Consider the following 144179-nt stretch of genomic DNA (forward strand, 5'->3'; position numbering starts at 1 on the left):
AGCAATCACCTTCCACGAAGGCAAAGGAGCGGCAGAGAAGGAATTGTGACTTCCTGAGTCCCAGCAGCTCCTAGGGCTGCTCCTGTTAATATTCAATTATGTGCTGCCCTGGACTTGGAGCAGCTTAGAGCTGAACTACGTTTCACTCCAGTCCCGAGGCTCAGCTGCAGCAAACACAGCTGCAGGAGGCTGAGCTACAGAGAGAAACAGCCCCAAAACAGGGTTATCACACCTCCAGCCGCCTGTGCAGAACCAGTGCGTAGGAGGAACTGCTCTGTCCACCCCTGCCTGCTCCACCTCCCCTCTCCAGGCTGTGAGACTTTGGGGAGCTGGTTATTCTGTGAGCTGTGGCCAAGATTATCAGGCTCTTTCCCCTGTTTTTTAGCCTGGACGCACCAATTGACCACAGAATGCTTTGCATGTGCTTCCTCCACATCTCACAGCACACAGGTTCTGCTGTGGCTTTTCCTTCATCTCATCCCCCCACCCTGAAGTGTGTCCCATCCTCATTGACCCACCCACCCTCTGATAAGCCCCTTCCACTTCCAGATCATGGTATTAACTTGACATTTGCAAAAGGTCACCGTGTTTGCTCTGCCTGAGTGTTATATTGCTCACTCTTTTGTTGTTCTGCTTTGTAAGCTCTTCAAGGCAGAGGTTATCTCCTTGGGCGTGACTACCGGTGGCTAGGAGAACAAGGCCCCTGGTCTCAGTTGGTGTCTAACAGCTAAACCAGAAACAATAACTTGCTCACTGATGGAGAGGCCAGCTCCAATTTTATAGATTATTCATTAGAGGATAATGAATCTTAATTTATATGCAAAAACCTTCCTTCCAGAAGAGGTCCATAAGAAGGATCATAACTAATGTCTTAATTTCAAAGACTACCAGCATCAGATCCCTGCTGTATTTCCAGGAGTCCGTTCGAACCGTGTGGTATTGCTGGAGCACATGCCATTCGCTGCAGGAACAAATGTGGGACATAAGGGAGGTGACACACAATACATACTTTGTGCATCCAATTTATGCAGATGAAGTCCTGGCTTTTTTTAGCCTGGAGTTTGTCACGCTGGAGCTGTTGCATCAAACTAATTGCAATGGAGATGAGTGCGTATGGGACGTGCAGCATCAGCGTGTCTCCCCTCCAGTGGCTGCTCCCAGCGAGGTACAGCTGGTGGAGAAAGGACACATAAATGAACCCTTTGCTCTCAGGTGAGAATGGATCTGATCCTGCCTGCATTCCTGACCTGACCAGCATTCCCCGAGGTGGAGATGCAGGGCTCAAGTTCTCCCATCTCCATTAGGCAGCTGGGAGGGCTCCAGCCAAAGTAGAGACCCAGCACTATCCAAGAGGAGACATCCCAGGCTTGGCTCTTCTCAAACATAAACCAATTCTGAGCCTCAGCTACAGCCAGGCTATGCTAGAAAGGAGGATGGGAGAGTGGGGTTGTCAGACGCAGTAGCCTGAAGTCTGTGGTTGAGGCTGCTCTTCAACTGATGTTGGCATTGCAGAGGAAAAGTATCCACGTCTGGAAGAGGTGTGGGTGGAGGATCTTGGCCTTTAGCTTTAGTGCCCAGGGCAACAAGGCACCAGACTGACAGCTGTGCTGGCTCTAGGAACAGCCTGACCTGCTCCTCTGCCATGGTTTGTTTTGGGACTGACACAAAAGCTAAATCATTCTCCCAAACAATGTACAGCCATTCCCAGGTATTAACTTTTCTCAGCTCATTCCCTGAGTTAGCCCAGTTCCTTTGGTTCTCCATATCCCTTGCCAGCCAGAGAAAACTATACTAGGCAGGACAGAGCAGCGCTGTGGCTCAGTCACTACACAGAGATTAACTGCCTGCCACCAGTGGGTTGGTGGCTTGAAGGTGGATGCTAACCCAGAGGCGTTAGGGCTGAGTTCTGCTTCAATTCCTGATCTGAGTCTCTCCCTCCTGCCCGTGTGCACCTTGCATGAATATAACTGAGCTTGAAGTATCTGCTTCCTCCCAAATTCATCTGGAATTCATTAATGGGTTCAGAAGCTTTTGGGAGAGGGGGATGGACACGTACCTGCACAGAAAAGCAGTGCAGCAGAACCTTTATTTCCTTAGGGAGGCAGCCTAAAGAAATATTAGCATTTATTCTCATCTGTTGCTGAGCTTACGACCCACACAAATAACAGGGAATAGCGACTGAGCAGCCGGCTGCAGAATGGGAACAGGGAAAATGACTCAGCAAGCTTGGCACCAATCTGGAGAAAATGCAGGTAACATTATAACCTTGCTCGAGCATCAATCTCATCTGTGACGTGACGTAGAAACAGCAGCCAGTGTAGATATTTGGATTTGACGGAAACATTCCTTCTGACAAATGATTTAGCTCTGCTCTTGCAAGTAGCTATATCCAGCAGCAGCAGAGCAGGTGAGAAGCTGCCTTCATATATGCCAGCAAAGGAGAGAAAAAGTTTAATGAAAACCTCTCACTGCTTTGTAAATACACTTTTTTTTCTTCTGCTATCAGTTGACAAATAGCTGCTGCATTATAGTTTCATGCTTTGTTAGTATCATTTTTCCCCAAGAACAGTATTTCCTGCTACATCACCTTAGAAACTCGATCAACAAACACTCTGCTCTACACATAAACAAAGCTTTATTTTACCATATTTTTGACAGCAGCCAGCATTTTAGAAAACAGAACATTTTGGGTTCTCTGGGCTATTTGCCTCAATTTCACAATTTGATTTTGGTTTTGAGGGTCTGTCAGCATTGTTTATACCAGGATCTGTTGGAGTAGTGATGTTTTTGTGTGAGTGGCAAGGAAAATACATTGCTGCAAATTGCTCTCTGGAATCAGACTTTCTTCTCTCAAGAATCTAAATGAAACTGCACTTTCTAACACGTGGGAACTAAAGAGTGAAATTAATTAGAAAGAGAAGTGAAACAAGAAAATTCAGTGTCAACAACAGAAATTAATCAGAAAGAAGCAAAGACAACTCTGACTGTTAAGCAGGACCATCTTCAAAACTCAAGCCCTAATAAAATTCAGGAGTGTTATCTCCAATAGAGCACCTGAAGAACTCATCAGGGCTCTTTTGCCATTTCCTTGTGTAATAAAATCAGATCTTGTCCTGACCCCATGACAAGGTCTTTCGTTTTAACTGTGGAAAATCAAGATCAGAGCCTTATAAAGTTTTCTTACGTGGTTTCATTAAATGAGCATTTCCCTGGTAGCTGCTGTGAAAAAAAATAATCCAACAGCAAACAGTGGATTTTATCTGGCAGTTTTTTAAAACCTGCACAGGAGCCCCAGCTACTGAGCCTCCTGTGATCTGCCACCACACCAAGATAGAGTCCATCAGTTAGGGATTAATTTAAAGGCAGATATTAAAGCCTATCACATGATGAAGGATTTCCCTGTATGTGGACTTCAATGGGGTGCTTTAAATCCTGTGTGTGCGCATGGATATGCACGTGTATGTGCATGCCAGTGTTTATTCATGGGCAGACATAGCCTCAGGCTTCTTCAGGCCTTTCCAAGGAACATAAATTTGGGAGGGGGGACAGAGAGACGAGAAGAGTCATCTTTTAACCTCACATTTTTGAAAGTAAGTTTTTGAAAGAGACAGGCTGAGGGGGAGAAAGCAAAGAATTTATAACTAACAATATTTTTAAGAGACAGAATCTCTGCTCATTTTCAGTGCAAGATCTTGCAATAATTTAAAGCAAATTTGGGAAATAGCCCCCTTTTGACAGAAATGCTTCATTTTCCTTTTCTGCTGGGCTGTAACCTAAAGCAACTTGGCTCGAGAAAATGAAATAAAGCTGAGCGACGATGCACTGTCACTGCTTCCGCCGCCACTCTGCCTCCTGCAAATCTCCCAAAATTGTGCACAGCTCTCCAGGTCAGAGGCTAGTAAAGAAGGCAGAGGTGCCTTCTCCTTCCAGACTCAATCCTGTGCCAGACAAACTTACCTGGGGCTTTGTAAAACGGCTGGGGTTTGCAGCAAGCAGTTCTGCCCGAGGTGCCGCTTCCAAGGGTTGGTGTGGAGAGGAAACTCTTCCCATGACACAGCAGAACAGCAACAGCAGCAGCAGCAGAGAAAAACAGATCGGTTCTGGCAGTACTCCTAGAAGACTACTTCAAATCCCAGCTCCAGCCTCTTCCTCCTTTAAGGATGATCTGAAGAAAGGAATATGGAATAAAAAGAGGCTTAGTGAGACAGGTAAACAAGGCCCGGAGATATGGGAAGCAAGGTAAATTGCAGTTAAGCTCCACAGCAGTGAGCCTGCCTGAATAATTGGCAGAAAAGAGCCCAGAGAGGAAATTCACAGAAAATTAGATGGGAAGGAAGGATAAACAGTGTGTAGGATGGAAGGAGGGAAGACTGAGAAGAGGTAAGGAAAGGAGGATAAACTGCTCCTCACTTTGTTAACTCTTTTCAGCTAACATCATTAGTAATTTTTACAAAACTCAAAAAAAATTAAAAAAAATAGTAGAGATATCTGAAATACTCATCTGTTAGATATACAGCTCATTGCACAGGCAACTGGAAATGAGTGGGGCAGAGAACAGGTATTTCAAGTCCAAAGTACAAATGGGAGAGTTGAGGGAGTTGATCCACCATCACTGCAGGATTTGGCCTGTGCCAGGTGGCTGGCGGCTCTGGTCCCCTCCCATGGCTAACAGCACCAACCAGCAGTTAGAAAAAGTAGTTTATATGACTCTCTTCAAGAAAACGTGGTGGGACACTGAAGAAATTAAATCCCCAACTTAATATTTACTGCATCTGTGGGTCATGTTATTTTTTTTAATCTGCTGAGGGGCTGCTGGAAGCTGAAAAGAAGGAGTGAATGCTGGATTGCGTTTCCTCCTTCAGTTTTTAACAACAAATCTATCTCCCCTTCTCAGACTAGCCCCTAAATCCTTGCACTTGATTACCAACACTGACGCGATGCCACCAGTTTGAGAGCAAATTTGGGGGCCTCCTGTAGGAACTTTCCAGCGGGAAAACCCAAAGAGCGCCCTGCGTGTTGTCAGCCCGGCGGTGGGACCGTGGAGCGGGTGGGCTTCAGCTCCCTCATCCCAAATCCTGGGGGCTGGTGGAGAGCAGGGAATAAAACCCACTTCAGCACCGCAGGCGGAACAGCAGCCGGAGGAGCGCGGCGCTGCCGCCGGCCGGCCCCGCAACCCGGCGGCTGCGGCCGGGCAGCGGAATACGCGGGGAACCAGGGGCTGCCCGAACTACGGGGAATTCTCGGCATCTTCCCTTTGCCTTTCCGAGAGGGCTGGCTGCCTGCTGGTAGCGTTGCAGTGGCCAGCGCACATCCCTAGGAGCTGCTCCTTCCAGCAGCTCGGCACAGAGCCGGCTGTCGGGAGCCGGCGGTGCGATGGGTCGGGACGGTGAAATCGCTTCGCTACCGGCTGGCGGAGTTAAACGCGGCGGTAGCGACCACCGCATCGACCCCGCACGGGCACAACCGCTTACATCTGCTCCTCCTCAGTCCGAGACAAACAAGCCTTTTTTTTTTTCCAGCCCTATTTTTTTTTTCCATTTGGTTCTTTTGGATTTTTTTTTTCCTGCCGCTTCCAGTACCCGAAACCCGCCGCGGCCGCAAACGAGCACCGGATCCCGCAGCCTGCAGGAGTGGGGTCCATCCTTCCGCACGTTGTCTGCCCGGCCGGTTATTCCTCGGTTATTCCTTTCTGTGAAAAGAGAAGGGGAAAAAGAAAAAAACAACCTAAAACCCAAACGCCAAACCAATCTCTAATAAATAATAATAGAAGCAAGCGCAGCAACTTGCTTTAAGTAGAAGACGGTCGGACTAGGGAGCGCAGCCCCCCGAGGAGGGAGGGGAGGTAGCGGATGGAGGGCAGGCGGGCACCGGCGGGGCTCGTAGCCCCCGGGGGGTACCGGCGGGTCCGGCGGCGGCGGACGTGAAAGTCCCCTTTAAGTTTCCATAGAGAGGCCTCCGGGTGTCACATGATGGACATGATATAACGAAACAACATCGTGGGGAGGGACGGAGGGAAGCAGTGGGGGAGCCTGGGGAGGCGGCGGCGCCCCCCGACCCGCCCGCCCCGGCTGCACCTGTCTCGGCGCGCCGGGAGCGCGGTGTCCGCCCCGCTGATGGGGCTGCGGGCGGCACCTTTCCCCGGGGAGGAGGAGAAGGAGGAGGAGAAGCCGGCGAGCCGGTGGCGGAGGTAAGTTACCGGCGGGACCGGGGCGGGGGGCGCGGGGTGCGGGCGCTCTGTGTGTGCGGAGGGGATGCGGGGTGTGTGTGCGGGGTGTCCGCGGTGTACCCGCGGACCGCCGGTCGTGTGCGCGCCCTCCCGCCCTCCATGTCCGCATTCCAGCTCATGTTGCGCAGATAAAATTCAAACTTGAGGTAAACACAAGCGGCGGGGGGGGCCGGGGGGGGAGGGGGGGGCGGACGGGGAACCGGAGTGGAGGGAGGCTCGCTCCATCCCCGTTCCATCCCGGCTCCTGCCGCCCCCTCCCCGCCGCTCCCCCCGCTCCGCACCCGCGGAGCCTCCGCGCACCTGGGGGAGTGCCGGCATCGCAATGCTTCCCCCGAGGAGGGAGAACTGAGCGTCCCTTTCCCGCACCCCCGGTAGGACACGGCGGGCCAGGGGCGGGGTGGGGGGGCTGATGCGGCGCGGCAGGTGCCCGGGGCGCTGTCGCGACATGGCGGGGGGGGGGTGTGTGTGCTTCCCGACATGGGGGAAGCAACCAAGTGACAGCGCGGAGTGGTCGGGGTGGGGGGGGGAGAAAGAAAGGGGCTGCGCCCCGTTGTTTTCCACGGTGTTGCGTGGCTATCCCGAATAAAGCGGGAATAATAGCGGTACCCCCCCCCCCCCCTCGCTTTTCTCTAAACGCATTTCCAAGTGCGTATGGAGAAAACAAGATGCGGGGCGGGCCGGGGGAGGCGGGGAGGGCCGCACTGCCGGCCAGTGACACAGGCGGTGCCGCCGCGGGGATATTTAAGCGATTCCCCGCGAGGCAACGATGGAGGTGGCCGAGGACGCCCCACAGGTGGGTGCGAGAGAGAAGAGGGGCCGAAGCGTGTGGGGAGCGCCAGAGCGGTCCCGCGGACTCGCGGCGGGAGGCGCTGCCGGGGCTGAGAGTAAAGCGGGGTGCGGGGACAAGATCTGGCAGTCGCGGGTTGCTGAGTGGCGCAGCTCTGGGTGGCGCGAGCGGTGCGGGGGTGACGACGGTGCCGCCATGGCGGGTGTGAGGGAGCGGCGCCCTCAGGGGGGTCCCGGCGGCTCCGCCGAGGGCGGGAAAAGCGCGCGCGGCCCCCGCCTGGCGCCTCCTCAACACTGCACCAAGGCGGCGGGGCGGGAGGAGGGGGCGCGAGGGGGGGGGGGGGGAGGTGGCGGCCACGCCCACCGCGCCCCCCCGCCGGCCAATCGCTGGGGCGGTGCGGCCGGGACACGCCCCCCGCGGCGCGCGCCGCCCCCTCCGGGCCAATCGCAGCGCAGCTCGACCCGCCCCCCCCTTCGCCCCCCTCTCCCACCCGCCTGTTTGTTACGGTTGGGGCCACGTGCCGGCGCTTCGGGCAGGTCACGTGGCACCCGGGCGTCCGATGGGGACCGTGGGGGTCTGGAGCTTTCTTGTCCTTGAGGGTCTGGAGCTTTCTTGTCCTTGGGGGTCCGATGGGATCTGGAGCTCTCCTGTCTGAGGGGCGGTCTGATGGGGACCTGGAGACATCCCGCCTGTGGGATCTGACAGGGTGACACTGGGGGGCTTGGAGCCCTCCTGTCCAGGTGGGACTCTGACTGGGAACAGGGGGATCTGCAGCTGTCCTGTCTATGGGGTCTGACAGGGAACAGAACTGGCTGCCAGCTTGGGAGGAGCCTGAAGCCCCCCTGCCCAGAGGAGTCTGACAGGGCCTGGCTCTGGTCTGAATCCCCCCTGGTCAGGGAACGTGGCCAGGACCCTCTTGCCACTGCTCCCAGGCCCTTGCTCACCATGAGCGTCCATTTGGCCCTGGCCCCATTAAACCTTCTCTGAAGGGCCTGTCCCTGGCTATTGTTCCTATCATGGCCGAGCTGTGACAGTGTGTCCGTGGCTAGCTCTGGCCTCTGGAGAGGGAGGTGTTTCTCTCCCGAGGAGAGCTGTTTGTGCCCAATGATATTTTTTTTCTATTTTTTTTTTCTATTTCTTTCTCCTCCCTCTGTGCTCTCCTGCGTAAGCCACAGCAGCAGCTCGGTGTCTGCCCAGCCCAGCAGTGTTACGGCACGGCTCTTATGTAGGTGAAGCTGGGGAATGCTGTGAGGATCATGTGGAGCTCTCAGTCTCCTGAGCCTGGAGCTTTGAGCCTATTTATAGGGTTGGGCAGTGTTCCGTGTGAAGGACTTGTTCCACATTCGAATCCGTGGCAAAACGAGGCATCTTAAATGATGGTGCTTCGTTTTGGGTGTTTGTTCCTGGGAATAGGGTTTTACAAAACCCTCTGGAACACGAGTTGTTATTAGGTTATGGGGAGAAAGGCGAGTCAGTTTGGAGTTAAGGAACGTGATGCCATTCTAATGCAACTTCTCAGGTGGCAGAGCAAACAGTAAGAGGATACTTGGTTCTAGATCAGCAGCTTTTGGCTTTGCAGGCAGTGGACAACTCAGACAGGGTCAGTGGGAAGCCACGGAGGAAAGGACATCGTGTTTTCTTTAGGCTTGTGCTCATTATACTGTTTAGTGCACTGCTAGAGATTTTGTGGCCAACGAGCTGAAAACAAAATATGGAAATCCACTATTCTACATCCCTGAGATGTTCTGGTTTAGAAAAAGTGGAGGAATGTGTGTTTTGTTGTGTATGTTTCTGTTGTACAGCTTAAAAATGTAAAATACAGTGTAGTTTTAAGAGTTACATAACCTTTAGTAAAGTGGTGAGTGTCAAATAGTCTTCAAGAGTTAAGTAACAGCAGATCAACAGGACTGGGTCGGGAAGAGAGGGTTTTATAATGGTGAGGACTGTACACAGATATATAAAACTGCTTTAGTGTTGCACTAGAAACGAGTCTTTGCTTAGGAGGAGGAGGAGGATTTTAGTACCCTATAAATACGGGACATGAGAAGGAGGATGAAAAGATGAGGTTTGCAATTTTATGCTGGTCTAGTCCGGTAAACCGATCAGGAATAGTTCATGATACTTCACATTCTTCAGCTTCTCTTCCATCTTTAATTTTTCAGTAGAATTTTTTGCAATCTGAAATGTTGAGAACTTTCAGATATTGGCCGCTGTGGGTAAGGAAGGAAACCTGACCTTAAAATAACGAGAAATTACAGAAAAGAGTGAGGGGAACTGGGGTGGTGACACATGTCCTGACAGAGAGCTGGTGTTTTGTGTTGGTTACTGGAGTAATTCGACACGGGGTTACCTACAGAAAGATGTTTATTCAGCCCTGCTGGCATAGCTGTGTTATCTTTGTATTTTTGGGGAGGGAAGGTGGGGGTGAAAGAGCCCTGCCTTAATAGAGGAAATTGCTGGGGAGCAGGTGATGTGCTGGAGATGTGAGGATACCAGGAGGTACACAGCATGCCAGCACCTCTAAATTCAGAGTGTACGTGGAAATGCTGGCGTGGAATTGATGCACCAGGAAATTGCTTTCTCTATTTTTGTTGGTGAGATGCAGTTAACGTAAAATGAGCCCTTTGGATCCTCTATCCCATTTCTCTTTAATATAACTAAGATAATTTATCTTCTCAGACAGAGAGAAGGGGGGAAAAAAAAGCCCCGTACTTTTGTTTTGTAACTTGTTTCACCTTCTCTTCATTTGCTGTCAGCTCATGACAAGGCACAATGTGTGCTGCACACTGTGCTCCACTGAACTGTTTTGGTGACAACATACATGAGAAAAAAGGGCTATGAAAAATAGGTATTATGCCAGTGCTCTCTACTTTTTGTATAAACAATCCCCATTTTTCTCTAAAGTACTCAAAAAGTGTCATTTTAGGGTCTTAAGCCTTGTCAATTTTGGTGGCAGAAAGGTCACTATTTCAGTTTTCCTAAGTATTCAAAATGCAGCTGAAAAGGAAATATTTAAATTAATGTTTGTATTGGTTTTGCAGTAGGAAGTAGTAAAACCTTTCTTCAGTTTTAATAAAAAGGGAAATGGTGAACTTCCTTTAAGAATGTTTTTACACTGTATTAGATGGCTATATTGTTAAAATTAAGAGGATTTCTTTAACCCAAGCTAGATTTTAATTGCTGTAATCATGTGTTTACTGTATTTCTTTTGTATTTATAAATTAAAACACAGAATTGTGTTTTTTGTCCTCGTGTATAGCATGGCTGGCTGTATTTCATACCATATTTGCACTGTGTTTTTCCATAAACATCTTGCTTCTGGAATTATTGGTAGCACCGGAATATGAGCTTGAAAATACTGTCACATAAAGGGATAAAGTACTTGCGTACAGGAATGCTGAAATTCAGAGTTTTTTTTAAAAAAGCAACCTCTCCCTAGCAGTTCTTTCGAGTCAGTTTGATAATTTTGGGTCCCGGCTTGTGGTTTTCTAAATGGCTGGAGATGGAATTAATGGGGCTTCAACTCTTTGTCGTGAATTTCAGCATTAACAATATTTTTCTTTCGGCTTTGGATTTCATGAAAATGCAGTGAAAAATCCCCCGTGATTTTCCAGTCCCTCAGGATGCTGCGCCTCAGCCAGCAGACGTAGCATTGTCGTCTAACAGCGAGGCTGGAAATAGGAGTTGTTTGTGCTGAGATTTAGCCTTACCAAGGTCAGAGATTTCATCCCTCCGTAGATTTCTGATCTGGGAATTTAACACTGTCAGTGGGTCCTGATTTAGGAATTTCCATGAACTTCTTCGAGCTCCTGAAGGAATTTAAATGTCCCCGTGTTGTGCTTCTTCCCAAACGTAAGTTTGGAAATGCCTGAAATAGTGATGTCTCTGTGGCAGAAATATTTATGATGGTAATAAAGTAGTCAAGCTGAAAATGCAAGTTTCTTACATAAAACTGATGTAATTGGCAGTACAAAAAAGGGCGATAATTGTAATAATATTCCTGTTTTAAATCATTTTGGCCAATATGGGCATTGAAGTTTCCTTTTGACAGTAGTTTATGACTTGTGGGAAGTAATTTGGATGAGGAGAGATGGTCCTACTCTGTCTCACAGTGAGCTGAATTTCAGTGTACTGTTACCTGAGAATTAGTTTTTCATAATTATGAAGTATTAGTGAGCCCATGGTAAATGTTTTTGTTTGTTTTTTTTTTCAATTCTTTTTTCAATTCAATTTTATGATAGAAGTTTCTTACTAAAATATAAGCAAAGGAAATTGAGAAACAAATGATTTAGAGGGCATTTAAAACAGCACTTGCAAGCCCTGGTTTTACAAACAGTTCTCTGAATGTGTCCTGTGTAAGGAGCAGGTCCTATTGGGGAACGTAAATTGTGCAATTCCGTAGAAAATCAGCAGAGTTGGTAAATTCTGAAGCAGTTATCCTGTTTTTCCTGTCCTGTATTTCAAATCCATGTTCTCTTGCAGCCAAGCCCGTGGTGTGCTTATATGTTGCAGAGTGCTGAACAGTAGTCTCATCTAAACAAAAACCTGCACAGTCAGCCTGCCAGAAATAGTGACATGTTATTATTTATTTTCATTTGTATTTATGTTTCATTTGTGTCACCTTGCCGATTATCAGAAGCAGCAATAAGTTGTCGGGGAGGGGGAGGAAGGTGAGGTGAGTAAGATGTGGAGAGGGAAACCTGGTAAGCATAATTTTCTGCTTTTACAAAATTTAGCTATTTCTGCTCCAGTTTACCTGTGAGCTAAACTACTGTACCAATTTCAGTGCAGAGCCTGAAGTAATCCTTGTTTTTTTGGAATGATTATTAGCTTGGGCTGAAGTCATCCACAGAACTTCTCCTGGTACAGGTGGAGCAAGTTTGGAAAATGTACCTTGGATCTGGGCTAATTCTTTTTTCATCTGTATTGTCATGGGTTATATTTTTTGGTAGCTTTCAGATTTTAAGAAAAGCAAGATGATTTTTGTGTTCATTTAATAGCACTGTGTGTGGAATGCCCCTAAAATGCGCTGCTTCAAACAACACCTGCATTTACGCTCAGCTCGCTGAATTTTCGCACAGCTGTAGTAGCTTCTCCAGGAGCTTCTGCAAAAATAGAGTTGTAAAATGACGGTGGGTACTGGCCTTGAATAAATTCCAGCGTGCTGAGGAAACAAGGGAGAATCAAACTGAGGTTCAGAAAGAAAACAAGCATTTGCCTGGGTTTTATCCTGATGATTATTTACATCGGGGAGGTGTTTACCGGTGATCCGGTGCTGGCGAGACGTGTCTGAAGCAGGAGGGATCCTTGTGTTTGGATTATTGGAACTTGGGAGATTTCTTGCTACGCAGCAGCTCATGTGAGCAGCTGTCAGGTCTCCTGGGAGGGAGACCAAGCCTCCAGCCACCGTGTTTGCTTCCAGCAGGAGGAGGAAAAGGACATTCCTGGCTATTATCTGGATGTGTTTTGTAAACCGAAAAGCGCTGCTAATGCTCCCGAGAAGGGTGTAGTTGCTGTATCATTCTGCAGTGCCGTTCTCCACCCCTTTTGTGTGTGGGGTTTTTTTTGTTTTTGTTTCTTTTTTGTTTTTTTTTTGTTTTTTTTTTTTTTTTTGTTTTTTTTTTTTTTTTATTTTAGCATAACTTCAGTGTTCCTCTGGGTATCGATGGATCATCTGTAGCTCTTCGGAGATCTTTACATCTTAATTTCTCTGGCTTCGTGGCAATGCTCCAGGACCCCGGAGCAATGGGAATTACGTTTATCCCATTGACAGAGGGCAGGATTCCAAATGTGGGAAGCAGCAGGTATATATTTTCTGGCTCTGTAAAACGAAAGGACACGAAGCACGGCTGGGAGGAGAAGCCTCGGCAGAGCGGCGGCGTTCGAGCCCCGCAGCGTGCGGGGCTGCGAGGCAGATGGTCGGCGGCGTCTCGCTTCCATGGAATAATCCTCTCCTTCCCAGGCGATTTTTCCAGCGTTGCCCTCTGCCGGAGGAGACCCGCAGCGCCAGGGATTGCTGTGTGGGCTTCCCTGGATGCAGTCCCTGGCACTTGTTCGGCAGCTCCAGTTCCAAGAGCCCACCTTCCTCCTGGAGCTGCAGCAGCGGCTCCCGTTCCAGCCAGAGCATCTGGTTCCTGCTCATCCCTGTCCATGGGCACCTGTTCAGGGAAACCGGTGGTTGTTTGGGTAGTCTGAACGCCAGGCAGCGTTATGGGATCAGCTGCTTCTCCAAAGGTTAATGTTCAGAGCCACAACTAATTCTGGCAAGGGGTTGTGCACCTTTCCCATAAAACAACTTCAGTCTTTGGATTGTTTGCCCTGTCTGGTTTTGGTAATCCAGATGCTTTTAAAACAATATTGATCTAAAAATCAGTATTTTGCATGTAAATACACCTAAATTTGGTTTAAATTTGTTTGGTGTTGTCACAATATGAAACAGTAAGGTTGGAGCAATTAAATGTACAAAATTTCACAAACACTGACTGTATCTGCTGTTCTGATCAGTCTGTGCTGTAGCACTACTATGTTGTGGGTTTTCTTTTTTTTGTTTAGTTTTTGTTATTTGTCTTTTTTGTGGTTTTGTATTTTTTTCTGTTCTTGGATTTTTTGTTTTATTTGGATTATTATTTTATTAATAATAATAAGATTATTATTGGGTCTTTTGGGGTGGTGAAATTTTATTTTCCTTTTTATTTTTGTGACTTAGGAAAATACTTTTTTTTGGTTTTCAAAAAACTGCAGGTTTCATGTATTGCTGGTTCTGATGTTAAAAGGAGTTAAGCAGGGCAGAGCTCAGCTGTTCTGTTTCGGTGCGAGTTGAGTGGGGACCTCTGTTCTCCCAGGCCTTGTTAATGGAAGTGTTGACATTCATGGGGAAGTCCTTGCTGAATCTTGGAGAGAAAAAAGGTCAGAGATGGTGACTGTGGAGAAGTAACCAGGAACTGTGAGCTGAAATGCTATTTATTGAATAAAACGAATTCCTCAAAAGCAGTGTTACTTCAGTAGTGAATGAGTCACATCTATAAGCAGCAATAATTTGTACTGGAGACCAAAATTGTGTAACACAGTGGGGGGAAAATGCTGGTAGGGACGTTTGATAGGTTAACCCAGGCCTCCAGCATTGTGATGGGAGAGCAGCATCTGTCAGAGCACTCTTTCAGTTATGGAAGCATGGAAAATAGGTCCTCATTGTGCAGCCTGGATGGCAGGATCCAGCCCTCCACTACTGCAAGCAGATGTGCAGTATGATTCCTGCAGCAGATTTCAGCCTCTGAATTGGAACTCTCATTGCTCTGTTTTTCAGCTTTTTTGTGCCCTTCCCCCTTTCCAGGATATATTGGATCCAATAACCTTGGTCCTTTAAAGGCCACTGGTTTCAAAAACAAGCCCTTGTAGCCTTTTACTGTGAAGCGAATTTTGTGTTCCTGTGGGTAAAGTTGCTTTGAGAAGGTTTACAGAAGATTATTCTCCTGGTTGCCTGGATCAGGTAAATACTATAAACATAATTTGTCATGTCTAATGGTCTCCTGGTCAAGTTGTAGGATATATCTGGTTGTATTTATCTGTTTTGTTGATGTTCTCTTCTGCAGTTACAGAGTACTCCTATATCATGAATAGGTTTAATTCTGTTCCAGATGCTGTTGGCTGATAAAGTGCTAATGGGTCTTCTGGCAGTTTCTTTTGAGTTCAGTTCCCATGAAAAAATTGTATTTACCCGAAGTAAAGGCTGCCTTGGAGCACAGGTTTGTGATGTGTGTGCAATTCCTGGCAGACAAGGATTGCAGCTTATTTTTTCAAATTCTGCTACTTTAGAAAAATCTCCCTGACTAGATGAAAACTGTAAGTCAGCTCTGAGACTTTCAAATGCAGTCTTCTTGGTAGCTGTGTCAACATTAATTATTGTATAGCTCTAATGTTAGGTATGAAGTGACACCTCTTCTGGCCTGCAACATTTCTCCTGGGCAAACTATGCTTGGCTTATTTAGTTTTCATATTTGACATATAAATCTTTGCAAAGATTTTAAACAGTGTTGTTCAGCTGTTCATTGTTCTTTCTGGTAACACGGACAGATATGCATCATGTTTTTGAAAGAGGTTGCAGTGACTCTCCCAGTTCACGACTTTTCCCTTGAAATGTTCCTTTATGGCTGTGCTGCAGTCAGTGCCCATCCTAGGTGTTGTTTTCAGGCTGCTGCTGCCTTACAGGAAACAAAAATGAGGTGACTAAGCCTGTCCTTCCCCTGTGAGTGGCATTCATGATTTGTCTGTTTTCTTCAGTTGTTTTTTTATTTTTCCTGCAGCAAAAGGAGACTTTGCCTCATTCCTGACTGCCGGGTTATCTCTGTGGTTTGTTGATTCTGGATATGCAAAGAAAGAATCTGCAAGAGCAGAAGTTCCAGCAGGGAAGGACAGCAGGAGGGAGGTTCTCTGTTCATCCAGTTGCAGTCAGACTCCTAAGGGCCAGCTTTCCATCCTGATGTGTGTTTTGTTCCCTTCTACCCGTCACTGCCACCAGGTATCCAAAGCACAGGGATGGGCAAGCCCATCCTAAGCTTTCAGCACTGCTTAAGGCAGTGTTCCCATGGATTGCAGCAGTGTGGTTCATAGCTTAGAGGTTTCTGGAGTTAGGAATGGGATTGTGGAGTCACAGAATGCTTTTGGTCAGAAGGGACCTTAAAGATCACCCAGTTCCATGCCCTGCCGTGGGCAGGGACACCTTCCACTATCCCAGGCTGCTCCAAGCCCCGTCCAGCCTGGCCTTGGACACTTCCAGGGATCCAGAGGCAGCCACAGCTTCTCTGGGCAACCTGTGCCAGGGCCTCTCCACTCTCATAGGGAAGAATTTCTTCCTATAAAATAATCACTCCAGTTTTTTTTCTCTAAACCAGGGCCTGTAAGTAAGGGACTTCCCATCCTGTGGTTGTAAGGTATATTTTCCTGGCATTTACAGTGTTTGTGCCAGATGGATGAAGGTTTTCAGGATACTTGATTTTAAGAATGATTTTGTAGCAGCCTATCTTGCAGAACTGACTTCAGAATAAATTTCCCTGCTAGCATTTAGTTCAAAATGGATGAAGATCATAAATACATGTTTTTCCTGCTAATCTTAGTCAACTGATCCCTCTACTTCTACATTCTTTGTCTCTCAAGGGTTCTGTTAAATAATATTTATATTAATAGTATCATCTACTGATGAATCCCTCCTGTGGTTTCTAAGAGCATATTTAAGTATTACATTATGTTAACCAGCTTCACTTGTAGCTTTGAATTCAAGCTGTTTGTATTTGTAGTTCTGCTGCTATTTCCCATCTCCTGTGAGTGCTGTAAGTAGGATTTGGACCTGTAGAGAAGGAGGCCTGAGCAGCAGGGGCTGGGATTCCCCAGCCCTGCAGGGAAAGGGGATGTCCAGAGGTGCATCCACAGACAGCTTTGCTCCTGGGGAATTTGGTGTATGTGGTTTTGTGTCACCAGCACTGAGGGCACAGCAGAGGAGGGAGGGAAGGAAGGAATTTTGTGTGAGAACCTATGATGTCTGTGAGCATCAGTTTTGAAAGTGTAGAAGCACAGAAGCCCCAGATGGGTAAGATTCAAAAATCGGAGACTGTGAAGAAGAGACAAGTGGCTAACAGGGAGACCAGAGTAAAATCATAAAATCCTTCAGATTGGAAAAGACCTTTATGACTGAGTCCAGCCATTAACCCAGCGCTGCCAAGTCCACAGCTTAATATACAAAGTCAAACAGAACTGTTTCCTCTCTACACAAAAATCAGATCGGAGGAGTTCATTGAACTTCTCTTTATTACATATGCTTATTACTAATTCATGTTCCTAGTACATATTACTAGGCATTTTTTTGCTAACTTTTGAGGTCTATCAGTTGCCTTTTATAAACTCTGTATTACATTATTATATAATTGTAATATTATATTACCTATCTGTTGGTGGGGAGATAACTGTATATCCATCTGGGAAGGTGTCATCCTGTGCTCAGCTCCAAGACAAGGCAGCAGTTCTGAGGCTCCCACCTTTGTTGTCTCCTCTTCCTACATGTTGGAGTTCTACTGGGTTCTTCCATTATCCTTCCAACTGGCTGTGCTTCCTGTTGATGTGCTTGATATAATGCATGGATCTTAAATTTAGATTTAATGCAAAGATATGTCTTTGTGTTATCATTAGATTAATGTGTTGGCCCAGGATAATGGTGGCTTTTGAAGAGCTTATCTTCAAATGTTTAAAAATCTGTTCTTGTGTTTTACCATAAACTGATGTGGTCCAGCAGTCATCTGGCTCACATACTGGAAATATTTTGTTTCTCTTTTAACATGACTCATTACCATGCATTTGTAACTATGGTTATTTTCTCTTAAAGGATTTGTTCTGCCCTTTAATTATCATGTTTTGGGGCATTCAGGTTTGACTTACTACCAACATAGAAATTCCTCCAGAGACTGCTAGTTTCCAAATAAATGTTTTAGGCTGCTTGCCCATAAAATTAGCAGTCCTCTCATTACTTCTCTGTTAAATTAGAGCTTCAGTGAGGTTATGTTGCCCTAGTGCATGTGTGAATCTTACAACTTATTTAAAGTGTCAAAAGTGTTGCTTTTGGTGTGTTTGGGGGAGCTCAGCTGCTGGAGGTGCTCTCACTTGCTCAGTAGCAGTGGTGTGTGTTTGTACTGAAGAAATAAAAAGTGAACTATTGTGACAGATGTTATTACTGATCATTTGGACTTGAAAAAACACGAAGAAACATTGTCCATGTATTCCTGTTCTCACTAAGGTATTCCATTAATAGCAAGTGACCATTTTGCTTTCTCCTTGCTTTATTACCTATGTTCTGGTTTCTCTAAGACCCTTTCATTTTTATAGTCAGAGAATTAGATTATCTGTTTTTGTTCGCTTTCTGAAGGATGATCTTGCAGTTCCTGTTCATTTTTTTATTGCTGAAGGGATTATTTTAGATAGCAGAACTTTTGATTGGGTCAGTTTTGTTCATTATTTCTTCAGTATTGGGTAATTTTCTTTCCTTACCTTGGTTTCCTGTGTAAGATAGTTCATGCTGATGGTGTTTGTGATATTCCTGTGGAATTAATGGTAACTGCTAGTAAGAATATTGAACTGAAAATGGTTTCCTAGGATTCTAAGTCTTGTCACTTGATATAGGGAGCCTGTTGTTGTATAAATGCTGTATAATTTGTACTTTAAAATAATCAAACTCCATCTTAAGGACAGTTTTGTTTTTTTTTTTACTTCCACTATTTGAATTAGAAGAAATACTCCAATTTTCAGATCATCCAGCATATTGAAAGTCTTCAAATTGCCAGCCTAACATTTTGAAGAACCATTTGGTGTTCAATTTTTAATGATAATTGCAGAGTTTGCCTTGCGCCTCTTTGCTGGTATTTTTTATTCTAATGCTTTTATCACCAGGAGTTCTATCAGTTAGTACCTCTTCAGTCAGGTAAGCAAACAAAGCTTCTAGTCTATGTTCAGTATTGAATTTTCCATTCTCCCAACTGCCCCAAACTGTGCCTGCTCTGCGTTCTTGGCTCAGCTCAGAGCTGGCGTTGCACCTTGGTTCGCCTGCAGCCAGCACAGTTAAACCAGCATGGGACACAGTGTCCCTGAGGATCTCGGTATTCCTCCAAGAACGTCTGTGGTGAGTTCAGCTTGCTGTGCTGGGCTCTGACGTGCAGTTGGAATCGTTCATCAAAGCACAAACATGATTTAAGGAGCTATTCTTAATCGTGTTGCTGTTGTTTGCTGCAGCTGAGGCTGCACGGAATGAGCGCTCGGCTCGCCCTCCATTTCCTGCCTCTCAAACCTCCTGGTCCTGCCTTTCATTTTGGAGCTGGGGCTCCTGTGTTGTTTCCCATTGTGGAGGCTGCAGGTGCTGCTTCTCCTCTCTGCCCTCAGTTGATTTCTGCAATGAATGCTTGAACACAAACCACAGATGGAGCAGAGGATGGCAGAGCAGGAGCTTGTCCAGGCAGGGATTCGTTGGTTCTGGGAGGCGGCAAGAACCAGCAACCACTGTCCTGTGGCTGCTGACACTGATCTTGGCTGAGAAATCAAAGTTCCAGGTCTAAGGCTATGGCTGGTGGTCAGACAAGGGCCTTTTTATTATTATTATTATTTTTAAATTTATTTATTTTTTTTTTTAACTTGAAGTGAAATGGGCCAGGTCAATCTACCAAGCACAGAACTCAGAGTCGCAAGGCAGGGCTTAACCATCTGCTGCCATTCCTGCTACCTAAAACCACCTTTCTTTCCATGCTCCAGTGTGAATCCAGTTCCCTTAAGCAGGGCATGCACAGTAATTAGGTGAATTTTTCCAGGCAGCCATAAATTGGGGTCATGGTTGCTTTATTTAGCAGGTGTGTCACTCTGATGACCCACAGTCATGTAGTAATGGGCTAGGATTTTTCCCCCTTCATAGTTTCTAAATTCAGGAGCTGTTCACCTGGTGACAATATGTATTTTACCCAGGTGTATGACTGCACGTCTGCTACTGTTGAAATTCATCCCATTTACATTATTTTTCTATTTTTAAAGTTCTTCGTGTATGTTTTCCTTTCCTAACTCAGTTTTATCAAAAGCCATAAATAAAATCCAGGATTACTAGTGTGGGGGAAAAAAAAACCCAAAACTTATCCAACCTGGCATATTTATAATTCTCAGCATCTACATGAATCCAGCAACTGAGACCACAACTAGTTGCATGTGAAGAACTTAGTGCAGCCCATGTGTTGAAAAAGCTTGGATTTTTGTATGTCCTCTTTTAGCAAGATTTAAAGCATGTCCCAGGATATATGGGTGGATTTAAAAAGCAGATGGTGAGGTCCAGTTCCTCTTGGAGGTGTTGTAGCTCTCTTGGAAATACTCTGCTTAGTGAGGTAAGCCAGACAAGAGATCCTGCAGATTTGAGAATGGGGAAATGTGGGATGTTTTTCCAATCAGTGATATAAGAGCTCATAAGAGAATGTTAAGAGAATGTATTTTGGTGTTATTTGGGTAGCAATAATGAAGGCTTCAAATTCAAATACTTGGCTAAGTTCATTAAAGAAGAAACAACATAAGAATTGGAGAAAGGGTTAAAGCTGTTTTAAAAGATGAGAAAATAAAATAGTACCTGAAAGCCACTCTAACACATGTCAGACAATGATAAATAAGTATCAAAGTCTTCAGTCAGTTCAAGTCGGAAATAGAATGGGGAAGCACAGTTCTTATTGCAGGTGCTGGCATTTAACAGTTGGCTCTATGCTTTGTGAGGATGAGGAAAGGCAGGGTAATTAATGGACATAATGGTTTAGAAGGTGGGTAAGAGGTAGGGACGGGCATTTCGGAAGGGAAGGAAAAGGGTGGGTTGGTAGAAAATAAAAGGATTTTTGGTGGTTGGTGTGGCTGTGAGGGGTCACATCATCTGCCTGTTGGGACTTGGCACAATGGAGTCAATCTTAAAAATGTAAGAAAATCATTGAAAGGTTGTGATACTACAGAGATTTCATGGTGTTTCCCTGCTTGGATATGGCACAAGTGTTGCATTGATCTGTGTTTTTAGACCTGTAAAAAGCCAGTTCCTTTGATCTGCAGTTTTCATAATTGGGAAGCGTTGAGTGAATAGTGAACATGCTGAAAGGAAGTGGCAGTGAGAAAATACTGCTCTTTTTCATGTTGTAATTGTGTGGTGTTTACATGAAGCTGTGAGGTCACCGGCTTCCGGTACGAGCCGCTTCTTGAAAACCTTCTACATGGTACATCTAAAAATGTACTTCTTAGAAAAATTCAGCTGATTTTTGTTTTTCCTTCTCGTGCTGCTTCCTGACCACCTGACTTTCGTTTCTACTCCAGAGCTTGTATAGCAGTGCAGGATAGTGATCCCTTGGAATGGAGGGTGATGCTGCTGATGTACTGGAGGAGGTACCACAGAGAAATTGGGTTCACAAAACCCAAGGCACGCAGTGGGAGCATGGAAACAGCTTAAACACATAGTCTGACATGTAGAAAGTATTGATAGTCTCTAGCTTTAGCAAACTGAGTCATGCATTGACAAGTGATGCAGTCAGGTTTGAAAGAACGAGGTAAAACCAGCATCAGCAGAATTGCTTCATGTTCCTCTTTTCCTTTTGAGTTTCAAGTGTGTAAAAAGCAATTAGTTTCTTGCAAAATGTGTTGAAGTTAATTTTTTTTTTCTTTTAATGCAAAGTTCTCATGCTGTTGGTGGCTTCTAAACTTGAATGTTTGGGAACCCTGAAATCATTAGGCTTGGAAAAGACCTCAAAGATCATGAAACCCAGCCATTCCCTCAGCACTGGCAAAAAACACCTTCCCACATGCCACATCTTCATGTCCTTTAAATCCCTGCATGGATGGCCACTCTAATACTATTCTAGGCAGCCTGTTCTAATCCTTAACAACCATTTCGGTGAAGAATTTTTCTGTAATATCCAACCTAAACCTCCCCTGGTGCAACTTGCAGCAGTTTCTTCTTGTCCTGCTTCTTGTTGCTCTGGAGATGGAAGTAGCCATCAAATTTCTGTAAGACGTGAAGGATTTGGCAATAATAAAAAGATCCCAAGCATATATATGTGTGTGTGATAGAGGAAACAGGCAGCCAAGCTTTATTACTCATCACACAAAACACAGTTTTGGATTGTATGACATTTATAATATGAAAGATGATTCTAACCGAAATGCGTTCTCTGAAGTGGAATATGGTCCTCATAGAACAATATAGATTAAATAAAATGTAGCAGTTCACCATGTGTGGGAACCAGGAAAGATGAAAAGCATGTCTGACGGGAAAATTAGAATGCTAAAGTAGTTTTAATGGAGCTATATCTGTTTTTAAAAGTTTTTTAACCTAATAAATGAACTGAAATAAGTCAAAAGTGTATGTATTTTTTAAAAATAACAGTATAGTCCTAAAATGCCTAAATGACATATCTGAGTTGAATATTTTTTCTTCATATTAATTAGCTAAAATACTACTTGAGGCTAATACCTAACCTACCAGAGTAAAGACTAGCTAGAACACCTTTAAAGGAGTTTTTTGATTTATGAATGATATAAGTGTTGCAGTATATGAAAATACAGGCATTCTGCTGTGAAAATGAGTGTTTGAAAATCGTGTCAGTTTGAAGGTTGAAGATAAATGTGAATTTTTCACTCATTCATTTCTAATCAGGTTATTTTGTTTGATGACTCTGCACAATACACTGAAACTTGCCATACTTGACAGAAGTAATGGGAAATTCTTAAATACAAATAGTTCTTAAATTTAGAAACACTTTTAACAATACTGTGGTTTTAGCTACTCATCATGCTGTTTTATAACAGCTATAAACTCTGTTACCAGAAAGACATGCTGCTTCTCAACCTAAAGTTGGCAACATTCCTGTGAATTTCCATGGTAATTTTATTGGTAATTAGCTTTTGTCAATAGCTTGTCTGTCATAACCCTTACATATCTCAAACCTCTTCTGCCTGTATAGCAGTGAGGTTCCTAAAATTCAACTCCGTGGCTTTTGTCACCCTTGTAGGAAGAACCAGGGGTTTAAACTCCCTCATTGTGCCCATGTTCACTGTTCTGTTGATTGTACATTTTTTTCCTCTCATTGTCTGGGTTTTAGAATTGTAGCTGTGGCACCAACATCCTTATCTTCTGGTGTGTATTTTCTTTTATCCTGGGTCTTGGGGATGATGCTGTGTGGTTGTAAGAATTGCAGGTTATCCCAAAAACTTGTACTGGCTTGAGGTCCAGGTGAATTCAGACTTCCAGTTCAGACTGGTAGAACCCTTGATGATTTTTTTGTATTTCTCTGTAGGTTGGTATTATTCATCTGAAGTAATCTGGGAATATCTCTTTAATTTTTTTGTCAGTTCTCAGGTGAGTGCATGGTCACCTGACAGGTGGAAAAAACCTCAGATAAAGTTGTTTTTTGTTTAAAGTTGTTTTTTGGAAGAAACACAATAACCTGCAATAGAAAAGGGTTCAGATAAAGTCACTTAAAGCCTTTCTCCTGCAGAGCTGTAGTCCAACTGTGTTGTAGAAATGAAATTTAAGTTCATGAATCTTCAGTAATGATCACATTGGAAGAGCACTCGTATTTATTCACATTTTAAAATAAGTTTTGTCTTTGGGTGAAACTGGCACATACCCTTAGCTGAAAAATGTGTTGGAGTCAGTTAGTTTTCTATGTTACTTATAAACCTAAACCTCAGACTACTTTGCACTTCGAGTGTTCTTCTGAAACATTAAATTGTTTCATTGGTTTCACATCTGCTGTGCAATAGCTAACTAGTTATCTTTGCATCTTGGTGTTATCCCCAGTGAACACCTAGGGCAGACTTCGTGGGGGCTTTATTTGGGTAAGTAACAGTGAGCAGTATGTGGCTTGACAGCTGGAATTCCCCAAAATCAAAGGGAAATGAAGGAAATGGAAGAGTTAAAGTGAGGGCAGCAGCGTTTCAGTGCAGTTTCAGATAGTTATCACTAGGAGGACACACAGACCGTGATATTAAGGAGCTAATTGTTTACCCTTTCCTATTAAATGGTTTGGTACTGGAAAATTTTGTCTTGAATGGGTGCCATATAGTAATGTGTTAATTAAGATAGTTTATTTTACTAGAAATGAAAAGAGAGGGTTGTGTTGTGTACAATACCAGAGTGTAATGAGGTGAGGAAATCTCCTGGGGATTGCTTTATCAGTGAAGCAGAGCACGGATTCTTGAGGGCATTCGTCCACCAGGACTAGGTGATATTTAGGTAGAAGTGATCCCCTTTTTTACCATTTACTTTACAGCTCTGTGTTGCAGGTATTCCTTTCACCTTTCTGTTGGTGGTGGTTCCTGCTGGTCAGGACACCGTGTGAGGTGGATCAGTGGCTGGGATTTGATGCAGCATTGGCTGTAATCTTCATTTAATCTGTTTGTGGTCTTTCAGAGTGTTTGCAAATAGCTTTTCTTTTCCTTGAATATATGTGTTTACTTAGATTCTGATGTACAGTGTGTGTGTCAGGTTGAGTAATATGGAAATTAATCTAATTGATTTAAATAGTTTGTAGACTGCCCACGTTGCTGAGGCAAGCTGTTACCTAATAAAGACTTCGGAATTTGACTCTCTGTATAGAATCGTTATTGATATCACACATGCAGACAAAGATGATAACTGAAGCATATGCTTCAAATAAAATGACACGAGAAAATAAAAAATGGTTTCAAATTTGAAGTTACAGAAGGATGTACAGAAATAACACCAGATGGAGAGAAAGAGAAACTAAGACAGAGATTATTAGTAAGTGTGGTGCGTTGCTGTTGTATAGAACAGAATCCTACAGGCTTTCACTGTATAAATCTTGTTGTTACTTTGGTAATAGTCCCTGTGATGTGTAGAAGTAAAAATGCCTCATTTTTCTCCTCTGAAGTAATAGCCCCTGAGGCTACAAAAAATAGCACAAGCGAGTTCTAAGTCACTTTTGAAAATGTACTAATTGTTTTGCTATGGTAGATGGTCGAGATTGAACTGTATCTTCCTGAAAAACAATATTTGTGGAGTTAATGTGATTTTACATCTCTGGCTTCATAAACTATCACTGGGAGACATTTTCCTCAGTGTTGAAACTTGTTCCTGTAGTTCCATTTCGTCAGACTAAAAAGCAAACCACTGAATGTCCCTTTGATAAAACTTGTGGTCTGGAGCTATTGCGTAGTTGCTTTGTCAAAATTTCTGTGTGGGAACACACTGGTTCACTTTCCCTTCAGTGTCTCTGTCTAACACAGTTTAATTTTTGCACATTTCTTTCATCTTTGCAGCAAATCCTGCATTTTACTTTTCCTGCAGGCTACAGTTCCTGTCCATCCATTTGTGTTCCCATCAGTTCATTCATTTATCATTATTCCTTGTGGAATCAGTCTCTGCCTTCTAAAAAACCTTGGTGTTCTGTATGAGGCCTTCAGCTGTTGGAAAAAGGATCCAGCCTGGTTCCAAACAGTCTTGAGTCAAGTATCTATTCTGACTCTGTGGACAAGATTGGGAACTCTGCAGATCTTGAGCCTCAGCCTCTTGAGTCAATTAATTCTTCATCATTCAGGCTAAATTGTCAGGGTTTGTCAGGGCATAATTTTATTTTATGACCCCACAGAGATTTTCTGTATTTTGCAGGACTTTCTAGAAGTCTGGAGTAGGACCTGACTCAGCAAAGTAATTTTTTTTTTTTTATTTACAACAGAAGTTTTAATGTCTGAGCTTCTCAGTATGTCTTTATGTTTTTTAAAAGAACCTTTTAATTGCTTATCCTAAAAACAGCCTGGAATACTCTAAACAGTGATTGATGTATGAGCAGAAACACTGTATAATGTCATTAGAGGTCTGCACTGGTTTTATGAATGATCTGATGTGAATTTTGGAAAATTCTGGGCATGGAAGGGAAAGATGAGACCTCATATTACTACCCAAAGGAAATATGAGGATCCTTTTTAATTTAATTAGGAGAGTGAGTATGAGGCTGCAACACTGAATGTTAAAAGTAGGGGTTGGGTTTTACTGGGGGCAGGGAGGGTTTGCTGGTTTGTTTTGGGTTTTATTTTCTGCAAACACTGAGTGAAATGCTGTTTCACTAGATTTTAACACTAGAGGTGCTATGCTAGATTAGTGGAAGAAGAGAAGTTGATCTCAGGATGAATAAATATTGAAGTACATTTCATGTTCATACTAGGTAATAGTTGATGGTACTGTCAGGGTATTAACACAGAGTAATTATGGTACCATGGAATATTTGCAGTGTTGTAGCAAAGCAGTTTTTTGATTATTCAGATTCTTTAAATTAAAAATTGCTCTGTAAGTTATATTCTATTACATCAATTTGATCAGGTTTTTGTTTTGCAAGAGAGATTTTTAACCTTTGGCTAAAAGCAAGTCCTGTGGAAGTCATTCAAGGCGTCACATTAAGATAATCATCCAGATTTTGAGAGCAATGAAAACAGATCAATACTGAATTCTTGCTCTGTAAGTAATATCAAATTAAATCCTCATAAGCTCAGCTGTGAGACTGGGGGATGGACAGCTGGGGCAAGCTTGGAAGCAGGAGCAGGATGGAGGGAGGCAGGAGGTTACAGCATTTCAAAAGGAGCAGTGCAGATGGCACCACTACTGTGAGTATTGGTGTTTGTAGTGTAGCACGTGAGGATCCTGTGTGCATTTACCACTGGGAGTGTATTCACACGTGAAATCCTAATTTCTGCAGCGTTTAGTCTCTGTTACAACAGAGTTTTGCAGCCCTATGAGGTGTAGCAAGGAGCCAGATCAGGGATGAAGCAGCTTTTAGCTGCCTTCAGCTTCCCAGGTGGGTAATGTGAGGTGGGGGAAAGGAATTGCTGAACAGAGGCAGGGGCTGAGGAAGTTCAGACGTGCTGAGATAGAAGGTTGCTATAGATCAGCTGTTTTCAGCTGGTTGCCAAAACTGCAGTGCCCCTCTCAAGTTGTTGTAGGTTTATTTCCAGAATATACCAAGCATGAAGCATCTATTTTGCTCTAATCAGAAGACAAAAAAAAAAAAAATCACCCAGCTAAAGGGGGAGGCTTTCCTTGTCCTCACAGCTCTTCAGGATTTTCATGCTTTTGTTTCAGTGAATAATCTGATTTGGTACTTGTTTGCCTTGGTATAGAAGTGCTGGTGGAAAACTGTTTGAAATACTGCCAGGATGTACATCTTTTACATGGTGAAGGTGGACAGAATCAGATCCTATTAGTGTAGCATGATTTGTTGTAATTTATCTAATTATTGCCAATTTCTGCTAGTGTAAGCCTAAAAGGAAGAAACCAGTTTTGTGTAACTGTCCTTTTTTGTTTCCATCCTTTAAACTTTTTTTTTTTTTTAACTAAAAATGGTTTTAGTTGCTAAGTGGATCTTTTAAGTGCCACAGGTGGCAGCAGTATTGGGCACTGGGTGAGTTTGGGAATGACAAAGTACTGTACATTGTGTAGTTGTCAATGTTAGAGCATAATCTTTTGTTTTGACCTGAAGGATTTGTTTAAACAGGAAGGCAGTTTCTGTGTCTTTTGTGTCTGTGTTATCATTGTCATGTAAATAGTTCTGGGAGCTGGAGCAGAGAAGTTCATGTTCAGAGGCTTTACTCAAATCCATCTGTTTGTGCAGTTTTGGTGGAAATGCAGGGTGCAGGAGGGGAGATATCCAGGGTGCAGTAGTCACACAGAGTGCCTTGGGTGGCAGAAGAGTGTTTTTACACTTGTTTTATTTATTTTTTTTTTTTTTAACTGCCTTACGGGAAATAGATGCTGCAGCCCAGTGGAGTTGGCTTATTGAAGATGAAAGGTAATTGAACCAACATGGGATTAAATAAGGCTTTTCCATCTCTCCATGTGACCTGTCTTAACAGCTTTTAACCAAACAGTGGAAAAGTACAGAGTTTGTCTGTGGCCATTTGGCAGTCGGTTTCTCCAGATGCAATTTCCAGGGCCTTTGGTTGTTTCCTTCATTTGCTTCAATCAGTTTGTTGAATTTGATAACAATATTTGATGTTATTTGATAACATATTCTTCAAGTTTGAATTGAAACAGAGAGTGGCAGAACAGAGAAGAATGAGGGAAAGCATACACCCTGTATAAAGTGAATAGAATGGAAATAAATAAATTCTTGTGTACAAATGGTGGCTGGGGTCTGCTCAGTGCATGAGGGTCAAGTATTTGGGTTTTTTTTCCCAACAGAAGTTGTGCAAATTGATATCCAGAGAGAGTTTCCCAATTCCATTTGTTCTCAGTTATTTTGGAGCTGTTGGCCCCTGAGGGTGAAGCTTGCTCAGCTTGCTTTAACCACAGGACTGAGAAGTTCCAATGGAATTACAGGTCCGTGTTTCAGAAGATGCCTTGAAATTCCTTGGGAGAGGAAGATGACTGACATAAATGTATCCAAACAGGAAAGGAAGGATGTTATTCTTGGTATTGTTCAGGGTGTTTCTCTCTTCTGTGGAATACAGTTGAACCAGTAACTGGAATGACAAACTAGAAAGTTTGGAAGGGAGTGCAGTCAGACCTGACAGTGCTTGCTTAAGGAATCAAACCCCTTGCTGACACCAGGTCTGTGTCAGTGAAGTGCGTGTTAAAACAACCCAGGAGCTTGTCTGGATCTCAGTGTGGCAGATGCTCAGTAATAGGTAATTTTCTTTTTTAATCAGGAGACTTAGGAGTTGATGATTTTTTTTTTTCCCAGAAAGCATTGAGTTTGCTGGCTTTCCTTTTTTTTTTCTTTTTTCCTTATTTTTCTGTGTTTTTTATTTTCTTACCAAATGCTGAGTAAAGTAGTATTAGGTGTTTCAATTTTGCGTGTTGTGTTATGTGGGTAACAATATTGTCTAATTATAAGACATAGGTCACTGAATAATGTAAAGATCAGGAGCTACTCTATATTGTGAAGGAGAGAAATTTTGCTTTTCTACCTGCATTAATTTCTGTTTCCTTCACTCCATGGTTCTTGCCAATCTGTTGTATCTTCTCTAGGTATAAAAGACTCAGCAGTTTCAGGAAATAAAATCAGATGTGATGGTTCGTTTCTCTCATAAAAGGATGAAATATAATTGTGTCAACAGAGGGAGGTTGTGGTCAGAATGTCTTTGTCCTCGGCATCATTTCCTTGGCTGATGACCACGGGGTCACTCTGTCTTTCTTTAATTAATACTCTGGGCTTGCTTATGTAATTTTTGATACCAGAAATACAGATCTTCCTTTTGCCAAGTGTTTAATTTTTTGGACAGGAGCATTACCTTGAAACCACCTAGGAGAAACTTGGTGTTGCCAACGAGATGAATCTGTACAGACTCAGGAGCAGCAGTGTCAGGGAGTGGTGGCTGATCTAAGATTTACAGTCAGTAGAGGGCTACCTTAAGAAGTTTAGGGTGGGATTCCTTATTTTCTCATGGAGAGACTGGATTTAATGAAGTGAATCATACTGAAAGCTCTTCCAGTTTAAGTAGACCTCCTTCACCTACAGGGGTGACAGTACCTGGAAAGCTGGTGCTAGGTGTGGACAATTTAGATAAATAACAGTATTTTGTGATGTGATTGCTGTTCCTTGTGAGAAATAAGGGTTTATTACAGGTATGCTGTTTTTCTATGGAAAATCTGTAGAATCCAGGTCTTTTGTCTCCCAAAATGAAGACAATATATTCCAAAAGATGCTTTTGAAGGCACAGTCGAAAATTATTAACATTGCACTTCTCTTTTTTTTAACACGTGTTTGATTTAGAATCTTTCTTGAGTTGTAAGAATTCAGTCTAGCAGCTGGGGGGGGGGGGGGGGGGGGGAATGTACTGGGTTAGAATAAAACTAGACTGTCAGGTGTAGATACATAATAGATACCATTGTTCTACCTTGGCCACTCTGTCATTAAAATCCCAGAAATAGTCCTGATGAGTTTTATTCTGTTCTTGTAATCAGACTCTGCAGTGCAGTTGACTGTAGTCTTAAAATACTTGTATGGATTGAATAAGAGGTGCAGAATTAATTAAAGGGCTGTGCTCTGATGTTCCCAAGTGATTTCACCATCTCTGGACGTGTCACCTGCTGTTTACGTAAAGGAGGAAAAGTAATAATTGAGTCATATTGGTGAAATTAAAGATTTTATTGGGAGGTTTAGGTGGGCACTAAGTGCCCTGCTGAAAAGATCAGGTGAGATCTTTCCCACTTGATGCTTGCTTTACACCCAGGTGTAAATGTTAGCATGGAATAGAACACTTCAGTTGGAAGGGACCTAGAGTGATCATCTAGTCCAACTAACTGCCTGAGCAATTCAGGGCTTGCTGAAGAGTTGAACCATCCAGGTCATGGATAAATACACTGAATAGGATGGCCCTAGGGCTGATCCCTGAGGAACACTGCTGGTGGCAGTCCCCAGGCAGCTGGAACCTCTTTGAGCTCTGCCCTTCAGCCACTTTATCACCCGGAGCACCGTGAACTTGCTCATCCCATTGAGGAACAGCTTGTCCAGAGCTATGTTGGGAGTGCCAAAAGCCTTACTAAAATCCAGAAAAACTAAATCCCCTTCATTCCATGGGCAGTTGACCTTATCATAGATGGATATCAAATGACTTAACCTTGTGTTGACAGTGCCTGGCAGATGTATTCTTCAAAAGATTCTCAGCAGCACCCAGTATAATTTTCTCCGTATTTTTCCCAGGAGCTGAGGTCAGACTAACAAGTCTGTCCTGTTTTTGGCTGGGATAGAGTTAATTTTCCCTAGTAGCTGGTGCAGTGCTGTGTTTTGGATTCAGTGTGAGATTCAGTAGCTGGTGCAGTGCTGTGTTTTGGATTCAGTGTGAGAATAGCATTGATAACACACTGATGTTTTTGGTTGCTGCTAAGGAGTGGTTATTCCAAGTCAAGGACTTGCAATTTCCCAGGCTCTGGTGATGAAGACAGGAGTGGAACAATGGCCCTGAACTGGCCAAAGGGATATTCCATACCATGGGACATCCTGCCCAGTATAGAAGCTGGGGGATGTTATCCAGGAGGAGTCAGTTGTATTTTGGGATGTGCTGGGCATCAAGTCAGTGACTGGTGATTTGTGCATCACTTGTTTTCTCTCTTTTTATTATCTCCCTTCTCATATTATATGCTATTATTATAATGATTTTTGACTTAATTTAGATTATTAAACAGCTCTCATCTTAATTCACAGGTTTTAACTTTTCCCAGTTCTCCCCATCCCCCTGTGCTGGGGGTGAGGGGCTGTGTGGAACTTAGCTCCTGGCTGTCATTAAACAACAACACTTTTTGGTATAAGTTCTTCTAGAATTATTTTCTGCACAAGTTGATGTCTCTTGCAGATAGTTTAATTACTGTGGATTATTTTAGGTATCATATTGATGACATGGGTGAGCAGAAGGAAAGGGAATGGGGTTGTCATGACTACTGTGATTTTTTTTTTTTTAAGTTTTTGTACTTCGATTTAAAAATATTTTTATCTCTAAATTTTTAGGGATAAGTAATGTCCCTTGCTGATTGTAAATTACTGGTCATACTTCAGACTCCAGTAATTCTGCAGAAGTAGTTTTTCAAGACATTTTTTATGGAAATCAGAAAAGGCTGAAGAGAAAGAGCATTCTCTTGGCAACTTATATAAAGGAAAACTGGGTTAGTTTAATACTCATGTAATAGTTTAGTATAGCTTACTGTGGTCCTCACAAAAGGGCGTGATTTGTTTCAAATCAAGTGGTTTTATATAGAATTTTTCTAGAATTTTTTAAAAAATGCTGCTAATTTTTGCTTGAACTAGTAAATTCCTGCAAGCTTGCAGCTACATTTACTAACAATAATTTAATTGTTTTATTTAGATCAATTAAACTATTTTTCCATGAGAAGATCTTACAGTGCTCATGCCTTAGTTGTGGTTAGGAATGAGTTCCTCTTGTGGAACTGATTTAGGCCTTTAATTATTTTATAGCAGAGGGAAAACTGATGCAATTTTAAGGTATTTTCAGTCATTCAAGGGGCAAATTAACTTCTTCATGACTAATTAAGTAAATATTTCTCTGATGCACAAGAGTGGGTGTCTTGTGTGTTCTGGGTGTGTTCATTCCTGACCTTTCCATTACTTGGACCATAAACACAGTTGTGTAGAATTCCAGTGCTGTCCTTGTGTGTTGTCAGCATTGATCAAGCTGAGATCCTTCCATAGTGAACAGCTCAGACCTGGCTTTTAAAAAAGAAGGAATTTTCTTGCATGTTTTAAAACATATCCATTTACAAAAAAAATAAAAAAAAAACAAACCAAAAAACTAAAAACAAGGAAACCAACCAAACAAAAAAAGTCAAACCTTTCTTAGTTTAGCCCTAAACATACATATTTATGTGGTTATTAACCTACACAGTTCTCTCCTGAATTTGACTGATGGCTCTGGCCTCCTTTAGGTGCTTACTCAGCGACAGCAGTCTCTGCTCTGATTCCCAAGCTGGTTTTAGCTCAGGTTGGTGATATAACCAGATCAGTCCAAGCTGAAAATGGGTTATTTTGTCCTGTTTCTCAGCCCTTGCTGAATTGCTGGTACATGAGTAGGCTGCCACTTGTCCCCCTGGCTTGCTTAATCTCACTCTTGACAGGCTGGCAGTCGGTGTTGGAATTAAACTGCTGAAAAAAATGATTTCTCAGTCATCCTTAAGTTGCTGGTATCTCTTAAGTGGGTGGTTTTGTAACGTGTACTGGTGGCTGATGATTTCAGGTATTAATTTTCTGAAAGACTGAGATGCTTTTTTTGTTTTGAGTAATTAGAAACAACACTGAAATGTTTGCTATTTTTTTTTTTTTTGTGAAACCTAGTTAATATTATTGACTAATACAAATTACAGGGTGAGAAATCTCTAGCAATGGATTTTTATTCTGACTTTGACATGCAGCTCATTCAGCTGAGGAGCTTGTCTGAAATCCCACACCTGAGCTACTTAGAGGAGCATATCTAAACAGAGGCTGTGAAGTTGCAAAAAGTGTAAAAGGACTTTAAAAAGCTTCATGTTGCTGGAGGTGTTTCTGTGCAGTGTCTTCCTTTACAGTTGGCTTTTAAGGTGTGTAAAGACAGAAGCATCAAGTGTGAGAAGTGATGGGCTTGGGTCTCCCAGAACTTGATTCCCATCCTGTGTATCTTTGACTGTTCCTGACCATTCTTTCCCAATGCCCATGGAGGTGGCAAATTCCACTCTCCTGGTCACACTGAAAGCAGGAGAGATTTGGAAAAAATCCTGTTTCCCCCCCCCCCCCCCGTTTTATTTCTACTTCTCTGACATGTGTTGCTATGCAAGTCAAGGCTCTTGTAGTTAAACGAGCAGAGTCTTTATTTTAAAGTGAAAATAGATTTTTTGGCAGAAGTTGGCAGCACTGGAAAAACGCTCCTACTTGTCCTGAGCGGATTGTTTCTTTCCAGGAGGTGTGTGTATGTGACAGAGGCTGGAAAAGAGAGGGATATGTGTGTGTGGGCACTGGCAACAGGCTACACTCTTCAGGCCATGCCCTGTACCATCCCTCCCTTCTCTCCTTGCCTTGCAGTGTGTATAGGCTCAGCTATATAAAATAATACATTTATTTTATAAAATTGTGTTAAATGAGCTCATCTCAGTCACTCAGCAGTTATGAAATCCTGCCAAGTGCTACACGTCTTGTAAATTTAGGGGTTTTTTGTTTTTTTTTAATTTGCAAAGGATGAAATACTACACAGTTACTGAGGCAGAGAGAAGGCATCTTCCTTCACCCATAGCATTCTGTGGCACGAAGAATGATGCTGAAAGCCAAGGTTTCTGATTCGATCCTCCTCCTCAGAGCTTCTGAACATGAAGATTCCTGAACCACAGAAGTTGTCTGCTCAGAGCAGGCAAAATTATCATTCCCTGCACTCACAGCTGAGGGTTTTGATGGGGTTGGTGACCAGCTCTAGCACAGTGCAGCTTCTCCTCCTTCTCCTCCTTCTCCTCCTTCTCCTCCTTCTCCTCCTTCTCCTCCTTCTCCTCCTTCTCCTCCTTCTCCTCCTTCTCCTCCTTCTCCTCCTTCTCCTCCTTCTCCTCCTTCTCCTCCTTCTCCTCCTTCTCCTCCTTCTCCTCCTTCTCCTCCTTCTCCTCCTTCTCCTCCTTCTCCTCCTTCTCCTCCTTCTCCTCCTTCTCCTCCTTCTCCTCCTTCTCCTCCTTCTCCTCCTTCTCCTCCTTCTCCTCCTTCTCCTCCTTCTCCTCCTTCTCCTCCTTCTCCTCCTTCTCCTCCTTCTCCTCCTTCTCCTCCTTCTCCTCCTTCTCCTCCTTCTCCTCCTTCTCCTCCTTCTCCTCCTTCTCCTCCTTCTCCTCCTTCTCCTCCTTCTCCTCCTTCTCCTCCTTCTCCTCCTTCTCCTCCTTCTCCTCCTTCTCCTCCTTCTCCTCCTTCTCCTCCTTCTCCTCCTTCTCCTCCTTCTCCTCCTTCTCCTCCTTCTCCTCCTCCTCCTTCTCCTCCTTCTCCTCCTTCTCCTCCGTCATCACCAGCTTGGAACCAGGAATGGGTGAGACACTTCTGCTGCTTCCCTCCTAACAAGGTAAAAATTCCAGATTAAATATTAAGAGCTGCTTGTTTCTACGTGAAGAAGGTCAGATTCAACACCTGGACTTGTTCCAAGCAGGGATGTCATTACATCTGAGTCTTGTGTTTCAAACTGTTCAAAAGCCTGTTGATCTGACACGGCCAAGGATGGAACTAAAATATATCTGCATTTCAAAGATAGGAGGCAGAAGGAGCTGTTGGGTAATTTAGTGTGATATTTAGGGTGTTGCAGGTCATTACCTGTAATTGTTACTCCCTGTTTTGAGCTCAGTAGCTTATGTTTGAAAAATTTGAAAAATTAGCAGGCATCTGCTGAAAATGCTTTTCTAAAGGGCAGGCTGGCTTATTTGGGAGTTACTTAGAAATGAGGTTTTCAACATCATCTCTGTTAATAATTTGTTCAACAGTCTGTGCTTTTGTGTGTGTGTGATTTCTCGTGTTTCTAACTTGGATATGCCTAATTCTGCATAAGTTCATAGGAATTTTAAGCTGGCATAAACCAGCAGAATTGCTGAAAGAAGCAGTCGGCATCCCCCATTCCTTCCTGGATTCCAGCTGGCCCCTGGTCCTGGCCTGGTGCTCCGACAGCTGTGGGTGAACCCACTGCAGAACCAGCCACAAAAACAGCAAAACCATATTTCTCTATGGTCAGTACCAAGATCTAGTTCATGGCTCAGCTGCATGAAGGTGAATGAGCAATTAGGGATGAGAAATGGGTAAAAGTGGCTTTAGAAGCAGGTGGAGAAGCCATTAAGTTGCTTTCAGCTGTTGGTTCTTATCCTCTTTTCTGGTGGGAATGATGTTGGTTCTTGGCCCTATTCTGATGGGAATAGTGGTGGTTTGTGTTGCTCTGCAGCCAGAGGTGTCTGTGGGTTCATCCTCTAGTGTTGAACACCAAAACTTCACAACCAGGTGTGCATTAGGATGCTGGAATGAAAAAAAACAAAACCAAACCAGTTACTTGAACAGCTTTTGCTCCATCAAGTGTTATCTAGGTATTAACATTTATTTTGTTGAGTTTTTAGTATCTGTGTTGTTGTAATTGGTAGCTAATACACAGGGGGAAAGGGCTTTGGATTTACTGGAGGGCTTATATGAGGCAAATTAGTCTGAGTGTTAACAGGTTGAATGTGGAAATTCCCAGTTTGTGATGACTGTTTTTAGTAAAGGTTTTTTCAAAAAATAAACTGTTTTAAAGACATAAATTGGTATTTATCTTAAGATATTGAACAGTATTTAATGCTAAACCAGGTGACCTTCGCACTAAATAGTTTTGTTCTCTCAACTGAATGTTTATTTCTCTTAGAAAAGTATTTGGTAAAGAAATCTCTGTGCCAGCTCTCATGTTTTGAATACTTTTATGGTGCTTTGTAATAAGAGGAGAGCATCTTCTGTAAAAATCTTAGATGGACATCACTCTAACATTGTATTAGTTTATTGTGCTTTCTTTGTAGTCTGAGGAAGTGTGAGCTTTTCTGAGAAAGAGGAAGAGAGAGCTGAAGCTGTAAAAGAGCAAGATCCAAGGATAAGTCAACCCCAGCAACAGAAGATTGTGCAGTCTGGGCAAGGGAATGTCTCTATCACCATAAAAAACTGTGGAGTTTGTCACTCTGGAGTTATGAGCTAGAAATTCAGAACATGCCCATCTCCTGCAGCATCATGTACTGATGCTGTTCTCTATAGATGGAAAAAAAAATTTTCCAGATACTGCTGAAAGTGTTGACTGATCATTTTTTTAGTACTGTCAAAATAATGGTTGTTTTCATTTCAGTTTACCAGGAACTCTTACTATAGTGAAAGTTGTTACATAAAATTGGCCTGTATTTTCTTGCCAAAATATTCCAGTATTGTTCAAGCAATGGTGCTGAATGATTGAAGCACAAAGTCACTATTTAGCACCCTGATTCCATGTCTCTTCTGGTAGCACAGGGCAAAACCTTCTTGTATTTAAGACTGAAAAATGTTCCATTTTGAGATGGGTTTGGTTTTGGATAATCTGATTGTGAATGATTTCAGCAAGAGTTCACTTTCCCAAGTTTTAGCTGGTACAGATCTCACTTTAACCATGGGAAGCTGATGAACTCAGCTGTACAGCCTTGTTTTGCAGAGGAATTTTCTTTCCCCTTCTATTTTTGTTTAGGAGTTCCTGACAGCCCAGGTCATCAGAGCTGTTGCCACCACTTAGGTGGAAACCCTTTCCCTCTGAGATCTGACCAAGTGTACGTTCAACTCAGAAACATCTTTTAAATCATTTTGACATCATTTTTTAAGTGACCATCTGATATTGGGCTGCCTTTGAAGCTGCTTGAAGTTGCCTGGCCACAGTTGTCCCAAGGATGTTCTACTGCTGTACCTTGGCAGTGTTAGATTCATGGTTGGACTTGGAGGTCTTTTTCCAACCTAAATAATTTTGTGATTCCCTTCTTTTGGTGTCTTTGTTGCTACTGACTGAGCCTCCAAACTTTGATAACTTTCTTACTTGTTTTACTTCCCTCTGGACTTCATTTCTGGTTGGCAACTGAACCTTAGTAGTCCTGTCCCAGGTAGTGCCTTGTGTCCTGATTATTCTTTTTACCTCTATTTTGTAAAATATTTTAGTTGAATCTGTAGAAAAGCTTGTTTGGCTGAAATTTTTCTGGCAACCTGTGGTTTTTATAGGGGGAAGTTCCCGTATTTCTCATTTAAAATTCTTGCTTCAGGTTTTTATTGAAGACAGCAAAGGGTGCATTTTCTGGTTTGTTGTTGGGGTTTTTTTGTGTTGTTTCTCTTTTTCTTTTTTCTTTCTTTTTTTTTTTATGTGTGGGCTTTTTGGTGTTTTTTTTGGGTGGATATTTTTGTTGTTCCATTTTTATTTTTTTAAATATTTGTTTCACTATTCATTGTGCACACGCGTATTACGCTGGTAAAGCTGTAAAGTAGCCAAGCTGTGCTGATCTTCACTGGAGGTGGAGAAGTTTAAAGAAGGCTTTGTGGTCTGCTTTAGTTGTTTATACTTCAAAATAATTAAGGAGAAAGGTGCCTTTTTATTTACCAAGCACTTGCAAATAAACCTTAAAAACCCATCACAGCAAATAGCAAATAATTTTCTTTACAACACAGAGCCTTATTTTAAATTTTTTGTGAAGAGATGGGATTTTTGCCAGCCATTAAAGTTTTCAGAAGATTGCTCCTATTTTCTCCTTATGTATTAAATAGTAAAGCATAAAAAATTCTTGACAAGCTTTTTCAAAAAAAAATAAATATATATATCCAGGATGGACACTTTTTTCTAAAATACCATTTAACTTTTTTTTAGGTGGAAGATAATGCCTGTTAGAAGAGAAGATTAGTAAACAGTACTGAAATAGAAGTGTGGTTTTTTTGTTTTTTTTTTGGTTTGTTGTTTTTTAAAGAAAGAATCTTAAATGATTAATTTCTTCTGGAACCTTAATGCAGTGGCTTTGGAGTTTTCCAAAGAGGGCAGTGGGACTCAGTCTCAATGGAGTTCCAATCTGCTATTGTATCTATGACTTATTACCTGTATACATATATATATATAAATATATATACACGTACATATACGCACAAATATGTATATCTGTATATATTATTTGAAACATTGAATAAAAATGAGGTTTTGTACTTGGTTTAAGCTGTCTGGGTGTCTTCTACAGATATAAAAGTAGTTATCAAGGAAGCATTAGTTTTCTAGTTGGTTAAAAAAGCTGGTTGTGGTTACGTATCACTTCTGTGCATAGCAAGTTCTGAAGAATTAAAAGAAAAATTACAACTAGAGGAACCAGAAACTTAAACTAATGGTCATCTATTCATTACACTGTGGTTGAAACCAGCAACAGGGCAAAGAACTTGGCACTAAAAAGTCATGGCTAAAATGTACCTGACGTGAACCAAACAGGAAATTCTACAGAGAAAAAGGGGAAATAAGAACTTGGATCTGTCTAGTTAATTAAGGGTTTGGCAAAGCTGACCTTTTGGGCCTTTTTGAAAACTCCAGTGTGGGATACATCATGACTGGTGTTTGAATTTCTCATGTTCCTTCTGACCGTGGTGGGGGGAGAAGTTATTATTGTGCTGTGTTTGCCATCAAGTGCAAGTGTCTGGCAGGAGGTAGATGGAGCATTCCCTGAAGGTATCTGAGGGTATTTTTGGGAAGCAGCTTTTTGGAGGATGCGATAGAGACTGGTCAGAAAGGAGCCTTTGACAGGAGTGGAGACTGAGGAGGGGAAAACCAGCAGTCTCTGGTAATAATCAGGGAAAGAAAGACTTGTTTCAGGGATGCATAGGGATTTGTGAAATTAAGTTGTTAATGGATTGAGAACAAGTCTGGAGAAGAAAGAAAAAGAAACCATGATAGACCAGGGGAGTTACTTAAACGTCTTTTATTCATCTTGCTTTTAGTTTTACTATCCACAAGTCTCATGTTTTATGTATTTTACTAATAAAACAGAGCTCTGGAGTTTACAGTGCTTTTAGTGTTTAATGATGCTTGTTCTGAAGGAGGGAGCAGAACTCCATCACTCAGTGACTCAGGGTCCCAGAGCAGGGGTGGTCGAGGCAAAATGTGAACCTTGAGGCAGCCCTAGGAGGCTGAAAATGAGCAAAAACCCATGTCCTCTGAAGGGTGAGACAGAAGGTTTTATTTGTATTTTGAAGAATCAGTAGTACTCTTCCACACAAGTCTGGGAAAGAATTGCAGGAGTGTGACATCCCTTTCTTCCAAGGGTTGGTCGGAAAGTCAGCTGGTGGAGCTCTGGTGTGTTTGTAGCACCTGAGGTGGCTGAATATAAAAAAAAAAAGAAATTCAAGTCTTTCACTGAATTCATCCCATGGTTCCTATGCATAACCTTTATATGAAGAAGAGAGGAAGTCTAAGAGCCCAAGAATCCAGTCAGATTGCCAGACAGGCAGAGGTTGAACTGGGATTAAGAAGCTTGAGCAGGAGGAACATGGCAGAGATAAACCACTGCACAGGTGGGGCCACTCACAGAAACAGAATGTCTGAAGAGTATGTGTTGAAATGAGCATACTTAACATAAATACTTCATATATAGGCTTCCAAAATATATATTAAGAAACAGGAAAAAAAAAGTTACCAAGAACTCTCTTACAGTCTTTAAAGTTATTTACTTAATCTGAGATGATGAGGATAGGGAAAAGATGCAATCGTTTTGTCACCTCCTGTAGGTGAGGACTTAAGAAATCAGCTTGCTGAGGCATTCCTTTAGAAAGGTACAGGATTTAAGTCAAGTTAGAAGACTTGCAACACAACTTTTGACTTAATCTCAGAGTGATACTGCTGTGAGAATAAGGCAGATGAAAATTGCAGGCGTCGGTGCCTATTGAGACCTGGATGCCCTGGTTTTTAAAACATCTCAGTGGGTTGAAAGGACAAACACTGGGAGATTGGTCAAGCACCAGAATTTGCTCTGAGTGAACACTGTAGATAAAATTCACCTGTCTGCTCTGTGAGAAAAAACAAAATGGGATCATGAGTGCGGAGTGAGGATGTGCTTGAGAGTAGTGTTAAGATGCCTGAGGCAGGGATGAAAAATCCATCTTTCCTCAGAGGAAAGAACCATCTGTGATAAAAGGGTCATGTTGAGGCAAGGAGACTTGGTTTGTCAGAGACACTTGAGGGAACTGGGGCAGAGGAGAGGTGTTCTCCTGCATTAGCAGGCTATGCAGGAGGTTATAGCTGCAATTAGGAAGAGGAGAACAGAGAAAATGCTCTGGATTTTCCACAGTGTTTTAGAATGCCACTTCTGCAGGGAAAAATCCCCAAAAGATGCTTAACAAACAAACCTGGTGCGGCTGGATGGCAAGTGTGTCCTGGGCTGGTGGGATGAGGGAATTGACAAAACTAGTGTTCATCCTAAATGGAATTCAGAGAAGATTAAACAGGTCTCACTTCTGGAACTGCTGGGAATGAGGAAAGAAAATGCCTGGCTTTGTAACGTCATTTTTCACATAAGTGGGAAAATTAGGTGACTGAAAGGGATGTGGAGAGGGAAGAAAGAAAGGAAAAACTCTGGAAGCTCACCAGGATTTGCCTTGGCCTTGGTGGGATTCAGTGACAGAAAAAGAAAATAGTTTCAGATGCTAATTTTTAATCAAGCAAGTGATTGAAGAAGGCAAAAAAAAGGAGAAGGACCTGCCCTGGAAGGGCAAAGTGAGCACTGAGGAGAGCATTCAGAAACACTTTTATTTCTGTTACTTCACTGTAATTTTTTTTTTTTCTGTGCAATAAATGTATATTTAATCTAGTTGGTTGTAGTAAAACTCAGCTCTGGAATTAACAAACATGCCCTTGTGTCTTTTGGGTGTCTAATCATGAAAGGGTGGAAGCAAATCCACCTCTTGCTCTTGAGGTGCTGCCAGACAATTTGTGATACCACAAATCCAAGCACTTACATAAGAGTGAGGTCTCGAGAAATCACTGGCTTGGACATACTAATCATATCTGAAGAGAGGGGGGCCTCTGAGTGCAGGAGTGACCATTTCCATTATGGATAGTTTTGATGAAAATTATTTTTTTTTAAAGGCTTACGTTAACTTATTTTTAGTTTCAACAGTGAAAATGGTGAAACAAAAAAGATTTTTTTTTTTATAAATAAAAATTTATAGTTTTGACCAGTGACAACGCAATAAAGTTTTGGTTTGTTTTTTTGTGGTTTTATTTATATATTTAAATGCAAATTATCAGCTTTTGAATTTATGAGAAATCAGAGAGAAAAGGAAAACCTTTTGTTCTTTTAGACCAGCAACACGAATGCAGAATTGGAGGCTTTGCTGGGCTTCTAGCTGTGTTTTAAGCAAAGAGAATTTCCCTAGTTTTTCAGGCTGAGTGAAGTTGGGAGCAATTTGCTGTATGATACAGAATACAGTGAATCAGCATTTGTGATGGCAGCTATTTTTAGTTGCTCTATTTTTATTCAAAGCAAAACAATAGCACTGAATTTCAGGCAGTTGGACCAGACACTCAGGAAGGTCTCTCTGGAAGCTGAGGGGGGGGGAAAAAAAAAAAAATCTCGCTGGATCTTGAGGGCTGAGCTTGTGAGCTCCGCCACCATCTCCATTTCAGTGCCGTCCTCCGAAGGTGAAATCCGGGGCTGTGATGGGGAGCTGCAGGAGCAGATGCTTCTAAAATGTGTTTTTTATCCACTGTTCAGGGGCTATCAGCGTTCCTTGTATTTTACACGTGGAGAACTGAGCACTGTAATTAATGCCTGTTAATTTTAACTGTCTCTTCCAGGTTGTCTGTGACCGTTCCGTGTCCTGCTGCTGCTGCTGCTGCAGCCAATGTGGATCCGAATGCTGTGGCTACAGAGGCTTCTTACTGTCTTATGCTGGGTCCCTCAAATCCAAGAGCTACTTGGCAGTTTCCAAGGCAACCACCTGTGGAATAATTAAAAAGGATGAAGTTGTTAGCGTGCCAGATATAAGGAATTCTTGCCTGGAGAGAGCGGTTCACTTTCCTCCGTCTTGAAGAATCAAACATGCTTCTGCCAGCAAAGTTAAGGTAGTACAATTAAAAAGTAATGGTTTATTTTATGGAAGTTTGAGGTGGAGCAACAAGCCTGACATGACTGTATGCTATACAGAAGTGACCATGGTTCCTTCTGGGTTAATATTTTGGGTAGATTTGAGTGGAAAATGCACGAGAAAGGTGGTGATGGAAAGGCGGTGTGGGTGATCAGTATTTTGCATTAGTAAAACAGTTGCATGGACTGTTTTGCACTTTGTGCCGTCTTCCCTTGGATGATTGTAAGCTGGGAAGGACTAAAATGGAACATACATTAGTTGGAGCATAAATATAGGAAGTGCAGCCTTCATGCCAAGTACACTGAGATTTCTTTGGCATTCAGTGAAGTGATAGATATAAAAGGAATCTAGGAGTGGGCTCACTGCAAAATGACAGTCGGAATCAAGGGTTGATCTTTATCCCAGAGCTTACAGGGTGGGCAGTGACTAAGTCCATGCTGAACCAAACTGGTAATCAGGTTTAGCTGCTTCAGTGAAGCAACAGCTCAAACCATTTTGAAGTCACAGATTCCCAGATTCAGAGCTGAAATTGCACAGTGGGAAAGAAACCAAATACTAAGCAAAAGAAGTCTGTTAGAATAACAAAAAATGGCAATTTCAGTTCTGAAAGTTTGGAATGTTGTTTCAGAAGTTGATGGCAAAGGTGTTAAGACTTGAGATAACTGGAAAAGTTTTTTTCCAAGTATTGTATGTTACTGGATGTATTTGCTCATTATATCTTCCTTCTCTGCCAGTCATTCAAATGTAGTTGAATAGAAAAATATTACTCATTTCTGACAATGGAGTTAAATGGAGAAAAAGCACATTCCCATTCTTCCCATAGTCCAAATAACTGCTCAGTTAAGTCTGGTTACCTTACCTGATGCTCTTGTACAGTTACGTAGGCGGGATGCTTTTGTATAATTTATTTTAAGGAAAAAAAGAAGTAGAAATTTTGAAGTAGAAATATTTGGGATGCCATCTGGACTTTACATAATAAATTTTTCCTGCCAAAATGTTTGTGGGATTCTGCTGGGATGTGGATGGGATTTCACATTCCATCCCTTTCACAGCAGAAGATGATTGTTTTTTAGATATGGTGGGTCCAAGAAGAAATAAGAATTGTGTGATGGCAGTCCTGTGATCTGAGGGAATTCAAATAGAAGCTATCCATTAACAACTGTCACCTTTTACAGATGTTACGTAATTTCAGCAGCAAATATTTGCAGGTACCAACTGAGTACAGCTGCACCCTAATACTTGATTTCCTGTTCATTGGTTGGTTGTCACCACATCTTAGATGCCAAAATGGTTTTCTTTCTGAAGTAATTCCTCAGTCTGTTAATTCCTGTCAGTATGGAGCTGAGGAAAATGGGTTTTTCAGGCAGATGCAGTTGTCACATGTGGAAGGAGTGTGCTAGCAAAGTATCTCAGTAAGGAGGATACAGAATTGAGACACTGCAAGTAAAATGAAGGTACTTGCTATGTGTGGATCCAGAGCCTTGATCTTTCCAAGAAGCATAAATAACTCATAGATGGAATTGGGTACTTGTGAAAGAACACATGAGTGTATTTGTAGAAGCCTAATGTAGCAGTCAGGTACAGTAATGCAGGATTCCCAGCAGTGTACACAGAGAAGTTTCAGCTTGGATGCTCCTACAAAACATCCTGAACACGTACAGATACCTCAGTTTTTCTGTTTTACCTCAAATGCTATGGGTGAGGTTTTCTCATGAAACCTAAATGTCCTGGTGCTGCTGAAGCCAGAGGTGAACAGCAGGTAGGATGAAGAGCTTCCTGACAGTTCCTGTTCCAGACCCCCTTGGAGGGAATGACTTGTCTCTTAAAAGGTGCCTGTAGAAAGGAATCCATCTTTCCCATGGGTAGTGCAGCCTGGACAGCTGATTTAGCCCAGGTGGCAAACCTTCCAGGAACTTCAAGTGTGCCATCAGATCTGTTTGTGTATAAAATTAATTCTTCTGTCTTGTTTCTCCATATTCCATTCCTATTCCAGAGCTTCCAGAGCTAAGTGGAGTTGCACTTGATTACTGGTACAACTCTCTTACTCATCCTCCTCTTCCCAACTTGGACATTTGACCCTGTCAGTTTTCCCAGCCTTCATCTGCAAGCCTGTGATTCAGTATCAAGGGTAGTGAAGAGCCCCATGGAGTTTGTTAACATAGTTTGTAAGAGAAATAAAAACACCCGTGCTAAATTTAGGTAGCTGTGCTGTGTGAAAGAAAATGCAATGACCAGGCAAAATGGATTTCTGATGTTTTTTATGTAGATTGTGTTTTACTAATCTTTGCCTCTGGGAGGTTTCACAGGACTGAAGGGAGTAGATGGTTAGAAATAGTGATTTGTTCAATAATTTTAACCTCTTAAAGTGATTCAGTACCTGTTGACATAAAAGTTTTTTCTGTAGCCTTGGCTATTAAGAATTTGTGTTATGTGCACCCAGACAAGTAACTTTTTCTTCCTAATTCTCCTCCTGTGGTAGATTATTTGTTCTGCACCATGTTGGAGTAACTTGGTAACTTTTTGAGAGGAAAAAAATGGGAAATAGCAATATGGTAATTCTTTCAAACATAATTTCGATACAGTGGCCAATATTTTCCTATTTTTATACCATCAGATCATCTGTATCAAGGGCCAGATACAGTGTGGTAGTCTAAAAGTGTTATTAAAATACCCATTTATTTTGTTAAATTAGTTCAGGCTGTTTTCTGGAATAGGTAGGACTTTGATCTTGTTGCTTGGAAATCCAGGTAATTTTTCAGGTTGGGATTTTTCAAAGGGAATTTTTCTTTCTAGCAAGAGTGTGAATGTAAGGGAAATTCAGGAAAAGAGCAATATGTTTAAGTCACCTTTGTGGAAAAGGGAACTCAAATACTGAATGGACCCTTTTTCCCTAGGCTTGATTTTCCTTTGAGAAGAAGGGAACTTGCTTTGGTGTATTGATATTTTATGGGGAGCAAAGCTGCACTGCAATTTTAATGCAAACAGAATTATCTTCAAGGTGACAGACTTCATGCTTAGGCACCAGATCCCTTTCACCCCTCTAGCTGCTCCTGCTGGCATTTTGGATATGCTTTTCTACCGTCGTTCAGACAAGTTTTCCTGATAGACAACAGAAAGTCCAGGATAGAATGAAAAGGTCAGACAACTTGCAGAGAGGTAGTGAAGATAAGAGGAGAAAAGCAGCTCTTGTCATATACTGACCTGGAGCAGTGATTTGTCTCCAGCAGTGGCCACAGGTGGGTTATTGAGAAGCACAGCAACAGAGTGAGAGTGGGATTCTCCTTCTGCACACCCCTCATTGTCCAGACATCTGTAGTGCATGGATTGACTGAGTGGGATGGTGTTATTTTTTGGCATTGTTTACTGCACTTGTCTTTTGGAATTTGTTAGTGAGAAGTACTGGGAAGTGTTAAAGCTCTGTGGTTCCCTAGCTTAACTAAAACATCAGCCTTTTCAATCAGGAACCAAAGCCTTTTGTTAACTTTTGAGCCTGAACTCCATTTAAAATCCACTTTTTGTACCAGAAAAGACTTTTAAGTGTTTAATACATAACTATTTCCATTATAACCATAATTTTCTAGAGCTCAGCCTGCTGCAAGTGTTGAGTCAGTTCAAAGCCTGCTGACCTGTAAGTGGGTTAGGGCCACTTGCCCCACCTCCAGTCATCCTACTGCACGCTTAATTTCATTGAGATTCCTCATTAATTGCACTCCTGAATTTCATCTGTGTATTTTAATGTCCAATGAGTAATCTGCACACGTTTCTTTTTGGTTTTTTCCTACTTATTTATTGCCTTTGCTACTGTGAATAACTTCACTATCATCAGCAGATGTCATCTCACTGTTGAGCCCTTTTCATGTCATTTATTAATTCATTGAGCAGTGCTGGGAACAGATCCCAGCTCAGATCCCTGTGGAAAGAAGAGCTGAAATGGCACCAAGTTCTGCCAAAAGCAGAGTGGGTTTGCCCACTTCTGCACGTGGCACAGCTGAATTTGTGGTAAAATCACTGTGCTGTTTTGGTACACTTGCAAATGTGGAGTCACTGTAAAATACTTTGTAGGAATGAATAATAATATGTAAGATGTAATGTCATTCTTCATCACAGAATCGTTAAGGTTGGAAAAGACCTCTTAAGATCACCAAGTTCTACCCTCAACCACCACCATATTTACCATTAAACCATATCCTAAAGTGCAATATCCATAGATTTTTTGACTCCACCACTTCCCTGGGCAGAATGCTTCAGTGCTGCCTGTTTGTAATTCCTCCTTGGAAAGATAGGCTGGGCAAGGGATTCACCTTTTTGGATGACTGAGGATGACATTTAATGTTTAAAAGGTCTACACCTGCTTTGTTCACAGCATTTTTCATTTTCTGAGTTTTTAGTCTCAAAACCAGCTTGATTGTAACCTGCTAGTTTGTCACTCTATGCATTGCTCATTATATTGAGTATAAGGGAAATAAGGCAACAGAATCAATCTCCACAATCATAAATACGTGCTTGTTTTAGATGATTAAGTGTAAGAAACTGCCTGAGTGGTAGAACTGTTACTTGCTCTTGTTTTCCAACATTAACATCTAATGTAAAACTGAGACAGATCTAAAGGACCTGTAGCATAAAATAATTTTTCCAATGGTGTCCTGCAGCTGCAGCTTAGGGAAGTGGAGAATTGAGGACATGAGTGTGCTGCACATGAATGCAGTGTCCCAGTGTCCCACTGCTGTTTCCTTTTACCACCTCTGTTCCTTCCTAATTACTCCTGAAATGCTGTTTGCTTTTTCACTCTTCCTGTTATCAGCCCCTGTGAGAACTGTATTTTCACAAAGCTATCTGCAGTGTCTTCAAGGTCTCTCCTAATCAGGAAGAAAACTAATTTAGAACCCCTCATTTTCTGTGTGTAGTTGGCTGTTTTTCTCCATATACAAGGCCTTGGAATTAATCTACTTGAATTTCATCTTCTGTTTTCTCTCCAGTCAAGCTGTATAGTAACTAGCTGGAAGAAAATACTGAGGATAACTGCTTTGATGCATTTACTGTTTTATCTGTAATAGACCTGTTACCTTTTCAGCATCATTTATTGCTCAGTTAAATGAGAGAGGTCTAACTCCAGACCTGTACAGGAGTCTGATTTTATGTGTGTGTACAAGGGTTTATGTTCTCTGCATGTAAGTTGACTGTTGATTAATTAGACCTTCCTCTCTTCTGCTGTACAGCCGAGTTTTCTTCAAGATCTTGTGGAGAAGTTGGTAATTTTTAGGGACTCTTAATATCCACGGAGCCCTTTCAGAGCCCTCATGTCTGTGACCTGCAGATTGCAGTCCATTGGTTGGTATTTTAAATAATTTTGTTTCCTTAGAAATCTGGCTGTGTCCATGTGCTCTGGCTGTGTAATTCTTGGTAGGCTTTGGCAGTGAGCAATGCTCAGCTTCCCGGAGAGGATCCTCTTTCCTGCTCCTCTCTGCAGGCTGACGCCAGAGCTGGAAGTTCCTAAACTGCTACGTACTGAACAGTGAGTGCATTTGGGTTTTCATGTGGCAGAGAAGCATTTCTGAGGATTTTCCCCCCTCCCCACAGCTTTGTCCTGTCGAGCTTTTTATCTTTTGTCACCTACTGGCCCAGCAGGCTTTCTCATAAGCTTCACCCTTCTGGTGTATTTAATAAAATTTCCTCTTTGCACATCAGTTCTCAGTGTGTATATATATATATATATATATATATATATATATATATATATATATTTTTTAGCTTAAAATTTTGCATTTAGTTGGTTAAAGTCTTTATTTTTTCCTGGAATCACAGTATGACTTCTCTTTTTGGAGGACATGCTTTTTAATGCTTTCTCAATATTCTTTATTTTTTTTTGTGCTAAGTTGCACTTACTCTATTCTTCCATATTCAATATGAGGTCTTCAGCAAGCTGTCACCCCCTTAATATCCTCTCTTTTTTTTGCCTGTTCATTTTAGTTTTCTTTAAAGCAGTGTCCTTGTTTCTTCATCATAGAGTGCTTGAGGACCTGACTAAGGTCATCTGGTCCAACCCTTATGCTCAAGCGGGGGTTTTTTTTTTTAGTTGCAAAGCTAAAAATAGAGAAAACTAGTGTTTCAAGTACTGAACTTGAGTGCTTTGTAATCAGTAATGCAGTAATTCAGCACTGAAGATCCTGTACACAGGTCAGGATTGGGTCAAGTCTTGTTTCTGCTGTGGGTTTTCAGAGTTGTTTGAAGGAGTGCTAATTAATGGTATCTTAAAAACGCAGTGTTTACATTACAGTGACTACACTGAGAATTTATCCATCTCCAAAATCCTGCAGTTTGGCCACTTTAATTTCAAGAGGCGACATTTGATGCTGATAACTGTCAGGTATCTTCATGGGGCTGGGAAGTTTCAGAACCACAGAATGGTTTGAGTTGGACAAGACATTAAAAAGACCATCCAAATTATACCCCCAGACATAGACAGGGACACTTTCCACTAGACCAGGTTGCTCCAATCCCTGTTCAGCCTGGCTTTGGACACTTGCAGGAATAGAGCATTGTCTGGGTCTGGGAGGTGTCTCTATGCTGCTGAATTTGGTTTTGTGTCTTTCCTTTCTTAATGTGCTTTTATGGGAAGGAAGAAGTTCTGAGCTTCGTGGGCTTCCATGTACTTTGCGATACTCTTGTAAGACAAAACAACATGAGGAAGTTTTTACCAGAAGATTCTTCTTGTTGTGGATCTCATCCTGCTGGAGTAACTGGAGGATACTGCCCCAGCCAGTGAAGTAGAATGAGCAGTTTGGTTCATCCTTCTGTCAGCAGCTCTGTGTGGTCAGATGAGCTGCTCACTGCACTCCCTGGGCTGTTGTGAGGGATTTAGACACCCAAAGTCCTCATAGACCCAGTGCAGGTATTTGAAATAGAGTGAACTAAATCCCACCCTGGTATTTCAGTGTTTTCAATTGGCAAATGTTTTCACTTTAGAGAGTTTTTTCAGTCATGATGGTTAGAAAAGAGCAATTTGATGCTTGATTAAAAGCAAGGAGAGGGCTTGCAGAATCTCTTCAGGTGAAAAGAATTTAGAGTTCTGTAGGTGACATAAAAGGATAAAATGGGAGTGGAATTTTTAAAATCACATATAAATATGTTACAAAATAATGTTGATTGCAAGGAACAACTTGGTTTGTCTTGAGTGCTTGATAGTTTCACCTGCTTTTCTTCATTCTTTTATAAGGGAAAACTGCAACTTTGTGATGTGATCAGAGACTGCATTTCTAGTAGTATATATTCCATTTCAGAGACTACAAAAGCATGTGGTCACAGGACAAGGGTGAATGGCTTCAAACTGAAAGAGAGCCATTTTAGATGAGATATTTGGAATACATTCTTTACTGTGCAGGTGGGAGAAGCTGTGGCTGCCCCTGGATCCCTGGAAATGTCCAACCTGGGATAGTGGAAGGTGTCCCTGCCCATGGCAGGGAGTGGGACTGGATGGCCTTTAAGGTCTCTTCTTGCTGAAACCATTCTGTGATTCTGTGAAAAGAGGAAAAACCCATGCATACTCAACAGAAGGAACTGGGTGAGATGAATATGTCTTTAAAGGTCAGATTGCATTTGAGAATTACACTTTTTGGTCGTTCCATATGGTCAGTGGCAGCAGCAGTTGAGCTGTTTCTGACTTTTTAAGATGAGTTTGTGTCTGGACTTATTCACACACTACCAAGGAAAGGAAAACCCAAACCCAAGCCTGAAGTGAATCTTTAAATTATTAGTTGTTAGTGGTCGTTCATCCAAATAAAGGACTGATCTGACTCGCTGGAAATTTTGTGGTGCTTTACCCTCAATGTTCTGAGATTGCAGTGCTCAGTTTTGTGTGGGTGAGTGGGCAGTCCTGCCTCAGTGTGCAAATGCAGACTCTTCAGTGGCCTCTGGGCTCAGGGTAATGAACTTTCTCTGTTCTCTCGTGTTCTGTCTGTAGCTTCCTCAGTTTTGGGCTCTTCAAGAATGCAGACTGGTCTAAAAACTATGTAGATTACATAATGTAGGGCTGGGGTTTCTTCCAGCTGAGTGGTAGCTGATTTCAGTTTCTAGCAGGTTTGAAAAGCTCTTCCACCAAACCTTAAAGCAGGTGTTTGCTTCAGCAGTGGCATTTTCTGATATTTTTCTTATGTCAATTTGGGGAAACACAGTATTTTCTGGAAGTCTGAAGGATTCTGAGAGCTCAGTTTTTATTTGCTCCCATCAAATAAGCGTGGATTGAATGCAAATGTTCAGGGATGGTGTCAGGACAGAGAGGATGAGGGGTGTTTTCAGTTGATGTCTGCCAAGAATTAAGGAAAATTAACACAAAATTTCTGTGGTTTGGGAGAATACTCACTGGAGGAGTTGTCTGCTCCACAGATGGGGGCTGTGCAGAGTACTTGGGATAACTGGTTTGAAGCAAGGGTTTGTGTACAATTTGCAGAGGGATGTTTCACCACCTTTGAATGTAGTAATTTGTAGTTAGTTGTTGAGCACTTCTCAAGGGAAAGACCTCCCAGTCCTTGCTCAGGCAGAAGTCTCTTACTGAAGCCAGTGGTAAAATTTTGTTGGTATCAAGGCCTGAAAAAAGCCTCTGCACTGCCTTAAGTGTGAGGCAGGACTCTCCAGCAATCAGAGAATAATCAGCTTGGTATTTATTCAGAGAGTTTGATACCTTCAGGTTGTCTGTTTTCACCTTCTCTAAGGTCCTAAGGTTATTTCAGGAATGATGTTTCTGGTGTTGTCTATTTTGGACACTTGACGTGGGATTTCAGACTCTGCTGAGGTGTTGGCAGTGGTACAACATGTGGCTGGTTTACGGTAGCTCCTGCTCAGATTTGAAATGCAAATACCATCTCTTCTGAAGGTTTTCAGAGCTCTGGTTCCCCTGCAACTTAGGGTTCCACCTGACTAGCATTGTGAGAGGTGATACCCATATAATCCCACTGGATTAAGATTAATCTCATTTGGGTATCTGATTTTTAAAGTGACATGAGATGTGTCCAGAGTCTCCTAATTGCTGTAGTAATTCCAAACAGCAAGTAGTAAGATCTTGTCTTCTTTTTATCATCGTGGTTCTAAAGAGGGAATTTAAGCTTCCTTCATAGTTGCTATTTCTTGGTGTTCTGCCATAAAAAGCAGAGAACTGTCTAAAGATAATTGGGCAAAGGAAACTTGGTTCTGGATGTGGAGGGGGTTTTGTGTTGTTAGAAGAAGATGAGCATCCTAAAGATTTGAGAGAAACTTGCTTAAAAAAAAAAAAGGCTTGATTTGGTATATAAACATTCTCTTACAATGATGCTGCTGCTCCTTGAAGTTCTTCCAACTGAAATGCACACTGCCATGTGCTGCTGGAATACCAGCACATGAACTGGATTAAAATACAAATGAACAGAACTGCAGTTCGAGGCTTTAGTTCTGCAGAGGGATCCAAAATGGTTCCCTTTTCCACTCCTCTGAACACCTGAAGTTAGTTTTACAACATGCCTGTGCAAAACATTTTGGAGTCTTTGGATCTGAAATGAGGATGAAAAGACTGAGAGGGAGAGAAAAAATACTTTTCCAATTTTCTTGTCCTAATCTAGGGGTAAACACAGGTGATGTGATGCCACTGTTCCACCTATAGCAAATAGAGAGATAAGGGAAATTTTGTAAGCAGCTCAAGAAGCTTGGATGCTTCATTGGACATCCAGCTCTCCTGCTCCATGGGATTAATCCAGATACCTGGTAGCTTCCAGAATTGTAGCTATAGTTCCACACTCACCTCTACTGCTGCTCTTTATTTAAGTGTTAGCTAGGATTTGGACTTCTTAATGTATGTTTTAATCTTTTAAAATCTACGTTTATATTTTAAGAGAATTTGTGGATCATATAAACAGTAATTGGAAACAGATAATTTAGATGCCTAATTTTTATATTTTACATAAATATTTGCTAAGGAAAAATGCAAAGTTTCCCAGCTACTCCTCTCCTGAAAGTTGTTTTGAGACAGAGTAATGATGAATAATAATGAGTAATGAATTAACAGAGCTGTATATTGGTGTCATTGATGGGGAAGTGCTCCTGCTGCTTTTATTCAAAATGCTGGTCTCATAGTGGTTGATGCTGTGATATTGGGAGGAAACACCTTCATTTAATTCATGTTTTATTAAAGCCATAGATAATTCTTTTAATAAAAATATCAGGTACTTTGTAATCTTAAAAAGGCTGGAAAACTGTGATGCAAATCAGTTTCTCCTCCTCTCCCTCTCATCTTTCCTTCTCTTTCTTTCCCTGCATAAAGAGGACCTGACAGGAATGCATGGAAATTATCCACAACATTCCTCACCAAGTATTCAGGAACAATTGGGCTACTAGTATTTCAATAATTGATAATTAATGAGACTTTATGAATAACACTTTGAGTTCTTTCTACGTGCCTGCTGGGTTTTTTTGGAAGGGGGAGGAATGTCAGACAAATTTCTGGCATTTCTGTGCTACCTTGGAGACTAGAAAATGTTTCATTATTGGCATATGAGATTCTTATGTAACTTGGTAATTCTGGGAACAAGAATTTTAAGAAAAATGCTGAGCAGTTCGAATCTCCTTGTAAAATTAGAAGATTTAAAACCACAGTGCAGAAACACTTCTGTGATAAATTCCCCCGAAATACGAGTATTCCAAGCTCTGGGAATACATTAATTTTTCTAGGATTGTGTCCTTAAGGAGTTAAAACTCCAAATCCCATGGAGTGAATGACACACTGGCAGTTATTACATAAACCCAGTGTGTTTGCTTTTGCAGAATATTAAATGGGGATACAATGGGAGTGTGAAGGGAAGGTGGAGTTGCTGCCTGGTGGCATCAGGAGCAGAGGTGGTGCTGTTCAGGATGTGGTTTGTGTGCAGCCCCCCAGCACAGGGCAGTGTGAAGGAGATTGCCCTGATCTCTTACTGGTCTCAAGAGGTTTTTTTATTTGTTTTCTCCAAGTTCAAGGTCTGTAATTCTAGTGGGACAAGCCAGGAAAGGACTTGCCCTGATTTTTTTTCGTGTAAAACATTGTGGCTTATCTTATCCACTCTCTTCAGAACTCTTATTGTATTCCATAGAGAGGGCTTGATTGAATTTTTTTTTTATTATTCAGTAAAAAGTGAAAATGGTGTCTTGTTAGTGTTCACACCTGCTATGTAAATTCCAGATTCTTAAGTGGATTAGAAATTGCCATATTCCATTGCCTTCTTGAGGGAGCAAGTAGTCTGGCAGAGAAATCCAGTGATTTGGGATGACTCAGAATTAAAAATGAGTCAGTTATGCCTTATTCGGTTTAATTTTATTTTTTTTTTTTTTTTACATGCAGAATTAGAAATAAGCAAGAGGTCAGAATCTGTATACTTAATATCTTGTGTCAGGAAACAATCTTCATTAGATTATTTCTTTTTGTGTTTTTCATTTCTCAGGGTTTGTTTGTGGTGTTGGCCAGTTGGTTCTCTTTGTTCCCCTTTCCTTGTGGAATGTAAGGTGTTGGTAGAACAAGTACATCTAAAAGTCTTATCTTTTCCTGGGTTACTGATCTGGGCGTGCTGTGCACTTTGGTGCCTCCAAGTGCTGTCTAAACTTCAGTCAAAAATTCAGGTTCAGGACTTGCAGAAGGGGTGGCAGTAAAGTGTGTTTGGACGATAGAATGGAAAGAGAGAGCTGTGTCAAGCAAGCAGCAAGCATGTCTTTAGTCACTTCTGTTAAGTGCTTTTCTGGCTAAAGTGTCCTCTTGCATAAATTCTCATCGTATTCTGATAATACACAATCAGTTACCATTTACTTCACCCTAAATTGAGGTCTTGCATTCTCTTTTTTTTTTTTTTCAGCTCTCTTTATTTTCCATGTTAATTCTTGAGGTAATGAGGTGCAAGAAAAAATAGCAAATCACGTATTTTCCATGCCTTTATTACTGCAGGTAAGTTTACCAGGAAGGAAGACCATCTATAAAGTGCTTCTTTCAAGGCAAAGGAGCACAGTTAATCACAAAGGAGACAGCATAAAGCAGTAGGCATTATATAGCAGTAAAAATAAAATTAAACATGGAAATTCACTTCAATACTAACTTTAGGATTTTTATTTTTAATAGAAGGCAAGCAGTGTTAGGACAAGAGAATGGATTAAAGCTGAAAGAGAGTAGATTTGGATTGGATATTAGGCAGAAAATGTTGCTATGAGGGTAGGGAGGCCCTGGAACAGATTGCCCAGAGTAGCTGTGGCTGCCTCACCCCTGGAATTTTTCAAGATCACATTGGACGGGGCTTGGAGCAATCTGGGGTCGTGGAAGGTGTCCCCTGCCCATGGCAGGGGTTTGCAACTGGATGGTCTTTGGGGTCCCAAATTATTTTGTGATTCCATGGAATTTTTGGATACATGTCTCTATATCAAGCCTGTGTTATTCTTTGTGAAAGGGGATAACAGTTTTTCCTCAGAAGTGCATCTTTGAGTGCTGGTAGAAGCTCTGCCATCCTAAAACACCAAGTAATGGCACGTATTTCAGAGTGCTGTTGCTAAAAAGCAAGAAGTTACTTCAAATTCAGACTTGTTTGCCTTCCAGCTGTAATATCTTGCTGTGCTTTTCTGTTTGTTAGAAAAGAACTGTTTGTTACTTGTCACGTTCACAAAGTACCTATGAGAACAAGGTCAGGGACTCGTCTCCCTAAGGATGGAGTCACGGAGTCTGTATCCCAGCCAGCCCCACTGCTTTTCTGAGCTCCTCCCTGAACACTTGCCAGTCCTTTGGCAGCGTGGGTATCAGAGCTGGACGTCAAGTTCTGGCGTAGAACTCAACCTTGATTTGTTGGACCAGCACTGAGCTGATGTCATCGGCCAAGCCCTTAATATCTTTTACCCTGCACTGACCCTCCCTACCAGGGTGATCCAGGATGGGCTGCTCCTGAGCCCTTTCCTGGGAGAAAGTGTTCAGGTCAAAGAGGAGAAGCCAGAACTCTTTCGAATCTGGGTGTTCTTGATTTGTTAGGATTAAAATCAGTTGTTAGGATTAAAATCAGTTGTTGCCTTCAACCACTGTCACACTGTGGAGTGTTACTGTTTCCTCTGCCAATGCTTCAGTTATCCACAAACTTAACTCTCAAATATTTTATTTTTATTATGGAGATAGTTTATAAAATTGCCAGTCCGATGTCTGTTTTCTCCTTCATGTCACCTATTGCTCTCATAGGGAAGCCACCATCCACCACCCTTGCAAGAAAAAGCAGTTACCAGCTCTGGAAAAGATGAGAAGACTTGGGTATCCCAGGTGAATATTCTTACGGACAGAATGAGTCATTTTTGTGTGGACTTCTAACGTGGGTGAATGAATCATCAGGTGTTGAACAGATTAATCTTTTTAATAGGACATGCAGAAGATAATGTTTTCTCACTGAGACAACTTGTACCTGCCTAAAGACAATATTACAGAGGCTCAGAAATATTACAGAATATTGCAGAAATACAGTGAAGTGTGCTTTGGAGCATGATACCTTGGGAGGTGGTCCATGAAACTGCCCAGTGTTGCTTTTCATAGTTCTTGTTACGCCTTAAGTGGCCTTTGAAGAATTGTTAGGAATAGAAGATTTTTGGCAGGGGGAAATAACTAAAGGCTGTCTGATAATTGCATCAGAAATTGAGTGAGAGTTTTGACTTTTGATGTGCTTGTGTTACAAAGCAGTTGTGGGTAGGTTGTGCTTGTTTTTTTCCCAGTGATAGAATAGGAGGAAATGGCCTCAAGTTGCATCTGGAGAGGTTCAGTTTGGATTTTAATAAAAATTTCTTCACCAAAAGGATTGTCAGGCCCCCTCACAGGCTGCCCGTGGCAGTGGTGGAGTTGTTATCCCTGGAGGGATTTAAAAGATGTGTCACTTGGGGATGTGGATTAATGGTGGCATTTGCAGTGCTGGGTTAATGGCTGGACTCTGATCTTTGAGGGGCTTTCCAACTGAAATAATTCTCTTTAAATTTGCACACCTCATGATGTTGATCCAGCATATATCAAGAGCATGTGAAAAAATGAAACTGTGTCTTTGGTGACAAGCTGTGCCCATGGCCCATTTAGGTTAGGTAGGGAAAAAAAAAAGGGGGGCTAAATTTCTTAGACTGTCTAAATATTGGGGATTTTTTTTTCAGTCCACAGGCAAGTTGCACTATGCAGAATGATGCTTAGCATTGGGTTTTAATGAGGTCTGAAAATGACAGAGCAAAACTGTCTTGCTGTTACGGCTGATTTATGATAGGAAATGAGGTATGGATGACATTTAGCCATGGGTTGGCAGGGTTGAGGGCTTCAGTGAAAACTCACCACAAGTTTACGTGAAAAGCTGGTGGTTCTTTCCTAGAACTTCATTTAAGGTTTAGTTTCGTACCAGTACTGTGAGCTCAGGCAGTTTTCTTCAGGTTTCACTGGAAAGCATTTCTCAGTATCCCAAAATCCTTTAGAGGGTTTTGAAGGGATAAAAACTATTTTGGAGAGCGTCACACTTTTCAAATGTAATTTTTCATAGAATTTTCTGAGCAGCACTGACATAAGTCAGGACCACAGGCTAGAAACACCTATTTTGGTCACCAGAGTAAATTTGAAGAGCAATTCATTCATTGCAAACGAAGGTGCAGATGCTTTTAGAGTCTGATCAAATCCTTGTACGTAAAAGCATCTTCATGCTCACAGACTTCTGAATATGGATTTCGTGTATAGTAGAAGGGTTGAGCACCAGAAGTGCAATAATAATAAAAAACCACAACACCACCCCCACTCTTCACACCCCCCCCTTCCCAGCTGTCTAGCTCAGTGAATTTCACACTATGGTTGCAAGGCCAGAATGATTATGAATTAGGGCTAGCACAAAATCTAGCTATTTGAAAATTTTACAGCATTTTCTTGTAATGTAAAGGCTAGAATTTCTCCAGAAGTCAATTCTGAAAAAAACACAACGGCAGGGAGGTCTCTATTTGAAAAGCCAGTTCATTGTGACAGAAAATGAGATTTTTAACTTTGTCTTTCGATCAGAACAAATTGTGCCTTGTCCCCTTCCTTGCACTTTGCCATTTGAGTTCTCATCTGTTCTTCTCTCCTTCAAGCCAAGATCCTCATCCCCACTTGAAGTACATTAAAAATCTTGGGTATAATCAACATTTTTTGACTGCTGGTTAATTTTTGATCTTTATTCTGAGTGTCCTTGGGCAAGGCACCAGGCTCTCATCACCAAATTCACAGGAGGTGCAGGCTATGGTGAGGTTTTTTTGAAAGTACTATACTGTGAAGAGGCTCTCTGAGGGAGTATCTTTATTGTGGTAAAAGTCATACAGCAGTTTCTCACTGTGATTGCAGCTTCAGCATAGCTCACTCTAATTTAGTTAGCCCAAGGCTATAACATACTGCTTTTCAGGATTGTGCAGTGGCCATCAATGGGAATTTGCTGAGAGTGGGTGTGTTGGCCTGAAGGAAAATGTGCATAAAAAATTAAAGCCTCCTGCTTATGAAGTGGTTGGTATGTGCTGCTGTCCTTGATCTAACTTAACTGGGTACTGCAGGTGAGAGCAGCACAGCAGTTCTCTAAATAAGTCACTTCAGCCTTGAAGTCTGCATTTGATAAGATTTTGTTGGCCTCAGTAGTGTGCAGCTGGTTCTTAGAAATAAGTTTTCATCGGTGTACTCGGTGATTTACATCCCTGTGCACAGACAAGTGTCTTTGCTTTATGGATGGCAGAACGTAGGTGGCTTTCAAGTATCCCATGGCTTTCAAATATCCTTACACACAGGTGGCATTTAATTCTATCTTAGAGTAATTGGTGATATGGATAAAAGTCCAGTCCTCAGTGCTTGACTCTTCCTCTGGCCGGTGTCACCTTTCCTTATGTTGGCTTTTTTTCTTTTCATATGAAAAGAAGGCAGGTTTAGATGGGAAATTAGGAAGAAATCCTTCCCTGTGAGGGTGGTGAGGCCCTGGCAGAGGTTTCCCAGAGGAGCTGTGGCTACTCCATCCCTGGAAGAACCCAAAGCCAAGCTGGACAGGGCTTGAAGCAACCTGGGATGGTGGAAGGTGTCCTTGTCCATGGCAGAGAGTCTGAACTCAATATTCTTGAGTCCTTTCCAACCCAGGCCATTCTATGACTCTGTAATACCTAATAATCCATTTTTTTTCACACTGTTGCTATTCATGGCACTATCAAGAGGTCAAAATTCTTCTATTGCTGCAGAGGAGTATTTATAGAAATGAGCTCTATCCCAGCTCCCTGCTTGCTGCCATGTTTTAAAGGAGGTGTGAGAGCTGTGAATGCATCCTTCAGGGTTTCAGGCAAGCATTGATGTTTCAGTGTGCTGAGCCAGAACACCTCAGTGTTAGCTAGGATTTAGTAACATCTCCTAGAGATAAGTCAGAGTTCCCCAAGAATTCCCAGACCGAAATAAAAACCAGTGTACGTACAGGAGAAATGGTGGTTGCCACTGTAGATTTAACAATCTGCTTTAATTCTCTTGAGACAAGGTGAGGTGGCTTGGTGGCTTTTCTTCTTCCCACTCTTTTTAGCACAGCATATTCCTGTGGGATTGTAGGACAGGAAAACTGTGTTCCACAAGGCACTTCCACCCAGGGCTCTCTTATCCCTCTCTAATTATGCTCAGTGTGGCAGCTACTGCTGTTAAGGACATGCTGCACTCATGGAAGAAAAATATTGCTAGAATTGAGCTTTTAATTTATTTGTCCTCCCATTTGGAGATAACACTTAATGTGATTTCATGTAATAAAGCCAACAATGTGTGCAGCGAGAGGTGATTTTTCTAAATTTAAGGTTTCCTTTGAATTTATTCTTATCTCAAATAGATTGGATTACTATAGGCTGTGTCAGCATGAGTCACTTGTAAGTGCCTGTTAATCCAATAAATCTGAGTGGTTTCTTATGGAAATACTATTTTCTGATTTCTATTTATATGATGGTCCTGGTCTTGTTGAATCCACACTGACTTTGCTGGAAATATCTCTTTGGGAAAAAAAAGGTACAATTTCCCATGCTAATGGAAATTGCAGTGAAGCAGTAAAATGAAAAATAGCTTCAAGTAATTAATAAATGGTTTAGAAGTTCTCTGTGTCACATTTATTAGGTATTTTGTAGCAATACTGCCTGAGACTAAAAAAAATAATAAGAGGATGTTGTTTTGTGGTGTTTGTTTTATGGGATTTTTTCCCCAGTTAATAATACTGTTCTACCTTCCATTTTATGTTATTACATTACCCTGGAAGTTACTTTCTTTCACTTGTTGCCTCAACCCTGCTTGGGGTATTGGTGGTTGCATCACTTTGGGCATTAATTTCCCACACATAACACGGTAAACTACTGAAAACTAAGCATTAAAGTAGAGAAAAGTAGCAGTTTTAAAATAACTTCAGCCTTTTTCTGTTTTACCTGTGTAGCAGCTGGTTTTTGGTGGCAGCAGAAGACACAAGCTTTGCTCTGGTTTTGAATTTTAGCCTGAAATAAGAAGGAAAAAAATCAGTATAAGAAATATTTTTCCAGCCTGAAATCAGTGTGCTTCTGTACCAGAGAGGGTGGGTCTAAACACTCCTAAAAGCTGGCTGGTAAAACCTGGTCCTCATTTGAGCTAGAAAGTGCAGACTGTAACAATTTATACTATGCACTGGGAATTTCTAGCGCTGAGGTGGGGAAAAAAAATGCATTTACTGGAAATAGTTCGACAGAATTCAGTGTTTGTAACGCATGTAACAGCACTGCTACTGTAAGGCACCACAGTTTTCATAATCTTAAATTTGCTCCTATGTACCAAGTTTCCAAATACCTTCCTCCTCTCTGTCTCTGCTGTTGAATTTTCTCATGCACGATATGAGGGATGAGATGCTGAAAATTCCTGGATCTCTGACGTGTTAAGAAAGACTTCTGTGGATGTTCACTCCCTGCTTGATGACACATGGAATGTTTATTGAGCCTGTGCAGTAAAGTGCTGCCGAGGCAACTGGATCTACAGTGGAGGAGATGAGAAATTTTTGTCCCTACTGTGGCATTTTGCAGAGGCAGCTCAAGACTGCGGGGTTTAGATTTTTGGATCTCTTAGTGGTAGTTGTTTATTGGTAGTGACTCCAGATCCTGATTAATTGGGATTTCAGCTAATTTTGCCAGCTAAACTTATGACCAGGTCTGAGGGAATGTCCTGATGTAGTCGAAAGTGTCCCTGCCCATGGCAGGGGTAAGAACTTGAGGATCTTGAAGATCCCACACAACCCAATCTATGTATCACACTGTGATGTCTCCAGAAGATGCTTAAGAGAAATACAGAGGATACACAGAGACTTGAAAGTTTACAATGTCTAGAATAAAAATCACAAGAGAAAAGGGAAAACAAAGCTGTGCATCATGTTGATATATTAAAGGTAAGCTATTTGAAAAGTAGATTCAAGGATATAGTTTAAAATCAATGTAAAAGCATATTAGAAGCACAGAATGATTTGGGTTGGAAAAGACCTTAAAGGCTATCTTGATCCTCTCCCATTCCATGGGCAGGGACACCTTGCACTGGACCAGGCATCTCCAAGCCCTGTCCAGCCGGGCTGTGACCACTTCCAGGGTTGGGGCAGCCACAGCTCCTCTGGACAAGAATTAGCTAGGGTTTATATGAAAAATCTAAGGTACAGTAAGATGGATGACCAGCATTGCTAAGGAACATTAGAAAAACCTTGTGAATACGTTTGAAATTGGAGGAAGTTGAGGGAAAACACAGGTCTCCTTAGCAGAATGAAGATAATAAATCAGAGATACCACACTGAATGAAACTACTGAGTGTAACTGTGTTTAATCATGGATCTTCTGAGAGTACCAAAATCCCTTTGGACTTGCTATGGGAATAATTTTGGCAATTAAGAGGTCTCATTTGAAAGCAGTGAATTGTGATTTTTCCTATCTTAGAGTGGTGCAGACTCTGGCATTTTACCGGAAAACAGGTGTGGGCAGTGTGTGTGGGCAGGCTGACTGAGAGGCTCAGATGCCAAATTTTTTACAGCACTAGTAGTTTGGAAATTAGGAATTTACAAGTGTTTAAATAACTATATTTGTTGCAGTGGGTTGGACCAGTTTAGGTAAAGTGAAATTGCTGAATCTGACCCAAAAAGGCTGCGTATCAAAGAGAGTAATGTATGGAGAGATGTGGAGAGTAAAGCTGTGATCTGAAAGTAACCTGCTGTTTCCTAGATAAATCTGGTTTCTCAACTCAACTTTTATTTCATACAAAGGTTAAAATAAATTTTTCTCTTCTAGTAAAAGCACAGACCTGTTTCAACAAAGGATTCTAAACCAAGAAAGGGAGGGCACAAATGTTTGCAGTACTGGGACGTGGAAGCGATTTTTTAAATTTGTGACCGACAGTGTGCCAGAAATTGCCAAGAGCTGGGTTTGAAAGTTCTGTTCCCTTCTAAAACACAGGCAGTATAATAACCATAAAACCTAAAAAAGATTTTTTTTTGTGTGTGTGTGTATTCTGACCTTGTTGTGCTCCCACAGAGCTATTGAGAGGTGAGAAAGGACTCTTACCCAGGTACGTGGGTGTGTGAATAATGAGGTTTGCTGTTTTATATGGAATCACGGAGTTTTTTGGGTTGGAAAATGCCTTTCAGGTCACTTGTATCCAATTATCAGCTTGCCAGCACCATCATATTCACCACCAAACCATGTCCTCAATTGCTGTATCTTTATTTTTTTTTCTTGTTTCCTTTAAACACTTCCAGGGATAGTGCTTCCATCACTGCTGTGGGCAGCCTGTTCCAGGGCTTGACCACTCTTCCCATGAACAAATTCTTTCTAATACTTAATGCTAACCTCCCCTGGCACAAGTTGAGGCCATTTCCTAAAGAGAAAGGTTCAGTTAATAGGACATTTTAGCAACAACAGCAATCTGTTCCGTAGTCTTTGTGCAAACCTGGTGTTCCCTAAGTGCTGCATGCTCAAATGGAATTACATATTTCCTTCTAAGAGCAGGAAATCCAGTTTCGGTGCCATTTGTTGGGTTAGGTTTGGTACTGGCTGCTTATCAAATATGGAGAGCACTGCAGAGGGGGAAGTAGGGGGGAAGAAGAAAACCTCAAAAGTGGTAGCAAAAGATGTTTTGGCAGTTAAGTACTTCTCTTGTAGAAGAATTGTTTCCAGGACAACAAGGTTGATGGGAGTTACAAAGTGAGTATGTGTTTTCTTTCCTCTTCAACTGATTAATCAGTGGAGTAGGAAAACTTTGCTTTATACATGAGCTATGTTACATCAGTTATTTTTAGTCTGCACTTGATTGTCCATGTCAGTCTTTTCAGCTATTTAGGAGATACCTGGCATGCAAGAAATCATATTTGCTTCATGGGGTATTTAAGGTCACATGGTATTTTTTTAAAAGACAGTCTAGACTACTAACAACTCTTTTTGGTTTTTTTTTTTTTTTTTCAATGTTTGTTTCTCAGAGAAATAAACTTATTGCTTCAAGTTTCAAGCTCATCTCACTGGTGGGATGTGAGTTTCTTTCACTGTTTGCACAGAATTTTTCCTCTGTTTTATAATACATACTTTTTTGTGTATAATAATGATACACTGTCATGCAAATGAATTTGGAGTAAATTAAAGTATTAATTTTCTCCCAGAGTATATTCAGCTGTAGGATTCCATTGTGAGATCTATTTTCAACTGGAGTTAGAACTTGGAATAAGACGGCACTGAGCTGAATGTAGCTGCCAATTTTAAAGAGGCACAGCTCGCATAAAATCACACCCATCTCCAAAATATGTTGATCTATTTAAAATCTGGAGGAGTACGATGAAATCTGTAATTGTGTGGTTTTCCTTTGTATATTTGATTGTATTCTGAGTTTAATTTTTTTTATTGTTTTTTTTTTTTTTTTCCTGCACAACAACGTTTTGAGAAAGAAATGCCCTTTTTTAAAAAACCACAAATATTGGCTGTGCATTTTAGAGGCAGAAATAGCAAAAATAGTGTCCAGGTCATTAGTGAAAAACGTACTTCGTAAAGCTCTATTGTTCTGCTAAATTAAATAGGCTGAAGTTTAACTGTGCCCCTTATAAATGAGTTGATGATTTCATACCCCCTAATGATACATGTATTTATTTCATACTGAGATTTTAGAATTTAGGATTAAGAAAACACTTCTTTTGCATAGTTGTCTGATGAATTAATGAGATACTCAGCTTCTTTCTGAATGTCTTGGGGTTCTGCTGGTGCTGAAGGTTGGATGCAATGTGCTAAGACCTGGGTGATCACTTGACAAGTTTTATTCTTTGGATGTGTTTTTCTATCCAAATCCATGATCCTTTATTGTTTTGGGAGAATGACATGGAATAAAAATGGCCATGTTCAGGTGACCCTGGTGGATCACTGAATTATGTCTGCATTCTGGGGCTTTCTAACTTACTGGAAAGGGAAACAGTTTGACAAATCCATGCTGGAATTTACTTATTGCTTTGTTATCCCTTCCTGGCAGCAAACTGGAGCCAGAGTCAGGATTCTTTCTGACTGGTGTCCTCTTTCCCTCCTTCCATCTCTCTCTTTAAATTTTTAGCTTTCTTTCTGCCCTTGAGAATTACCATTTTCAGCAGAACAAGAACTGCACTGACCTTGAGTGATGAGATGTTCTGTGCTTTATTTTCCACTCTGTCCCCAGTCATTTATTTACTTCATTATCTGGAGCAGTCCAGTTCTTCATGGAGGTTTGAGTAGTTCTTCCAGGTTGCTACTTAGCCTAGTAAGGGAATGAGGATTTTTTTTTTTTTTTGCTACTTCTGCTGGAAGTTTACTAATTATGTGGTTAAGTAGAGAATGTAGCATCAGAGCATTCTTTTTCAGGACAATACTCTCATAATTCTGTTTAGTAGATTTTTCTGGTTGTTTGCTCTTCTTCTGCTTCAATTCCCAGTAAGGTATGGATATAATTTCCTATATTCCTATAGATTTGAGTCCAAATCAGCAGGACATAAGGAACAGCCCTTCCAATACTCAACTCCCAGTGAGGTGTCTTAGGGTGCCTGGAATATAGGGGTACCAGATATGGACCCCAAACCAATAGCAAGTCATCACCTCTCTGAATTAAGTGCTGAACGCCAACAAGGAGCATTCACAGATCTAACAAGGCATCAAAAAGATATCTTTGAGCAATTAGATCCTTTTAAAAAGAGGTTTATTTACTTTCTCTGTGGCTACAAGGAATTTCTTTGGTCAGCTCTGCAGTAGGTTTTGGAATTTATTTCTAGTTCATCAGTGTTATGTTCAAATCGCCAAGCAGTCTCCAAGGTTCATCTTGATAAAGCAGTTTCATGTAACAGGACTACTCTGGCAATCAAAATCAGAGAAACGGACAAGAAGGATGGAAATATTTTCCAGTGTTGACTAAAATCAAGCAGTAAGCTTGAATCATTACTTAACAATGTAATGAGAAACGTCAGTTCAAGCAAATAAGAGTTTTTTTAAACAGAATTTGTTTTCTTTGTTGTGTTGCAGTAAAAGAAAGGGTGGCTGAGTTGCACAAGTGAACCAGGACGACGCAAAATGTAAGTCAAAGAGTAGTGCTCATTTTCCTATTTCATAAGATTATTGGTCATCTTTTCTATAAGACATCCATTTAATTATAAAGGCCATTAGTTTTCCCTCATATCCTGGTTTGTGAGTGCAATTTGCAGAACTTTCTGGGTTCCCTGTTTTTGAGCCACCTGGCTCAACGTGAGTGGCGCAAGCTGGATCTTTTCTGTCCCTTTGTCATCACTGTGTCAAGGCACAAAGGAGTGGAGTTCGAGGTTGGGTTGTGTCTTAATTACTGCTGTCATGGCTGTGATAATCCAGGGATGTGAAGAGCAGAGGTTTGAAGGCAAGAAGGGGTGGAAAGGGATTTTGGCCTCCAAAAGTAGTAAAGTGTTGTCTGTAGCATCAGCTAGTGTAAGAAAACTTTGGACCTTACTTTGAGGCTGCTCTGTTTTGGCTGAGTATTGTGGAATATGTTTAAAACATTTACTTGGGTACTGTGAGAGATCGTGGTTTGATGGGGCTTGGAGCAGCCTGGTCTAGTGGAAGGTTTAGGACAAGAATTTTTCCATTTTGGTCAAGTGAGCAGCATGTTCTTCAGTGGTATTTTGCATAGCAAGCCTTACAAACCATCTTTCAGATTCACTTCTAGTGTTCAATGGCACAATTTAGAGACATGCTTCCAACTGTCCTGAACAGAGCGTGCTCTGTGTGATAACAACAGCTACACTGCAATTGTAATAACAAAACCCTAGGTGATTCTGAATCTGGTTTCACACCAGCTAACAAGTGGACTCATTATAAGATGATGTGAGGTTTTCTATGTATTGTTGACTCAACTTAAAAACACCTATAACTCTGCAAAATGAGTCTCAGCTTGTTTACTAAGTGAGAAGAGCATTTCTAATGCACAGGTTTTGAAATTATTGGTAACTCCAGTTTTTCCAACAGCCTTGTGAGGTGTTTCAGTTGCAAAAGTTTTTTACTTTTATGGATGCCATTTTAATTTATACCTATATCTTCTAACCTTTTTTCTGTCGGAAAATTTTTTAAGTAATTCAGCAGAGTTGTTTTTTATAGACAGTCAATATATAAAAAAGATGTGGTAGAACATGTGTCAGGCATCTGCAATTCCTTCAGCATCATGTTTTCCACAATGATTTAATAGCTATTGAGTCTCGTCAAATATCTTTGTTTCCAACACCTATTTTATGGTAATAAATCATCTTGGCTGTAAAGTTTCTTGAAGTGATTCAGTAGGACAATTGTTTCCTTAGCACATTCCCTGAGAGATCATAACTAGAAATGGAACAGTCCTTAACCAGGTCAACCTTTTCCCTGCAATACTCGTGGTCAGTGCTGGAAGTGATAATGAAGTTGCCAACATTTGTTCTGGTGAATGGCAGTTCTCCAGTGTTCCCTGAACAATTCTTGCTGATTTACAGTGAGTTTGCGATTAGAGGTACTAAATTAAACTGAGAAATGCTGAGCCAGATACAGAACAAAAGATTTGTCACGGTGGGATAGAACTTTTCATTTTAAAAGAGGTCTGTCTCAACATTCGTATAAAAAATACCAGTGAAATTACCTAAGACTTCCTTGATTTCCTCTTCCATTTGCACCTGAGGGTGGGGGTGGTGCAATCCTTAGGGTAGAGGTTGATTTAATGAACTGTCAGGTGTGTAAGGGTGGTTGTGATACCTGGTCTGTCAGTCTCTGCAGGGTAGTCTTGCATTATGTAACCCCTTGTGGCTTTCTGACCCGTGGAAAAGGCAGTTCGAATTTGTCACTGCTTACTGGGAGCAGGCAAGCAGGGAATTCAACCAAGAGTCTGGGAGGAGTACATCACATGTGCAAAGAAACAGGAGATGTGTTTTTGGTCAAAACTCTGGACATAGAGAGTTCCAGGTAAACGACCAGCAGGTTAGAGAGGGATTCAAGGAGAGATGGTATCCCTTGACCTAAAAAGTGTGTATCTCTGTGAATTATGGCTGGTTTCTTTCTGTGATGTTTTCCAGTTTGAACATCATACACGGTTGCAGCCTCTGTGATTGCCCAGAGAAGCTGTGGCTGTCCCTGGAAGTGTCCAAGGCCAGGCTGGATGGGGCTTGGAGCACCCTGGAATAGTGGAAGATGTTCCTGCCCATGGCAGGGGGTTGGAACATGATGATCTTTAAAGTCCTTTCAAATCCAAGCCTTTTTATGATACTTGAATTATCCTTTAGGTTTTATGCTGAAGGACACCAGCAAGTCCTGGTGTTAAGTTCTTCTCACGGATATTTCCTTATAGTATCAGGCTTTGGGGTCTGAGATTTTTGATTGCCTTTCTTACCTTAGAACAGGAATTAAAGATTTCTAGCTTCCCCAAGGTTTAGAGGAGATAATTGTATAAAATTAGATTAAATCTCTTAGATTTGTTTTGGGAAGGGGAGCCTTGTATTCCTATAGGCCTCTCCTGCCAAACAGGGATAATTCCATTTTAACTGTGCATTTTCATCAGGTGCTTCTACTGCAAGGCATAAATCTTGTTTTTTTTTTTCCAATGATGTCCTTTAAAATGATCCAAAATAACTTCTGTTACAATCACAATAGAGAAGAACCTCTGCACTTAAAAGATGGACTCCAGAATTCCATCTGCCCTGTAGGATCTTGGAAAGAGTACGCTGTGTCATGGCATTGTATTGGTACCAGTTCATGTCTTACAGAAAAAACAGTTGGGCCATGCACACAGACATATTTAGGCTTGGTAGAAGTATTTTCTGTCATACCCCTGTTTAAATGATTGGTTGGTTGTGTGAGGCTGGTCTTAAAAGGGACTCTTTACTGGCTGAGGAAGCATTCTGCTAACTCCTGTACCTTCCACAAAGTGCCTTTGTCAGTCGTGCTTGTCACTTGTACCTGTGCAGTGAAAGCACCAGGGCTGCTTCAGATCTCAGGCACAACAATAAATATTAATATTTTAACTCTTCATCAGTAAAAGCCCAATATCTGACCTCAGGAGCAGCTCACTCCTGGCTCATCTTTGAGAAAGTAGGTATCTTGGACAATATTCCCCTTTACTCTGAATGAGGAGGGTTTGAAAAGAAAATTACAGACAGCAAGGGTAAAAAAAGCCATTTTCCTCTTCAGGTGTCCCTTTGCTTCTGAGAGGGTCCACAGGCTTGGCTGGCAGTAAAGGAGACAAACCCTGAAGAGGTCAGTGTTGATGGAAGTGAGGGGAGTAGCCATTCACACAGGCAGTGGGGATTCAAAGAGAAACTCTCCATTTGACAGTGCTGTCTTCTAGATGACTTTGGAACATGAAAACACAACTTGGTTTTAAAAGAGAGCTTTTAATTTATGTCAGATGTGAAAGTACCTGCAAGTTTAATGTGTGCTTTGCAAAGAAAGAGGAGCTTGCTGAGATGAGTCCTTAGATTTCTTTTATGTGCCTTGTCTCAGTGGTGAGGTGGCTCCATGCAGAAAACTCTGGCACCACCATGGACACTCAGAGCCTTTTATGTGTCTTTTGTAGGAGCAGTGCCTGTGCCACATGAGCTGTGTGCTGGAGTGATCTGTGTTACTCCCTGCACTTCATGGGGCTAAAGGATGTTTTGTCAGGGTTTTGGATAATTGCCTCATCTCTGCCTGCAGTGAAGTGTATCTGCATCTGAACAGATAATACATAAAATGCATTATACATTATATTAGTGCGGGAAATAGAAGCATCATAAATATATATATATATATATTTAGTAGCATCTTAGCAATTTCAATTTACATGGTTTCCAAGCAGTGTGTTTTCTCTCTTTGTGAGATGGAGTGCTGCTTCAAATCTGTATTCAGTGTGCCCATAAGCAAAGGAATTTGCCTTTAGATAAAAATGTAGGGGTTTCTTCTTTTTTCCTGTCTTTTTGGCTCCAAAATACTACTTCCTTTTATATTGTATATGTACAGAGGAGGAGATAATGGGTGAGATACCACATCAAGAAAAAAGAAAGTCTGCACAGCCCGGAATTAACACTTAAATCTATGTGGAAAACCTTGTTGGAGTGCAAAATGGATTTAGGTTTTCAGAATGAAAGAATGGTAGGACACAGACATGGAGCCTGGAGATATGTGTGTTGTTTGTGCTTCTCAGCTGTTGCATAAGCTTGGACAAGCTGCTTTGCATTTTCCTGCTTCACTTCTCCTGTCAGAGATCTGTGTGTTTTACTTGCTGTTGGTAAAGCACTTCAATATCTTGAATTAGTATTATCATGGACTTCTCTAAGCTTACTTAAAATCAATTTCCTTCTCACTTATGCTTTCCTGGGGACAAGAATAAACAGAATTTTTTTTTTCCCCAAATGCAGTGGATTGACTGACATTCAAGGCAGTGTTTAACTGGTCCTTTTCTGCTGTCTGAACATCCACTGAGCAGCTCCAATTCCAGAGTCTTGTTGGGTACATTTTGTCTCTTAATTCTCTCAGGAACAGACATGGTCTGTCAAGAGGTGTTTCCTTCTTCATTGTAATCAGCAGCCTGGAGTTTCCAAAACTCCTGGTGCAACAGACCTTCAGAGGCTGAACTTCCACACAAATCAGGCAGAGCCTGGAGCTCTGTGTGTGGCTGGCTGACTTAGGTGATGCTGGAAACTCACTTTGTATCCCCCCAAAACCACTGCCAGGGTATCAGTGTTGTCTGCACCATCCTCAGGTGTGTAGCACAGCGCTTCAGCACCTGTGCACCTCCTAGTCCTCCCTCAGTGCAGGGAGATGTTCTTGTCCTCAGGTGCTGCTGCTGCAAATATGTGAATTTAAGAAGGAATTAGAGGGTGTGGATGCAGTGGTTAACCAGGAAAGTGCATTGATCCTGTTCAGCCAAGTGTTCCAGAAATTTAGTTTATAGGCTGTTAAATCACTGCTGTTAGAAGAAACCCCTCTCCAGTGAAACATCTGTGCTCAGAAGCAGCTGCCACACTGCTGGGCATCCCTGCATTCTCCATTTAAAACATGACCAGCATTCTGGCAAAGATCCCAGGGACAGAGCTGAGGAAGTGGATGGTGTAAAAGCAGAGCTCTTTGGGCTTTTTGTTCTGCCTCAGTCCGTCAGATTGCTGCGACTGTGCTGTGACAGAGCATCTGCATTCCGCGTCTGGAGGCACGGAGAGTGAGCTCCTGAAGGATGGCTGCTCATCTCTGTGCTTCCGTTCAGGGGTGTTAAAAGCCCTGCAGGCTGTACACAAGCAAGCTGTAATTTATTTTAATTAAATACAATAGCTGCATGCACGCTGCAGAAGGGATAAGACAGGGATTCCCCACCTCTGATTTATCGTCTTGCTGTTTGGATTTCTTTGCCATTGTCTTCCCACTCACAGATTTATGCAGGGATGTCTCATCCTCTCCCTCCTGTGCTGTTAACAATGGCATCTGTCGTTCAAAATAGGATTTTTCTTAAATTTTTCTGTTGTTGAGAAACCATTCTTGCTGTGTGTAGCAGAGCTGTCCCTGCCTTCCTGACACACAAACACACCTGTGCAACTTACTTTAATCAGAGCTGCAGAAAGCAAAATCCCCATCCTTTGGAAGCCTTTTCATAGCTGATTTTTATTTTCTGAATTAGGGAGCTGGGAGTACCCACCTTGGGGCTGGCAGGAAGCTGGAGAGACTGGTCTGCCAGCCAATCTTGTTGCCTTTTTTAGAGCTTTTTAGTGAAATCAGCACATTTCCATGCAATTGGTGCTTTGCAGTGCAAAATCGTTGTGTTTGGGAGACTGTTGGGTGGCCCTGCTTTTAGTCTTCACCTTGTGACTTGGGAAGTGATTGACTAATTGTAATAATTACTAGAGATGATTTTGTGACAAGAGAGGAGGTGTTTCTGTGGAAGAAAATCCTCTTGGAATAACGTTCCTCGGATGGTGTGAGGGATTGCCTGATGCACGACACTGTTGGGGTCGGTGAGCTGGCTGGCAGCAACCTCACACTGCCCATCCACAGCTCTTTCATGACAGCTCTTCCTGGTCAATTTGCTGCACAGTGTTTTTAATTTGGCTGGCTTACCTGGGAGAAATCCAAACCATGCAGGACCTGGATCTCCCTCCCATCTCTTTTGTAGGGCAGGGTAAGAGCAGTCAGTGGGGAAACACAGTCTGGAGAAGCAGCAGAAGCCTTTGGGTCTGGAGGGCAGTGTGTAGCTGCCCTCCATCCTCAGAGCCATGCCTGGTGTTCCATCAGGAGCCATGGGACTCTGGCCTTTGGGTCATGGAATTGCTGGGAGGAAGCCAACTTGCATTCCAAGGTTGGAGGTTGATTGCAAGGTTGAATGGTGTTAGCATTTATTGGACATCTTCAGCATCTGATGTAAAATCCCTCAAACCCACTGGTACAGCAGAACCATCCATCCAGCACTTGAGAAAGATCAGGCTGGTCTTGGGTGTATTTCCCCTCTTAGTTCTCTTCAGCAAATGAATCTGCCTCCTTGGGAGGTTCTTTAGATTAGGAGGCATTTTGAGGCTCTGAGTTTACAATTAATCACAAATTAGCAGTTCCTTAAAAATAATGTCAAGTAAAATCAGTCTTTGCTTAAATTATTGCTGCTTTCAGTGTAAACATTAATGTGACCAGGATTCTCAGAAGCAGCTCGTGTTGTCATGGCCTTTGAGTATTCCTTAGAATGGATCTCATGTTCACACAAACATAAATATCATCTGGATACTTTTGCTGAGCTGCTATTAAATGTGCCATCCACCAGGGAAGGATATATTTGAAAGTGCAAGAAGACTTTATATGTTTGGGTTTTGTTGTTGGCTGTTGGAGCTCAAATATTTGCACAATGAAAGCTGAGTGTATAAATCCCATTGGAGAGCTCAGATGATAACCAAGAGCACCAGTGAAAAATAAATAGGAAAACTCTCCTGTTGTGTAATTAGTTTGAATAAGTGTGGTGGTTCTTGTGTACATGGAGTGTAACTTCACAGGATCCCATCCAGGTACACAACAGATAAGTAGTTCCTCCGAAATCAAAGGAGGTTTAATCTTATAAAACTATCATAATAGGAAAGTGTGGCCTTTTTGTTCAGAGGCTAAGCTGGTTAAGCAAACATCTAATATTGATTTAATTTCTTTGTCTGGCTTTGGGTGTGAAAAGTATCTCTACCAAAATGAAACATGCCTCTTTTTAAAAAAAAACGCATTTATCTTCTTCCCCAAAAAAGTGTGTGTGCCATGAGCTCCTGCCTTAGCAAAAGATGACTCTTTTGACTCTCTTTGTGCTGTTTTTCTCCCTGTGCTCTGCTCCAGTGCTCAAGGTGCACAGGGTGACTGAGGTCTCATAACGTGGCTGTTGTTAAATAAAACTACACTGAGATTCAGGCACTCAGAGCCTGCAGGAGTCAAGTCTGCAAAATGGTTTTTTTCCATACCCAAGAAGCATGAGTCAGATTTTGCTAAATGAGTCAAACCTGTCCTCGGGTTCATTTAAGACAATCTAATGGATGTGTAAATTAGACCAGTATTATTACTGTGCACAGTAATGGCTTCTCAGGCTGATTGAGTTTGGAGTGTCCCTGTGAGTGCCAGGGGGGACAGGGTGGGGAGAGGTGTGATGAGGAGGTGCAGTAATTCAGGTTTACCTGGGAGCCCAGGAAGGGCTAGGAATCCTCCTGCAGCACAGAGGGTGCACTCAGGTTCTCTTTAGTTCATTGCTCCCATGGGAGTCACCCAGGGCCTGAGAGGTGGTTAATGTGAGTGTACCCATCTCGGGTGATGCTGCTCAGCTCCCGACAGCCCCACAGACACGAGGACGGGCATTGTCCCTGAGATTGAGAAGAACTGTGGCAAAACCCTGCTCGGCTAGTCCCTGGGGAGGAGTGTCGGGCTTCCAGACACCACTCTTTCAACAAGAGCAATATTCCCCTAATGCCTTCCTGCAAATAAATGCCTTTCCCCATGCTTTCCATTCTTACGCCAACATTCCTGTGCATAAAGCTGTCCTCCCAGGTCAAGTGTCTGGAGCTGCCACCCTTCACCAGGATGTGACTCCCGCTGGCTGTGTCATGCAGGAACACTCCCTTTCCTCGGAAGGAACTACATGACCATTAAGTCTCAAGCCACAGGCACCTTCCAAGTCTCAGTTACTTCTCCTCTGTAGCGTTCCCTCTGAGAAATCTCTCTCTGGATTGTGACTTTTTAGCCAGGAAGGGAATTTGATTCACTCCATTCTCAAGCGTTGCTCTTTGACTGGCCACAGTCAACAAACATCCTAATATTGTGCTCAGAAAAGTGACTAATCCCTCCTGTGTTGAATGAACTGGTAGACAGGCATGCATTTATTTTCACTATTCCTGTGTGTAACCAGCCTAGAAGGAATTTCTGAAATTTGCTTTTTTTCCGCAGCTTTTTTGGTGGCGACCCAGAGGAAGTGAGTGATGGAATTCAAATGTAGCAGTTGAAAGATTTCTGCCATTACTTATTCGTGGTACAAAGATGGGCTGGCAGCGTCAGATACGTGATACGCACAATCCCTTGTACGTCCCTGCATGGTTTTAATTCTTCTGTAACTCAAACCAGCACTGAGTTGTCTTCACTCTCAATGAAGAAGGTCATGTTTTTGAAATTTATTTGGTTTAGATCATTCAGATCTTCATTATCTTTTCTAAAAGGTTTTGATTTATAAGATGATGACTGTAGAAGAGTGGAATTTGGGATTTCAGCAGCAGTCACTTGCATTTTGGGTTTTTTTTCTTTAGTTTAATTCTGGCAAAGTTTTGTGAAATGCAGTGTTTAAAAGGTGTTCTGTACATTTTTTTACTCCTTTCCTGTCTCGTTCCTGACTTCTTCCGTCTATGTGAGCTTGTGACTCCGTTACCTTCCTTCATCTCCAATCTGCCAGTAATTTCTGAGTTAATTAGCAAGAAGATGACAGCAGCAGGTTTGAGATTTTTTTTTTTCGTGCTAAGATTTCATTTTGGGAAACTCTGTGTTCCAGTCGGAGAAAGTATCTTTTGCCTGAGGGAATTCAGAAGTCTGCTTCCCTGTCATGCTGACCTGCAAAGCTGTTTCTCTCTCTGATGTTCATGTAAATTCTTATTTCTAAGGAATCTAACAAGATTCACCATTGTCAGTTGCTTCTCTCTGACAGCTGCTCAAGGATGTAGTTTAAAGTAAGCCTGGAATTTTTTGGCACCTGTAGCTGAGTAAGATAAACCCAGCCTTGATCCATACCAATAATCTAGTCACTGTTGTATGGGTACAGAGTCTCCCACAAGGTATTTTTTTGTACATGAGAGCTGTAGTTTTTTCCCTGCAGATGGTTAGGGGTGCTGGAGTAATTCCAGAGAAGACGGGTTTATAATCAACACTCACTTTTATTCATATTTTTTCACCACTTCCTGGACAGCATGATAAATAGTTTCTTGAAATAAATCTTTTTGTCTTGTTTGGAATCTTCCTTTCGGTTGCTGCCCCACATGATAAGGACAGATCTGGCTGTTTTGATGTACAGGAAAATGCTTGAGGATCTGGTGTTTAAAGACTATGAAATACCACTTTAGGGAGAACCAGTTGGATTTTCAACCACATACATTATTGCTCAGCTCTTTACATGAGGCATATGCCATGTCTTCTCAGACAGTACAGAGAAATCTGCCTTCACTGAATCTGTGTGTCATTTTTAAACACAAGAATAAAATCACATTGTTCTGAAACACTGGAGAGTCTCACAAACCGCACTCTAAAATTCACCTAGTGGGTTAATACTTTGTTGCTGGAGTGTGTGAAATAGAACTGAGGTTTCTGACCCCTAAGGAAGTGAATTGCCATTATGATTTTGTTGTGTGCACACTTAAAGTCCATGTTTCACCAAGTGTTTGTTAAAAGGGAGTAGAGTCCTTCAGTGTTTCAAATAGGGCATCACATTAAAACTGAGCTCGTACCACAGTGTCTTTTTTGTCTCTCCTCTTTTTCCATTTTTGGGTCAGATGATTCAGGTTTTCCTCAGTGCTTTATAACCTCTTGCCATCTGAGTGAGCTGCTCAGGGGACAGCAGAGCTGTGAGGCCATCACTGAAAAAAATGCCACTGCTGGGAGAGCTCTGTTTCACTGCCTCACAGTGTTTGCTTTCAGTTCTTAGCCCTTTGTTGCTCTCCATATTTCTCCTCAGCACTCAAGTAACATCCTGGTAAACATTCCTCTTACTCTTCTACCTCTTAACACTTTCCCCTTCTAGTGTAGAAATCCATGTGTGAGGTAGAGGGGGAAAAAGGGCTTGTGGCTCATATAATTTACTAACATTTCATCTAAATGGAGTCTTAATTGCTGGCAACAAAGCAAAAATCCAGACCATTGCTATTTCTTACTGTCATTTGGACAAAAATTTCCATACCTTGCTGGATGTTACATCATAAAATCATTCTCATATTTTGTTCCTCAAATAATAAAGTGAGTAATGCTTTTAACTTCCTTTACGAAACGCAGGAGAGAATTTCCAGTGCACTTGTGGGCTGTCCTGTCTTTTAATATTTTGAAATAAATTTTAAAACATTCATGGGGTGTGCAAGTGTACAAGAGTGTGTATCACAGCAGTGAATAACTGGATTATTTGGAGGCAGAGTGGTAGAGATGGCAGCAATATATTTGAAAATACCCTCCAGATAGTTCATGTGGTTCTTGTGCAGTACAGAAATTCTTCATCAAGCAGACCTGAAGCAGTGATTGTGTTCACAAAACATTTAAAATGGCTTTATGTCCTCATGAAGACCAAGTATTTTATCTTGTTTTGAACATCATAAATCTGCCAAAAGCAATAGAGTTAGAACAGACCCACATTGCTGCAAGTGAAAGCTGAATTTGGTCCTTGTTCTGTGCTTTTTAGTCATGTGATAATCTTTCCATAAATCATGCACTTGAAAGGTTTTCTTACGTCCTGCTTTTACCAATCAGATCATGTAAAATGCAGATGAGCCCAGCTTCTGGTTTATTAAGCACAAGTAGAGCACCCCCTCTAAATCCCCTTTGGTCACACCAGCTCTGTTTTCCCCTCATTTGAAAAGAAGACAGCAAGAATGACAAACTTTGACTAATAAAGCGGAGTTTTTTTGGTCTCCTCCCTTTCTTATTCTGACCTGTACTTTGCTTTCGTTATAAAGTGCGTGTAGAAATGACCCAGTGGGAGTGGTGAAACTGCAGCAGAGAAACAAAAACTATTTGGATTCATCTGAAAGCTGTTCATTTGCTTGCTCTTCTTTTTATTAACGGCTCGAAGTGAGCAGTCTGTCTTGTTCTGACTACGTGTCTGTCAGCAAGAGCAGAGGTAGGTAATTCTTCATGTGTCTCTTTCCTTTTAATAGTGCTTTAATTTTACCAGAGAAGCTATTTATATCTTTATGATTATCTGTTATTTTAACTACTTTAAATATGTAGAGCAGCCTTATGGGCATGCTCTGTCGATCTGGGTGAGCTCCTTTTCTAGGAACTTTTATGGGTTTTTTTGAGTAAAGAGAAGGCGAGTGGGTTTACATTCAGATCTGTGTTTTACAGGTGGAAATCCCAGCTCTCTTCACTGGAGGTTGCAAGGCAGCTTCCAGCAGACATCAGCAGCCAAAATTTAGTCTATAATGGGTTTTTGTTTTAATCATCCACATCTACCACGATGAAAATCTCTCTGTGCTGTTGGTGTTGCCAGCACTTTCGTGTTAGGGAAAGTACATTACTGTAAACTGATGAGCAACTTCATGTTGCTGTTCGCTCTGGCAGAGCAGGATATTTTTAGAAAGTCGCTTCAGAAGTGTAGAACTTCCTGATACTTTTTTGTTAATTTGCTTTGAACTGAAAATGCAGGACTGGAAGCATTTAGATTCCGAGAGGATCTTTGTCCCAAGGCATGGGAAGTTTTCCCGGTCCCTGGCTGCGAGTGCAGGTTGTTAGAGTTATGAGACCAGAGTTATGTTAATGACCAAAGAAAAGTTTGGTTTGGCTGGTGGCTGAAGCAGCACTGGCAAAAAAAGCCTCTTAAATATTGCCGGGTAATTTTGTGCTCCTTAACGCCTTTGCAAGGTTTTTGCGTGGGGGAAGGAAGGAAGGAAGGAAGGACAAATGGAAATCCTTTAGATTTTTGCTAGAGCTACCTTACATAGCCACTTCTGGAGCTATTCCAGAGATGTTACTGGGTGTATTTCTGTGTTCTTCATGTGAAACCTTTCCCAGAGCATTAATCCTGGAAGGTCTTGGTTCTTCTTGCCTGCGTAGCACCAGCAAATGTGGCTTGCTGTGAATGTGTGTGTGTGCAAGGGGAAGTGGTGGCTGTGTGGGAAATGGCAAGATGATGAACTTAAAGAAAGAAGGACCCTCTGGTTAAGTGCCCTGGTTTTAAAAGAATATTGCCAAATGCTTAATAATATGTGTAAATGTGGCAGTATAGGTCAGTTTGTCTCTGAAAATGTAGATTTTCTGAAGTGCTTGGTGAACTGTCAGTCCAAGGACTTGGAAGAACAGCAGTTAGCTGTATTGAGCAGGGAAAATGTACATCAGAACCTTTAAATTAAAGGTTAAAATTAGAGTTCTCTGCCTGTGATCTTGTCCATGTGATTGTATTCTTCTGTGTTGTAGTTTCCTATATGGAAAATGAGGATTAATAATGCCTCTTGACAGATGTGGTGCTTAGGGACATGGTGTAGTGGTGGACCTGGCAGTGATGGGTTAATGGTTGACTCAATAATCTTGGAGGGCTTTTCCAACCTTAATGATTCTGCTTTTATTTCCTTATGTGAAGGAAACTGAATTAATTCATTACCGTCGTTGTCTCAATGTAATCTGTAAGAATCAAGAATTGCTACAGTCAGGAATTCTTCCAAGTGACCGTAAAGGTTTGAAAAACAAGATGTGATAAGTTACAATTAATGGTTAAACTCCATTCCTATAGCAGCTCATGCCAGTACTCTTGATTGCTTCTGTTGAGTTGCAAGCTGATTAGAGCCTAAAATTAGGTTTGTTGAAGAGGCAAGAAGAGTTTACATGAAGGGTAGTCATTACCATCAGCTAAATAAGATTTTATTTAAATTAAAATTCTGCAGTAATACATGGTAGGAAGGTTGGAACTAGGTGATTTTGAAGTCCCTGCCCAACCTGACATGTTCAGTGACCAGCCCAATATGACAAAATTCTCACAAATAGATTTGCTGGCATGGCAGTTGTGTTCAGTGATTAACTGCATGTGGTTTTTAAAAATTCTTTTCCATGTGTATTTCTCCAGACTTAAAAAATAACTCGGCTCTTTGAAATTTGGATTTCAGCCTCTTTGCTCAAAAGCTGTGAATGTGCTAACATACATTTATGGGGTGTAAGAAGCTGACTAAGTAGAAATGCAGTGTGCAGTAGGTAAGCAAGGTGATACTGTCTCTTACTGCTATTTAAGCTGGAATTTAAAGTAAATCAGTGGATTGTTTTTAAAACATTTGTAGTTTTGCCACCCATTTCCAGGTTGTTAAGGGAGGAACGGTTGTCCTTACTTTTGCTGAAAAATCGACATGAGAAGAGCAGAGTTTTCCACTCCCTGGCTTGCTGGGTTGTGCCTGGGATAGACTTGATGTCCCTGTTGTCAGTAAAATGGGGATACATTGAGTTATTCACAGGTTCAGAAATTCTTCAGTGATCCTAAGCCCCTATGAAAACAAGTGATGGAAACATCTATAATAATTCGTGCCAGAGTTTAACCAGCTTTTAGAAACAAAACTTTGCAATGTGTTTCCACCTGTACGTCAGCTGGAGAACCTGCCTGTTTATTGTCCTTTCTTTCAACCCTCTGCTTAACCGCAGCACACATCAAAGTATTACCAAAAAACTGAGCATAGGAATTCATATTTGAAGAGCGTTATCCATAGATGACTTAGTGTTTATTCCAGTCTTTCTTACTTTGAAGTTCTGAAATGCTTTTGTAACTTTTTCCATTCGCATCCCTGCCTTGAATTGAAGCCACGTTGAAAATGATGTTGCATTCTCTAACAAAAACTTCCAAAATTTATGTCCAGCTCCAGCAACACATTACTGCTTTAGCCCTTTCTTTCCCAATCTGCAGAAAGAAACCAATGAAAATAAATAGAATCTGGTATGTTTCTTCTGGTGCAGTTTTACTGGTATGCATGTTTGTTCATTTGTCTCTTCACTTGTAGAATTCCATGATCTTACAAAGTGGTTTGAGGTTTGGTCTGAATTGGTGAGACTTTCCCATTTTTCACATTTCAACCATTTCTGACATTTTCATGCAATAGAAACAATGCAGCAGAGGAGCCACTGTTCTTTTGAAAATAGCCATTAGATCCATTGGTGCCATCTCACTGCTTTGAGAAGATTTAAAGAGTATCTTGATGGGTTTTTGACCGTATTCTAATAAAGAATTTTAGAGGCCCATTCATTTGTATTTCCTTGCCCTATTGTACAAAGCTAGCTAAGAGAGTGACAGATGTATTCCAAAATGTGGACTTTATGCACAACTCCAGTAAGGATGCCTGCAGCTCTTGCCGATTTTTATGTGGAATATCTGGGTTGCTGCTTTCAAGGGTTTATCCCTTACCTACTGTCACTCATTATGTTGTTTTCATGCTTTGACTTAAAATGGGGAAAATTTGGTTGTATTCTAAGCATGGGTCCAAGCAGCAGCACAGTGAACAGGGTTTGATCAGACCTATGTGACTGCTGGAACATGGATTTGAGCTTGGTGGCACAGCCACAGCTGTATTTTCTTCTAAAAGCAGCGCTCTGTGCTGTACATGCTGTAACAACAATAACACTCTGAAGCAAGAGGTCACATTGATCCACACTAGAATTCACTGGCCCTTAGACTTCAGCTGAGGTCAGTAATGAACTGAAACAACCTTTCCAGCATTTGCTTTTCCTAGTAATGGTGCCAGTGGAGGAGCTGGGAACTGCCTCCTGGAGTTTTCAGGGAAACTCATTGTTCACATAAACCCTGAGAAGGAATTTCCCTTCCTCCTTGGCCTGCTAGGTATGCAGTGAACCATACTGTTTGCTTTAGCTACATACCATCTGCATTTTATTTTTGTTTTGTTTGCTGACTTCCCACCCCCCCATAGCATCACTGTGGTGTTGTGTAGTCTCAGCAGCCTGGGATTTGCTGCTGGTGTTACACAAGTGGTTGGTCATGGAAAAAATGGAAATAGGTGTAAATTTCACCTGTATTGTGCCTTCAGGGGAACGGGCACAAGTGCTTTGGTTGTTTTGGTGCTGCAGTTTTCCTGGGGCACGTGTGGTTACATATTCTGTCCCGGTGGGTCTCTCTGTGCTGGGACAGACACTCCCAGGACGGCGTCGCTCTCCTGAGGATGAACTCAGCTTCTTGCTTGTCTCCCTAAAGATTTAAAGCTGGTGCACTGCAAGAACAACTCCAGCCCCCAGGATGCCAGGAGTCCTGTGCTGTTGGAGCTGTTGTGCTCTGGTGTGTGCAGTGACATCCGTGTGCAGACTTTGGGTGGTGGCACCGTGGTGTCCAAACTCCACAGCAGCCATGTTGGCTCTGGACTCTGCTGCTGGAGGCTTCGTGCAAAGACACAAAATGCTGTGTACAAGCCCTTGAGGCTCAGGTGCTGCCATAGAGGAAAAGGGCCTCCTTGCTCTGGGATCCAGGCTGGATCCGTGCCTCTTGGAAATACCATGGCCAAGGCAGTAGAAACACCCAAAGATGCCAGGAGCTGGCTTTGCAAAGAGTAGTATTGTTATTGATGGTTTTTCATTAACTAGGCTATTCCAACTTCCTGTTATTAGACATATTTGAGAGTTGACTGTGCTGTATTGTATCAGAGTTCCTTTCTCCTTCTTCATGGTCCAGAAGTTCAGCTTTACTTTTGAGATAGCATTGAGCTGTTTATTCAGTATCACTTGTGATCCAAACATGGCCACATTGTTTTGAGACACAAATCTTCAGTATCACTGTGGTCACTGTATGAGCTTCTTCAAAGCTGGGTGAGATTGAACAATTGGTTAATGTACAGTGAGCAAAATTTCCTTTTTTTTTTTTGTATAGAACTTGCATCCAGCAGCAATGTGATGATAGGGCTGCAAGACCACATGTAGTAAAACAGTCTCCTACCAAGGGTTCTCGCTGTTAAATAAATCAAAACATGCCATTTCACTGGGTGACTTGCGGAAAATTGAGTAAAAGTTTTATAATTGGAGCCTCTGCAAATGCTAAATAGCACATCACAATAAAATCATTCAAGTCTCCTTACATAAATTGTTTACATGCTGCTAATCCTTTTTTACAATGAAGAGAACATTCAGGGGGCTTTTAGTATTGGGAATTTGTATAATCTTGTAGTTACTTATGCATTTGACTTCCATGGTTTGGCTGACAAACCCATTGAGATTTTTTAAATCTGAAGTTCCTACCTGAGCCCAGTTGGAAGTTTCTTGTGTGGAATACTTCTCAAGTCTCCTGTTCCAGTTGCAGAATAATCTGGATTATACTGACTCTGCAAAGGAAAGAGATTACACAAAATGCATTTTATAGTCAGTCTTTCCAGAGTGAAATTTCATCCTTCTTGCAGTACCTTTGTCCCAAGCATTCTACTAATGATCCTTTCCTTTTCACTTGCACACCAAGTCCTAAATCTTCATTCTTGAATGCTTGCATGTTGAAACCTGGGAGAGACCTTCTGTAAACTTAATCTTTACTTGCCATGGAGAGCAGCCAACACATACCAAAACATTGGTGGAGAGTTTGGGATGCAATGGGCAATGCACACTCACTGTATTGGGAGTGAAATCCCTGGGCTTGGCTGGAAAAATCTAACCCAAGAGCTCCAGATTGTTTCTTGTGGAGGAAGACATGAAGGGGGACTGGTTCTCAAGGTTTTGGAATGCATAAAGCAGATTTGTTCACATGTGACCTTTAAGATGGTACATGTGCGTGCGTGGGCTGGGGGAGGCTCAAGGGGAGGCTGAACTGAAATGGTGTGAAAAGAGAATTAGGGCTGACCTGAAGTCTACATTCAAACTCTCGGGAGTAGAATAATTTACTGAGAGCAGCGCAGTTAGGTGGAAGTACACAGTGAAATTTTTCCTTCAAACCCACAAATATGGATATTAAAAAAGAACATAGTGTCTCTTTTGGTGACCTTTCTTCACTTGTACTCATCTGGTTGCTCCATACCCTTGCTGTCTCCAAAGAGGAACTCACAGGGAAATAAATAAGGTATCACTGACTGTGCCAGAGTGAATTTGCTTATAGACATGTGAGCATGAATGGTGTTACGAAATTGAACAAGTCAGGTGTAGAGAATTTTTGGATCCCAAGATGAAAATAATTTCAGAGAAGTATAGACAAGTTTGAAGCATTACCAGTAGAAGTGAAAGTTGATAGCCTTTTTTTTTTTTTGCTGCCACCCAATTCCCTACGTTTTGGCAGCAGAGGAGGGTTTTGTTTTGTTTTGTTTTTTTCCTCCATGAGACTCAAAAAACATGAACAAGCCTGCATGGATTTTTATAACATGATACTCACATCATGGGATCACAGAATAATTTAAGTTGGAAGGGACTTCATGAGGTCTCCAGTCTAACCTCCTACTCAGAGTAGGATAAGCTTTCTCTGGCATTTACCTGGTAATGTTTCCGCAGATGAAATTTTAGAAGTAGATGTGATTATTTAGTCATTGTAGTGAAAAAATACCTGGCAGAATAAATGCCATCGGTCAATGCTGTGGAAGGAAAATAACTAATTTCCAAATAGCAGGTGCTTTTGGGAGATGGAGGTAAAGAGGATAAAGGGTAGATCGGACATGGAAATAATGAACTTCTTTTAACTGACCATCCCTGTACTGATTTTCATCAGTTACCAGAAATGGGTTTAACTAGCCCATTAAGTGATGCCAGTACTGGGGCCCTTTTCCCCATCTTCATGCTTAATCCAGGCTTGGACCCTGCTCTGGTGCAGGATTTGTGCAGTGGGATGGCTGCAAACAGAGGCAGAGTTGGTGCAGAATGGGGGGAGTGTGAGTGGCAGGAGGAGATGTGAGTCCCCCTGTTTCAGCAGAGTTGTGTTTCGTACTGGACTCAACTGGGCTGCACTGGAATTGGAGATCTCCTGATAGGTCCTTATCTAGCAAAGTGTTCTGTGCATGTCAGTAATCCACATGAAATTTGGATCTTGTGCACTGAGGCCTTAATTTTTAGTAACAGTTACTTCTGAAATTCGTCTATGAACTGAAAAAAACAATAACTATTGAAATATTTTATGTCTTCTAAAAAAAAAATGGGATTTCCCAACTTCATAATTAGATGTAGTAGATTGACTTCAGAGTTTGAGTATTCCCAGTGAAGACCGGGAACCATTATTGCTGAATTTATATGATATTTGAAGTGAAAAAAATGTGACACAAATGTTGGACCTGGAAAGAAGTGGGAGGCTGATTTTTTTTTTTTCTTTTTGTGTGTGTGTGTGTAACTAATGGAGCTAAGCAGAGAGTTAATTCCTGGTACCAGTGAGGCCAGTGGAGGAATGTGGGTACATGTCCTGAGGGAATTGACAAATCTTAGGAATATCCAGCACATTTGGAAGAAGAGGACTTCAGATGTAAGCCCCTTTGAAAAGCAGGAGGGTGTGCTTGTTAAAATCAGTCCTTGCTGTGAGCTGCAGGTCTTGACACTGCTTGGCTCATCCAAGGAATATCTTGGCACAAGCTGGGTTTGACCAGGAAATGTTTTTTTCTGGACTTTAGTGTTGAGGGGAAGCAGCTTCGCTTCTCTTTGAAGGCACGTCTGGGGAAGGTGTATCACAAATTACTGTGCCTGAGCAAGTTGATAAAAGCATGTCTGGGTGACAATAAATGTTTTCAGCTTTGCCCTAAGCAGCCACTTCCTTTGAAGTTCCTGTAGTTCCATTATATGATGTTTGCAATGCTGGGAGAAGTATCTCAAAGACATTTACAAGGCAACTTCTACGTTGCAGAAAAATCCCAGAAGGTGAGAGAAAAATCTTTATAGAAAAATGAGGACCCTACTCCCCAAAGCAGATTTACAAGATAAAAAAATCTCATTTATCCCAGTGGCTTTAGTCCATGCTTTCCTGAGCAACCTGTCATTTCCCAGTTCTAGTAAAATCGTTGTGCCTCCTAATTCAGGCTCAGCCTGCAGAGGAATTTTACTTCTCTTTCCATCAATCCATCACAGGAGGGGAAAGAAAGAGATTATCAAAAACTGAATTATGACTTAGTTGTCAGGGCAGATAGAGTTCAAGGGAGCATTTGAGAGAATGTAAGGTTTTAATCCTACACTGGTTGTAGTGGTAGGGAGTAAAAATGGGCTGTGGAATAAAGGCTTTATTAAATAATATTCTTAGGTGTTGATTTAAGTTGCGCCTCTAATATATAGGAAAACTGACTTAGGGATGAACAGTCCAGAAGAGACTTCTGGTGTCTGAGTCTTTCATACCCGCAGAAACTGACAGGGTTTTAGTAGCAGCTTTTTTCTTTTCTTTTTTTCCATTTTATTTCATTTTTCCATTTAGTTGCATCTCTTGTTCTGGAAATATGTCTTGTCATGGAGTTTATCTGCAGGACAGCGTGCTTTACATCTACTTAAGGTTCCAGCATACTGTACTTCAGATCTTCCATGGACCGGTGATTGCAGCAGCTCATATCCCTGTTATTTGGCACACAGATGGAGCAGGAACAGGATGGATAAAGGCAGTGTGGAAGCAGGAGCCTGTTTCTAACCTGTAACAGATACAGCCACAGAAACAGTGACGGGTAATAGCAGTGCAGTGTTGTTAACAAAACATTCTTCATTTCAAAGGCAAATACCCCTTCAGATGTCCACTTCTGCCCTGGTAAAACAGCTGTTGGCATTACCAGAGGGGTGTTAGGGCACAGACAGTTTATAGGAATTTTATGCAACCTCCAAGTAAATGTTCAAACTGGGTGTAGCAGCACTGACTGGATGAGGTGGGAGGCTAGGGCTCAGGCGATGTGGAGCCTGCTTTTATCTTGGAGAGTCATCCTGTCGTTTCAGCACACCACTTCCATTCTTTGTGCATTAGACTCTGATCTTTGCAAAGTAAATCTAAAGTTTTCAGCCTATCAGTTTGAGTGAGGAAGAATACAGGGATGTAGGGATGAGAGAAGTGGGTTTGTTTATCAATACAAGGATAGCATGAAAGATCACTCTCAGGTGCAGCAGGTGCTGAGGAATCCACTGAATCCATGTGGCTGTTTGTGGTGGGAAAAAACACACATTTTTGTGTTTGTTCTTTTTTTTGGTTTTTTTTCCCCTTGTTGTTTAGGTTTTTATTTATTCTGAAAAGTGACATTTGCCAGAGAATTCACAGGATAAAATGAAGGGGTTCCTTTGGAGGGAGATTTGGTACAACCATGGCTGTCAGCCATGGGAATGCTAAATGAAAATTGCAGGTAGGTAGGTGGATAAGCAGGGACAGGAGCTGTAATTACTGCCTGCTGTTTGGAAAGCACCCTGATGCTCTCCAGGCCTCCCAGTGCAGCTCTGCGATGCCAACCTACTGCAGAGGAGCCACAGCTGGGTACCAGAGATTCATATCCATTTTGTGGAGTGGCTTTGAGATCTTCAGATGATAGAGCTGCTAAGTGTTACGAATGATTCATAGTTTCTGGCTCCTGTTTCCATACATGGATCATCAGGCTGTCTTTCTCTGCCATTTTAAAATAATTGTCTGAATGACCTGAATATCTTCGAAGTAGCTTGAATTTGTGCTCAGGCGCTGGCGTTAGAAGTGAAGTCTTTCATCTGGTACACTTAGCATTAATTTTGCTTCTTTAATGGGATTCTCTTTACCCAGGTTTACATGAATCAGCTTGCAGTCTCTTGGAGGTGATGTTCTCTCCCAGTGATAAATTTGCCCGAGCATCTCCCAGTATGTGTTGGGAGACACGTAGGTAGTTCTGTGTGTGCCATCCGCTTCCGTGGGCACACCAACAATGAGAAGTTTGTTTGTTTGTTTGTTGCCCAAACAATACTTGGGAAAAGCTCGTGTCCTGCCTGGCTGTCACTTCTGTTGTTGTACTTTGCTCTTGGTGACATCATTTGGTGGCAGCTAAATGAAGTTTATTAATTGTTGGATGCTCTTTGACCGTGGATGTTGACTTTCCCTGGCAGCCAGGCAGGTTTTTCAAAAAAGCTGCTAATCTACCATAATACAGTAATTCAGTTACAGGCGTTGGTGAGAGTGGAGTGGGTCTGTTTCTGTAGATGGGAGATAAATAAAAAGAGAACTGAAGAGCTGGAGAGGGACTTTTGACAAGGGTATGCATGTAAAGAGGGAATGGCTTTAAACTGACAGAGGGCAGGGTTAGATTAGCTATTATGAAGAAATTCTTTACTGTGAGGCCCTGGCGCAGGTTGCATGGAGAAGCTGTGGCTGCCCTATCCCTGGAAGTGTTCAAATAAAGTTGGACGGGGCTTGGAGCAACCTGGAGTAGTGGAAGGTGTCCCTGCACTCCACCACTGACACCTCTCATCACTTCCAGAAGGGGATCCCTGTGGTCTCTCCAGCTTCTTCAGAAAGCTGTTTGTATACATCTGGCTGTCTGCTGAGGAGGAGAGCAGCAAGGTTAAGGAAACGCTGGTGCTCATTCTCCTTATGCTGAGAACAAGGCTGAGTGGCCAGGGAGTTTCTAGATCAGATGCATCAAATGCAGCTGTACTGCAGAGGCCAGAGCAGTGTCATGAGTCTCAGCTCTACTCATTAATAGCCACGTCCTTGTGACTGTCCATGAGATCCATCCTCTTCGCAGTCAGCTTTTCCATACAAGGGGGCTTCATCTCTTGCTGCTGTGCTAGAGAAAAAACAGCCTCGCCTTCCTCCCAATACTTCCTTCTCTGTCTGTGTCCTCTCCAAAAATGTAAATCTGAGGCAATAAACATGTGTGTGACACTGAGGTGGAGACTTAATTGTAAAAAATACAGTCCAGAGCTAGCAGTGCACTTTGAACATCTTGCCCTCATCCCAAGATTATTCCTCCTACCTCATAAAAATCCTTTTATTAACGTAAAAGGGTATTGCATGATGAAATCCACTGTCTGCTCTTTCGGTTACTGTGTTTGCTTTCAAATTAATTCTTTCAAGAGGGAAATGGATCAGTTGTTTCACACTGTCCCGAGTTCTTTGTCCATCTTTGTGTTCTGGGCCAGTGGTGCAAAACTTTGTTTGCAAATTTGAGGATGAAAATTCTTGGAACAAAAACTCTAAGGGGCAATATTCTTACTTAGTATTTTCCATTTAAATAAGTATCTAAAAATTTATTCCACAGATCATTATCTGAAAGTTCCCCTTTTTTGTTACAGTAGCTTAAAGCAGCATTTGAGAATTTGGTATCACTGTAACTCATCTGACAGGGCTGCCACATTCCTAGCTTCCCTTCTGTGAGGGAAAACATCCCAAATAACTCCCTGGAATAAGTCAGATGAATCATGTCATGCAAGTGACAGTTTCTTTGCACTGACTTTAAAGGAGTTCCCTGTGACTAACCCAGATACTAACATCTGTGCTGCAGGTATTTAAATAGAAGTGAGAATAATCCCATTCATGAAGTATTTTCCTTGCTTTCAGTTGGGATGCAGTGTACTGAGTGGTTCATTAGGAGGAAAATCTGAATCAGAATTCCACGGGTTTTCATTTATAGGTGATCCACCATTTCCCCCCCTCCCCCCCCCCCCCCCAAAATTTTGCTGTGGGGTTTGTAGTTACACTGAGGAATTTGCCTGTGTGTTGGAGTACTTGTGGTTTTTGTTAAAAAGCAGGCAAGACACCATGGGATATTCCTACTGGCAAGAGGTTCAGCATCATCCTCCACTAGAGAGAGGGATAATTAGAGGGACAGAGCTGCATCTAAGGGGGACTGGAAAGATTCAGATGTGATTATTGCATCGTTATGCTTGAAATTGAATTCTCTCCAGGTGTTTGTCCATTGAAATTAGAGGGCTTGCTGGAATATTTCAGCAGGATGCTACAGCTACATGTTGATGTCTACAGTCTTGCTGGCAGTGCCTGCAGGCATCAACACAGAAATGTACTCTGGTGTGTTTTGAGGAGTATTTGCCTAGCAGGTCCATACCGTGTAAGCAGGAGCATGTAAATGCACAAAATAGTGCCAAACTGATGGATCAGGGAAGAGCAGAATTCCAGAAGAGTGTAGGATGGATGGTGCTATGGCAAAGCTTTCTTGTGCTGCCTCAGGAGAGTATTTTGCTGCTTCAGTGAGGGTGATGATGGTGAGGGCACTTTGGGAATTTCCGCACTAAATCCTACGTAAGGAAAACATACTTTTATTTTTTTTTCTGCAGTTCTGGAGCTGAGCTGTTCTTGTTTGGAAGAGACAGGGTGGTATTTTTTCTTCCACCTAGACAAGAAACACTCTCTGCTGTTGCCTTTGGGGGTCTATCATCAACATCTCTCTCCTTCTCCAGCTCAGATTGACAGGGTTTTGTTTTTATTTTTTTCTTCCACTGACATGAGTGCCCATTCCAAGGACTGAGTCAGATGCTGAAGTGCTCATAGTAAATTGTTAATCCCTGTCTATTGAAGTTGCCCACGGAGGGAATGTGGGGTGCAATGCCATGACAAGTACCAGCTCCGAGCGCCCGCGATCGTTAGAGCGGTGCTGAACCGACTTGTTCTTCTTTGAGGGAATGTTACTTGGTTGGTTGGAATGTTAGTACATGCTTGTGCTAATGCACTTTCTAAGTGGGTTGAGTTAAATTAAGGAACTGGCAGGAAGAGCGAGCCAGAAGCCTTGAGGAAGTGGTGCTGCCAGGCTCTGGCATCCCTGCCAAGGCCAGTGCACTGGGGCACATCTAGATACACTCCAAAACGTGTCCTGCACAAGAGGGGACTTGCTTATGAGGCTGCGACTCAGTGCCATGGGCCGCTCTGTGTTTGCTTGTCTGTTGTGGACATCTGTGGGGCTTGACACTTCTGGAGAAGTCACATCTTGCATGGGAGGCTGTGGGTTGGCTGCATTTCCCCCTGTTGTTTGGTGGTGCCCTGAGTGTCTCTCTCCCATTAGTTAGTGCCAGTGATGTGTTGGAGAGGCTGTGGATAGGTTTTGGTCTGTTGAGCTCTTAGGGATGTGCAGAGAGCAGAGCGCTGCTCAGCTCGCAGTGGAAGGTCGCGTTGTGCATCCAAGGGCTCAACTCTCACCCTCCTTTGCCATTTTCCTCTTTGTCTCAGCTCCCTCTGGCATCCACATACTCTCTCAGGACATGAAGAAAATTACCAGGGCCGCAGCACTTCCAGCTGGAGCTCAGCTCTCCACGGCCGTGCCTCTCTCAGCTTGCTGGCAGACGCTGCCTTCCCATGCAGGCACATTTTTCCATGCTATTGTCTTTCTGCCCCAGTTCTCAGGCTCCTGAGATACCATTTTACCTGTACTTTTCCATCCCAGGAGAGGAGAAGCATGGTGCGATGCCGAGCAGAGACTTGTGATTTCACTGAGATGCCAAGAGTTTCAAACATGCCATCTAGTGGTATGAGCTTGGAGCATTCAAAATAAAGGAAATCCCCCCAAAAATCCACCCTCCTCCAGATGCTCGTTATTTCTGAAGTGTTCCTGTGTTTGGGGCAGAAAAATGAGTGTTTATGGCCCCTGCTACCCTGTTGGGATTTCTGAGTGTTGGGGAACTGAGCTGTTCAAGGATTTCTTAATCAGAAGAAGGAACGGGGAGTTTTTTATTCTGTTATTTAAAGCATATGCTAAGAGATCTGTACCTTCATACCAAGAAAACACAGTTCGTGCTTCTTCCCATTCGAGGAGCTGAATCAAGTTTGCAAACCAAATAAATCTTAAATTAAAATAGCTTCTAATGGGGAGAAGGGGAGAGGGAGGTAACAGTAATGTGCTTGTCTGTATCCATGCAACAATTCATTATAAGTGCCCTGTCATGAGATGCCCTGTGTTTGCAGATGAGTACTAGGACATATTCCACTCCAGCTCATAACCTGAAGTACTTCCAGCTTTGTCCCTGCTAAAGAATAGAGCACCAAAAATTACAAGAGGCTTGAAAAAAACCAAACGAAAAACTTTCTAAAATCCTACATTCATCACCAAGATAAGAATAGGCTTACAATGAGGAGTGTTAAAAGGCATGAGGTTTGTACCACAATTTTGGCATGTTCATGCAGTGAATTACAGCCTGAATTAAATCTGTCTTGGGTGTTTGTCTTAGCTGTTATCTTCAGTTCAGGCTCTGGCACAGAATTAAAGTTGCTCAGGTTGATGTTTATGTGTGCTTGCTGTTCCCAGGATTTTTACCTAGAGGTCATCGTGTCCTTTTCTCTCATTACCAAGAAACTTGCTCGTTGTTTGCATTGGATTATGTGATCCATCTGTTGTAGCTACCACAGTAAGTCAGGAGAGCAATTCTGTCCTGCCTCGCCTTCCCCTCACGTCATCCTTTCCATGCCAGGGTCAGAATTCAGCCACTCCTGTCAGCTTCTACATGGCTTGTGTGCAGGCCCATGAAATGAAATCTAAAAAACTGCCAACTCTGGAACTGCAGACATAACACAGCAAACACCTGTGGAATGAATAGGAAGAGTTAAGCATCTCCGAATTGCTAGCACGTGAAATGGAAAAAAAAGGTATGGCAATATCAGATGGTGTCCTGACCCTGTTGGGGTCTGTTTAAACTGCTTGGATGAAACACAGAAAGACAATTAAGAAAATAAATAAAAACTTAGACTTCCAAATGCCCTGATAAGTCCTTTTCTGTGTAGGGTAAGGGTAAAGCTGTGCTTGCATATCATCGCATTTTGAATCTTTTCTATGGTTTGGGAGCAGTGGTGTGTTTCAAAGGGAGGGGTGAGAAGTGTCTACTCTGCTCATAAATGTGTAGTACCAAAATTACAGTGCAGTGCCAGGCTGTGGGCATAGGAGGAGAAAACAGAATACAAGTCTCCCACTTCCCAGGGAGGAGACTTTGCAATGGGAGGATGCAGAAAGGTGAGTAGCATCTCTTTCCCAAAGAAAATGTTAGTGTTGTGCTTTGTGCTGAGCCTCAGTGCTGTGTTGTGAACCCCTCTGAAAAGTTGGGCCAAGGTATCTGCAAGGTCAGTCCTATAATAATTTAATCTTAAGCAAGAGGAGGTTTAGTTTTGATCTGGTTCAGTCCTTGAGCTGCCTCTGCACGATAGCGCAAAATGGGACGAGGCCGCGAGGGTAAAAGCCTTGGTGCTGTCAGTGAAGTTCTGTGCAAAGTGCATGTGCTAATCCAGTGGAGACTGATTTATTTATTTATTGGGGTGTAGACACCTAAATGGCACTGGAGTGGGTGTTTCTGTCTCCCTGGCTGTGTCTGTGCTGCCTGTACCACTCGGGGAGCTGTGCTGTCCTCCCAGCCCATGTCAGGCATAGATGTGTTCTGCCCAAGCAGATTCTCTGCAGCAGTGCAGCGTGGAGACCACCAAAAGATGTTAATCACAACCTGTAATTTCTGCCAAGTGGGGTTTTGTTGTTGGTTTGTTGGGTTTTGGTGGTATGTTTCATTTTAAAGCTTCTGATGCTTATTACCAATTTAGTGGTTTTATTATGAGTACAGGAGCTTGAGTTTCAAGACCTGGTCACATACCCAGATTTTTGGTCCTGATGACAATTTGAATTTGGACTGATTTGACTCCCTGGTGGTCCTGGGAAGTGTAGATTCTGCTGGACCACTGCCAGATGCCTGCGTGGGGATGCAGGAACCAAACCTGAGATGGCCTGACCTTGTGCTGCATTCGCGAGGGTTTTCAGAGTGAGCCATCCATGCAAGCATGCTGGGCTGTGCTCCCTCCTAACAGGCCAAAGGGGTGATCTAACACATTTGTGCTGCAGCCCACAGTCCAGAAAGCTGTGTTATTTATTACTTAGAGTGGACGTACCTGACAGGAAATATTTGTTTGTACTAGTGGGAAACAGCATTTGACTTTATGACGGCAATGCAGGTCTTTTATTAGTAAAACTTTATGTGTAACAGAATAATTCCGTTGCATCTACTACTATACTGGCATGATTTTGTAGAAAATAAGTTTCTGTTTCCTTGAAGGCCTTATATAAAGCTTAAAACTGGGAATGAATCCAGCGTGTTCGATCACAATAAAGGAGCTGCTTCAGAACAGGCTCTTCTTTGGGAATAGCCGTAAACACATTTATATATAGGCACTACTGTTATACATGAAATTTGCTGAAGAAACGTTTCCTGAGATCCCGTGGTTTTACTGTGTGCCACGGGGACTCTGCTCAGGCTAAACCTGTTGTAGGAATTCGGGGGAAGGTTTAAAATACAAGATCATCTCTCAAATCTGTGGCTGCTAGCAGGGCTGGGTGTTGAATGGCTCTTTATTGTAAAAAAGGCATTTGATAAAAAGGCTCAGTAACTTCAGCTGGCATCCTACATATGCAAATGCAGGTGCTGTCCATGTTATATTTGGATTTCAGGGTTTTTCAGATCCATTTCAAGTCGATGGGTAGCAGCCTTATGTGGTTTGATGGCTCGCTTTCATCACCCATCCTCAATTATTATACATGAGATCCACCAGCCCCCTCGAAGCCACAGTGCCTGCAGCTGAGCATCAGCATGGTTGGGAACAATAAGGGGCTGGCATTTGGGAGTTTCTTTCCCTTCTAATTGGGCAGGACCCAAAATTATTCCCTTGCACAGCTCACCCATCAGGCTTCTGTCTTCAACAGGTACAGTTCCTTCTGAGCAGCGTGAGGATGTGAGATTTGGGGAGATTTGTGACCCGTTTACATTCAGCATCGTTAGTTGTGTGCTTCGGTAGAGTTTTGGAGAGGTACAGGACAAAACATGGAAAGACTTCTGCCTTTGTGGATTGATTTTTAAGGATAATTTGCCATTTTCTTCCTTGCCTCCTTCCTAATGAGCTGAATTGTTAAAATATGTTAATGTAAGGAGACACACAAGGAAGGGTGAAGCAATATACTGACACGTTGGATAATTAGATCATCTCCTGCGCAGGAAAAAAGTCAAGTACGAAACAGGAACAAGAAATGCTTCCCTCCCCCCCCGTAGAGGCACCAGGTCTGGCTCTTTCTGCATGCAGAAGCAGGTTAGACAATTAGATCTTTAGTATTAATTAATTTTTGTGGAATTCCCGAAAATTCAAAACAGCATTTGTAGTAACTGTCTCATATTTGTTGGTTGCTTTTTTGGGGGAGAAGTTGGGAGTCTTGTTTCAGAGGGCTGAATTTGTGTGCTGCGTAACGTGTGATGAAACAGAAAATGTCTGTTGCTGGGACTGAATTTGTGAATGCTGTAAGTGGTTAATCAGGTCTTCTCAGGAGAATACTTGTGAATTTTGTCCTGAATAGGCATTAGATCAAGGGGATTTTGTAAAGAGGCATGGGACACTGTGGCTGCCTTTCTGCTAGTATTTGGTGTTTTGGCAAAGCCGTGCTTCGTATTTCTAATAAGACTTACTTCTTTGAAATAATAATTTATTAATATTCACTAAGATTCCAGCCCAGTGTGAACTGGTGCCTGCAGGGAGGACTGTGACAGTACTCTGGCTTTACCCACAGGAGTAAGCCCTCTCCATGGGTAAAGTTCACTTGTTTGATAAACATAACACTTCGCTTTTGTTCTCTTAATCATTTCCTTCGAAGAGTTAACTTCCTAAGCAGCCACAGATTAGTTCTCTCAGTTGTTTTAATTATTTTTCTTGTCACGCACAGTGAAGGTCTTGTGTTTGTGAAATGTCTTCTTTTATTTTTGTCCTCCCTTCCATGGCAGCCTCAGTGATGCTGGCACTGAGAACCCAGCTGAAACGCGCTCTCCCCGCACTCCTGGCATACATTTTCATCTTTATTTTAAACCAAATTTCACTTTTTTTGAATGGAAGTGCTGCAGGACGTAACACTTTGCTTTCAGGGTGATCCCAGTGCTCCAGAATGTTGCATTCCCGTAAGGGGCACGCCAGAGGCTGTGTAGCAGAGGCTTCCACGTGCTCGCTGCTGAGTAATTTCCTTTTGTATTGCTGACAGGTGACTCAAAGCAGGAGGGAGCAGATGGCCACGTCGTTAGCTGGTGGCCACAGCCTTCCCAGATGAGTTTTGGAATTCCCATCAAAGTTGGGATTAGGCTCAGGATATGCCAGTGGCACAGAGCACCCCAGGGGAGTGTGGAAGAAGAGGAAACCATTCATAGCGACTCATCTCGTGGTTGGGTGAGTCAGGGGTCTGCTGTCGGTGGTCACAAAGGCACATGGCTGATGACATGGACTTTCTGTGCTCTGCAGGATGCAGACTGTCTCCAAAAATTAATTCTCCCTGCTTGATTTGTCCAGTAAGTTATTTCCAGAAAGGAGTTACTGTATTTTCTGGAATGACTGTTGTGAAATTCTTTCCTTTTTTTTCTTTTATAATACAGTGGGCAAGTTTTCAGCTGGTGATTTATCAACAAAGTATTTTACAGGATCGTAGTTAAAGGCTCATCTTAAAAAAAAATATTACACTCTGTGCAATAGGGAAAGTAAAAGCATCTCGTTTCCAAGTGATGAAGGAATAACCGAAAGAGCTGGTTCTTGGAATAGTAGCTCCATTGGCACTTGCTGGTGATTTCCTGTGCATTTGCTGCAAGAATCGTTCTGTGATGTGAGTAGGTGGTACTAAAGGGTTATTACGAAACCAATTTTCAACCAGACGTTTTGAGTCATGGATGGGGAAGAGGGATAGCAGCTCCGGAGCTTTCTCTTTGTTCAGGCACTGCTCCTGAAATGCACACCCGGGATATTCTGTGCCTGCACAGAACGAGGCACGCCAGGGGACACGTGTGGGGTCACATGAAGTTCTCCCCTTTGTGCCCCTCCATCCCAGGCATGGGAGTTGGCAGAGTGGGCTGCGAGCCTGCACAGCCTGTGCAAGGTGCACACGGAGCACTTTTGAGAAATAAAAAAGGCAGCACCGGCTGCCTTTTCAATTGTAAGTATTTTCTCATGGCTTTTCCCAGACGTGGGAGACAAAATGGAGTTGCGTCAGGATGGATGCCTGTGCCAAAACGAGGTGGTGGTTTGGAGTGGTTTGGTTCTGTTCTGGAAGCAGATGGGCTGCCACTGGCAGGAGACAGTTGGTTTCTCCATCAGGAAAAAGAAAAAAAAAAAAAAAAAAAGGAAAGAAGGGGTGTTTAAGGGAATTGGTCTGCCTCCTAAACCGAAGGAATTGTTGACCCACTGACTCAGATCTGAAACATTAGGGAAGCAGTCTTCCTGTGGTTTCTTTTGTTGGTGGCAGATTCAGAGCCCGGCTGTGAGCGTTCGGGTGTGAGCAGCAGAGGAGAGGCTGTTCTGGTACCTGCTGCTGTGGGATTTTCTTGGTGCCAGGGAGGAGCTGAGGTGCTGAAGGCTGAGTGAAACCTGAACTTTATTTCTGATGCCTCTCCCGATAGTGCATTGGTAAGTTTATGTGCTTATTTTCAGTGCTGAGATGGTATCTTGCTAAATGTGATTGAGAGAAAGCCCTTCAGCAGCTCTTTGAAGAGGTGCTTTTTTGTTGTTGGTTTTTTTTTTCTTCCCCCCCTCCCCCCCACTGGAGCTTTTGCAGAAAGTACTGGATGCCCTGCCACAGGTTAGGAGTCTGTGAATGAGGGGGAAACTTCCTTGATCAGGGTGACAGAAACAGTCTGAAACTGCTTTTCCCTCCCACCTTTCACCTGCAAACCTCTGCTGACATTGGTACTGAGCAAAGGGGATGGGCCAGAGATCAGCTTTGGGATCACATCATCCCAGAGTCATGGCTGAGTTGTAATTTCCCTGTTACACTGAATGAACAAGGCTCTGGTCTTCTAGAATTTCACATGAAAATCAGATGTTCATCCCTGGAATTAAAGCTAATGATACTTTGCCTAAAATATGCCTAGAATAGAAACCGTGTTATTTTTAAGTGGCTCTGTAAAATGCCAAGAAAAAAGATATCAATTAGTGGTTTCTCAAAAAAACAAAACCTGCAAATCATTAACATACTATTGGCTGGAAGGAATCACGTTGGCTGGGTTTGGAAGTTGCGCTCCCTGAATCTGCTGTGGACTCTGTCTCTGTATTTGGGAGGAATTCTTTGGAGAGGGGAGCTTCTTGGGCAAGTAGTTTATTTTTAGTTGTCGATGAAATGAGGGCAATGATATTTAACTTTCCTTTGGTGCTTTACCAGCATTATGACTGTGTTTTCCATTTATGGAGGATGCTGATATGAGATACTGTAGCTCTTGGATTTCCAGAGCGTCGTTTGGAATGCTGAGATTATTAGAAAATGGGAAAAGCAGAATAGTGATTACTGAATTTGTCTTGCTCTGTGACGTGTCCTCTCCAAACAACAGCTGTAGGAATTCCAGGTTCTCCATGGAGGGAGGGATCCACTGCTGCTGTTATATCCCTGGATGGTGACACCAGGACGCCTTGTCTTCCCAAACCCACTTGTGTTGGCACTTGCAGAGAGCACTCAGGGATATTTTTTCCCTTTTTTCCAAAACAGTCGTGGAGGAGGCTCGCCACGCACCACACATCCCTGCAGAACAGCAAATAAACCCAGTGGTTTAATGAAAATAAAAAAAAAAAAAGGAAGGTTCAGCATTGTACTGGATTTCCTTTCCCTTCCTTAAGTGCTTCCTTTGGATCTTGGGAGAAGAGCTCAAGAGCGGGGAGCAGTTGTACCAAAAGGCGTGGGAGGCCAGGTCAGGGAAGAGTCACTTGGTTATGTGGGTGTGAAAAGCCTATGAAAAGGAAAGGGTGGAGGAAAATATTTTACTTGAATTAAACAAATAAAGGAGAACGTTTATATGAATTAGATATTCAACGATAGATTTTTTGCCAAGTATTTTTGTGAATTAACTGCATATCTCCTGAAAATCATTTATTTAACTGCAACCTTATCAGAATGTTCTCAGGAGGGATTTTTTTTTCCAAAAGAAAAAAAATCATTGTTTTCTTATCACTTCAGATGAAAAGAAAGGAAGTTGCAGATTTTTATTGCCCCTAAATTGTTAACTGTTAAACCTGTATTGAAGCAGCAGATCACATTTCCTCAGGATCACAGTGGAGCAGTTCCATTTACTGAAAAATCCCAAGCAGACCCGTTTGAGGAGGAGTCTTAGATCTTGAGTTCACTGTTGTGTGTCCACCTGTGGGACAGGAGAGGTGTTGCTCTTGAAAATCACCTGTTTTGGGAAATGGGTTTTTGCCATTGGTGCAGTGCACAGGGATGGTTTGCACTCAAAAAATTCAACAAAACATTATTTTGAAACCTGATTTTTTAAAAACATCACCTAATATTATTGAAAGAATCTAAATTATATATTGCAAAGGTGATGTTTTTCCATGCCTTTGGTTGTTACCTTGAGCCAAAAAAAGAGGCAGCGTATGGAGGCAGGTGGAGCAGCACTCTGTCTCTGAAGCAGAATATGCAGGAGTTAATGAAAGTCTGTATTTTTTTAAAAAAGCAGGCAAACAAACAAAAATTAACAAAACCCCCCCTGCTTTTATCATAAGTAGTAGCTTTTGAAACACAAGCCGTAAATTGCATGTAAGGCAAACATTTCACAGTCCAAAACTGGATGCACAGGTGTGCAGTGTGATGTGATGTATGAAGTGCTTGATGTTTTAGGGTAGTGTTTTGACAGTGTTGATTTGTACTGATATCCAAGGGATTCCCCCCTGGAAGTTCACAGGCTGTTGTTTGTTTTGTAAATTTTCAGGGTTTTTTTTCTGGCCCGTAGCTATCCAGAGTTCACAGCTAAAGTTTGCATAGGAAATTGTGAGCTCAAAATTGGACCTGGAAAAGAGGAGTGAGGAGTCTTCCTCTTCCATCACTCTGCTGGAATGGTAACACCAACATCTGAAAAAGAAGAGGTAATTGAGGCAAATAAAATACACGTTTTCCAGCAGCATGAGGTATGAATGGAAGCCACTTTGGTCAGTGCATTTTCAGGGTAGAGTTGTGTGTGATGATCTCTGGTGTCTCATCCCCATGCTTCCTTCTCATGTCATAAAATCATAGAATGGTTTGGGTGGGAAGGGACCTTAAAGAACATCAAATTCCACCATCCTGCCGTGGGCAGGGATGCTTTCCAATAGACCAGGTTGCTCCAAGCCCTGTCTAGTCTGCCCTGGAACACTACCGGAGATGGGGCATGCAGAACTGGATTTATTCCTGCTTCCAAACTGGGGCCCTTCCAGGCAGTGCTGCTGTGTCCTGCTGGGACTGCAGGAGTTCCCTGGTGCAGCAAATGGACACCAACAGGCAGTTTTCTCACCAAAGTTTGGGTGCCTGAACTGTACCTTTAAAAGAACCCAAGTGGCTACAGAAATTCCCCACATGACCTGTTACTACAGGCTCAGGTGAGAGTGTGCATGTAGTTTTATTGCAAAAACATGAGGTTGGCAGAAGTGAGTCATACCTGGGAAGTTCTCAGCTTTGCTCTTTGATTTACTTTTATCCACCAAGTATAAAAATATTTCCAAGAATACAGGTAGGAATATGCTGTTCTCCTGTTAGGGCAGAGCTCTCACTGGCTCTTTGGTGTGTTTACATAGCTCATAGGATGTATTTTTGAAGCTTTAGTATAAAGGGAGCTGTGTATACATTTTATCTAATCTTCAGTGCAGCAGGCATGAGCAATTCCTGGAGAAGGGACCAGAATATAGGAATCTGCCCCTACTCCTGGGAGTCTCTTTCTCATGGAGTCATACTTGCCCTCCAGGGCTTTCTCTTTATGGCTTTGTGAGTTTTGAATTCCTCTGTGAGCTGGCCCAGCTCCAGCAGGAGGGCAGAAAGCAGCCTCAGCCCAAACTCTGCTTGAATCTTGCTGCTTCAGAAGTCTTTGCAGGAGGGGAAATGCCCAGCCCTGGGAGAAGTGCCCAGCCTCCCAGGTGAGCTCTTAACTAGCGGGATGCTGTTTCAAGGTGCCATTGTCTTCTGCAGACATGGCTTTGGGTCACTGTAGTTGTTGAATGTTTTGCCATTGGTGTTCCAGTGTGAGCAGAGGGTATCTGCTCTGCAGGTTTCAAGTGTGGTTTCAAGGTCGGCTCCTTCCATGGCCATCCCTCATGACCGAGTGGCCTTGGAGTGATCCAAACTGAACAGTTCAATTTACTGAGCTGGTGATTTCTGCATTTCTTTTCTCTTGGGAAATGAGAGCTGCTCTATCCCATGACATGACTACAGGGCTGCTGGTGCTGATGAGGTGGGAGGAATTCATGGCCAGAAACAGAGGAGAAGGTGACACTGTCACTTAGAGTGACAGCTGCATGAAGTTCATCAGCATGTTCAGGGAACCTCACCTTCCCTGTCTGCTCATCACAGTGGAGTTCGAGGGAGAGCTAATTTAACCTTTTTCTCCAAAACAATCAATCTGTTGAACACTGTTTCCTGTGTTCTTTTGCATCTGGATTTTAGGCATTTAACTTAAGCATCTGTTCAGAGCAGAAGTACCAGAGAAAAATACCTAAGATAATACTGTGTAGTGCTAGAGAGGAGTACATCCCTTGATAAAATTTCTGGTTAGGGATCATAAAATCAAAGGATAGTTTGGATTGGGAGGAACCTTAATGACATTTAATTCCAACCCCCCTGTCATGGGCAGGGACACCTTCCACTATCCCAGGTTGCTCCAAGCCCCATCCAGCCTGGCCTTGGAGACTTCCAGGGATCCAGGGGCAGCCACAGCTTCCCTGGGCACCCTGTGCCAAGGTCTTCCCACCCTCCCAGCTAAGAATTTCTTCTCAATATCCAATCTCAATCTTAAATCTTACTATCATATATAAATACATACAAATAAACTTTATAGAGCCTGATAGGCTCATGGCATTTATCAAACTGGCATCTTTTCAAACAGCGTTGAAAATTATTCTTCTGTTCATACTTATTACAAAACTTCCTTTGTTTTTCCACAGATCTGTCATAACCAGAGTCAGGATAGAATTTCCATTGGCCAGGGGGGGGAAAAATTAAAAAAAGGAGGAAAAATACCCCCAAACCCCTTTCTTTGCAGGAGGTTTCAGGGCAGCAATAGTTTGGGCAGTTGGCTTCTGTCAAGCACAGCACAGTTGGGAAGGATTATCTTCCTACATCCCTCTGCTTTCTACTCTACTGCTCTGGAGTTTCTTCTCTTCTTCTGCATCTTTCTCTCAATTTTCCTGGTGGATTCTTACAGCTGTTGCTATAATCCGTTTTTCTCATACAACCTCCTCTAAAACACCAGAGGTGCACTCATAACCCTGCGTCCTTCTGCTCTCTCTTCTTCCTGCATGTGTGCTTACCTAACAACTTGAAAATAGCAAACAAAGTACATGATCTGAGAAACAAGCTGGTATTTTACCCTAAGGGAAAATGTTCTCAGCTCACAAATCAAGAGTTCAATAGTTAAAAACGCTGTGTAATATAGATCCAGCCGCTCTGAGGTTCGCTCACACGTAGGAGCAAAATTATTTGCATACATAAATGTTGACACAGTTGAGCTCTGCATTATCAAATCCACTGTCGAAAGCTGGCCCCGGGCATTCTGCAAGGAAGGTGATGATTGTCTCTTTAATGGCATAAATTCTGTTGTGCCTGTTTAGGAGAGTTCCCCAGAACCCTGTCATTACTGAGCCCCTGCCAGTCACATCCCTACTGGCACAGCTTTGATGGGGGGGTAGCTACAACACCCAGCTACAAAGGCCTCCTTCTAATTGAGCACTGTGATTATCACACACCCATCAGAATTTGAGTTGCTGCAGCAGTTGGCCAGCCTTGTGCTAAGAGCTCCTGTGGAATTACAGAATCAGAGATGTTAGAGATGGAAAGTGCATTAGATCATCCAGGCCATCATCTTGCCAGTACATGTTTCCTGCTGCATGGTTTTGGGTGGTTGTGGTTAGTTTTTGTTTTTCTTATCTCTCCCTGCACTTTATGGCTAGAGGTAACTAATAACTGGGCCTTCCACTTTGATCCTCTGGAATCCTTCCTACAAAATTTGATGGCAAGATTTTTCTTTGCCTAATATGTGCCCTAAATTTTTCCATTTCTTTATTTCAAAATATTTCATATTACTTCAAGTCTACGTTCTCATCTTTCAGTAATTCTCTCTGGTGTTAACAGCCCGTAAATATGAGTGGAATAGTATTATGTGCTCTTGAATATTAAATGTATCACTTATCTTAAGTGCTGCATGTTCAGTTTTTCAGGATTTAGGAAAATTCTGCTGATTGAAGATAGGTTTTAAACTGAACTGCTGATAGTATAATTTCTCAGATGCATATTTTATTGTAGTATAAGAGTGGTCTGTTCTGGTGTCATTTGAGAAATAGTTGAAAATTACCTGAAAAGGCCAGTTTGAGTTGGAAATGAAAATGTTTTTGTATGGAAGAGATAAAATTTAAGTGATTTTTAACTCCATTGAGGCATTTAAACTGAGGAATGAGGAAGCTGTGTGTGCAGGCAAGTCTGCAAGAAGGCATTGCAGAGAAACAAAAACTAGTTTTCTATTAGTGACAGAATTAGTGGCAGTTGCAGTCTAGTTACTGGAGTCTTCCCCAATCCCCCATCCTAGCTTTCCATTCATGTTCTTCATAACTATTGTTCTTTTTATAGTTTTATTTGTTTCTGTGGGATTTGGGGTTTGCCTGTTTGTTGTTCCTTCCTCAGGGTAGTGAACCAGGAGCTTTGGGTGCCCAGGGAGGGTTGTCTCCAAAGTTTTCCTTTGTCTTGACCACTAAGAGCTGGATCAGTATCACCCCCACCCTTAAAAAAACCCCCAACAATCAGTAGCTATAAAAAGGACAGAAGGACTTCTTTTTTGCAGTCACCCCACGACAGAAGGACAGGGTGGTTGGTGTGAGCTGGCACACAGCCACGCTGGCTTGAGCCAGTCCCTTCAGAGCTGCCCTCTGGTCATGATCCAGCACCTTTACCCCAGTCCTCTGCACGTTCCTGAAGCATTACTTCTGTTTTTCTTCCAGAATATCCCAGAGGTTGAGAGGGTTGGGTTGGAAGCCTCCAGAAACGAGGTTTTGGCAGGGTGTTGGGGGTGTGTAGGGTGCCTGCTGGAGGCACAGCATGCCATAGATATGTGACAGAGGCACAACCAGCACTGCCCAGTCCTTAACTCCGTCCATCCTCACTCTGTCCAAAGAAAGCGTTTGGCTCGTCTGGAAGGGTTGGCAGGAAAGATTAGCAGTGATGGGGCTGGAGATTGATTTTATGGAGCCTCACGGACATGGGGAGCATGGAGCAGTAAGCTGCCTTCCCTCAAACTCTGGGAAGCTGATGCAGGGCATAGGGATGTTGATGAGAGAGGCACGGACAGGTGAGTCTTGAGAGGCAAAGTTCCTCTCCCTGAGTGTGTTGGAGGTGTTTGGGGCTCCTCAGTTTGTGTAACTGAACAGGGAGATGAATGAGGAACGTGGAAATGGATGGGTTACCAGTGAGTAAGGGAAAGTGTGAGTGGGTGGGTATGAGATTGGCAAGTGAGAGAGAAGCTGGGAAGGGAGTGAGTGCATGGGGAGGGAGGTAGCAAAAAGTTGGGAGTGTTGTCATGGGCTGGCTCTGTGAGTACACCTGAAAGACTGGGAGCTGCCCCAGAAAGAAGGGATGGAGAGCTGCCACAGGGGGTGTGGGGTGTGCAGGGCAGCACACAGACCCTGCTGAGCTCTGCTGCTTCCCAGCTGTTCTGGATGGCACGGGATTTACTCTGCCTGAACTTCACTATGTCTGGGCATGAAGCAAACAGGAACCCTCACCCTGGTCAGCTGGTCACATGCTGCTGCTGTTCCTGCAGAAAGATGTCAGACCATAATTATGCATTTGCAAGGTTTTTTGGCTCTGACAAAGTCAAACAGAGAAACTTTTAGTCTGTATGGTTTATTGCAGCTTGTAGTGAGCATTCCCTAGGAGCTGAAATGACCCAAGAGCTGCGGGGGGGGAAGGAGTTACCTGACTAAAAAAAGGTGTGAAGGTGAAGGATATGCTAGAATTACAAAGCTCTAATGCCTCAGCATAAAGACAGCTCCCAAACTTGAAATTCCTTTACTTTTAATGAAGGAGATCATTACCAGACTCTGCCTGACAAAGCTTTTGTTAGGACATTTAACTGTAAGGGCTGTAAGGTTGGATGTAGCTCACTGTGACTAATCTGTACCTGTTTTTATTAATTACTGTGGCATAGTTACAGCCCCAGCTGTGACCTCTGTGTAGTCAGGTGCAGTCAGGCTGTTGTCCAAGGTAAGGTCTCTGCTGCCCTGTTAGGTCATATTAGGTTGTACACAGTACATTCTCAATATTTACTGTAATAGAGCAAGTCCTCTTGGAGTCCAGATAGAGGTGAGTAACTGCAGGAAGTGACAGGTCTTGTCTTAGCTGCCAAAAAGGTATTTACTGAAGAATAAATTCATGTGCAGTGTTCTGAAAACACCAGTCCCTGCAGGTTTTCATCAGTAGCCAGATAAGATGCCTCACCTCACCACCCTCAAAATAAAAAATTTCTCCCTAATACTGACTCTAATCCTGCCCTCTGGCAGTGTGAAGTCATTCCCTCTTATCCTGTGACTCCAGGACCTTGTCCCAAGTCCCTCTTCAGCTCTCTTGAAGCCCCTTCAGGCACTGGAAGGAGCTCTAAGGTCTCCCTGGAGCCTTCTCCAGGCTGATCAACCCCAGCTCTCTGGCCTTTCCTTGTGGCAGACGTGCTCCAGACTCTGGACCATATCAGTGAAATCTTCCTCATCTTGAACATGGTCACCTGTTGCAGAGTAAATTTCCTATAAAGCTTGGAACTGCTGCCAAGACAGCTTGTACAGTAGTCACTGTTTACTCATTTTTTAAATCCTAGACAAATCCAGAAACAATTTGCTGTACTTAAGCAGATGTTTCTTACCATTAAAACAGCCCAAATATCTTGCTGATGTTCAAATGCTGTAGTAACTATGCAGAATAAAAATCCAGAGGAACGTGGGGGTATGTTTAATGCAAGCCTGTTGGGTTGTAGATCTGTCAAGCCCTCAAATTTGCATTCCTTACATAAGCAGAGATCCTGGTGGTGTTTACACGTGATTTAGGAACTACAGGAACTGAACTTCTTTGTCAAATAACTCTGCGCCTAATTGCCACCTGTGGCAATGTGCAGGAACACAGTTAAAATATTTACAGTGGCAAGACTAACTAGAAGTTTGTTTATTGTTCTTCTTGATGTTAAAACTTATCACAACAATCATAAGAGCAGTGTGAGACTGCTGTGGAAGTGTGGACAGATTCTGAATTCACACAGGAACGAGAACCTTGTTTCCCTTTTGCTTAGTTAATAGTTTGTTTTTGTCGGTGACAGGGTTGCACAGCATTTGCAGTAAGCCTGCTTTGTCTTTGGCCATTTTTTTCCCATATGGGTGTGTTCTTCCTTTTCATTATGTTGTTTTTCTTCCAATTTTTTTCTTCCCTAACACAGCCACTCCTTTTATTTTAAGAATAAATGAGCTGCTTGGTGAGCCGAAAATACCAAACTTTCATAAACAGTTCTGATCTGTGTAATCCTTTATTACCTGTAGGGGCAGGTGCAGGAAACTACTACAGGAGTGGAGGTTACTGACTTTTCCAAGGCTTGGGTTACATAAGGGGTCAGTATGTTGTAGCTGCTACACTGAAAGTTGTGAACACTATGATCAAAAGTGCATTGTTGAGAAATAAAACCTTTTGGCTTGTCTTGTTTCACTTCATTCTGCCCCAGAGAGTTCTGAGCCTTTCAGCTCCATACTTTAACCACCACACAGACATGAAGTTTCAGGACCACAGGATGGTTTGGGTTGAAAGGGACCTTAAAGATTGTCTTGTTCTAACCCCCTGCCATGGGCAAGGACACCTTCCACTATCCCAGATGGCTCCAAGCCCCATCCAGCCTGGCCTTGAACACCTCAGGGTTGGGACATCTTCTCTGGGCAACCTGTTCCAGTGCCTCACTACCGTTCTAGTGAAGAAATTCTTCCCAGTAGCAAATCTAACCCTGCCCTCTGCCAGTGAGAAGCCATTCCCTGTGTCCTGTCACTCCACGTCCTTGTCCCAATTCCCTCTCCAGCTCTCCTAGAGCTCCTTTAGGGGGAAGAAAGCTGTTTCAAGGTCTCCCTGAAGTCCCTACATACTATCTTAAATTTGTTTCCTGCTATTGTAAAATGGATTTTATTTCTGGAGGTTTTGTCTTCTAATGCTTTCATTATGCAGTTTTTCTGTTTGTTTCTCAAGAGAAGGTGAAGGGGGAACCACTCACTTGATCTCAGCAGACCAGAAAGCAGCAGTTCATGGCTGTAGTGGCTGCGTAATTCTGAGATAGTGTCTGTAGGAAAACAACCAGACAGCTTCAAGAAATAAGATTTTTTTTTTTAAATTGTTTTTTGTTTTGTTTTGTTTTTCAACATGTTGAAACCATTTAAATTGCTGCAAAGTGGTAGGGCAAGGAGGGTGGTAAAAAATACATCACCCATCCCTTGTGATTTTGTGGTTTTGTCTGAATTTTTTTTTAAATTCCCTACGATCAACGATGCATTTCACTTGTGATAGCTGCCCCAAGAACGTGACTGCATGCAAGCTGTCTCATTTGCCTAATATTAAAAATATGTGTGTGTAATAACATTTTTCCTAATGCTTCCCATCTGGAAGATACGTCACACACCTTTGCATTAAAATTCATAGCATCCTCTTTGCATATTACAGTGCTTTGTGATGGAGATTGTGCATGGTCTTGTTAATTTGCAGTTCTGAGCTGAAAAACAGTTCATAATAGCTTGTTATTTATTGCCAGAAATAAGTTTTCACTATTTGTTGGTCTTAGTCAGTCTGGTAGAACCAATACATTTGTGAGAAGCAATTTGTCTGCTTGAAATGTTATGGTTTATTTATGAGAAGAAATGCTGAGCAGCTAATAGAAAGTGAGGATTTTGAAGACCTTTCTCCTCCAGTCCTTCAGGAGATGCATGGAAGCTTTTGGTTTTGGTCTAAAATTTGTGTAGATGAAATCCTAGTGGTATCATAGCATGTGAATTCTTGTCAAAAATTGTCTCAAAATGGTACAGCTGTTAAAAGATAATGGTCATGCCATGTGGATTAGCAAGGCTGCATTCTTTCTTGAGCAAACTTAATAAAACAGTGTCAAAGAAAAGTTGCTGTTGGGATTATAGTATGCAGACAAGTTGCTTCTGAGCTGCTTGAGTACTTCAGATATGTTTAGTGATACGGACTGGTTAATACATCTCCATGTAAAGTATATCACCAGCCTTTGAAAGGCATGATTTTCAATGTGCCAGGCAGCAGGAAGCACCTGTGTGCTTAATTCCAGCTTGTGGTGACATCTTCTGGATACTGAGCACTGGGAAAATTTTACCTGTTATCTGAGTAGTTGAATGAAAGTTGAATTTTTCTGTGCCATTATGCGCAGTAAGTGTAGTAATAGGACAAACCAGTCCAAATCTGCTGTCTCCCCCAGGCTTGTTGTCTCAACTGTTATAAAATCTTTGCTTTTCAAAAGGCTTTAAAAACATAACGATGCAAATTTGAACACTCCTTGCAAATTTGACCTTTTATTTATATTATTTATACCAGCGTGTTTGGAAGAAGCCCATGAAATTATTTCCATGCTGTTTTTAGTGTCCCTCCACTTTATTATTCTGAGAAAATTCGATGTGTCTGCAGCATGCACGATCTGGTTTTCTGATATGCAGATGCACAGCCTCGCCTATCTCGTGGAATCAGTGTAGCAACTGCTCTTAAAAACGCTGTGATGATGTACAGCCTCCTATCTGAGAACCGGATCAGACTGAAATTGGGACTCGGTCCAAAAGGCAAAATACTGCAATCAGTCTACTTACTGTGTCAGCACTCAGCTCCTTTTCTGTTCGTGCACTGCAGAGAGAGGAAGCGGGAAATGCACGCTAGCATCCAGAAACGGATCCCTGAGTCGCGGAGGATGGTGGGGATGGGTGTCAGTAATAGGAGGTGCTTAAAGGTTCCCATTTTTGTAGACACTGTGTGGGCTAAGAGATGTTGCAGGCAATGTTCTGAGCCCGGGTGGCACTCAGGAAATCACGGTATGACAATACGGATGCCATGTGACTTCCCTGTTTACGCTCAGTGTTTATGAAGTGACAGTGACCGGATTGTGTCACAGCATCCTTGGTCCTTGGCCTCTTGAGTCACGACCCTTGATACCAGCAGGGATTTGTGGAGTCAGGCCCTTGCAAAACCGTACTTCAAGTGCTGATGCGTTCACGCTGGGGTGACCTCTTGCCTAAGACTGTACATTTCCTTCCCTTTCCCTGGCCCTGCTGCTATTCTGGGCTGTGGACTGGCACCGCTCCTCATCCAGCGGGCATCGCTCCAGGGGCAGGTGGGCTTCCTGCTGCACGGCTCACCCTCCACTCTGCCTGCTGCCCACTTAACCCTCTCATTCCTCAGTCCCTGGCCTTACCCTTCTGCCCTAAAAATTGGCTCAATCTTGGGCCAGTCACCCGTGTGTCCCACGCTGCTTGGATCGCTCAAGAGCGCAGCATTGTTCTGTGCAGCAGTGGGGTCATTTTGGGGTTGTAACACCAAATATTTCGGAAGCAATCCCACTTTTAGTAGTCATTTAAGCACTCATATTTCTGGGTGAAAGCCACTTGCCAGGGTTTAATCTGCACCCTCAAGCTCTGCTGGTAAATCTGATCTGGCAGTTCTGCCTGTGTATGGGGTGAGACACTGCTCCCTGATCAAGAGCAGTGGGACCTTCAATGTCCACAGCAAAAATAAAAACATTTTAAAGGGTTTATAAAGTTGTTATTGAGCTGTGGATGTGCAGCAGAATCCGTGGATGGGGTTTGGCTCTCATATAATTGTATTTTTCATAGTAAATTGGGACGCAAAGGAACTTACTGCAGCTGGAACTCTGCTGAAGAAAATCATTGGGTCCAGCGCCAGGAACTTTTCATGACTGTGATTGCAGCTTGTTGCTTGCACTTCCCATATAACTTTCAGTGTCACAAACACTTTTATTTTTCCATTAAGCTTGTTATTTTGGTAAATTAAGATTTTTTTGTTATGTTTTCCCATGGTTGTCTGGTAAGTACTGAGTTTCTTTTTGGGGAAATGGGGAAAAAACTTATTTTGAGCCAACATACTATGGCACCTAAGAAAATAGGGTTTCTGTTCTTAATTGCCAGTTTTCTTTCTGTCTTCTATCATGTCTTGGTTGAAAAAAAAACATCAACAAGCTCATTGTGATGCTTTTGATTAGGCTTTAGCAGAGATAATAAAAGTATAGTGTCCTTTTGTGAAAAGAGTTTTTTAATTATTGTTAATCGTACTTGCCAGCTTCATTTCTGAAGGGAAACGGAGGTGACCTCATCCTGAAAGTTGTCAGTCTCATGCTGGTGTCATTCACCGCCTGGAAAAGAGGTTGGGGTTTTGTTCCTTGTTGCTTCTTTTAATGAGGAGCTATCCACAGGCCTGATGGGCTCTGTGGCTTTGGGAATGCTGTCCAAACTCTGCTTCAGTAGCAGGCTTGTTCCGGAGATGTTAAACTGAGTTGTATCTTAGGGCATCAGCAGAGTCTCAGAGCTATGATGTGACCTTTCCAGTAACATCTCTGGCAGCAGCCAGTAAAAAGACTTTAGGGAGAGGTGATAGAGTCCTTGTAGAGGACAGTTATTCAAGATTCAAAGGGTTATTTCTGCTCTTTCACACTAATCTAATAATCTTGGGTGTTTCCATTTTCTGTCCAAAGGTTTAATTTCTTAACTGTTCTTCAGTCTTGGCTTTGGCATATTCTTGTGAGTTCCCCACTTCACCAGTGCTTTGCATTTAAACCAATGACGAGAGAGATTTCCTCACCATTTGGACTGTAAAGTGTGCGGAGCAGTGGGGGCTGTTTGTCTGGGGAAGTTCCAGGGTTATCAGGACCATTCAGCATTCAACTGTGGCCACAATGTAAATGCCAAAATATTTACAATCATTTTAGTTCATTGAGCATCTCCGTATGTCGGGAGAAGGATGGAGAGGATGTTTTTGTCTCTCTTCACTGTTGTGTATTTCTTAAGCTGTTACCTCGTTTCATCTTAAATGAACCTTCTCAAAAATACCCTGAACTTTGCAATTCCATTTCAGTTCACCCAGTGCCATCTGCCGTGGTGTCTGCGATGTATTTCAGTCCTGACGAAATTCCCCTTCCTCAGCGGTACCTCCGCATGCTGTCGTAAGGATGATGTGACAAGTGAAGCTGGCAAGTTGTTCCCACCTTTGTTGCCAATTATAAAGCAGTGTAAAGAGGCAAATTCTTGGCAGCCTGTGTCCTTAGAGGTGTTTGAATACCTACTTCATAGTGAAATCATCAGCAGGGAGGCTCTTGAGCATCCCTGGAGCTCTGGGCTGGGATCTCTGCTCACCTTTTTCCCTGACATTCATCACTTCTTTGCCTGACTCAGATGTGTATGTAAAGCTGCTGATTATTCATCAGCATCAAAACATTTACTTGTAGATACAGAGAGCACAGTTCCCTGGAAAAGGGAATAAGCTTTCAGCTGGTTAGTGTTCTAATCCTGGAGAAATCTGCAAGGTCAGTGAGCCTGGCATGTGTAATGGCTCTCCTCACAGCTGCCAAACGTGTTAGGGACTGTGGTCTGGAGTTCCCACTTCCATCTCATTCCTTTGCTTTCTGTTGCTCATTAAAAGATTTAAAAGTAATTAAAATCTCAGTGGTGTGAAATGTTCGAGCTGTCTGAAATGGTTTTCATTATTCTGTGGCTGCCAAATTTTGTTCAGGTGAAAGGAGCTGAAGTTTTCCTGAAGCAAACCACATTTTTCAGTAAAAACACTGAACCCTGAATTCAGGTCACCTCAGACTGACTCTACTCAGTCCTTCCTTTGCTATCTTAAGGTGAGGATTGCAAGAGCACCTTAAATGATTGTTCTGAAAACTATGGTAGCTAGCAGTTCTGCAAGCCTGCCAAATTACATACTAAATGCAAATATTGTTAAGCCTTCTCACCTCCCAGAGTTGTTTTGGTATCTTGTTCTGGCATCTTGTTCTTCATCCTGAATAGGAACACAGGAGACAGAGATCTTGTCTCATTCTCACAAACCAATGCAGAAATTGTGGCCTTTCAAAATATTCCTTGAGTCACTGTTCTGTGTAGTTGTATGGTTGGAACTCACAGGTTTCAGAATGGGGTAAAGAATTTGTTCCCAGCAGGAGTAAACACAACACAGCTCCTCTCCCATGTCAGACAAGCTTTTCATGGTGTCTTTTGGCATGTTTCACATGGGCACAACTAGCTCTTGATTTAAAAAAAAAACAGATTTACTTGAAAGTACTCAGGGGCACAAATAAATGACAGCAGAAATACCAGAGGATTGAGCAACAGGCAAAGGACATGTTGTTTCCTTTAAGAATTCTAACTAGAAATGACGTCACTTAGATAGTTTGGATGTTTGTGAGCACTACAGGACTTGGAAAGGGAAAGCAAATCGGAAAAACACTGGGAAGCTGAACAATTTGTTTTGTTTTATGACTCCCTGGTCGTTTAATGAGGGAGCTATTACTCATGCACTGTCACTGCCCATCTAGAAAATTCCTCTGGGTTTAAAAACTGGCAGGGAAAAGTAGTTTCCTAAAAAACACTGAATTAATGAGATAAAACCCATTGCTTAGGAGTCCCTAACAGGAAGGGTCGGAGGCGGGGCTGTGCAGGGCTCACGTGTGTTGGAAATCTCCCCAGGGGATTTCAGAGAGCAGATAGAGCTGGCAGGGATTCAGGGAAGTGATGCAGCAGATATGCTCAGCATCTGTCTTACAGGATACAGAACTATGGATTTGGGTGGAAAAAGAAATACAAGTTTGATTGGGCCATTGTATCCAATCCTTCCCCTCCATTCCTTTGCATCTGAAAATACCTGGAACTGGGGTGTTTAAAGGAAGAGGTTTGTGCCCATGGGCCATGATGCAAAGCAGTGTATTTGTAATATTGCCACATGAAGTAAGAGCTATTGTATTTAAAGAGAAGGAAAATAAGTATTTGTGGTGTGGGCTTAATTATACAGCTTTAAATGAATTTTCATGGTTTCATAATTTGTATTCCTGTGGCCTGTCAGACATCTTGCTTTGAGTCTGCATTATTTTATAGATCTGTATGGTATTTTACAGTGCAGTACAGTGCAATTTGAATTTTTACTTCAGTTATTTTATCTGGTTTAGCCTATCTTGTCACATCCACACAGGATACACATTATCCTCACTTCACCTGGAAACCTAATACAGCTTTCATGGCCCTGAGGGCAGGATGAGAGTAGTTCCAGTTAGGTGTTGGAGAGAGTGCAGTAAGCAGAGTGCTGCTCCAGGCTGGAAATGCAAGGGAGTATTCCTCACCAACCCCCTGACACAATTATTCCCTCATGGCAGAAGTTACTGTAACTCCTTTTGCCAAAAGAATGCTGATAAAGCAGTCTATTTAGAGGAAAATCCATAAGGAGTCTGGAAAGTGTGATGTAAGGATTAGTAATAGAATTAGCAAACTGCTGTTGCAGTTCTGCTGCAGTTTGTCTTAAATTACAGCACCTCAAACATAATCATTATTGTTCCTAGTCTCACTTCAGTGCTGTGCTGTAGGCTGAATGAGTTTTGTTTCCTCTCTGTTACTGTCCTTTTAAGCACTTTTAAAATTCTTTCAATTACTCATTTTTCATCAAGAACACCACCAGTTTTCCATGCAAATACAGTAGCTCAGGAAGGGTTGTGTATTTTCAGCTTCAGATCAAAATGATGCTTAGCTCTGTCCTCCTGTACATGTATTATACATCATCTTTGGAAGTATCCAATACTGATCTTTTAAAGCTCATAGATGCCCAGTTTATTGTATCCATGCTGGATTTTTGCCCTTGGGTGTGGAACTCAACTGCCTGGACCTGAATTAGAACATGGCTCCTACATGTGATGCCAAAAAGTCCTGGATCACAGGGCAGAGCCCCATTTCCACCAAAATGGGGCAGAATGAGATTGAAAAGGCTGGAGGGACCCTTGAGGTGTTGAGAAGTGGCAGGGGTATGGATGTCATGTAATTTTGGAATCAGAATAAGGCTGGAGAGACATTCCGGAGGGACTTTGTTTGTGACATATTAGGCAGGGATTTGGGCATCAGCTGCTCTGAGGTTGTGTGTTCCTGTCAGGGAGCACAGGGAAGCTCACTGTGGAACAGCCTGTTGGGTACCAGGAGCCACACAAACGATGCAGAGACATGTTCAGCCTCACATTTTGCATCTGTGCTGCTCCAGTTTTCCAGGGTGGCGTGAAACTGAGGGCTGAACAGACACAGAAAGGGTCTCTCTTGCTTTTCAGGTGGTGCTTCAGTGTCCAGTGGAAGGTGGTGATCACCAGGGCTTCTGTGCAGCCTTGCTCTGGAAAAGGCTCTGGTGCTGGCATGGATTTTGGTGGATTTGAGGTTCTTCCAGGGCATGTAGTGGTGTTTAAGCTGCTTTTTTGACTGCAGAAAAGTCTAGGTGAGAAGCAGGTTCCCTCACGCCAGCTGAGAAACCTTTGACTGTGGTACAGCACATGCTGGTGCCCCAGCTGCTACTGAATAGAAAGTTCTATCACTCCAGAGCCTGGGCACCTAAATCCTGCCAAAACCCAAGCAGAACTGAGACAGGCCATGTGGCTGATGCCTGTAGACTGCCAGTCTCATGGCAGGGGATGCTGTGGACAGCCATGTCTCCCTGCCTGGTGCTGCATCACCCACAAAACAGGCCTGGCCTTCCCAGAGCTCCAGCCCTGTGCTTGTTGTACCAGCACAAGAAAAATTCTGTGGCTTGTTACTGATGGAAAGCTGAGTTAAATGTTCCTGTTAATGATGCTGTAATTGCAGTCCCTTGCTGCGATCATGGTTCAGCTGGTCTCTCTCCTTGGCTGGAGGTGCATCCAGCGCTGTTTTCCCTCTGTGCTGGAAGGGTTGGTGAGTGTGAGAGGTAGATCCCACCTTGGCACTGCTGCAGGTGCTGCCCAGCACCTGCATCCCAACACCCACCCAGAGCTCTCCTCCCAGCTCCCGCTTTGCACGTGGACTTTGGAGTGCAGATACGTTCAAGGGACTGTCAGGTTTTATATTTAAAGACTTACCTCTTCTATTTTTTTCTAAAGCTTTACTCTGTCAAGGCCTGTGCAGCTGGCGTTAGACAGCACATACTTTATTATCCCAGTCATCACTTCAGCCGTTTAATCCTTTTAACCTTCACAGTGGCTACAGTAGGAATTATGGTGAATGAATTTCCTCTTGAGTGAATTTCCTTGGCCACCGTTAAAACCACAAAGAAATCCAGAGTAGTTCTGTGAAAAAAAAAAAAGGGATCTCTTGACGAAAGTGTTTGCAAGGGGTGAGAGATGGGAGAAGTCAGTCCATCTGCAGGGAAATGGCTGTGGGGACACCACCGTGGGCTGGCAGCTGCCACATTCCTGCACCCGACATCCCAGACCTGTTCCAATCACAGAAAAGTTAATTCAGAGCAGTCAGCCCTGCTGGGCAGTGAAGGGACCTTGCTGCCAGATGCTATTTGTGTTGTACATTATCCCTGTAGGTTCTGCATCTGTCTTTGCTGCAGTTTTGTTTTCTGCCTTCAAAATTCCCTTTTTCTCATTGTGTCTAGTAAATTAAATTGAATTTGCAAAATAGTACAAAGTGACATTAGGATGTGCCTGTTAACAGAGGAGAATAAATTAATTACACGCTGTGAACTAACTGAACTCATTTAGTAATTGATGAATTAACTTAATATGTCTGTTACAAACAGGAGAACTTGAATGCTGGCAGAATAAACAGTGAAATCTCTCATTGACTGAATCACTAGGGGTTTTTTTAGGTTTATTTTTACTTAGTTTAGTAATGGCTGCATTTTTCGAATTAGGAAGCCATATCAGTGATTTGCAATTTAGGGTTCACCTCTGTGATTCCACCCTACACCACTTCCAGAATGACATCTGCCTCTTGAATTCATTGGAAACTTTGATGTTTCTAGTTGCTTGTTCTTAACCAAATATTAACACTAGTTCTTCATCCTTCCTTTTTTTAGACTGGTCAAACTCTCAACAGCATCAATCATGTTTCCATTTGACATTCCATCCTGGCTGGGGGTTTTGTGGTCTTTCTTAATCATATTTTTAATGTGCACGGTGATGTTAGTTCTCTGTGTGCACATTCTGCATCTTCTCTCTTCCCAGATTATCACTGCAGTAATGGATTTGATTATTCTCTCTCTCTCTCTGTGTAGTCAAGTTCCAGACCTGCACCTGTGTGCGTCATTTTGTTTTCCTTCCAGGATGTTTGTGTGGCTTGTGCACGTGGATTGATAGCAATCTGCTGAAGCTCAGTTCTGTGTCAACAGAAAGGAGCCTTCTCGCATGCCAACCCTCTGTAAATGCCACAAAAACACCTTTGTATTTAAGGCTCTGTTTTAAAATTCCATTTTCCTGTGATGCCTGTAGTAGAAAAGGTGTTAATCTGCCTTTATATTAGGTTTTAATGTCTTATTATTCCTTATGCTTTCACCTTCCTTCATGTCTCTCTTTCTTGCCTCAGGCAGTAAACTAGAAACCAAGCTCATTTTATTCTGTTTCATATGAAGCTTCTAGATTAGTATGTGTTGATCCATGGCAGGGACTCTGTCCTGCTAAAGTAGTTTCTTTCCTTGGAAATCACTGGGAAGGTAAATACCTGCTGCACAAACTGAGTTTCTCGGGTCCCAAAGAAAATCAGAACTTCATCCATTCTTTAGTGCTCTAGTTATGAGATGCTGACCTTGTTTGTAGCTTCAAAAGGTGGAGCCAGTTGTGGGGTGGAGAATAAAAAAATCACAACAAGTAATTTGGGTAATATGTACATTATGTTTTCTGATGGTCAGAGACATATTTTTCTAGTGCAGCTAAAGTTGTTTAATGGATGTTGCAGATCAAAGCAAAAACAAATTCATTTTCAGAATCCAACAGCCCCTTTTCCCATCCCTTACCTGGCATTATGTTGTTCTCTGATTAGCTCTGTAATTTCCATGCCATGTGCCAGCATCAGTGTTTATTACTGAAGCACAGTGTCTGCTTTTACCCTCATGATGTGACTGTCCTTTCACAGAAGTCACATGCACAAACTGAGTAGTAAAAAGGTTTCAGGAGTAAGGATTGGTAAATATTCTAATCTGTGCATGGTTGTGCAGATGTAATTGATTCCAGCACTGCCAGATGCTCACCAGTTCATCCAGATGATCCTTGCTCAGCATGCAGTGAAGATCCCTCATCTCCTGGATCTTCCAGTCCTTAGCATGGCTAACAGGGCATTGATCAATCCCTAAAATTTTTATTTCTATCGCAACTGTGTGAATTCTCTGCATTTCATGAGGGGAGGCTGAAGTGGAAATGCAAACACATTTAAATAAATCATTTTATAAATCCCAGGTGCTGATCTCAAGAGGGCATCTTGCATATGCCAGAGGAAGAACGTCTTGTTTGAGGGAAAACCTGCTTATAAATCTGTGCAAATTGAAAGGTAAATAATTTCTGTTTCCAGTACATTGATGGAGTAAGATCTCTGCACTGGTTATTTTTCCTGCTGTGAAATATATAGTATGTAAATGTATCTGGCATATGTATTTGTCACTGTGCAGCAGCTGAATGTAGGCAGTGAATATCTTTAAAAAAATACTGATTTCTGTTTCATAGAATCACAGAATCACAAAATGGTTTGGGTTGGAAGGGACCTTCAAGACCAGTTCCATCCAGTTCCAACCCTGTGCCATGGGCAGGGACACCTCCCACTATCCCGGGTTGCTCAGTGCTTTATTTCACTCTGAAAATACTCCTGGCTTGGGTTTCAGGGTTTTTTTGCAGTGTCATCATATGTGATGGGAGGCGTACAGAATATTTGTCTTTGACTGAGAGGTCCTCTGCAGTGTGTTCCTGAGGTGTGGAAATTAGCCTGAGGTTAAAACTTGAAGTGGTCTGATTGAACTTCCTATCTTTCTTAATTGTTATCTTCTTTCTGTGTGATAATTTTAATTTTGCTTCCTCTTGGGTAATGGTGGAGCAGTCTGGTTTGTGATATATCAGACAAAAAAAAACCCAAAAACAAAACCAAAACACAGACTAATAAATGTTTTCGTGCTGTTTATTGTTATTTTTAAATGATACATAAGAGCAGTTCCTCCCAGGTCACTTTCCATGCTTTGACAGACAAAGTGCCACGATGATGTGTGGAGCAGCACAGATTAATCCAGTGCTGGAGATAAGCAGAGGGGCAGTGACGTGAGCAGGTGCCTGGTTTTGAGAGCTCACTTTGTAGGGACAGAAGTGGCTGTGGTCCAGCTCATGGCACGAGGATACAAACAGTAGCTGTAGCTTTGGAGTGCTTCATGAGAGGGGCATTTCTGCTCAGGGGTGGGATTAGAGCTTCTGTTGAAACTTATATAACAGCCACGGTGCCAAGGTGGTTGCTAAAAATGATGCTCATTGCTCTTAAGTCCCAAAAGCTGTAAGTCAGAACTATTTTAATGTGAAATGTTTTTGTTTTTTGTTCTTAATTACTGTTGTTTTTCTCCCAGACCCCACTGAGATAATTTTAAATGTGTAAGGCAGCAGTGGCAATGAAAATTAAGTGTTTTTATAATGTAAGACATGGACAGTCAGCAGTGAGTTTTGTTGTGGATGGCTGCTTCATTATCATATCCTCATTAACATACCTCAGCAATTAACAGGGAATTACATTTTTTATTATGTCTATCCTGTCCAATTTCTAAAATACAACATCAGCTGCTTTTATCCAGCAAATGGTGATCTACTTGGGGAATAAAAAAAAAACAAAACACTACTTTCCTGCTTCTGTTGCCCCAAAGGTTGGTGTTTTGCAGAAGGAGCAGTCAGATGCTATGGTGATGGGCACAGGGTGGGAATGTGGACAGAAATAGAGGGAGGCTGAAGCCAGACTGTTCCTGCTTCCTTATGATTTCAGTAGCCCTCTCTGAATTGAATAGGGACTGATTCCAAGGATTTCGCAGGTTATTTGTGGGTTTCTGCCTCAGATTCTTAAAATTAGCACAAAATAATACTCGGGCAAAAAGGAGAGTGAGATTCTCAAATGGATAATGTTTGTACAGGGTGTATATAATTCCCTGCAGAGCAGCTTGTGCCCGTTGTGCTGGGATTTGGATGCACAGAAATCTCCCTCCTCCCATGCAGACTGAAGTCAGTTTTTGGTAATGCATAATTCATATCCTGAAGCCTTTGTCACAAAAACATCTTACTGCCTTTCCCCCAGCTTGCTAAGCGTGCTTTTGTATTTTTAGGATTTCCTTCCCTGATAATCCCCAAAATCAGCCTGATGAGGTTTTAAAACAGAGTTCAGAGTAAATCTGAGACAACTTTTACATCAGACAACTTTTTACCTGTTGCTCTGTGCAGCAGGTGATTCTCTGGCACCTGCTATTTATGGATTCTGCCTCCACAAAGAATTACTTCCCTATGGCACCACTGCCACAGTCAGTGCACAAGTGGACTGCAGCTTGAGGGATTCTACCAGGAGGCTTGGATGTATCTTTGGATACATCTCACAAGGAATGCCTACACACACATTTTGTTATGAAGCAAAGACAGCAATTTTTTCTTGGTGAATTTTTGGTGAACTCTAATCCAAAATTGCTTTTTCCATAGGGAACATGATGCCTGTATTTAGTGATGGATCAGGGGCACACCTCGATTGCCTGTTCTGACTGTGAATGCACTCACATAAGTACAGATTGTGAGGAGTCATAATGTGGTTTGAGAAAAATCTGTGTAAAACCTGGAGGAAAAGAAAAATTATTCTCAAGTTGTGTTTTAATTCATCTCTTTGCAGAACAACACAGAGGGGACTAATTCAAACAGCTTCTGGTGTTTTCTTCTTCCAGATTCTGAGGACAAACCTGTGAGTAATGAATTGTTACAGAACTACACAAATAAAGCTGTGCATGGTAGAGGCTGATTTTTCTGTACAGCACATCTGTGCCTCTCCTTGATTGTTGTAAGTACCTTGGAGCCATCAGGCCTTTCCTGCTCTAAGCTCTGAGGAGCTTTGAAAGTACAAAGGTAAATGTGTGGTGTGCTTGCATAATGGGTAAATTGGGTATTTCACTAGTGGGAAAGAATTGCCTTCATTTGAGGGCTCTTTGCCTGTTCTAGAGCCATGTTCCCCAGATCTCTTCAACTCATGGCACTTCTCAGTGCAGCTGAACAAAGCACAGAAAGGAATGTGATGTACTGTCATCAGTGTAGGAATCTTTTCAGTACCAATTTGTCATTATTCTCCTCCCAGATGACACAAATGCTTTTTTTTTTTTCTTTGCTGTTTGTATCAAGCCATCACAGACCTTCTGATGATATTAAATTCCAAAGCTGTGGGGGCTTTGATTGTTTCTTGCATGTTGCTCCTTTTAAGATGACAGAATTGTTCAGTGAAAGAAATTCAAATTGAGAAATTCAGGTAAACAGGCCTGTGGGGAAGGTTGAGCCTTGTGTAAAAATCCAGTAAAACTTGAGTAAGAACCTTAGAGTTCAACGTATTGATTTTCTTGTGAAAGTTCAAGAACTGTGTTTCCTTGCAGGCTGAAACTCACCTCAACTCCTCATGACCAGCTTAGCAAGAGAGATGGGATTTGATGCTATCCAAGGTGTAATTCCACAGTTCATGTCTTTTCCTAGTGCCAGCTTAATCAGTTTCTGCCCACTCCCAGCCATTCATTTCCAGCTCAGCAGCAATGCAGTGCCACCTCTTCCCTGACTGTGTGGAAAACCAGATGACTGAAAATAGCTCGGTCAAGAAAAGAAATGCTTCATTTTTTTTATTTCGTGTTAGAATCATTTGAATGAATTTTACAGGCCACAGGCAGTCGTATTGCTACTGCTGAAGGTGACAAGAAGTGCAGCATCAGAGGCAGCAGTGAGCACTGGAGGGTGTCCCAGTGCTGTGTGATCTTGCTGTCAACAAAAATTTGCTCCGGGACCATATCCTGAATGAAGGGCTTTCACTAGCCACAGGATTATTTATTGAAGTGATGCTTTCCATTTGTTTTATTAAGGAAGATTAACATCTTCTTGTTAGGGCAGGTTTATTTTTTTTTACTTGAGGAGATAAACCATCTCTGTGAGAAGTCAGTCAGCTTTGTGGACACCCTGAATGTCAATAAAGTCTTGGCAAACACAGTAGGTATTTATTCAGTCTTGCAAATTAGAAACATTTTTCCTGCTTGTTTAGTGAAGGGAACAAAAAAAGACAAATTACAGAGCGGATGAGCTCTCTTGATAGTTGGAATTCATTAAGCTGGTGGTGAAAACGCTGGGGGATTGATGGTGCAGAAAAAGAAAAGATAAAACAGCTTTTCCCCAATAGCTGTGGTTTAAGTTCAAGTTGAAAATGACCAAAAAAAAAAAATCCCTTAAAGACATCTGTAACTGACTTCACAATCCCAGTTTCTATCTGGGTAGACAGTTCTTCCTCACTGCATTTAGTATTAATTGGTTTTTCAGTTGTAAGATAATTTCTCAGTGGCTCCTCCATCTCCATCATGCCATGGGGTGTCTGCAGCAGCTCATAAATGAGATCCATGGCCAGACATTAAGTAGGAAGTTCACACAGTCCCTTCCCATGGTACAGACAGAGCCCTTCTGCAGACTTGTCACTCTGTCATCTTCCCTCGGCTCCTCATTTTATTATTAAAAAAAGGGATTTTAAAAGTTGCAGTAAGTTGAGCAGTTTGTCAGATGTGATGTTCTCACAGGCCATGGTCTGCAGATTTCGGGCTGGCTCTGCCTTTCAGATGGATCGTAAAGCTGTCTTGGGTGCAGCTCTAACAACATCCATTTACCCAGCTCCTGCTATGGCAGGGCATGGAAAGGAAGCAGTAGGACTTATTTTTTAATTAGTTTCCTGTACAGAATCATCAGTCCACCATGGAAGTCTTTCCAAGTCACACCCAGTGCATGTTCTCTCTGATTGTCCGTGATTAATGGGATAAAGTGCCCACAGTTGTCACTTGGAGTCACAGACAGTTCTCGTGTCATTCCAAGTGTAGGAGTTGTGCAGGAATTCATCACTGGAAGAGGGAGGGTTCCCTAGTAAGTGTTTAAATGGAGCTAAACTACCTGTAAATCACTAAAATTTTTCAACAGCAAAGCAAAACCTTTGTAAACTTTGTTCTTACAGTGCTTTAATTGCAGACAAAACTACTCATTCAAGTGATCCCATCAATGTCAAATAAAAACATGAATTATGAAGCTTGTAAGATTAGAGCTTAAAGTCACTGATGTGTCATTCCCATAATTTTCTCTGGAGGATTTATGGAGCACTTAATTTGTAACTGCAGAAACCTAAGTGTAATCAGATGCTCTTCCATCTACAATTCTTTATCTAAGTCATTGAATTCTGAGTTTGTCCTTTCCTGTTTCCCAAGTTGTTCTTGTAAATGGGAAGACATTAACTCCTCTGTTCTTCTTCCCAGTTCACCGAGGAAATTTCCCTCAGCTCTCTGATCATTAAATCTGGGAAGGATGGAGCAGTCCAAGATTTGAAAATGTTTTAAAACTCCCAGCACCTAATTAGAAGGCGGCATCTTAGAGCAGCACAATAGCTCTGTCTGCAGTTCATTTGGTTTTCCAATTTAGAAATGACAGTTTACAGCCCTGGTGTGAGCATGTTTCTCATTAGCCTGTTCTAGAAACATGCAGAGTTATTACAAGTTTTGAAAGATGCAGCCAGGCAGATGGACCTCAGCTTCAAATCCGTTGATGTCGTGGATGCAACTGCATGGAAAGGATGCTGCAGCAGGAATTAAGCCTTGTCCAGGGGAAACAGCTGTGAAGTGCCCATTCTGTCTTTGTTTCGCAGATGGATTTCAGGTTTCTTGGGCTTTTCTCATGTAGAATTTCTTGGAGAGCAGTGTGTTAGCTGTGCTGATGACAGATACTCTTGTGAGAACTGTCCACACTGGCCTGATTTCCCTCTCCAGGAGTTGGATTCCTAGTCTGAGCTGGTTGGGTTTGTTGTCCTTGGGGTAAATGAAGAGAGACCTCCATGTTGGCAGGTGATGAAACCTGAGGAGCAGGTGTAATTACATTTTCCACATGGTTTTCTGCCCCCTGAAGACATTGCGAATATTTGCCTGTCCTCAGGACTCTACAGATGGGTTCATTTTGGAATGGTGGTTTAGGGTCTGGAATGTCAATTGTACAAGGACTGGATGAGGTTTGAAAAGGAGACTCAGGGAAGACCTTACTCACCTGAAGACCAACATTTACCTGAGAGGAGGAGAGAAGGTTGTGGTGAGATGGGAATCGGCCTCTTCTCCCAGGTAACAAGTGACAGGACAATGGCAAACAGCCTCAAGTTTCACCAGCAGAAGTTCAGGTTGAATATTAGGAAAAATTTCTTCACTGAAAGAGTGATTAAGCATTGAAACAGGCTGAGGGCAGTGGTGGAATTACCATCCCTGGAAGTGTTCAATAAACAAGTGGACCTGGCACTTCATTTATATGGTTTAATGAGCATGGTGGTGTTAAGTCAAAGGTTGGATGGACTCAGTAATCTTGGAGATCTTGTCCAACCTCAGTGGTTCTGTGATTCTAATCAGCTAAAATCACATTTCAACAGGGCTTCCAAAGGCAGGTACGCCTCGGTGTAATAAACTGCAGAAGGGAAAAATAAAGATGCTTCACTCTTCTTGAAAACACTTCAGCTAGGCAAAATTCTGGACTTCTGCATGGCTGAAGGAAAAAGAGTTTGGCTCTGCCTGCACTTCAAAGCAGCTTTATTTTACTCATTAGTGTTTTGTGAGCCTGTGTGGAAGATTCTCAGGCAGCTGCATGCTCAGGGCAGAGCCTGGGGATACAGGCACAGCTCCGTCCTGCTGCTTCCTGCCTGCTCTGCTCCACACAGGCACTTTCTGGACAGAAAAGCTGCACAATAAATCCAGTGCTGATGTGGCCTGGCGTGGTGACAGCTCTTCCAGTAACTGCAGGAACTGCCTGCTTGCGGAGGCCCAGCCTGCTCTGATGGGTTGTTTTCCTTAAAACTGTTGTTCTGCACCAGATGGGGCACGTGGTGTCTTTGTGCCTCCCTCTGCCATGCAGACACCTTGTGGTGCCTTCTGTGCCACTGCCTCGGGGTGGTTTTGTTCCTTCCTGGGAAGCTGTGATGTACCTGAGTGCTTCCCAGAATGTGTTCCTGAGAGTGGGGCTGTGCAAACACTCAAGATTTGCTCGCCATCGCTCTGCAGATGTGCTTCAGGTCTGATGTTTGTTCTGCCAGCTGAGATGAGGAGCTGCAGAGAGGTTATGAAAAAAAAAAAATCTGTTTGAAAGGGAGTAAATTGTCTAGAACACACTTCAGTAGCAGATTTCCAGGAAAGAACCCTCTGTCAGATTTCTTAGAAGCTGTGCTAGCTCCAGGTGCTAAGTGCCAGGTCTGAATAGCCCATAATCAACTCAGTCCTTAACGTTAGGTTTGGAGACACACTTTTCCCCTAATTTGCAAATCCCATCTCAGCCAGAGCTGGCTGACAGGTGGGCAAGTGTCCAGGCTCTATGCATGACCTTTGGGATGAATATTCAGCTTTTAGTCACTGATGCGCAGTTTCTTTCACATGCTGATCTTTGTGCTGCTGCTGTTGAAATGAAGATTTGGTAACATCTTATATGTTTTGCTGTCACAAGAATGAGTTTTGCAGCAGTGCTGCCCTTGCTGGTGTGTTTGGATGTAGTCATGCTGTGGGCAGAGCTCAGCAGACAGAATGTGTTAACAGAAGACAGCAGCACAAGCAGGATGAAGGTCCTTCATTCCTTGTTAAAGCCTCGTACATGTTGTTCAAGCTTGACTAACAAAATTCCTCTGAGTGACACTGCTGCAAGCAATTCTCTTGCTGTTGGTAGCACTGTAATAGAAAACAGAAGTGAGCATTTGAGTGACTCAAACCAAAATCAGGGGTAAGAATAAGAAAAAAGCATCAACTGTTTAACAGGAAAAATAAAAATCCAACATGGCTAGGTATTCTTCTGTGGCATTTCCAATTTATTGTTACAGGAATATCCTCCCAGCTAGATTCAAGCTCCCTCAGGAAGCTGGTTTCATATGGTGGTTTAGATTTAACTATTCATTGTCTAGCACCATTTGAAATCAGTGTTCTTGGAGGAAGAATACCTGCCTTCGTCAGGGAAATGGACCCTCAGGAGCCTCAGAAGAAAAGAAGAGAAAGTCAAGATACTCTTGTGTGGTTCTGCTACTCCTATTAACCTCCACCACCAAAGTCCCTCAGTGGGACTCTGGGGGTCTGTGACCCAGGTGACCTCTGGAAGGGCAATGCAAAGAGTGATTTCAAGGGCAGAAATTCTGCTGTCATCATTTTTGTAATATTTCTAAGCGGTGAGCAACAACTTCAGAAGGCAAGAAGGTTTTGAGACAGAAACAAAGCAAAAAAGTAAAATACAGAATTGTAAATACAGAATCTTCAGCAGTGAAGATATTGATTTTAATTCCCCAGCTGGTAAAAACTACTATAGCTAGTCCGTACAACATGGTGAGGAATAAGGAAGGAACTACATGTGCTCTAAATCTTTAACTCAAAACCTGTTTTCAGCCTTACCTAGATCTGTTTTTCTTACAACTTAATCACACTTGTAAATACTTTGTGCATGTATCATACAAGACAGACAGTCAAATTTGTAACGGGTAATTCTGCGTGGAAGCACTGGGAATTTTGGATGCTGTTTGCATCCCTCCTGCGTGTTTGGCTTTTTGTTGTGGCATGTTGGGCAGATCAGAATGTGTTACTTATTTTGTGTGACAGGACTTGCCAGCGTTCAGGTTGGTGGCTGGATGTGCTCATGGAAATGGCCAGCAACTGAGAATTGGACCACAGGCGGTTGATCACATTGTCCAAGCCTGCTGAAATCTGGAGAAGAGTTTCAAGATAATATTTTTTGAAGTATTTCACTGTATTAAAAAAATGTGTATACCTAATGGTTGATTTTGAAAAGTTTCACTGTCTAAACCTTTGTTTTCTCACCAGTGCTTTAATAAGAATTGCATCAAGGATTTGGGGACTCTCCAATATGAAATGCTGTCCAGCACATAACTCTTCATCCTTGCAGATCTCCATAACCCCTTTAGAGGATGACTGGTTTCTTTTGGTGTTCAGAGTCAATAGTAATTTCTAGCACCATTTGAAATCGGTTATAGTGATTGGGGAATTACACCTCATGAAGTTTTACACAACAGGCTCCAGAGAGAAGCTTTAATGGTATAAAAACGGGGAAGTGTGTTATTTAGGGAGTGGAGTTGCCAAAATGCTACAACTTTAAACTCTGGGAGGTAGAGAGTTGTATAACCTAAGATCTTGGTTTAGGTCCTCTCTGTGAAGATGATCCTTGGAATGGTTTGGAAAGCTTTACAGTGATGAGAGGGAAGATCAAGGGAGATGGTTTCCTCAGTGAGAATAACCAGTGTGGACTTTGGATCAAAGAGTAAGAACCCCACCCTGTTGATTTAATGATCTGTCTGTGAGGTATGAGGAAATGAAAAGAGCAGCAGGAAACCTTCCAGTGTGCAGCTCCCATACTCTGGACGTGGTGAAAGCAAGATCTCATGGAGGTTTTCCCTGCCAGCCTGAGAGCTTCTTGCATTCTCCCCTTGTACACTCCTTACAGAGTAAGCCATAACGTCAGTCACCTCTCCAAGGGTGGTTAATATATAAGAACTTCTCTGAAATTTCAGCTCTTCAGAGACAGAGCTGGTTGGAGGCCGAGTTGAAGGGGGGTCCTGTCCCCAGTTCCAGCAGGATCTCATTACCCATTAAGATAATCTCTGAAAATCATGCTTCAATCAGCTGGTCATTCTACATCCAGCTTTTTTGGAAGTTAATAACACCAACCAGCCTGCAGCAAGGCATCCCTGTAGCAGGGAATGTTTTCCTGGATGTCCTGGTGAATTCAGCAATTTACTGCTTTCCTCACTATTCTAGATGGGGTAACTAAAAAACGAGGTATTTTTGTAAAGAAGTGGAGCAGCTTTTGAGTATTCAGAGGAATTTCTAAGGTTTCTAAATCTACCTTCCCTTTATCCCCTCCAAATGTTTTATGTATGGGAAAATATATTGGAAAGTTTATTGAAAGCTGGAGAAGGAAATTCAGCAAGGGGATGGAGTGACAGGAGAAGGGAGAATGGCTTCAAACACAGAGCAGGGTTAGATTAGATATTAGGAGGAAATTGTTCCCTGTGAGGGTGGTGAGGCCCTGGCACAGGTTGCCCAGAGAAGCTGTGGCTGCCCCGGGATCCCTGGAAGTGTCCAAGGCCAAGTTGGATGGGGCTTGGAACAAGCTGGGATAGTGGAAAGTGTCCCTGCCCCATTCTAGGGCGTTGGAATGAGGTGGTCTTCATTTTTAATGTAAATAATCACCAACCAAAAGGGACTTCTGCGACCTTTTTGAAGTCTCGTGCTTCCATCCATTCACAAAATCCACCCTCATGTTCTGTTTTTAGACTGAGCTTTAAGAAGTGGCAAGTATTGTGTTGAATACAAAAGACTATAGGTTAAAGCCTTAAATTAATGGAAAAAAATGCAGAAAAATGGCAAATTTAGACTGGCTAGCAGCATGGGGGGTTTCCAGTATAATGAAGAGCACTGCATGTTTCAGGAGATCGGACAGGTGTTCTTGTGGAGGTTAAAAGCTGTGCAGAATTAAGTGGTGGTGGAAGTGTGACTTGAAAGTAATCACTGTGTTTTAAGTACATCCACTGCCTAAGTAGCTCCCATGCAGTTGCTTAAATGATTTCTTGTGGGAAGTCCCTGAAGGAGCAGATGGATCTGTTTGGAGTTTTGCTGCTTGTGCTGTGCATGTAGGATCAAAACGTCTGGACTTCAAGGAAACTTGTTAACACAAAAACTAGTCCTCTAAGTTTCAAACCAGTTACAAAGTGGTGCAAAAACAGGTGAAGGTTAATAACATTTTAATTATTTCTGTTGAAAGACAAGAGGTTCTTTGCACCATATAGTCTGAAAAATGGAGCTGCCAAGTGCTTGGATCTGGTGAAAGTATTTTCAGACGTGAGCATTGCTGCTGGGGTACACCTGTGTGCTCACACACAGGGTTGTGTCCTGCCCGTGGCAGATCTTCTTTGCAGCAACAGGGAAAGAAGGGATGAAAAAAGGAAGAAAAATGCCTGATGAAAACAGAACCATTTTGGCATAAAATAATCTGAGGAAGAGGGAAGCACATGTAACGAGGGGTTTTTTTGTTTGTTTGTTTGTTTTTCAATTTATTCTATTTGCTCTCAACTACCAGCCTTTTGAAAAAGTGAAGTTACTGGAAGACAAGTCTTCCCTGATTTGGGTGCAAAATGGTGCCTGCAAAACCTGCACCAGGCTCAAAACACTAGTCAGGTACCACAATGGGTAACTTAAACTATTTGCAAGTCTGCTCCATCCTCCTGTTGACAGACACTGCAGCAATCACAAAATGCAGTGTGCAGGGGAATTGTTTCGATGGCCAGAAAAGTTTGTCCTGTTGCCGGTGTTCTAGAATGATGTTAAAATGAAATCAACACTTGGACTAAGCCAAAAGCAGCGCTGGCAGTCAACTGCTTCTCTCAAAAAACCCTCTCACTTCTGGATTAATATAAAATGTGCTGGATGGTAGGGTGAGAGGGAGAGAAAGATGATGTCTGTTGGGAAATTTTTAATGCAGAAATATTTTAGAAATGTCTGACAGTGTACACTTTTTTATTAATGAGTCCTGAAACCACTTCATTCTGCTACATCAAGCCTAAATTTCAAATGTTGCCATTAATTTGTCTGAAATTTTCGTGATCTTGCATTACAGTCTCAAAATGTCAGGCTTCTGCATAAGGGTGGTCTGTGAAATCCATTGTATTTGGGGAATCTGGGGGGAAAATAACTTGATCATGTTGAGTAGGGGTTTGGGGTGATAGTGATAAACTGCTTTGTTTTCACAGCAAGTAAATTGAGGATCAGAACTATAATTTTCATTATAATTTTTATAATAGCATTAATTGATGAAACATCCAGGCATAAAGTGTTTATGAAAGAGTGGAGGAGCAGTAAACGAGACAAAATTGTGATATTCTACAAGATGCTCCCTGATTTCTTCAAGCCAGTTTGAGACTCTTAACCAAAAATAACCTGTTTGTGTGGGATCTGCTGTGTCCTTAGCACACATTTCTAGTGCCAGAATGGGCAGCAGAGCTGTGAGGAGGATAAATCCAGGTATTGTGGCTTTTACTGTGGGCTGATTGAGTCCTGCTAGGACCTTTGCTAAGTATGAAACAGCAGAGGCTTGTGTTGGCAAGGCTTTGCTGTTAGAGCTCGCAGCAGTGTATAGGTGCCAGCAGAGCAAATTCTTCCTAGTTTGGGTAATCCTAATGAAAATAGTGTTAGAATTTCTAACTATCTGGTGAATGAGATCCAGTGAGGGCAGTGGAGCAAACTCCAGGGAGGCAACCTGGGTTAAGCTGCCTGCAAGGACAGGTTGTTGCTTTGCAGGCATCACTAAGACAGCTCTGCTCTCCATCAAACTGCTGGGTTCAAGCAGCAACTGTTTGGTCCATCAAACTGCTGGGTTCTCTTCTCCACGTGCTGCGGGTGCATCTCAGAACTTTGGGGCTTCAAGCAGAAAAGCTGGAGCAGCTGTGTGCTCCCACCTGTGCTGTTGAGCAGACGAGGGTGTTCAGTGTGTACTGGTCAGTGTAATGGTTATAGACCCTGGGTCAGAACATACTCACACTCGGCTCCTTGAAACAGGAGGCAATTATATTTTTTTTCCTGATGTCATTCTCACTCTACTGGATTTCCAGCAATTTTCCAGGAACAGTCCATGGAGAGATGTGTGGCTGCCTTCTCTGCTGCCTGAATTGTTGGGTATTTAAGTCCCCTTATATGGAGTTTTCTTTTATGGAGTCTGTGCTGCCTTCTCAGCATCATCATCTTCTCAGCATCTGTCTCCCCCTGAGGATTCTTCTCTGGAGAACCTGACATGGAAGCAGGTGATCTACATTGAGCTCTGGGAGCAAGTCAATAAAACCATTTTCTCCACATCAAAGAAGTTTTTTAATGCCCCCTTGGCAAAAAAAGAAAAAAAAAAAAGAGAGATGAGCCTTGGGATCACAAAGATTTGAGTTCAGTATTACGGTGCTAGGGAAATTCAGAGTGACAGAATGGTTTGGCTTGGAAGGGACCTTAAAGCCCATCCAGTTCCTTCCCCCTGCCATGGGCAGGGACACCTTCCACTGTCCCAGGGTGCTCCAAGCCCCATCCAGCCTGGCCTTGGACACTTCCAGGGATCCTGGGGCAGCCACAGCTTCTCTGGGTACCCTGTGCCAGAGCCTTCCCACCCCTACTGGGAAGAATTACTCACATATTGCTGCAGAGGAAAGGTTTTTTTGGTCTCTACTTTCACAAAGGAACCAGCATGTCAAGCCCTGCATGTCTCTGGCTGGATTCCAGCCTGGAAGGCTGGACACTGACCCTCATTTGGAGCAGCACAGGCTGGGATGAAGTGGCTGGGAAGGAACATCAAAGCACAGTGTGGAGGAGCTGGCTGTGGCAACAGTTTTCCAAGCAATGCATGGCAGAGTGTGGACATCAAGAGGGATGTAAGGCAACTCTTTTAACTTCATTGCTTCAAATATCATGACCACCCATTTTTCTGTAACATTACTGCATAAAATCTCAGTGGGATTTTTTTATCATTGATGGTTTTCCATGGAAGATACTGTAATGCCACCGTGCAGATTAAATCCCAGAACAGACTGACAGCTGTAAAATCCACGAGCACAGGTGAGTGAGGTGCTCTGTTAGTAGCCTCCAGAGGACCACAGAGTGATTTTCTTGGTTAGATTTTGACATTATTTAATCTTCAGTCTTGCCTCTCCTTACTGAAACAGACTGGGAAAAGAATGCCTTGATCGTCCCCCATACATTTCATCATTATTAAAAATGCCATGGGGTGATGGGGTTGCTGGCTGAAAGGTGCCAAAATCCTTATAAATCCAAACCTACTCAAAAATCACCTCTGGGAAAACCTAAATTTATCAGGAAATTCACAGGAATTATCACGGATTTCCAGGCTTCCATATAAATTGTCATGTAAAGACTCTCCACTGTATTTCCAGTGTGAGAACTGAAATCACAACTTGAAGGAAAGAGAAATTCCATGCAAGTATAAATTTTCAAGATTTCGCTATGCAAATCAAAATTCCAGTTGGAGAACTTCGGAGCGAAACAATGGTGTAAAAACCCCCACTTTTTAGTTGAGATTAGCCTGTAAATTTTAAGGCATTCATGAATAATTTATAAACCAGTCTTCCCACGGATGAGCAGCAGGACAAGAGAGTGGCTACGTTTGTCACCGTATTGAGATGTTTCCTGGCAATGCTGGAATTTTTATGGTGTTCTTTCTCATAATGGAGTTGTTGCTTAGCTTTTAATGTCCCAAATGTAAACAGATCTGAGGAAGCAGATTGTTAAAAACATTTAGAAAGGGCGAATGAAAAAGTGAAGTACTTGTGTACTGCATTCCAAGCAAAGCCTATAAATCACCATCGTTGGAATTCTCTGACAAGGAGCAAATGGTTTTATGGACTCACAGACACAGCATCAGGAGGAATAGTGAAAAGATTAATTTTTTTAAATCATGGCAGAAGAGCGGAGGGAATAACCCGAGATGTTTGAGAAGCTGTCCTGTGCTGTTTTCAGTTTTAACACGTCGGCTTAACAGATTCACAATCTGATTCAAATCTACTTTGCCATCTTCAGCTCCACAATTCTCTGAAGCCATGGGACCAGTTGACTTCACTGCTTGGTGCTCCTGCATCAGCCAGCCTGGGAATGCACACAGAGGTTTTATGTGTGGGAGGAACTCAGAAAAAAGAGGGTTTAAAAAAGGCAGTTTTTGTTTGGCTTTCAACCCGCAAAGCCATTTTCTAAACTCAGATCTGGCTTTGCAGCTTCTGAGCATTCGCCAGTCACTTTAGGAATCCATGGCCGCGTCCTGGGCGGGAAGCTGGGGATCTTGTGGGATGCAGGGGAGGAGATGCCAGCCCCCTGGAAGGCACTGGTGCCGGGGGATAGGTGAGATGCTCCTTGGCTCCCCTGGCCCTGGCTGAGCCAGCCTGCCAGATGTGAGATGCCGCACGGTTCGGCTGGTCGGGAGAGGCCGTGGGTGGAGAGCAGCTGGCAGGGATCCTGGGAGCCGCTGGGAAGAGGCTGCGTGGGAGAGAGCGAGCTCACCACCCACCTCGGATGAAATCATGGAACAGGCAAGTGCGAGGAAAGGCTGGTGAAGGAGACCTAAAAAAAAAAAAACAAAAAAACAAAAAAAAAACAGTGGGGGGACGGGAGAGGAAGGATGCTGGACCAGCGAGGGGGATAGTTCCTGTGCTGGTGGGTTCCAGGAGAATCTGGGTCTCACAGGAGTCACTTGTAACAGGGAGCTGGAATAAGGGCAGGAATTTCTCACAGGAAGGTTTGCTCCAGCAGCATAGAAAAGAACTTTGATACCTGACCCCTTTGACGGAAATTAATTAACGTGTGTCTGAATGGAGGTGTGATTGCTCCCGGGCAGGCTGCTGCTTTCCCAGGCTAACCTTGAACCAATCCTGGACCAAAGAAGATGCAATCCTGGAGCCAGGAGATCTCTGGACCTTGCTGGTTTATAACAATGTTTTTAAGGGCTTCTGAAAAAGGGACTTAAAAGTGCCAGTTGCCTTAACTGAAAGTAGTTTGCCTTGTTGTTTCCAGTTGGATGGGCATGTGGTCTCATCCTTACTGTGCAAACCAGCAGTGAAAAAATCCAGTGTGGCTTCCTGTTGCACTTTGAGACTGAACATTGTCCAGTGTGAACTTCTCAGATTTCCCCCCTGCCCTCCCCCCCCATATTTATCTGATTTATGATAAATTACACCACTCATGAGAGTAACTGTTTCAGTCCAATGAGAAAACCTTCCGTGTGCTTGTTTTCCACCTGGATTTGTGTCCAAGCTCATCCCACATCATTTCTGGCGAGCTCAGACAGGTGAGGAGCCAGTGGAAGGAGCAGGTGTCCCTGGAGTGATCAGCACAAGGTTTTGTCCAGTGCACCCACTGAAGACGGCCTGAATCATCTTCTGGGTTTTGTTGGATCCTTTTTGCTCCTTGGAAACACAGTTCAGGACAAAATTGTCATGTTCTGACTTTGAGGAATGGGATTCTCAGCACTTCTCTCTGCTCCAGCAAGCAAAAAGTGATGCGTAAGACTCCTTCTCCCCCCTCAACACCAGTGGGTGAAAAGTTGTAACTGTTTCAGGAAAGATACAGCCAGAAAAAAATAAAAACAAAAAGCATTTCCCTGGTTGATTTTCTTTTCCCAGAAAACCAGATGGATGAATCATTACAACAGCAGCTGTGACAGGGGACCAGACAACAGACTGAGCCCAAAGCCCAGCCCAGTCAATGCAAGTTGAAAAACTGTCCAAGGATTTACCAACCCTCCCTCCCTCCCTCCCTCATCTGTTTAAAGGAGCAAGACTCCAGAATTAGGGCATGTGGATTTTATCCTTCCTCTTCTATCCTGCACAGCAGCAAGAGCAGCCATTGCAGAGACCATGGTGTAGTAAATCCAGCAGGATCCAGCAGTGAAGTAACATGATGGTGTGGTCAGTGATGATCGCCAAAACAGAATCACAGGATGGTTTGGATTGGAAGAGACCTAGAAAAGCCCTTAGTTTCAACTTCCCAACACCTTCCACTAGACCAAGGTGCTCCAAGCCCTGCCCAGCCTGGCCTTGGACACTTCCAGGTATCCAGGGGCAGCCACAGCTTCCCTGGGCAATCTGTGCCAAGGTGTCACCACCCTCACAGGGAAGAATTCCTTCCCAATATCCCACCTAACCCTGCCCTCTGGCAGTGGGAAACCATTTCCACTTGTCTTGTTACTCCATGCTGTTGTCCCAGGTCCCTCTCCAGATCTCTTGGAGTGCCTTTAGACACTGGAAGGGGCTCTCAGGTTTTCCTGGATCCTTTATTTTTCCTCCAGCTGTCCCAGCCTGGCTCCAGAGCAGAGGGCCTGCATCCCTATGAGCATCTCCAACACACCCCTGTTTTTTCCTGTGTTGTGAGCCTCAGAGCTGGAGGCAGCTCTGCAGGTGAAATCTCATCTGAACAGAGCAGAGGGACAGAATCCCCTCCCTGACCTGCTGCCCACACTTGTGATACAGCCCAGGACTGAGGGGGTGTCCGGGCTACCATCAGCCATTACTGGGTCATGTTGAGCTTCTCATCCACCAGCAACCCAAAATCCTTCTCCCCAGGGCTGCTCCCCATCTGTTCTCCATACCTGTTCTTGGAATTGCCCAAGCACAATATCCAGCTCCTTAGACCAGAGGGAGCAGCCTCGAGGCTATGTTTGTTTGTGCCCGGCTGTCCTCTGCAGGCAGAGTAATTTGTGAGATACACAGACATGCTCTCATGCTCTTAATATAGCCGAGTCCTATGTGTAAAACCCATTAAAATAACACTAGAAGTGACAAAAGTTGAGAAAGCATTTAAAAGTTAAGAGGCACCTGCCTTCAGGCTGCCCACAGAAGCCCTGTGGATGTGTGTGGTTCATCCTTAATTACACCCTTGGGAGGTATTTTTTTATTCCAGAGGACACTGCCCTGCTCTTTGCACGCAGTGCTGGTACTCAGTTGCTGAAAAGCCATTCACAGATTTTTTTTTTTTTTAACTTCTTCATCCTCATCTCTGCAGCATCTGAATCCTTTCCCTTTCCCTTTCCCTTTCCCTTTCCCTTTCCCTTTCCCTTTCCCTTCCTTTCCTTTCCTTTCCTTTCCTTTCCTTTCCTTTCCTTTCCTTTCCTTTCCTTTCCTTTCCTTTCCTTTCCTTTCCTTTCCTTTCCTTTCCTTTCCTTTCCTTTCCTTTCCTTTCCTTTCCTTTCCTTTCCTTTCCTTTCCTTTCCTTTCCTTTCCTTTCCTTTCCTTTCCTTTCCTTTCCTTTCCTTTCCTTCCCTTTCCCTTTTTCTTTCCTTTTCCCTTTTCCCTTTTCCCTTTTCCCTTTCCCTTTTCCCTTTCCCTTTCCCTTTCCCTTTCCCTTTCCTTTCCTTTCCTTTCCCTTTCCTTTCCTTTCCTTTCCTTTCCTTTCCTTTCCTTTCCTTTCCTTTCCTTTCCTTTCCTTTCCTTTCCTTTCCTTTCCTTTCCTTTCCTTTCCTTTCCTTTCCTTTCCTTTCCTTTCCTTTCCTTTCCTTTCCTTTCCTTTCCTTTCCTTTCCTTTCCTTTCCTTTCCTTTCCTTTCCTTTCCTTTTTTTTTTTTTTTTTTTTACCTGAGGGAGGCTCTATTGTGGTTTCTGCTTTACAAAGAACCGAGCACAGAGAAATGAAGGTCAAAGAATCTATCAATCTTAGGTGCCCAATTTGAAGTAGCCAGTGCAAGATATTCAGGACTGTTCAAAAGTGTAGATTCCTCTCATGCCTTTCCTTGTTTTCTTACAACCCCCTGCTTTGTTCATTGCATCTTCCAACTTCTGCCTCTTGGTCACTGTAATTATGATTTTTAAATTCATATGCTGCTCTTAGCTTTCGAGTGTTTTCATCACTGACTGAGAAGCCGTAGCTGAGCTCTACTAAGCAGCAAATGTTCCCTTTCTCTCAAGGTAAACAATGGGTCAGGGAAGGTCACTGCAGGTAAAAAGCCACAGGTCTGGGAAAAGAGAGCAGATGTAATTCAAGCCAAAGTACTCAAGAGCGATGTGGACATCTCTTCACCTCTCCTACCCTCTGCAGCTCCCAAGAACCCCATCACAGAGCAAGGACAGCACAAAGAAGTTGGATCTGGGACAGAAAAACCTGGGAGTTACCTCAGGTGCTCAGGGGTTGGTCCATTGTTGCTTTAGCAGAGGCAGCAGATTGTATTTGGGGAAGCAGAGCAGACCATGGCAGGAGTGGGAGGGCAGAGGGAAGCCAGTGGTACCGAGCGTGTGCTTGTTGTGTTGGGAATAGCTTGTATATGTGGTACTTGGTCAAATGCCAGGAAAACCCTGAGGGGTGAGGCTGCAGTGCTTCTCTTGAGAAGTTCCAGCCCCTGGAGCCCTTGGGAGCAGCAGTGCTGAACACTCTGTGCTCTCAGCAGCCCCAGGCACAGCCAGATCCATCCACACGTGTCCTGGGCTCTCTCCAAGCTGCAGCTCCAGCACATCCACCTTTTATTTCTGTGGCAGAATCCTCTGGCCAGGCAGGTATTGAGTGACTGTGTCCCACGTCTGAAAACACTCTCCAGCCTTGGCACCTCCCTTGGCTTTGGCAGAGAGAAGCAGTGGGGCAGTCAGGGGAGGATTTGAGAGGCTGCATTAGCTGGTGGCTGGTAAGTTTGCAAAGGATTTATCCCAAACACAGGACAGGAGCTGGGGACATGATCACAGCAACAGTGAGGTGAGACCTCAGAAGGCCCCTGGGGTATGGGTTTGAGTAGGAGAGAGATGAGAAGGGCTTGGGAGCAGGAGGAATAGTAATTCACCATGGAACAATGCCTGGATGGCTCCAAAGGGGACCTGGCACCCATCTGTCCAGGCATTTCCTGCTGCTACAGGGGATTCCTGTGCTCCTCCTTGCTGCTTCCTCCACCTCTGGATCTCTGCATCACTGTTGCTGTTGGAAACACCAGTATTTCATAAGCTGGGGAGCTCGGGACTGCAGAGACAGCACAAAAGCAGCTCGAGGACACACAGAAGCCGGAAAACCCATTTTTTTTTAAAACCCAACTTGCATAGAAATGTTTGGTCCAAGGAACATCCTAAGTTCAGCTTCTCACTCTGAGCGGGACTGTAGCCAGGGTGTCAGCCACATTCTGGCCAAGCCCTAAACCCCTTAGGTACTGGGGGGGGGATACAGTTTAGGTGGTCTGTGTCCCATGGCAGCAGTGTCTCCCAGCAAGAGCTGGATGTGTCTCCCACATCCAGCCAGAGCCTCCCATGTCCCACTTTGCCACTGGTGTATTTTGTCACAGTCCAGCAGGACGGAGGAGTTCAACTGTGTGTCTACACCCACCTTTCATGTGTTTGTAGCTGGTTCTTAGCCCACCATCAGCTCCTCGGGGCTGTGCAGGGCTTTCTCCCCACAGGTGGCACCATTTGCTCATAGAGAAAGCACAGAAACCCTCCTTCAAACCCCGCTGTGTTCCCCCAAAACCAGGGCAGCAGCGAGAGCATCCATGGGCACACCTGTGGGGGATGAGTCACCCGCAGCAGCATCTCCCATGGGACCCAGCCCCATCTCCCACGCTGGGGGCTTTCTGGCCATGTGCAGGGGTCCAGAGAGCAGCTTACAACTCCCCCCAAACCAGACACCTCCAGACTGCTGGACTGGGAATATGTGAAGCCCTGGAGGGGGCAACTGGTTCAGATTTCCTGCTAGACCCAGCGCCATCCAGGAGGGAACATCCAGAGCATCCTGTCCTGTCCTCTGAAGGAATGGCAGCAGGGTTGGGCCAGGGGGAGGAGGTGGACACACCACTCGTGTGTTTTCCATGCTAGAAACCTTCCTACGTGCCAGTTCATGGGGATGAAGTTGTAAATCAGCAGCAAAAACTTCTCTGTCATCACTGTGAACATCGGGGGAAAGAACTGTCTGGGAGGAGAGATAAGGAGTGCATTGGTGGTCCTTCATTGTCCCCTTCCTCCAGGCCTCATGCTGGCAATGTAATTAGTGATATATATATATATTTTTTTTTTTTTTTTTTTTTTTTTTTTACTTTTAATTTCACAGTGAATATGAGCAAGGCGAGCCCCAGGTGCAAATAAGAGCTGAGGCCCTTCTGCAGGGATCCCAGGGGACACTCTGGCCACCCCACACTGAGTCACCACAGCCCCCGGGTACCCCATGCCAGAGCCAGGAGGGACAGAGGGGTGACAAGGCAGAGCTGCCTACTAAAAAAAAAAAAAAAAAAAAAGTCCCCAGTTTGTTGGTTTCATAAGGAGAAGAAAAATAGAAGTTAATGCTGCGACCTAGTGGAAAAAAAGCAGACGTGCAGTCACGGCAGAGCTGATTCAGGTGAGGGGAAAGCAGAAGTTTGTGGAATTTGTGCCTGGTGGAGGCTGGACTGCAGAAAGGTGTTCTAGTGCAGCTTATTTTTACAGGAGTTCAGACCCGAGAATGTGATCTGCAGCCTGTTCAGGTTTCCAGAAGGTGCTCAGCTTAGCCCTAAATGATCTGGGGATTGGAACTAGATGGTCTTTAAGGTCCCTTCCACCCCTTCTGTGATTCTGTGTTTTTATATTCTCGTGAAAAGGCTGTGAACATCCCCCTGGCCCACTTAAACCCAGCACAGCACCAATGGGACTGCAAATGGGGTGGATAAAGGTCTTCTCCCAGCGTCCACTTGGGCTTGGATCTGTGCTCCCAGCTATTTCATCCAGCCCTAAAAGGAGCTGGAATTGAAGAAGAAACTGTTTGCTGGGCAAAAACTCGGGGGGGGGGGGGGGGGGGGGGAGTGGCAGAAAGTCACTGGTGAGATGAATTGCCTGGTGCCTGCAGCTGTGTAAACCTGAGCTTGGCACAGTCTGGGGTGAGATCCAATGCCAGAGCACCTGGTCTTGGGAAGTGGAAAATCCCTAAAACACAGGTTTTGGGTCAATAAATACCCAAATGTGAGAAACAAACACCACCTAAGCTAAGGGCTACTGTGAGTGAATGCCAAACCAAGGCAGGGAGAGCGTGTGGGAAAAGGCACAGGGATGCTGTGCCCAGGCTCAGGGTCCATGCTGCAAAAAGGCGACTGGAAAATGGGAAGGATTTCAAAGGAGAGCCCCAAGAGTGAGGAAAGACTCTCAGAGGGGTGAAGCTGAGCTCAGTATGTTACCCAAATGAGGAGGGTGGATTTCAGCCCGCCACCACTGTGTCCTATGTCTAAGGGACCCCAGTCCTTGGTTCCTGTGGTGGGGGGCCTGGAGAGCACCCAGGGACTAAATCCCTCTTCTGAGAGATTTAGGATGCACAAACCCAGAGGAGTTTGCACATCCAGGAGGGTTTGACACCAGGGAAGGGTGTCAAAAGGGTGTGTCCCTAGGACACAGCCTCTGCCTGGCCAGGATCTCCCTAGTGCCAAGGGCATTGCAGAACTGAGACACCTCCAGGATTAAATAACAGCTGAGCTGGGGGATTTACAGTCCCAGGGCTTGGCTTTAGGTGGTGCAGTTGGCATCAAGCTACCTAAATCCCCCTTCTCCATATCTTCGTGGCTTCATTGACTCACAGACAGCAGCTCCTTTGGATCTGTTGGGGACCAGTGGTTAAAGCCACCCTGGACACCTTGTGCTTGTGGTGTCACCTCAGGTAAATCACAGCTACTGAATTTTATTCCTTCTGAACGTGGATGAATGAAGGGATAGGCTTGATCCTGCTGTCCTGTGTGCTCAGCCTGGATCAGGGAGTGGGTGGCAGCCCTTCAACCTGGTGCCCAGAGGCTGGTGGAACCTTACCCTGAAGCTCTGCTCACACCACATGTCCTGCCTCCAGATTTGTGCTGTACAAAACATCTCCCACACTCCTGCTGCCCTCCAGCTTCTGCTTGTCATCGGTGGGACAAACTCAGACCATTAAAAATAGCTAAACATTACATGGAGGAGGCAGCAGGGGAATTAGATGGAGGAGTTTAGCCAGGAGTAGCAGCAGAAGGAAAGTGAGGAGGAGAAGGAGAGACTCTGGGGGAGCAGAGTGGAACACACCAGCTCAAGGCAGCTGCGAGGAGCCCAACAGCTGGAAGCCAAAAATAAACCTCAACAGTGAATCAATTTGCTCTGGGGAATGGGTGATTTGGGGGAAGCAGTAGCAAGGGGGAGAGGATGGGGCAGCTGATGAACTGAGTATGCAGGAAAATCCACGGAGCAATGAATCACCTCCCCAAAAAGCCCTTTTTCCCGAAACAAGGCTGTGATGAAGCAGAAAATGGCAGAGACAGAAACAATTTTGAGGCAAAGGGAAGCTTTCCCCCAGTGAATAAACAGAACCGGCTGACAAGAAGTCAGGGAGTCAAATGGTCAAATGGCTGAATCAGAGTGAACAAGCCATGGTGATGGGGCCCGACTGCCAGAGGCACCTGGAGCAATGATTCCTCTATGTGTCCACCCAGCAGGGCTGCCACGGGGACATGGAGCACCTGGAGATGCTCCTCCAGAGCTGGGTGCCAGTCCCTGAGTGTTGGAGGGACAAGGAGTTTCAGGCATGGGAGAGTGGGCTGCAAATGTTGAGGTGGGCAGAGGAGGGGTGTTGGGCACTGCCGTGGGATGGATGGTGGGTCCCAGGGACCGGGATGCAAAGTTCCCGAAGCTCCAAAACATTTCTGGGGCATGGGATGAGGCACTTGGAGCATCACACATGATAGACATTGGGATCATGGTCTGGGTCATGGAACAACCTTTGAGCGTGGCTGAAATTTAATACAAAGTACATTCAAAGCTCCTCAAGGAGCAGTCTAGCTGTTAAATAGTGGTGAGGAGAGCCTAGAAAAATTGTGGAGAGAAACAGGTTTCTTGAAGAAAATGTTTTGTGTACAGAAGCTTTGGAATTTGGAATATTAATAAAAAAAATGTGTGGTGAGATATCACAGACATTACATCTTGCAGAAGGCATGGATTTTTTCATTAGGACATGACTGCTTTTGGCCACCATAGAAGAGACCCTTTGTAGAGCAAGGAACCATTATTTGTAAATGAGTTTTGGGAATTTTATCAGAAAAGAAAGAATTTGGAGCTGCTTTTTTCTGAGCTGAGTGCCCCCGACACTAGACTGGAGTCCAGCTCAGTCCCTGTTCCATCCCCACCCATCCCCTCATCGCTGCTCCTTGAGGCTGTTTTAGGAAAAGGTTGCTGGGCATAAATGCTGGAAGGACTTTGGAGCTGGGCTTGTGTGTCTGTGGGATCATGTCTCCCACAAACTGCCCCCTCCCCGTGCAGCTTTTCCCAGTAACCATCCCAAGGCTCTGGAGCATCCCACCACTGGGAAGGGAATGTCCGTGAACACGTGCAGGCAGAGGACACGCACAGAGAAATTAAGATTATTCACATGGACGCAGAACCTTTCATGTCAAGCTCAACACAACTCAGTGGAGATGGAGATGCTCCCAGCCCCCATCCATGGGGTTTGCAGTGAGGGCTCCAGTCCCAAGGGTTCCGTGTCCACAGGCTCCAGGCAGGAGCAGTGACCTGCTGGTGTGCGGCAGCGCTGTCACTAGAGGGAAGCAGAACCGTGTGCACGAGGCTGGGCTGGCACGGCTGTGGGGGACGGCGAGCAGAGACCCCTAGAGCGGCTGTGAGCTGGAGAAAGGGGACAGCTTTGTCCCCTTGGGCTGGGCAGGGTGGCAGCGAGGGGCGGTGGGTGCAAGCGGCAGGGAAAAGAGAGGCCGAAGTGATGCTGAGCTCTCCAGGGACGCACCTGGGTGCCGTGTCCCCTCTCTGCAGTGCCTCTCACTGCTGGAGAGCTGACACTGGGGGCTGAAATGGGGTTCAGGGGCACCCCATAGTGCAGGGTCGTAGCCAGCAGGGCTGACTGGGGACTTTGAGCACGGCTGGCTCTGCGTAGGAGGCGGCACTGCCCCTGGGGACAGTGGGGACAGCTCATCGGGTGGAGCATCCCTCTGCCACCACCCTCCTGGGATGGGCCAACGGGAAGGACTGGGGGTCTGGGAGCAAAGGTGGAGGAGGCAGGAGGTGGCAGGAAGGGGACAGGGCCCCAGAATGCCCTTGGAGGGATGACCGTGGGGAGATGACCATGGGGGATGATCATGGAAGGATTACCATGGGGTATGACTATGGAAGGATGATCATGGAAGATGACCATGGAAGGTTGACCATGAGGGATGACCATGGTAGGATGACCATGGGGGACAACTATGGAAGGATGATCATGGAAAATGACCGTAGATGGATGACCATGAGGGATGACCATGGTAGGTTGACCATGGGGGATGACCACGTTGTGCTGGCAGTTCTGGTGGTCTGTGGACACCAGGGAATGTGCAGCACACACTCATGGAAACCACACCACCCACAGAAAAGCTGATCTCCAAACAGGCTGCTCTGGGACCTGGAGATTTACTCCTTTGTAACAATGAGAAGCCAAAATAGTAATTTCCCCCTTCGCCCCTGGAGATTTGGAGGATTTCTCTTCTCTTCTTGCATGCTGGGCTTGGCTCCATTTAAACCCTTAACTCTCCCATGGGACTGCCTTGGCCACAACCCACCTTCAACCCATCCATATCTCTGAGGAAAACTTCCCCCAAGTATTGGTCAGCTGCAGATCATGATCATTTCCGAGCATTTTTGGAAACAAATGCATCCTGTAAATTTCTTCCATTTTCTACTGCTCCTGGGAGATTTTTGACACAAAGTCAACCTATTCACCAGCAGCTGCCAGGAGTTTAGTTCAATAACAACTCTTGCTGACGGAGCTCTGCCCATGTCAGTACAAGCCTCATTAATTGTGGTTCTCCCAGTGCAGGTCATGGAGCCTGGAAATGCCAGGGCTTGCTGCTTTGGCCAGCACAGGGCTGTATCTCTCTGCCAACCTCGTACAATACAGATTAACTTGCTGTTTTTCTCAATGCCACCTCTCCTGCAGAGAAATTGCTCAGCATTTTGGTAGCTCAGCCATGCCAGCCATGGAAGACTGCATTGATCTCTTGGCAGAAGCAGGGCAAGAAGATCTGTGTGGTGCCTCTGGGTTTCTGGGGGAAGGCAGAATATCAGAAGACAAGTTGACAGTGTCATCAAGGATGATCAGAAGTGATGTTTCTCAGTTAATGGATGAAGGACATTTCCTCTTTGTCTCAGCACAGCAGCTTTTGTGTAAGCCATGGGCAGGTGCATCCATGGATGCAACTCAGAGAATTTCCATGGAGAACCACCAGCAAGTCAGTCCCATGCACCATTCCTGTGCTGCCAGGTTTAATACTTCATGTAAACATTGCAACAACAGAAACCCTAATTCTGCCCTACTGTGAAATCCCAAAGCCATAGAGTGGTCTGTGTTGAAAGGGACCTTAAAGATCCTCTAGTTCCAACCCCCTGCAGTGGGAAAGGACACCTTCCACAAGACCAGGTTGCCCATAAATAAATGTGGCTTGGGGTTTTATACCTCCAAAACTTTCTCTTACAGGTCACTGTCAGAACTGGTGTTTACCCAGCTCGTTTCTAGCTGCAAATAATGTTCAGTGCTGGATTTTTTGTTATTCTTAATCTAACAGTGGTGATGTCATAGGTGGGGAGAGCTGGAAAACAGCAGAGGCTTTTTAGCCCAAGGTGATAAATTTGCATCAGAGACACACAAACTGATCCATTCTGGTGGCACTTCCAAATGTGTGGCCAAAGTAGAGACAGTTAAAAGCTCAGCCATGCTTGGGGGTGGGAAGGAATATCCTCAGCAAAAGGGAGGTGATAGCAGGTTTATGGTGCATAAAAAATCATTGCAGCGAGGAAATAAGTTTGTTTGTCTGCTATGAAGTGCTGGTTTGGAAACAGGAGATAAAATATTAGCTGGTATTAAATCTTCAGCTCAACAGCTAAAAATTACAGCCAGCAAGGAGTGATTTGGGTCAGGAGGGAGAGACACAGGCAAAATAGCTTGTCCAGGGAGGACAGAGGCAAAAAAAAAAAGAGACTGCAAGATAAAAATAATGTCACATTTTTATATATTTTGTTCCTGAGGAGTGGAGGCTGCTGAAACTCCTGGGGGGATTACTGTCCACTGGAGCAACAGCAGGCTGGATGATGATGGGTGCAAAAAGGCTGTGATACTGCAATGACCTGAAGGCAACTGCAAAGCAAAGAACAAGAACAAGAAGTGCTAACGAATGCCTTGTTTTTATAAGGAAGTTTTCTTCCAATCTGAGAACTTCCTGCAGCAAAAAAAAAAAAAAAAAAAAAAGTGCAGCTGTTCCTTTTTTTTTTTTTTTCATATTTTAATGCCTTTCAGATTTGCTGTTTGAGAAGGAGCTGTTTGAAAACTGGTTCTGTGGCACCCTATGAGCTGGCAAACTCCTGGACAGATGGACGTGTGGCAAGGGCTGCTTCAGCCTGGTTTAAGTGGCCCTGGTCACCAGCCAAACTTACCACTTGAAGTCTAAATCGAGGCTTGGAAAGAGCAAGTCAGTGCTTAAGGTTCCTAGCAAATCTCAAAGTCCCATGCAGTGGAAATCAATGCCATGGAATGCCATGACTGTGGATACTTCCAGCACCACCAATGGCTTTGTGTTCCTCTGTAGCTGGAGCTCTCAGTAAAGGTTAAATCAACCTGTAATCGACCCTAAAAGCCAGAGAGGTCAGCCTGTACACTGGCTGTCACTGGCCAGCTGCTCCTTCCAAGGCCATGGACCACGGGGGAGTCCTGCAGAATTATAGGGACAACTTTTCCATTGCATTGAGTTTAGCCTAGGGACAGAGCTCAGCATTTGGGTGACAAAACATCCTCTGCACCCACAAGCTGTACCCTGGGATATTTTCCCATTTTTATGGTGCCTCTGGAGCTGGTTCCTTGTGACATTACCCCAGGTATAGAACCAACCTGTGAGTTTAAAGGGCACAAGTTCACTCCTTACATCGACTCGTTGTGTTTGCCCCTTGTCTGATGCAGTAACTTGCTTTGTTGGCTGTCTCCCCTGCTTTTTACCAAGGTTTCTGGGCTGCCATTAGCAGCAGAATTAAATATCTGCCTTCACATGTTCAGCTCCATTGTTTTGTTTCGTTGCTGAGACCCCAACCTGCAGCAGCAGCAGCTCTGAATTGAGGGGAACAGACGTTAATCCAAGCAGTGAAATATAAATTAGATCTGTTTAATAGGCAGCTGTAAGAGCTAGATTCAGAAACTTTTTTTAAAATTTTATCTTCTGGTCTTTTTCAGGACATATGGGTTCTCCTCCTATTCTTGTCTCCTGTTACCCAGAGTGGATCAGGAGGACCTTGCAAGCCTAAGATGTCACCAATACATAAAAATATAAAGGTGGGTGTCAAGGGGATGGTGCCAGACTCTTCTCAGTGGTGCCCAGTGACAGGACAAGGAGCAATGGCCATAAACTAAAACACAAGAAGTTCCACCTCAACACGAGGAAGAACTTCTTTACAGTGAGGGTGGCACTGGGAAAAGCTGCCCAAGGAGGGTGTGGAGTGTCCCTCTCTAGAGACATTCCAACCCTACCTGGATGTGCTCCTGTGTAACCTGCTCTAGGCAGGCAGGGGGGGTTGATCTCAAGACCTGCCTTCATTAAAGATTCTGTGATTCTGTAAGAAAATGTGAAAATTCAGCCAGGACTGCACAGATGGATATAGTGCAGAGTAGCTTTACTGGGACAACAAGTCTGCTCCAACATTATTTTCACATAGGGGAAAGAGCAAGGAAAATTAGTCCAGTGGGTAATTTTCCAGGTGAAGAGCTGCAGTTAATGCTCTTCCATGCACAAGGGCTCACTTGTGTTGGGAGCTGCAGTTATGGTCCTTTGGATTTAAACCCACACCATGTAGCCAGACAAAAACCTATAGACCCAGGATATAGACATGGATGATCATGGACAACCAGCCCCAGATCCTGCCCTGGCCCCAGGACCCCCAGTCATCCCCTGGTACCTGCAGACACCATTCTGGGGTCCAGAGAATGCAGTGCTGAGCACACTGGGGCAAAACTCAAGAGTGGGCATATAACCAGCCTCTCTTCTCTGACAGATCTCATGAAAGGAAGCAAATTTCTGGCCAGAGAGCTGTTTGGAGGGAAGATGTCTCTCTGGGGCTGGCCACTGGGCCCAGCTGGGGAGTTGGTATAGGTGTTGCATGGATTTGCCCATCACTGGCACTGCTGCAGGAGAAACATGACAGCAGGGAATGATGGAAAACAGCATGGCAAAGGGGCTGCAGGGCTAATGCTTGCCTGCCAGTTCATCTCCCATCTCCAGGGAATCATGGCTTTTATCTGGGCCCACAGGGCTTTATCCACCCCACAGTGCCACATAAAATTGTTGCTCTCTCCCTCTGGTGGCATCCCCTCAAAGGGACAGGGTCACACTGAGACTGCTCCCAGGAGGGATTAGGGATTTGGAGCAGGCTGGCAAAGCCCCCTCCTGACCTCACCCCACACCAAGCAGGGCTCTGTCTTGTAGGAAGTGACTGGGAATAATGCCCAGTGAGCTGCTGGAGAATACTTGGCTGAGGCACCATCCTGCTCCTGGCCCCTGGCTGCTCCCAGGCATCTTTTTAAAAGTAAAAATTCCTGGTTTTTTTGAACTGAAGTGTTAGAAATCTGACCTTCTCAGCTTCTGGCTTACACTTTCACCTGGTAAGCATTCCTGCTGGTGACCCCACATGTTCCAAATCATCAAGTTTCCCTTTCAAGACCAAAGCTCTTTGCAGTGCAGAAAACACAGGGAAGGAAACTTCCCTCCACTCCCCATCCTTGGCCAGTATTTGCTCTGGGGAGTTGAGTTGCCGTTGATCACCAAGAGGAGCTCAGGTTTCAGAGTCAGAACCCAACCGAGGTGAAGCAGCAGGGAGAGTGTGTTTGATAAATATTGCCAAAGTCCCCCTCTTCCCCCGTGCACAAGTTGTGACGTGGTGTCCTTTCAGTTTGTCAGAGGCTCCTCTCTGTCATGCTGCTGTAATACCTGGAGGGGGGCGGCTTTGTGACCTGCTTTGGGAATCAGTGGGGTGTGAGGCATTTAGGGGATTGAATTGCAAACCCTTCTCCTCCTTGTTAGTGAGGGCTCCCTCTGTGTAATGGCACTTGGTGCTGCTGCTGGTGCTTTGAGGACAATTCCTAGGAGTGTCTGCAGAAAATGGATGGCTGTGATGCTGTTATCATCATCATCATCATCCTTCTCCTCCTCCTTCTTGGCAACATGGGGAGAGGAGCCCTTTACAAGAGCAAGGAGTGACAGGACAAGGGGGAAAATGACAGATGACAGGGTTAGATCAGGTATTAGGAAAGAAATCTTTACTGTGAAGGTAGTGAGGGACAGGTCGCCCAGAGAAGCTGTGGCTGCCCCATCCCTGGAAATGTTCAAGGCCAGGTTGGACAGGGGTTGAAACAACCTGGGAT

The 144179-nt window shown here is 43.2% G+C and overlaps 1 long non-coding RNA gene across 4 annotated transcripts; it reads left to right on the forward strand.

The window, feature by feature from the left end:
• Nucleotides 1-6431: 6431 nt before the first annotated feature.
• LOC134043742 (uncharacterized) lies at nt 6432-118282 on the forward strand. 4 transcript variants are annotated; one of them, XR_009933183.1, is made up of 5 exons: nt 6432-6597; nt 41319-41585; nt 64103-64152; nt 114509-114599; nt 116992-118282. It is a non-coding gene; the product is annotated as an uncharacterized LOC134043742 (long non-coding RNA). The 4 variants fall into 4 exon arrangements; XR_009933184.1 differs by lacking the exon at nt 114509-114599 and having other exon boundaries at nt 116940-118282; XR_009933185.1 differs by lacking the exon at nt 64103-64152.
• Nucleotides 118283-144179: the final 25897 nt, after the last annotated feature.

This window comes from Cinclus cinclus, chromosome 4 (assembly GCF_963662255.1).
Source record: "Cinclus cinclus chromosome 4, bCinCin1.1, whole genome shotgun sequence".
NCBI lineage: Eukaryota > Metazoa > Chordata > Aves > Passeriformes > Cinclidae > Cinclus > Cinclus cinclus.